Genomic DNA, 144179 nt, shown 5'->3' with positions numbered 1-144179 from the left:
GAGCATCATACAGTAAATGTCATTGTTGATAATTGTAGCCAATCACAGACATATGTTGAGCACGTCAACACAATGGCCAAATCAGAGGTGTTTAAGAATCTGTTCAACAGTGCTCAAAATGCTAGAGGGAAATGCTGGTATCGTCACATTTTTAAAAGTTCAGTTTTTGTCTAGTAGTCACTTTCATACTACACACTAAAACGTCCTTTTTAACGGTTGCAAAGCAAGTTTCAAACCAAATGTAGTACCTACTGTACAGTATGTGGTTTCGGATGCAGCGATTGTTTTTGCATGTAATCGAATTGCAAAAGACTTTTATTTAATTAAAAAAGCCTTTGACGCTACCTTGATGTCAGCGCCGGAGAGGTCTTCTTTAGCCAGGATGAGTTCATCCAAAGTCACGTCGTCTGCTACGGTCATCCTGCTGGTGTGGATCTGAAAGATTCTGCGCTTGGTCTTCTCATCCGGCAGCGGGAACTCAATCTTACGATCAATTCTACCTGTGGAATCACACAAAGGGAACACCTACGTTTAGTCTGCAAAGTAATGCACTATATGTAATGTAGTTATGTGAATGAAACAGATGAAAATCTCCACACTGAAGTTTGACATTAGATGTTCGTCTCTGGCCGGTGAGTCCACTTTGATTTAATGATCATGTGAAACCCACACCAGAACTGACTCATTCACCTGGTCTAATGAGAGCTGGGTCAAGTGTCTCTATCCTATTAGTAGCCATGATGACTTTGACGTCTCCGCGGGAGTCAAATCCATCCAGTTGGTTTAGCAGCTCCAACATTGTTCTCTGGATCTCCCGCTCTCCTCCGGAATTTGAGTCATACCTGCAGTGCAGAGGAACAACAGCGAACATCAGTGTTCATACAGTCTAATCTGCACCTGATACACACACACACGTGGTCGCACATGAGTTTTCAATTCAATAGTATATTCTATAACATAGCATAGATGTTTTCAGTGTCAGTTGCAAAATCCACCAACATCCTTGTCAAAGAATAATACAAATTTTGTTTTTCATTTTATTGTGAATTATGAGTGAATATTGTCAAATATAATAAAATGTACCGACATTTAAAAGTTTGTTCAATATAATATATTGACTCTATATAATAATACTCTATATAATACTCTATAATAATTTACTCTTATTTGTTATCATTAAATTGTATTATATACACAACTGTTCAAAAGTTTGGTGTCATTAATTGTTCTTTGAAAGAAATTAATACTTTTATTCAAGAAGGATCCATTAAATAATAAAAGTGACAGTAAAGACATGTATAATTTAATATAAATAAAAATATTTTTTTATCATTTACAAGTCTTACAAAATTAATATTAAAATCTGTTATTTTGAACTTTCTATTCATCAAAGAATCCTGAAAAAATGCATCATGAAACCATTATTAAGAAGTGTTAAAAAGTATTAAGCAGCACAATTGTTTTCAACACTGATAATAAATTATTGAGCAGCAAATCATCATATTATAATGATTTCTGAAGGATCATGTGACACTGAAGACTGGAGTAATGATGCTGAAAATTCAGCTTTGCATCACAGGAATAAATTACATTTAAAACATATATTCAAATAAAGAACAGCTATTTAAATTTGTAATAATATTTTATAAAATTATAAAATTTTTGATCAAATAAATGCAGCCTCGGCGAGCGTAAGAGACTTAATTGAAAAAAACCATTAAAAACCTTACCAACCCCAAACTTAAACGTGATCTTCAAAATCCCCAGACTCACCTCTTTGTGCCTATGGCGTCGATCTCGTCTATGAAAACGATTGACGGAGCGTGTTCCTCAGCCACTCTGAAGAGCTCTCGCACAAGTTTGGGACCATCGCCAAGGTATTTCTGAATAAGCTCTGAGCCCACCACCCTCAGGAAGGTGGCAGACGTCTGGTTCGCCACTGCTTTTGCCAGAAGAGTCTTGCCTGCACACCCAGAGTATGTAATATCAACACAGAAAACCGTCACATGAATGCGATATTGGGTGTTGAGACCCATCAGACTGACCTGTTCCCGGTGCACCGTACAGAATAACTCCTTTAGGTGGCTTTATTCCCATCTCTTCATAATACTCTGGATGTGTGAGGGGAAGCTCCACAGACTCCTATAAAAAGTCAAACATGCCTTGGAATTATGATTATTTTCTGCTAGTGTTCTTGAGCATGATTCATCAGTGTATGTTATTCCTTTATAAGGAAGAAAAAAATATTTAAAAAAACAGACATTTAGTCAAAATATTCACTCTCTGCTTCTGAAATGTTCTGCTGACATAACCAAGTTCATGTGGGCAGAGAAAAATTGGCTAAAAAACAAACTAACATAATATTGCACCCTTATATGCCCTCTTATTTTTTGATCCAATCAAAAGATAAAAAATACTTTTTGCCGTTTTAGACACTTTGAAATGAAACGAAAAGCCACTTTTTAGCCACTTTAAAAAGAAAAGCTAATAAGAAATTTAGAAAAAGTGTCAGCTTGGCTTGATGCTTCTTGTTTAACCTTAAAGGGATAGTTCACTTTGAAATTAAATTTTGGTATGTTTTAGCTTACCTCAAGTGCATCCAAGATGTAGGTGTCTTTTTTTCCGCAGTAGTTTCAATTTTGATAGTCAGTCATATAATGCAGGTCTGTGGTCACTGTCTCAAAGAGCATGCACAGAGAAGTCCAAATTAAACAATTCCCCATCGTAAGTACACATTGATGGCCTAAGACACGAAACGAGCGGTTTGTGTGAGAAAACGAACAGTATTTATATTGTTTTTTAACTCTTGTACACAGCCACGTCCAAGTGATCTGAGGGCGCTCGCGCATCCTGGTGTGTGACGTGTGCGCAGACTGGTGCATATATATATATACACTAGAATAGTGTAGTAGCATAGAATAGTGCCTTGCCTATGGCATTCGTTCCAATGAACAGCCGTAGCCAAGGCGACCTCTAGTGTATATATCTATGCACCAGACTGCGCACACGTCACACACCAGGAAGCGCCCGCGCCCTCAGATCACTTGGACGTGGTTGTGTTATAAGAGGTAAAAACGATATAAATACTGTTCGTTTTCTCACACAAACCGCTCGTTTCGTGTCTTAGGCCATCAATGTGTACTTACGATGGGGAATTGTTTAATTTGGACGATGGGGAATTGTTTTAATTTGGAGTCTGTGCATGCTCTTTGAGACAGTGACCACAGACCTGCATTATATGACTGACAGACAAGAACGGTTTGACCTAAAAATATCAAAATTGAAACTACTGCGGAAACAAAGACACCTACATCTTGGATGCCCTTCAGGTAAGCTAAAACATACCAAAATTTCAAAGTGAACTATCCCTTTAAAGTCCACATGTTTCTCCTAATAAAAAATTACCTGCGACAGAATCCTTAAATATTAGAATTAATATAAATATTTAGGAATATATTTAGATTCTCAGTAAATTTTTAAAAGTCATGTTAAAAAGATACATAAAACGATCAAGGCCAATCTTATTCGTTTTAAGATGGTAAGAAATTGCTTAAAATATTTGATCATGCTTTGTTGCTTTTTTAAAAATGTAAAGATACTTTTCACATATCCCTAGCGGATTGACAATTTGATCTATTTTAGACTATAATTAGACAAACAGAAATCTCTTTATAACCGGACCAAGAACATTTTGGATAGGAAGCAAATAAGGTATAATCATCGTTATATCTTAAGTAAATATAAGATTTGCTCAGACTGCCTTCTCCGTGAAAGGTGCAACATTTTTACATTTTCTTCTTGTTTATTTAAAATCTGCTGCAAGCTTTAGTATTTTTAAGAGAGCTGCCATAACTTGGTTAGTTCAGCAATAAACCTGTACTCATATTTAGTTTTTTCAAGGTTTACTATAGTTTATGAAGGCCCTTGTATGGACGAGTGTTGCAAGTTAGCCTTCACTTTAAGCACTATGATACTAGCATTGGGTGGCTGCTGTTTCAGTTTTATCAATGTACATTGTCTCAAATAAACCATAAATAAATAATCAGTTTTAAGTCTGATCTATTACCTTGATCTCTTGAATCTGATTGTCCAGACCTCCGATGTCTGCGTACGTCTCCTGTGGGGCCTTTTCTACTTTCATTACAGTCACCAGAGGGTCCGTGTCATCCATCAGCACCCCGATTACTGCATGAACCTGCAAACATTTGATATCACTCAAATTTCATTACGGAACTACTACAATTAATTAATAACAACAATATGGCATAATAAATATTTGGGTAATAAAATTTATATCTGTAGTCAAATAAAACTCTTGAGGTAATATTTTTGTCTTTTTATCTTCCAGTTTCTTAAGTCCTGAGAGATTTGAAAGACGTTTACTAACCTTGTGGTTCAGTAACACAGAGCAGCCGGGCTCAAGAAGGTCTTTATCTACAAATGACAGAATACTGACATAATGTTCAGAGCCCACTGAAGTCGACACAATGGCATGATTATCATCAATGATCTCCTCCAGAGTTCCCACTGACATGGGTGTCCCTCGGAGATCATCCACTTTAGATCTCTCCTCCTATAAAACAAAACATTATGTCAAGGGCTTGACATTTATCTTGATTTGTGTTAGTTCACCCAAAGTTGAAAATTCTGCCATCAATTAATCCCTCTCATGTTGTTCCAAATCAATAATAAATGAGGGCGTTCATTAATGAAATCTGACAGTTTTCTGTTCCTCTATTGACCCAAAACTCTGACGCTTCAAAATGTTAATAAAGAGATCGCAGAATAAATCCACATGGATTGAGTGGTTTAATCCAAGTCTTCTGAAGAGACATGATGAACCAATGAGGTTTGTTCTCGCACGTCAAGCAAGCACAGCTTCTGTTTGTTCGCTGATCAATGTTTATATGTGAATAAAAGCCTAAATTCAATTGTTCATTATATAAAGTGATTGTGTCTCTTCAGAAGATTTGAAATAAACTGCTTGATTGATATGGATTTATTTTTAGGACTTTTTTCTTTAATCAAGTTTTGGGTGAATAGACTTTCAACGGAGGGACAGAAATCTCACTTATTTCACTAAAGCTACACTGTGTGATTTTTACCCCCATCTAGCGGTGAAATTGTATATGACTACCCAGTGAAAATTAGTTTCTGTTCCTCTCAATTCCGAGAGCGTTTTAACTCCTACGGTGGCCGTATTATTCCAAGATTAACATGGCTTCCAGTTATCACTTCGTCCATGACAATAATAAACAATATGTCTAAAATGAATAAAACTACAGGACAGATGTCAGGAGGTAAACGTCACCCTTGGAATCGGCTATCCCAGCATAATCAGATTAGGCTAACGTTACAATGTGTACAAAGTAAAAGCAATTAAAAATAACTAAAATTTACAGTGTCCTTTTTTTATATAGCTTAAAAAATTGCACCTTTAAAACTATTCATTACCTGTGATCCGTCGCAGCACAGATTTATGTTACAAGGTAAACAATACTTTTTCACCATTGACGCGAGGATGAAGTTATACTAGAGGTCGTTCTGGCGTTATGCACAACCATGCTATGGTTAGACAAGCAACTATAAAACTTCGAATTTACACAAATGAATTACAACAGGCTGAATTACCTGTCGAGAAGAAAGCAGGCAACCTCGGCGTCCGTTTTAAAATCTTTTCTCCTCATGAGCTCTTTCCATCTGGGAAAAGTTACTCCAATATTGATTATGGTCTTGCTGATTTGTCTGTCGCGTTGATGTTTTAATTCTCTCTTTCAAATGCGAGTACACACACACACACACACCCCACACTATCTTTCAAATCTGCCGGCACTCGCGAGCTCGCGAGTAATCTCCCCCTCGCATTCGTCTCTGTGTCACTGAGTGAAAAACGCAAAAGGCGAAGCTTGAATTTACAGGCATGTCCCTCTTTGGCTAATGTAGTTTCAAGATGGAGGGGCAACATGGCGACCGGCATACGAACCCCTCACCCGTATGTACTTTCAATGGCAGATTATAAACTTAAGAGAATACTTTATTACTTGAAAGAAGTAAATATACATTAATGAGCACATATATTTTTGAAAGAACTAAGTGTTTTTTGCTAAGAATCAACTAAGAAAGTTACACAGTGTAGCTTTAAAAATATCTTCTTTTGTGTTCAGCAGAAGAAAGAAATTCATACAGGTATGAGGGTGAGTAAATGATGACAGAATTTTTATTGTTGAGTGAACTATCCCTTTAAGATCTCCCATTAAATATTTTTATTCTACTTTGTAATGCCAATTTGGGCCAAATTTTGATTCTTAAAAAAAAAAAAAAAAAAAAAAAGGTTATATATATATATATAAGAGACACAATAATAGGCGTGTTGCACCTCCTGTTTCTCCTCCAAAGGTTTCATCTGCTCCTGGTTTCTGATGAACTCCTCCTCCATCAGCAGATAGTCTTTAATTCTCTCTTGTTTGAGGAGTTTCAGTCTGCACTGTGTGTGTGGAGTGACTGAGGAAAAAAATGACAGTGACATCTCAAGATTTAATGGATAAATACTATTCATGTATGAGCCTCTCATCAGGTTTGGTCAAGGTATAATGATGTTTATTTTACCCAAAGGCAGTTTGCTAGCAGCATCTGGTCCCTTCACTTTCTTCTTCCTTTTCCCAACTCTTGTAGGAATGGGAGGCTCGTATTTCTTTTTCTTATCCTAAAATTCAATGCATAATCAGCAGGAAATTGGTTTGATGATCAAATCAAATTCTTACATTACACAAATACGAATCTCTTCAGACTCTTTTCATGTCACTTTTTTAACCACTTAATAGTAGTGAGAGTATTTGTGAAATAAATTCTCACCTTGTCATCTTTCTTCCCTCCACCAGGTCCTTGTCCTCCACTCTGACTTTGACCCTGTGAAAGTAAACATTCATTTAATTTATGTCTATCATCTACAATGAGTTCATTTATTTGATTTTGCTAATATATATATATATATATATATATATATATATATATATATATATATATTACATGTATGTATGCATGTATGTACATACATACATACACACACATATATATATATATATATATATATATATATATATATATATATATATATATATATATATATATACACACATATACATATACATATATACACACAAATATACATAAAAATATACACACACATACATACATACATACATACATACATACATACATAACGTTACACATATTAGGCTGAAATGTATATGTAGCTGGTGCATTTATCCAATCTTGCCTTAATACCAGTACCAATGTGTAATTATATGTGAATATAATAACAATAACGAGCTGACGTTATTAATCATTCATTTGTTCTCTTTTTATATAATACATTGATTACAAGCTAACACTAAAAGCTAACTTCCCCGCTTTACTGTCTATCACGCACTACAAAATTGAGACAAAGACTCAACAGTTCTAAATATGCATGATTCATTTCTAGACCAGAAATACATATATTTTAAAGATAAAATAAACCATTTAAAAAAGAAAAGGGAAATATGCTGTCTCACCATTGTCGTTTGATGCCTGTTTCTCTGTGTCTTCTTCTGCACTGGTAGATCAAGCCAATAGTGCCCTCTTCGCCACCTTCTGGAGAGGAGGGCACAGTGACCGAGGTCCGCGGTACTTGTTCGTGATGTCACATATGGGAGCGAATTAGTTCATATTGTTTCTAATTATTTAACTAGTTTGTTATTAAGTTGATAAAGTTCTATTATCAACGATTTTACACTATAAGAGAGCTAGACCAGAAATTATCGCGAGAGTACACTGTTTGCAACCAAGCTCAATGGTTAGGGTCTCGCGAGACTTTCACAGTATGAAGGTTACCATCCTTGGTGGTTACCATCTTGCTGCGATCCCTCTCACTAATGTATTTGTGAACCAGAATAAAATAATGGGAAGCGTTGGAACCTTTGAGTGTCTTGAAGATTTCAATACATGTCTTCAACAGTATGAGGAGGACACGAACACAAAATTTATCGTTTTGAAGAGCGATCGTGCATTTGGGAAAAGTGGTAGGCTATGTTTTAAAAGCGATGTCATCTCAAGTTTTATGTGTTAATGATCTTTGATATGTTGATCAGAGTTGCCGCCAACTCTAGATATATTTGGCTCGTAACTTGTCCTGCACATTTAGTGCTTTTCTAAACGATTGGGTTAAAACAGGCAAACCCCCTTTAGACATACATTGAATCAATAACATGGACCATATTGACATATGAATGGTTCTGTATTTCTGCAAAAATCACCTAGAAACAAATAAGAAAACACTAGCAACGCCCTAGCAACCCCCCAAACCTTATTGCAACATATAGCAATGAACTAATAACTAGGACTGCAACTATAAACTATCTTGATAATTGATATTTGTTGAATATTTGCTTTGGGTCATCAGTTATCTTGTCCATAAATGCTCTATCAACCACTCAGAACATCTCAGCAACCTCCTTGGATTGCCCTAGCAATCACTATCCATAAATTAATACAGCTCCACCCAAATTTCTTCTTTATGTTTTATTCCCAATGTAGATCTGACAGTGGAAAAACAGCTGCAGTGGGAAGTGAAGATTGTTCCGTTCAATGGCGTGCCTTTTAAGATTATTGGGAAAAAGACATACGTATGTCACCAAGGAAGAGACAAGCACGCCAAAGCCAAACAAAGACGTCAGGAGAGTAAAGTACGAGCTTCTCGCACTAATGTCTGATCATTTTTTTTGACTGACCTTATGACATTCATGCTCTATGTCTTATCTTCTGTTTCAGGTAGAAGGTCATGAATATTCATGCCTGAAAACAAGACGCTTAATGCAAACAACTAAAAAAATGGGTTGTCCTGCGACCATAAATGTGATTCATATTGTGAGGTTCCCCGAGTACAAGGTAAAACACTTAAAGGGTTAGTTCACCCAAAATGAAAATTAACCCATAATTTGCTCACCCTAAAGCCATCCTAGGTTTATGGCTTTCTTCTTTCTTGTTTGTGTGTGTGTTGCCAGATAACTGAAGATAACCCTTACCAGAAACGAGAAAAGTCATCAGCTGTTAGAGAAGCGCTAAGACTAGATCCAAAGCGTGTGCGAACAGAAGAAATGTTTGCAGCCAGTTTCCCAGATATTAAGGAGCATCAAAACCACCCCATCGATGGAAAGGTTTGTGCCTTAGTATTGATCTCAAGTCAGGACAGATTTACTTGGCCGTTGATTATTCAATTGTCCCAATTAGTTTTGCTCTCTTTAACAAAAATTAAATGATTTTTGCTCTCTTTAACAAAAATGTTTCAAATAATACAGTATTGTTCAGAAGTTTGGGGTCAGTCATTGTTTTTTATACTTTTATTCAGCAAGGACGCAAAGATCTACTGTCACATTAGATCTCTCACCACTAGAGAGCGTCATTTCAACCCTGCATTACTTCTCCTTTGTTAAATGGTTGTAACACTCTCACTTGTGTTGAATGGTAGTGTATGCAGTGAAAACGATGGCTAATTTCATTTTGTTCTGCTTGAACTTGCAGGAATCAAAAAACATTTGGAACATCATAAAAAAGGTCAAAGCAGGAAACAGGAAGTCCAGTGTGGACCATCATAATCTACAGGTAAAGACTGTCACAAGATTGAGGTGCTGTTACAAATAAACTGTGAAGGCAAAGTCAACATGAAACCACATTCAAAACCAGTTTTGCTTCTGTAATATGATGTATTTCCAAGTAAAACATAATGCACAAAAAATGTAGGGTGGGATCTGAGTTTATCCCCCAGGAACTGGAATGGTGACGCGTCGTTGTACCAGAGGTGGAGAAGCTTGAGTAATGTTTTGCATGAAGGCCCTTGATTTCACCACTAGAGAGCGTCATTTCAACCCTGCATTACTTCTCCTTTGTTAAATGGTTGTAACACTCTCACTTGTGTTGAATTACTCTTAATTGTCAACCCTATTTAATGCCCTGTACTCATCATACAACTTTGGGCTGTCCCAGACGGTGGTCCAACGTCATACAGCGAGAGAGGTTCAAAGATGGCCATTGTCACGGGCTTGCCACCAAAGACAGGCTGCGATAATTCTCTGACCGAATCAGACATTTAGCAGCATCAAGGACGCCCACACCAGAGACCCGAGCTCGATCCCTAGCTGGATCATAACAGATATATTTAGAACATTTAGACATTTTTGTTCTTTGAAATTACATGCATGACTGACTCATTCACAATAAAGCAACTAGTCAATTTGATTTCATGTTGACACTGATCATGTTTTATGTTGCAGGAATGATTTTATTACATTCAATACTGATTCAAAGAGATTAATTGAGAGGTTATATGTTGTAGGCCTTGGTAAACGCATGGAAGGAAGAGGGCTGTGCCATTGAGTACAGACCCTCTCAGGAGGAGGAGGATGGTACCGTGGTGAAGATGTTGCTGTGCTTGCAGACGCCATGGCAGAGGAGGCTTATGTTACTGTATGGACAGCATATGTGCTTCCTAGATGAAACCTATCGAGCGGGCAGGTGTGTTGCTGCATTTAAGAAAGGGATAATGTAGAGCCTGAAGGGGTTGTATTCGCTATAACAACCGCCTCGCTCTACATTATCCCGCTTATTACATGGTTACCTACCAAATAAATCAATAATTTGACACAAAATATTGATTTAAAAAGGAGTTTATTGATTTAAAAATTATTGTATTGCTTCCGCTAAAGAAATAGTCTGTTCCGTCTCTACGGTTAGAATCCTGCGTCCATAGCAACGCTCTGTTTTTCATGGCAACGGTGTGTTATACTTATCAGCGGTCTGTTATCAAGAAATAACAGACCTCATTCTACATTAGAATTCAACCAAGCCATGTAATAATGTCATTTAATATGTACTAGTGCTGGGGTTTTCAAACTGGGGTCCGGGACTGGCTTGCTTAGTATTCAGCAATATTATCAATTTGACTGTACTGGCACTATCCTATCGGTTGAGAGCTGAACTGAACTGGATGATGCCGTCACTGTTTTCTGCAGAGCTGCTTTATAGCTGAATTGAACTCATTTCATAATTGATGAACTTTACACACTTATTGTATGAGTATATGCCGAAAGGAATATTCGGAGGACATATTAACATACGTAGCGTAATGTCTAAAACGGAACAGTTGGAACATCTACTGTTGGGATCAAATCTACATTACCTGTGTCTTTCTGAGACTTGGATTACAGCTACAACTCCTGTATCGGCATTTATGATTCCTGGATATAAAGTTTACAAACGGGACAGAGGAAAGGGAAAAGGGGGCGGGGTCTTGATTTACGTAAAAGACAGTATTGACAGTCACCAAATAGACATTCCAGATCTAACTATAGAGTGTGTTGGGGTTACAATTAAACTATCGCCCCAAATGTCATTTATTGTACTTTGTGTATATAGACCACCAAATGCAACAAGCGATTTTTATACTGGTTTAACAAAAATTCTTAAAACATATCAACGAAAGGAAATATTGCTCATGGGCGACCTCAACCTAAATTGGCTTGATAAAGGCAAGAGGAAACACCTAAAAGACATTGCAAACTCAATACAAATGACAATGCAAATTCAAAAATTTCAAGAATTTTTCAGAAATTTCAGAATTCAAAAAGCCTACTAGAATAACAAAAACGTCTCAAACTTTGATAGATTTAATATTCACAAATAAACCAGACAGGGTAGTTAAAACATACAATCTAATAACTGGACTGTCTGATCATAATCTTGTTTTAATAGCCAGGAAACTAAATAAATCAAGATACATAAATAAAGAACAATCAAATAAACAATGCAAAATTGCTCATATTCCTAAAAGAAATCAAGAGCTCCTTAAAAATGATTTAAATGAAATTGACTGGGCCTCCAAAATTGATAGAGAAAGCTGTGTACATACATGCAACAATATTATAACTGCTATAAAGAATAAAATTGATAAATATACACAGCTCAAACATAGAAAATCAAATAAAAAGAGGCTCCCGTGGTTTAATGAATCCCTTTGGGACACAATGAAACAGAGAGATAAAGCTCTCAAGGTTTCTCTTAAAACTAAACTAACCACTGATCATTACATTTATAAATCTCTGAGAAATAAAGTTACCATGCTGCTTCGAAAAGCAAAAGCAAATTTTTTTTTGAACTTAATTAAAGAGGCAAAAGGTAATTGTAAAAATCTGTGGAGGAGCATGGATAAATTATTGGGAAGGGAAAAAATATATCAGGAGCATTTACAGCTCAAAATGAATGGAATAGTTCAAAATGAGGGCTCTATTCTGGCTAAACATTACAATGATTATTTCTTGGATTCTGTGTTAGACCTGGCGGAGACTTTCTCTGAAGTAAACTGCTGCCGAGATGATCAGGGGGATGGCAATGCGTCTTATTATAGGTTGCAGAGTATAGATGAAGATAACATTTTTTAAATAATAGCAAATTTAAAAAATAGTAAAGCAAAGGATATATTTGGACTTGATACATCCTTTTTAAAAGAACATAAAATTACTCTAACTCCTGTATTAACAATAGCTGTGAATCAATCTATAAATGAAAATAATTTTCCTTTGGCATTGAAAAAAGCAGTAGTCAAGCCGATTTTCAAGTCAGGAGACAAGCTCTGTGTGTCAAACTATCGACCTATTAGTATCCTACCAGCCATCTCTAAGATCTTTGAGAAGGTGGTGGCAGAGCAGCTAGTGGAGCATCTCGACCACACTGATGTATTACATCCCTGCCAGTTTGGGTTTAGGAAAAGATACTCCACAGAGTCTGCGTGCTGCTACTTACTAGAAGACATCAAATCCAGTCTTGATGGTGGAGGTATGGTAGGGGCGGTCTTTCTGGACTTTAGAAAGGCCTTCGATACAGTTAACCACCAGCTTCTCATCAGCAAACTATCTGATTTTTCTCTTGACACAAACACAATAGCATGGATTCAATCTTACCTTAATGACAGACAACAATGTGTTGCGGTCAACAATACAAAATCATCCTTAAGACCTTGCAGCATGGGAGTGCCACAAGGTTCCATTCTGGGCCCCCTGCTGTTTACACTATACATAAATGACCTGCCAACTGTGTGTAAGAGTAAAATTATTATGTATGCTGATGATACGGTGCTATATGCACATGGCAAAACTGCGGAAGAAGTCGCTCAAAAACTGACCAAAGAGATGAGGAAAGTTTCTTTGTGGCTGAAAAAATCATGCCTCACCTTAAATCTAGACAAGACTGTTTCAATGTTTTTTACAAATCGTTATAAAATACAAAATTGCCCTAAGATTTTAATTGATGGACAAATCATTTCAAATTCGGAGCAGGTAAAATATTTAGGTGTCATATTGGAACCAAATTTAGGCTTTAAAAAGCACATAAAAAAGTTATCAAATACAATCAAATTTAATATGGCACAGTTCAGATACATTCGAAATTCCCTTACAATTGAGGCCTCAGGAGCCTATTTTTCTTAGCTTTGAAAATCTGATAATCCACACAAATTTGTGTTTGATGTATAAAATTCTTCATGACACCGCTGCTCCTCCACTAAAAGAGTTTATATCTTTGGGCTCTGAAACAACAGCTCGAGCCACTAGATCTACAGTGCGAGGCGAATGCAGGATACCTAAACGCAGGACAGCATTTGGAAACTCTGCCTTTTCTTGTGTGGCCGCTCGTCAGTGGAATATGTTGCCCACAGAGTTGATAAGAAACACCAACTTTTATACGTTCTCACGCCTGGCAAAGGAATGGCTCTTGTCAAATCAAATTTGCACCCACATGTGACCGGATGTATGTATGTATGTGTGTCTGTGTGTGTGTGCGTAAGTGTGTGTTCGGAGGTCTATAAGAGTAGACCATAGTAAATGAAAGGTGTGAATAAGAAGACTTGATTTTTTTATTATTGGTCAATGTAAATCTTAGTATACATGTATGTATGATATATTTTATTATAACATCAGCCTGCCCAGGGACTGCGGGTGGAAATTAGCTCTTGAGCTAAAACCTGGTACTATGCATCTCTCCCTTTGAGGTTAATGTTTATTGTACGCTGTCCCTGTTTCTCTAAATAAATAAATAAAATAAATAAAATAAATTGAACCAAACTGAATCAACACTGAACTGACTCGAGCTGAATAATAACACTGCAGTCTTTTTTAGGGCAGCTTTACTGCAGAATTGAATTAGATCATTATTGTCCTGTTTATCACTGTAAAGCTGCTTTGAAACAATCTTTATTGCATAAAGCGATATAATTAAATGTGACGTGACTTGATTTGACCCCCATAGGGCCACAAGGGAGTGCTAGGGGGGCCCTTGGAAAAGTTCAGATAAATGCAGTGTAAAAAAAATATAAAAAATAAAGAAATAATAAAAAAATATTAAAAGTTGAATAAACTACAAAATCTTGAATTAAATGACCAAATAAATAAAAACATTTTCTATTTCTATTTAATATAACTATAAAAATAAACAAATTTTTTAAAAAATGCAATGTAAAGTAATTGACACATGTATAATATTAATGTATTATTTAGGTTTTTATTCTTGAAAATATATAACTGCCTTTTAAACTTTAGGATGTGGGTGCCTCTCTTCACTATAATCAGATTTGAGGGTCTGTGGGATCAAAAAGATTGAAAACCTCTGTACGTAGTGCACAAAAATAAAAACCTCAAAATGGTTTACCTGTCTTTGCTTCACAGAAATTCACTGCCGCTCTTCTTTCTGTGGGTGAGGACAAATGTCAGCTACGCTGCGGTTGGAGTGTTTGTAACTCAGGCAGAGACTAAAGAAGTCCTTGTAGAAGCCTTGAAGGTGTTTCAGAAGTGGAATTCAGACTGGAAACCATCACACTTCATGGCGGGCTTCTGTGAGACGGAAATCGGTGCTCTGGAGGAGGTGTTTAAAGGTTCTTTTGGCTACTTTTTCTGCTATTTCAGCATGTTAAGAACGTTTCATAATACTGTAAACAATGTTCTAATCGGGAACATTAAAGGTGATCTATTATGCAAAATTCACTTTTACTAGTGCAAAATGCCCGTGCAAAATCAGTTTTTTAATGTGTGTTTTTAGTAATTGTTGGTTTGGTGTGTTTGAGTGCTAATTGTTACAATTACACAGCAAAAGTTCAGTGACATTTTTATTTGTGCATGGTAGAAAGCACACAGTGAACTCACAAAGTGAATTGATACTTTGCACGTGACGTCAGTTGTACTGGCTGGCGGGCAAGAACGTCATTCTCTAGCAACGAAAACCAGTAAACTAATCAAGGATCTTGCCAGGACGTTGCCAGTTTCAATATACAAAAGTTGGTGTTTTGAAGTGTACACGACATGCCAGATAGTTGTTGTGCGATTGGATGCACTAACCGCGTTTGTTGCCCGCCAGATATCACGTGACTGCAAAGTATCAATAGGCAACTACAAATGATGCCCGTGAAAGAGACTGTGAACGCATTGAATAGGATATGTTTAGTTGGTGAATAGCATAGGCTACTATTACACAGTAGCGATAACGTTAAGCGCACCAGAATGAAATATAATATTCAGAAGTAAACAGCATAGCTGACTTACAGATTCAGTTAACATCCACAAATGAATAAGCGCGTCGATTCAGGGAGCAGTGCAAAGTGCCCGTGCAAAATCAGTTTTTGTGAGGTGATCGCCGTCAAAAAAGTTCAGGAGATATTTCTTAGCGACGGCTGATTTCAACAGTTTCAATATGATAAAAAATAACTTTTATATTGATTCAATGGATTAATTGCATTTTGAAAAAAAAGTGTCATGAATGTATTGCATTTTTTGGGGAAAATAATCTGTTTTTATAATAAATCTTTGAAAATCAAAATCTGGATTTAAATTTTTTCTGTTATTATAACCTAAAGATGCTATGTGAAAGTTTGAAACAGAAAATGGTGGTTTTCATCTTGCCACTTTTTTTGGTAAAGAAAACACATTTTCAATGTGTTTAATTTTTCAAATTAATCAAAATGGATTTATCACGTTTTGGAACCAAAACGAACCACATCCTCCCTGGGATGTGCACGCTCAGAAAACCATATATCAGAAGTTTAGACTTGATATGGCTTTAAAATGCATGCGAATTATAAACTTCTTTGGCAGAGTATCCGAAGCTTGAGCTGTAAAGGATTCGCCCTCTTCTGGGAAGCAGCAGCTCATTTGCATTTAAAGATACATGCATGAAACAGCATGTTTTTTTGCTTCAAATCAAAAATGGCCATTTACAATATGGTATAATAAATGATATGTGGGGTATTTTGAGCTGAAACTTCTCAGACACATTCTGGAGACACCAAAGTCTTATATTACATCTTGTAAAACGGGGCATAATATGGCCCCTTTAATTAGACATGTCATAATTTCTGTCTTGATGCTCATGATTAGGTAATTTTGACTATAATATTGCTGTTAGTAGATTAGATGTTAGTAGGAGAGAGATATCAAATGTCTTCTCAGCTTTTGGACCACCTTAGATGCGGTTCCATTTTCAGTTTAACATTTAGCTTTTGGTGGTCAGGTGAAGTTAGTAAACCGGTTAGTATTATTCCTGTGTGTCAAATGAGTAATAGGAGCAAGAGTAATTTAATATTGTATATATTTCAGTTCTTGATTTTAGAAATACTAAAAGCTAAAAAACTCAATTTCAGGGTGGCCTTTAAAGGCCATAACATCTGAATGTTAAATTACTGTTTTGAGTTACAAGCCGTATGAGAAGATAGATGCTACAAATGTGTAGGATCTGACGAATGAACAACATCTTTGTCATTATAGGTTCTAAAGTGCTCCTCTGTGATTTTCACAGAGAAAAGGCATGGATGGAGTGGACAGGAAAAAAGGAAAATGATGTGACATGTCAGGAAAAGGTTCTTAATCTTCTACAGGCTATTGCAGATTCTCAGACGAACGAGGACTTTGAGAACAGCACTGTTACCCTTCAGCAACATCCGGACTGGCAGTCAAATGAAAAACTGAGAAGGTTTTTCAGCAAATGGCTGTGTCATGCAGAGGTGAGTATATTACTTCTGTGAAAGTTCTATTAATAATCAGTAAAGATGACGGTGTGAAACCTAGTGACGCATATTATGCTCTTCTGTTTCCTGAACTAGAGATGGGTAAAATTGTTCAGAAATGAAAACCTGAATGTGGCCGTCTTCACAAATAAAGGTGTTGAAAGACAAAAAGAAGTGCTGAAGCATTCCTACCTTAAAGGTCACAGAAACTGCAGCCTGAGCGAAACACTAATAGTCATTATGAGAGACTTCCTGCCGAGATCCTATCAAAAGTAAGAACTGGTTGTTGTGGAAAGTCAACCGGCGCCTGTTATATTTTACCTTAACCCACAAATAAGACATTTCTTAAGACTTAGACATGTTTTTGTGACATTCATCCAATGATTTGGAAACTAAACATGAATTTGTCTGACTAAAAATCTCTTTTTCCATATGCAGATACATTGAATTGAATATCAAATGCTCAAGTGGCTCACGCAAATACAGTGGAAATGTGCCTTGTTTTCTAAGAGACAGACCAAGAATAATGGCTCAACACATCATGAAAAGGCACCAAGAGTCGCTGCTCTTCAACGCAAGAGACATAACGTCTGCTGGGGAGAACGTCTTCCGTGTTCAGAGTCAGACTTCACAGGAAGAACATCTGGTGAACTTTGGAAAAGGCGATGAGATGCCTTCATGTACATGCATGGACTGGAGGAGACATCTTCTCCCATGCCAGCATTTCTGTGCTGTTTTTACCTTAGTTCCTGGATGGAGTTGGGAGAATCTGAGCGCTGCGTACAGTAAGAACCCTCTCTTCACGTTTGACGAGGTTTGCCTTGGACACTCTAGGACAATTCCTCTGACTCTTCAAGGTGAAGAGCTTCTGAAGAAGAATCAGGAGAACGATAATAGTCCAGAGGGAGGCGGCTGCATTTCCAGTCCAGAGAGAAGTCCGTCGTCTCCTGCTGCTCCCTCAGAGACCACCCTGATCACCCCTAGTGTTAAAGCAGAAAAAAGGGAGAAATGCGGGACCTTGCTAAAGGAGATATCTGATTTGACGTGCCACATACAGGATGGGACATTTCTAGATTCAGTAACTGATCGCCTTACAAATCTTTTAGAAGATTTGAGGCGACACATTCCCCATGATGACATCCTTGACCTTTCCTACACACCACCATCCAAGAAAATGTGTTCGTCAGCACCCGCTGAGCCACTTAACACAATCCCAGAAAGATGCCCTGTATCTGGAATAGTCGGTGATGCGGGCAACCTCCACAAGTGACTTTTAAGGTGTTGCTTCTCGTGTGCATCGGGATTTGTGTTTGTAAAAATTTTTGCCATTAAAATTGTACATTTTGTAGTATGTGTGGTATTTTGAACTGTAGTCTCTCTTGTTCTTGAGATATAGATGTAGCTTCACGGTCTGGGTTGGTAACTGAAAGGTTGTAGGTGTAAACCCTGCATGTGGTTCTGGATCATTGTTTCTGTGCGGTCCTGACAAAACCAGCCTGCTAAACGGCCATCTTGAGCATTTTTTATTCAGCAGAAGACAGAAGTAGAATGTGGCAAGCAGGACAAGGCCGAGAGCCGTGAGAACGTAGCGAGGCTGGTTGCATGAGTGCTAATAATGAGCTTCCCTGAACTTTGTTACATAGAAGTTATGTTTGATATATACACTCACCTAAAGGATTATTAGGAACACCTGTTCAATTTCTCATTAATGCAATTATCTAATCAACCAATCACATGGCAGTTGCTTCAATGCATTTAGGGGTGTGGTCCTGGTCAAGACAATCTCCTGAACTCCAAACTGAATGTCAGAATGGGAAAGAAAGGTGATTTAAGCAATTTTGAGCGTGGCATGGTTGTTGGTGCCAGACGGGCCGGTCTGAGTATTTCACAATCTGCTCAGTTACTGGGATTTTCACGCACAACCATTTCTAGGGTTTACAAAGAATGGTGTGAAAAGGGAAAAACATCCAGTATGCAGCAGTCCTGTCGGCCAAAATGCCTTGTTGATGCTAGAGGTCAGAGGAGAATGGGCCGACTGATTCAAGCTGATAGAAGAGCAACTTTGACTGAAATAACCACTCGTTACAACCGAGGTATGCAGCAAAGCATTAGTGAAGCCACAACACGCACAACCTTGAGGCGGATGGGCTACAACAGCAGAAGACCCCACCGGGTACCACTCATCTCCACTACAAATAGGAAAAAGAGGCTACAATTTGCACGAGCTCACCAAAATTGGACAGTTGAAGACTGGGAAAATGTTGCCTGGTCTGATGAGTCTCGATTTCTGTTGAGACATTCAGATGGTAGAGTCAGAATTTGGCGTAAACAGAATGAGAACATGGATCCATCATGCCTTGTTACCACTGTGCAGGCTGGTGGTGGTGGTGGTGTAATGGTGTGGGGGATGTTTTCTTGGCACACTTTAGGCCCCTTAGTGCCAATTGGGCATCGTTTAAATGCCACGGCCTACCTGAGCATTGTTTCTGACCATGTCCATCCCTTTATGACCACCATGTACCCATCCTCTGATGGCTACTTCCAGCAGGATAATGCACCATGTCACAAAGCTCGAATCATTTCAAATTGGTTTCTTGAACATGACAATGAGTTCACTGTACTAAAATGGCCCCCACAGTCACCAGATCTCAACCCAATAGAGCATCTTTGGGATGTGGTGGAACGGGAGCTTCGTGCCCTGGATGTGCATCCCACAAATCTCCATCAACTGCAAGATGCTATCCTATCAATATGGGCCAACATTTCTAAAGAATGCTTTCAGCACCTTGTTGAATCAATGCCACATAGAATTAAAGCAGCACTCAGTAGCTTCGGGATTTCTTCGCTGTATTCTCGCTTTTTGCTCGCAGGTTTTTCTCTAGAGCTCCCCCCACAGCTTCGGAATAGATATTTGACAACACTGTGGTAAAAACTCGTTGGTGATTCTCAGACACCAGAGGCTATAGATCAACGACATCAAAGCAGATGGGACATTCTTTAAAACGTCTTCTTCATTCGGGTTCGGACAGCGTGAGTGAGCGCAATAATGACAGCATTTTAGCAGATTTCTTTTGGCCGTAAAGCAATTGTTTACATCGCGAGACCTGATATCACGCGAGACTTCCTGACGCGGCGGCCGGCGGCCCGCCGGCTCAAAGTTGCAAGTGCGTATTTTCCGCTCACGGGCACCAGGGGGGTGCGAAACGACCACCATTCAACCCGAAATAAGTAATATAACCATTCCAATGACTCCGAAGCTGTTCAGTTAAGGTAAAAAAAGTTACTTAGTTCACCTTTAAGGCAGTTCTGAAGGCGAAAGGGGGTCAAACACAGTATTAGTATGGTGTTCCTAATAATCCTTTAGGTGAGTGTACATTTTATTTGATATGGCTTGTGCAGTCAAAGTTGGTTTGCCAACGCTTAATTAGTAACACTGCAACTTTTCACAAAGAATGCCAAAAACCTTATAAACAACAAAGATAGAGTATAGAGTAATATTGGCATTTGACCAGAATATTACTCACAATTCCCCTTGATTCTTTTTTCTTTTTTAACATTACCTACACATCCGTGGTTTGTGGTTGGAAAGAAACGCTCACTTGTGGTTGATGAAGAGCTCTATAAGAGCTTCTCCACGGGCTTCTGAGGAACACTGAGGTTCAGATTCTGAAAGCTGCTTCTTGAGGCTGGTTAAAGATTATCTGCTATGATGCTCAGGAACGTCTTTCTTGTCAGCTTGCTCATATATGCAGGTAAACTCATCACAATCTCAGCTCTAAAATTACTTGTATTTTGAATATCTGATGGCATTACTGCTTGTATGTTAATGGACATGGCCTGAAGACACAAGAACTAACAATATAATAGACGTGCATGAAGAGCCATTTGCTTTAACATGGCATTAATTATTGTTCATTTATTTTTAGTCTGCGCAGCAAACTGGGAGATTCGTGAAGAGGGCTCTGCTGAGGAAGAGCTTGAAGCAATCATTGTAAGCTTCTGATGGCAATAGTTTGTTAAACGAGTGTATACTTAAAAAAAAATAATGACCTTATGTCTCCTTGAGGCAGTGGAGAGAGATTTGGAGATTGAGTTCTGCTATATTCTTATCTGCTTTATTATCAGTTTCCTATTTTGATGTGTTTTTAGGCTGAGAGCTTGGCAGAACAACAGGCTTCTCCTGTGTGCTCGATATGTAAATACATCATGAAGAAGGTGAAAACAAGAATCTCCTCTAATGCAACTCCGGTGAGTATCATGATTACTGTCACAGTATTAACTGTATGTCCCTTTCACAACAGCTTTTACTAATGACATAATTTCCCTCAGGATGAAATCAAAAACAAGCTGAACAGCACCTGTGACAAAGCCGGGCTACTGAAATCTAAGTGCAAGAAATTTGTTGCGAAGCATCTGAGCACTTTGATTGATGAGCTGATGACTGATGACGGGCCAAAAACCATCTGTGTCAAAGTTCATGCCTGCAAGTAAGTGGCACAGTAATATGGTAATACATAACATAAATGTGGAGATTTTGAATAACGTTTTTTGTTTTTGTTTGTTCTAGGCCAAAACCACCACCCATAAAGTAGTTCATTATTTCTCATGATCCTGCTTTTAACAATTTCTGAATTAGTGTGAAAGCATTAAATCCTTTACAATGAAATCAAAATAAAATTATATGAATAAAACGATCAATTATCTGTGTTTTCTTTCATTTCGGTTGAATCCAAATATTCTCTAATAAGCAAAATTTTTACAATACATCATTAATAAAATTAAACAGAATAAAAGGCTTTGTGAGGATATTCAAAAAAAATATATAACAATTTACCAGATCTGTTTAGAGTCTATTGCATTGTTTGTCAGAGAGGTGCTCCAATGAATGCTCTATAAGAATGCAATGCTTGTAGTAGAAGAGCATTGCAATGAAATGGCTCAGTCAAAAAGTATATATACATTTACAAAAGTCAACTGCTTCTTGCAGAATATATATTTGTTCAGTCTGCTGTGACTATGACAGGTATGCATGAGCTTTTTATGGAGCTGCAGTTTAATGAAGTGTTCTTGTGGCTAACCAACAGACTCCTACCAAAAGTAGGACAAGTTCCTATCATTGTCTCACACTATCACGCCATTTAAAGTGCCATGCCCGATTAGATGATGGTATTTCTGAATGATGACTTACATTGTGTGACTACACAAGTGCACTTCTTTATGAGTGGTCTTTTCATGCTTTTAAGGGCCCCTCTAAAAATCAGCCAGTGATAAAGCATAATGTAATATTTGATGTTTAGATGTAGCTTGCAATAAAAAAGTTTGGGGTCAATAATATATAATTAATATTATTTAGCAAGGACGCATTAAATTGATCACAAGTGACAGTAAAGACATTTTTACTGTTACAAAAGATTTCTATTTCAAATAAATGCTGTTCTTTTGAACTTTCTATTCATCAAAGAATCCTGAGAAAAATACTGAACATGTGCATTAGAGAAAAAAAGAGTTAATTATACTTTAAAGATTTGAGTGTAGTCCAAATAGACTTTTCTGTCTGTACAAGTCAAGTATACTTAAATTAAATTTTAACCCTCTATGGGACATCATCATTTATAAATGGCACAAAGAAAATTGCATGTAAAATACAATAATAATATTCAACCCCAAAAAAATGTATTTTAGTATAATCATATGACATCCCCTTCAGCCAATAAAATTAAAATCTATGTGCAATGGGTTTGACATTTTTGGCAACAAGTAGGTGAAGGAGACATTGGGCCTTTACAAATACCCACACTTCTTTGCACTTGACCACTTGTCTACTTACCTGACGTATTTCCTGTATCTTGCCCAAGTGTTCAAGTATGTGTGAAAATTGCAAGTGTGCGTAGAACTGTTGATTACCCGATGGGCCACAATTGTAGTGTTGCAAAAATGCAAAACTATATGTTTAGTGTGCATTAGGGCACTGCACTTTGGTATTTTTTAGACATGGGACAGTCTGGCGCATGCACGCGCTCTCAAGTGGCAAGTGTGGGTATTTGGAAAGGTCCATAAGCACATGTTAGGTCACATGCTGTCAAGGCTTCATTGTGAGTTCATTTTAGACTAGGAAATGCATATAAATCACTTTTTAATGAACATTTTGTAATATCAATAACTGAAAGGCCAAAAAATCTGTGTGTCATGCATAAATGACAAAGTCATTTTAGGGGATACATATTTTCTGTGTATCTGCACTATTGTTCTGTACTGGCATGCAATATAATAGCCTTTTTGCGTGTGTTTTACGTTAATGTTAGTATGTTTTATAGAAGACAGAGAGGAAAAGCTGAACCTTTTCCAGAAAGTATTGATGATACCCTTACAAAAATTAACAACAACAAAACAAAAAAACATGGTTGTTGTAGTTTTTGCTACACTAACCATAGTTTAACCATGGTTTTTGTTGTAAACTGTGCTTATCCACCAAAAAAACATGGTACACTTTTACTATAATAAAACCACGGTTTGCCAGCAGTGCATAAGAAAATAAATATGCATGTTCAGATATTCATACAACAAAATATTCTAGGGGCCATGAAAGTTTTGTGAAAATGATCAAATACGCTGGTGTTGACTGGCAACTTAAAAAAAGAATAATAATTGAGTGGGTTAGTCCCACACTTCACCTCATGGATTCCACCGGGAAATCCCAACATGACCCTTGAATGGTATCTGGACTCTGTGTTGGTATCTGACTCCGTACACGGTACAACATAGCCGCCGTTCCAGGGCCGCCGTTTCAGAGCCTCGTCCCAACATGGCCGCCACCACGCCTAAGCCCGTTCTCGTGAGAGAAACCCCAGAGGCTGTTCGTTTCCTTGAGTTAGCTCTGATGAATGAAGCACTGACTATCGTGATAGCCATGGCCATGACTGCCGGCTCCGCCCTGATCCCCTGAGCTGCCGGCTCCGCCCTGATCCCCTGAGCTGCCGGCTCCGCCCTGATCCCCTGAGCTGCCGGCTCCGCCCTGGTCCCCTGAGCCGCCGTCTCCGCCCTGGTCCCCTGAGCTGCCGGCTCCGCCCTGGTCCCCTGATCCCCTCCGCCCTGGTCCCCTGGTCCCCTCCGCCCTGATCCCCTGGTCCCCTCCGCCCTGGTCTCCGCCCTGGTCTCCGCCCTGGTCCGCCGTCTCCGCACTGGTCCCCTGAGCTGCCGGCTCCGCCCTGGTCCCCTGAGCTGCCGTCTCCACCCTGGTCCCCTGAGCTGCCGTCTCTGCCCTGGTCCCCTGAGCTGCCGTCTCCGCCCTGGCACCCTGAGCTGCCTGCTCCGCCCTGGTCCCCTGAGCCGCCGTCTCCGCCCTGGTCCCCTGAGCTGCCGTCTCCGCCCTGGTCCCCTGAGCTGCCGCATCCGCCTCCGCCCTGGTCCCCTGAGCCGCCGTCTCCGCCCTGGTCCCCTGATCTGCTGGTGCCGCCCTGGTCCCCTGAGCTGCCGTCTCCGCCCTGGTCCCCTGATCTGCTGGTGCCGCCCTGGTCCCCTGAGCTGCCGTCTCCGCCCTGGTCCCCTGAGCCGCCGTCTCCGCCCTGGTCCCCTGAGCCGCCGTCTCCCCCCTGGTCCCCTGAGCCGCCGTCTCCGCCCTGGTCCCCTGAGCTGCCGTCTCCGCCCTGGTCCCCTGAGCCGCCGTCTCCGCCCTGGTCCCCTGAGCTGCAGGCTCCGCCCTGGCCCCCTGAGCCGCCGTCTCCGCCCTGGCCCCCTGAGCCGCCGTCTTCGCCCTGGCCCCCTGAGCTGCCTGCTCCGCCCTGGTCCCCGTAGCCGCCGTCTCCGCCCTGGTCCCCTGAGCCGCCGTCTCCCCCCTGGTCCCCTGAGCCGCCATCTCCGCCCTGGTCCCCTGATCCGCCATCTCCCCCCTGGTCCCCTGAGCCACCGTCTCCGCCCTGGTCCCCTGAGCCGCCGTCTCCGCCCTGGTCCCCTGAGCCGCCGTCTCTGCCCTGGTCCCCTGAGCCGCCGTCTCCGCCCTGGTCCCCTGAGCCGCCGTCTCTGCCGTCTCCGCCCTGGTCCCCTGAGCCGCCGTCTCCGCCCTGGCCCCCTGAGTCGCCGTCTCCGCCCTGGTCCCCTGAGCCGCCGTCTCCGCCCTGGTCCCCTGAGCCGCCGTCTCTGCCGTCTCCGCCCTGGTCCCCTGAGCCGCCGTCTCTGCCGTCTCCGCCCTGGTCCCCTGAGCCGCCGTCTCCGCCCTGGCCCCCTGAGCCGCCGTCTCCGCCCTGGTCCCCTGAGCCGCCGTCTCTGCCGTCTCCGCCCTGGTCCCCTGAGCCGCCGTCTCTGCCGTCTCCGCCCTGGTCCCCTGAGCCGCCGTCTCTGCCCTGGTCCCCTGAGCTGCCGTCTCCGCCCTGGTCCCCTGATCTGCCGGTGCCGCCCTGGTCCCCTGAGCTGCTGTCTCCGCCCTGGTCCCCTGAGCCGCCGTCTCCGCCCTGGTCCCCTGAGCCGCCGTCTCCCCCCTGGTCCCCTGAGCCGCCATCTCCGCCCTGGTCCCCTGAGCTGCCGTCTCCGCCCTGGTCCCCTGAGCCACCGTCTCCGCCCTGGTCCCCTGAGCTGCAGGCTCCGCCCTGGCCCCCTGAGCCGCCGTCTCCGCCCTGGCCCCCTGAGCCGCCGTCTCCGCCCTGGCCCCCTGAGCTGCCTGCTCCGCCCTGGTCCCCTGAGCCGCCGTCTCCGCCCTGGGTTTTCTTTTGTCTTTCTTTTCTTTTCAGTTTGTTATTTAAGCCTCGCCCTTGCCTTCACTCTTTGTCCAGTCTCTGTTATGTTGAGATGTGTTTGCACTGCCTGTTTGCTTGCTTTTTTAGTAAGAATTAAACTTATTAGTGTTTTGTGAGAACCTGAGTCTTCTGTCTTCAGCTTCCCTGCATGCCACGTTACACTCTGCAACCGCATTGCCCCACCTAACCATTACATGGTTTTGAGAGAAAAGCAAAGCAAACTGAAGTATGACTGAGTACCTGCAAAACCAGCTACAAAATCAGGTCATCTAACATGAATGTGGGAATTTAGACCCACAATTGAGGGTGAATAACACTTCCCACCATCACACACACAACGTCAGTCATTTCTGGCACAAAACTCCCCCTAATACATCCTTAACTTATCTGAGAAAATAATACTCAAATGCTGACAGAACAAAAGCATTAAATGACAATTATGTAACCAAAACAATTAAAGATGGTAATGATTTCATGGTGGTGTTGGTAATAAAAATATTTGCATTCATTATTTTCAATTAATTAATTACTGGATTTTGGAAACCCTATCACTGATCAGTAACACAGTGGTGGTTTATTTTTAAGTGAAGTTTAAATCAAAGTAAATAAATATGTACAAAATATAAGTAGGTTATGCCAATTTCAATGGATACTGGCCAGTAGGATTCATTAAGATGCAAAAGACCTGAATAACTGAAGACAAAATGTGGCCAGCTGGGAGATCTTCAACTCAACAGCTTAAAACCACACAAGCCATTTCCTCTGTCATGTCTTTCTCACAGTCACTGATACATTCTAATATCTGATAACACCAGAGCATCTGTAACACAACTTGAATCCTGCTGATGCATCACAAAATAGTTTTAAAAACAATACATCTCTTCTGAAACTGGTTCAAATGAAATTATGACAGCTACCTGCCCTGCATTTCAAGAGACAATGGACAGCACATTACATTATTTTAATTCACTCTGATTGGCTGAACCCTTTAAAGTGGCTAAAAATAAGTGTGTGTCAGCATGGGTTGTTTGTCACATGTTGCTTTTTAGTTGTCGGGTTGTTGAAGGTTTGAAAGGTGTGAAAACACTTTGCAGATCAGGTTCACACAAAATAATCATTTACTCACCCTTCATGTCGTTCCATTACCTCGCGGTCTTACTTCTATGAAACACTAAAGGAGCTAATTTATTTCCTATCATGTTGGGAGAATTGAGTACATTGGCATTTTATTGTGACCAGGGTTGGAACAGAAAGCCATTTCTTATTCAGATCCATTTTCATTATAATAAATACAGAAATAATGAAACCCAATGACTTCCGGTTCCTTTAATGATTCTCGTGTGTGAAGTGTTCCAAATCCCATACAAAAATACAGGTTCTTTTATAGTCAGTCAAACAAAGTGCATGCAGTGTATAGTCCGATTACAAAAATAAAATATTTTAATGAGTCAGTTCTTTTTTGTCAGTCAGAAACATTCAGTACAGTGCATTCAGTGTAAATGATTAACAATATGTGAAAAGTGCTTTGGAGCCACTCGTGCAGACTAGGTAGCTTACAATATCTTATAAAATCCTATAAAATTGGCTAACTTTATATCAAATAAGTGACCTTTGCATCATGTCTAACATTATTTATTACACAGCAAATGAACCAATCAGAAGATGGACCATTTTCTATGTTCAGTCTCACCAGATTAAATGTATCCAGGTAAGCACTGCAGTAAAACTCTCACTAATTCATTCATACCAAATCTAGCATTCTAAACAACTTAAGTTTATATTTTTGCATTATTTTGATATTTTATTTGGCAGAAGATCTTCGACTCTCTATTGCAGTCCCACCTGACCAGGAAGGTCCTAACATCAGCGCACAGGTGGGTTAACTATAGGAAGGAGAACGATCATCACTCAGTGATTTCTTACTGTGTCTTACTGTGTATTTGTCTCAAACAGGGACCCCTTCACTGCAGACGAGCTGAAATGGGCTAAAATCATCCATTTCAGTCTTTCTCTCTATGGATCTCAGCATTTTTGGACAGAATTTAGGATTTGTAAGTATTAAAATTTAATCTGGCATAATTTAATTTAGTTTTTTTTGTATGCTATTTATTGACAAAAGCTGTTTACAAATAAATATTCTTAAGTTTTTGTGAAAATAATAATAAAAATGTAAAAAAAGGAGGTTAAAAATAATTTGACACTAATATTCACTAGGACTCTCTCTCTCTCTCTCTCTCTCTCTCTCTCTCTCTCTCTCTCTCTCTCTCTCTCTCTCTCTCTCTCTCTCTCTCTCTCTCTCTCTCTCTCTCTCTCTCTCTCTCTCTCTCTCTCTCTCTCTCTCTCTCTCTCTCATATAGTGTTGGACAGGATTTCCTCTGAAGGACTGAGTACATTTGTGTTTGTGGACACGCATACAGACCAGGGAACATTCTGATGTTGTCAATCAAGTTCTGAACAGGAACCAATCTTTGGAGAAGTTCATTTATTCGCAAAGGTGGACAAAAACATTGTGTTGGCTTTTTAAAGATTATTTTGATGATGAATTTTACTCCTATGCTGTAGAAAAGATGGAGGAGTAGACAGTCAGACATTGATAATAATAAGAAATGTTTCTTTTGACTTCTTTCAAAAACATTAAGACACTTAAATACTTTTTTTGGCCACCAGTGTACATGAATCCAACACATTCTTGTAAAATAGTGAAATTATTTTGAAGGTGGGGTTATGTGTCATGTATTGTGAAAAGAACTGTGTTTTGTCCTGTGTTGGACATTTCCTTTGTGACAGCTTAAAAATGTATTTATATTCTGCAGTTTTATGAACGTAATGGTTGATATTTCATTATAATACTTGTATAAGCTAAACAACCAATGACTCTACATTCATTTTGTCAAATGCTAACGTTTTGTTTATGGTTTTATGTATGTTTTTAACAATGTGTGCAGTGAAGGACAGCATGTAATGTGTTAATTGAACACATTTACACATCTTTGTGCTAACCTTTCTGACATATTTACTTTGTTAAAATCATTAACACAATGAATGAGTTAAAATTAACACAAAAAAAACATTATCCATAAACTCACCCATTAATGTGTAAAAATGTCACACATCATTTCCAGCATTGGCAGACTGTTTATTTTGTGATGTATATGAAATGTTTTAAATAAAAAAAATGGTATTTTGTGATAACTTTGTCTAATTGGTTTGTATGTCAGTAGTACTTATGTAGGATAAAAATAAAATTAATCATAATTCAGAATTATAAAATCTAATTTATATTTAGTACAAATAAAAATAATTACAGTAGTATACTGATTAGCTTTGTTTTTACAGTAATGCACTGTATTACACAATTACAGTACCATGTACTGTAAAACTGAAATACGGTTTGGTACTGTAACTCTTAATTACAGTAACTTACTGGCAACAGTGTTGCCAGTAAGTTACTGTAAAAAACCCTTAAAAAGTCTAACAGTGTACTAACTGCTTTTAGCCTTGACACTGAATTTAAAGAATGCTAATTAGATATAGTATGTATAATCAAAATATTATAATTTAGGATAAACGAGTATCACACACACAGGAAGATGAAAAAAAATGATGAGATAGGTGTTATAAACAGAGTGGCACCAAAGATCTGCAGCAAACCAGGGGAGAGTTTAATAGCGCTCAGACTCTTTTGGCAAACAAGATGTTGCGAAGTATCATCCTGGTCACCCTGCTGATATCCTCAGGTAAAATCAGATCACAGATCAGTAGTTATCTTTATCAATCTATTCATCTTTCTTTCGTTTGCCTAGCTGAACAGTGTATACCAGTTTGGGGCAGCTTACGTTTATTTATGGACATTTGTAATGCTGGTCATGCTAAAACCAGCTCGAATGTGCCCAATAATGTACATATTTTTTAATCTAATTTTCTGTCTGTTTAACAGTAGGCTATATTAAGTGCCCACATACTGTATTGTCTTCTAGGTTTAGTATGTGTTAAATTTAACATGCTTTTTCCCCCCCTCACAGTTTGTGCTTTTCAATGGGAGATGTACAAAGAAGAGTTTAATGGAAATGAAATAGAAGAAGGCTCTGTGAGTTTGTGTGTCATTTTGTGTTCATTTGTACATGCTTTCACCAGATTATTGTTTATCAGTAGTGGTCAAAAAGTGTATATTCATAGAAACTTCCTTGACATTTTCAGTTATTTTTCAAGATTTTTTGGAGAGTTGTGTAAATAGCAACAAAAAAAAAAAAAAAAAAAAATTAACCAATTTAGCTGAATGATAATTTTACTAATTTTAATTTCATCAAAATTCACAACTTATCTTAAAACAGGAAAACTACTTGATCTATTTATGATGATGATGAAGATGGTACCCAGACAGCAACATAGTGTTGGCCCAGATCCGGCCGACATCTGGTACATGTGGATTCCATCCGTACCAGATGTGGGCCGGATCTGGGCCGACACTATGTTGCTGTCTGGGTATATTTTGCAACTACCTATAAAATGGCCAACCAAGCACAGTGTATACCTATATATATTTCAACAAGAGGTCACATCTTTGCCATATATTGAAAATAAATGTTTGCACTTCATTTCGATGGTCGACTTTAGACATTCAACTAACTATAATTAACTTTCCAACTACATCCCAACAAACTCTCATCGGAGTATTAGTAGACTGTTAGGTTAGGTGTTAGGGTGCGTGTTAGTAGAATAAGTTGACAGTTTCAAAATTACTTCTAGTAAGTAGAATGTCTGCTGGGAAACATCAGAATAAAAAGTTTGCAGATATTAAGCAGACAGTCTACTAATACTCTAAGTGTTAGCTGACATGTAGTTGTGAAATTAGGTGCAAGTTAAACTCTAAAAGTGTTTGCAAGATGCAAAGAAGCTTCACAGATGTCAAGCTAGTCATGTTAGGTTTTAACTTCTAGGTTCACAGTGTCATATTTTAACTATTGACTCTAAAATCCTGTGTATTGTCTTGTTAGAGTGATAATCAAACAGAACAACTCCCTGGAATGTGCTGGGCTTGCAAGTGGGCCATGAAGAAGGTGAAAAGACAAATCTCCAACGGCGCAACTCCGGTTGGTACAAGTACTTTTTTATATGATTTCATAAAAAAAATGTTATTCAAATACAGAAACTACAAAAGATTACCAGCTTAGAGTGTGCTTGTCACTTCCCTACAGGAGGACATTAAAAAGAAGCTGTCGATGGTCTGTGATGAGATCGGGTTCCTAAAGTCACTGTGTAGGAAGTTTGTGGCGAAGTACACGGACACTCTGGTCGAAGAACTTTCAACTACTGATGATGCCAGAACCATCTGTGCTAACATTAGTGTTTGCAAGAAATAGGCATGGAGAAATGTATTAAATTGTGAAAAATTTAAATTCTGTCATCAATTACGCACACTCATGCCGTTTCAAGACTTTTGTTCATCTTTGAAACACAATTCTGAAAGATTTCTGTCCCTTCATTGAAAGTCAAGCATGTTTGAGCATCCATTTACCATATGTGACTTCTCTATGTTCATATGCGCATAAAAGCCCATATTTAATCTGTTCATCATATAAAGCAATCGCATCTCTTCAGAAGATGCTCAATTCGTATGGATTTCTTCTACAATCTCTTTATTAAAGTTTTGACACGTCACAGTTCTAGGTTAATAGACTTTCAACGGAGGGACAGGAATCTCTCAGATTTGTGTTCCGAATATGAACAAAAGTCTTATGGGTTTGGAACGACATGAGAGTGAGACTGAACTATAACTTTAATGATGTATTAGATTCAAAGTTTAAAACTCATATGTTCGCTGATAAATTAAAGACATGCACAAAGTCATTTTTGTTTGCTTCCGAGTATTTGCTTTAGCTGGAAAAGGTGATGAAACTCTGCAGTGTAGCCTACTAGAGTTAATAGTGTGATTATTGTGGTTTTGTATGTCACAGGTTTTTTTTTGCATATTTGTCACATACACCCAGCTTTACTTTAGCACCACCGTTTTTGTCTCTGCAATCAAAAGGAAAATAAATGTGTGAAAAGCATTCATGGTTTGTGGTGTCTTTGTTCTTTTCTAATTTTTGGAAATTACAAACAGAGCATGCTTGAATATGTATTTTATTGGTCCATTAGCACCACACCACATACATTGATGTCTCATGCCCATTTCAAACTCATAATTTCTTGAATTTCGCAAACTAACCACCAATAAAGACAATTTGCAGAAAGACTAAATGGAATAAAATGGGTTTGAGTCACAAGTATAAACAAACATACGTGTCCATACAAATAGTTACAATAAAAAAATTACATAATATTTCATACATGCTACAATTAGACAATATTTACAGACGAAAGTTTTCAAACATTCACCCATTAACAGTGAACTTTGTGCATAAACAATACTTAGCAGAGGTTATATTTAGACTAATGAGGTTCACTGCGAGGCTGCAGTGACGCTCAGCATGCATTTGGAGTCGCGAGAGAAGACATGCACAGGTTCTGTTCTCCGTCTCCAGCTCTGCTGCAGTGCATCCTGGTCCAGCTTATTTAGACTCTGGGAGCACAAACGCAGGTCTCGGATGTGATCAGAGAGACCGTCCAAACAAACATCGCCCAGTGGTCCTGACACCTGACAGCCTGTGGTGAAGAACCAACTTTAAACGTTAGAGGACACATACTGTAAAGCACACAATAAAGTAGGGCTGCCCCCTAATAATCGACTAACCGTTAGTCGACTAGAAGAGGTTTGGTCGACCAACATTTTATTAGTCGGTTAGTCGCAAAAAAAGGCAATTTAAGGCTCGTTATTATGATTTACGGCTTAATATAAAGGTGTGATTAGTCGGCCAATCACTTAAATGAACGACTACTAGTCGACTGGAAAAATCTCTAGTCGAGGGCAGCCCTGCAATAAAGCCACATTTACAAAAGACAGCAGTCATTTTAAGTTTGTTAAGATTGCTGGTGACATCCAGCAATTCAAACTTTATGTAAATTAGCTTCTCGAACTGTATTTCCTGAGATAATGCAAGATTATGATCTGACTAGATGCAGCAATATCATTAAAAAAATGATGCATGGGAAACGGTGTCAAAAACTTGTCATTGTTCTGAGTGAATTTGATATCTTGTTAAATGATATGATGCAGAAACATATATACACATTACAAACACTTTCCCAATGTACTTTTTAGCAGAGTACATATTTGTACTAGCAGTTCCTCACATTTATGATCAGATTTGAAAGCTCAAAGTAATAGTACAGGTCTGAACTGTCAGTAAACCTATTACAGTGAAAGTACCCTTAAATCCCCTTTGAGGTTAACCACCTTGCATGTGTGTGCATGTCACGTTTTTGAGGTTTGAACCTACCACCTTTACGTTATCAGCCTCGATCTTCAATCACTAAACCACCGGCAGGTTCAAAAGCGAAAAGGACAATTTATGTGTGGCAAACAGGACGGGGCCGTGAGCCATGGGAACGGAGCGAGGCCGGTGGCGCGAGTGCTAATGAGACCTTGAGTCACACGGAGGAGCTTCGGAAGGATAAAAGGGAGGAGTGATGACAGTGAAGGACGAGAGAGGAACAAGCCTGGACTTTACGTTGTGTTTTGTGTCAGTTTAAGTGGCATTCTTCCATGAGGGGCTGCCTCTTTACTTTTGTTTTGTTGTTTGTATATTAAAGTAATTTATTAAGACTAAATGGAATAAAATGGGATTGAGTCACAAGTATAAACAAACTCACGTGTCCATACAAACAATTATAATAAAAAAATACATAATGACTTCAAGCGTGTAGCACGTAGCACTGAAACCCAATTGTAATTGTTAAAATTTCCAAGGATCAGCATTCTCGCCTAAAAGTGATCAGACAGACCAAACCATTAGTCGTAGAGACTTGAAACTTTGAAGGCTGGCAGTGTTCACACGTCTACAACGTCACCAAGGCTCGCTCCGATCGGCCTGACGGGGGCGCTACAGTGGTCAAAAGTACAAAATCGTTTATAACTCCTAAACCATTAGGCATAGGCTCAAAGTGTTGGTTTCGATAGTCGTTTTTTTGTTTAAAAACTTACTTTTGCAAACTTGTCCATGGTTTTCGGCCCAATCGGAACCAAACCAGTGCAGCAAGATTCTCTGGAGTCTGATTGTCAATAATTATCAAAAAAAGTTTCATGGAGCCCCTTTTACTAAAATGGCTATAACTCGTGAGCGGAATGAGATATGTTCACCAAAATTGGCACACATATGTAAGAGTTCATTCTGTGGTCACGTGAAAAGGGACGTGGTGACTGGCCAATTGGTGGCGCTATAACATGGAAAAAACTTAATGGCTATAACTACACAACCCTAAGTATGATTGACTTGAAAATGGGCATGCTGTGTCTCTGTCCAGGGTCATTCGCGTATCCCAAAGATAGCTATAGCAGGGCCATTTAGAAAATAGGCGTGGCCAAGTCTAACCAAAAGCCTATCATTCCTAAACGAAAGCATAAAAAGCAGCATGCAAACTTTTATGGAGATCGGCCCATAGGTGGGGCTATAACTGTTAAAAAGCTGTATTTCTATGGCAAATCACATGAAATGACTGAAAATGGCCCTCTTTCTGCCTGATTTGCATAGAGCTTCATGAAATTTGGTGTGCATAGGCGTCACATGATTCTAACTAAGCATGGAAACTTTTATGGACATCTGGCCACAGCTGGCGCTTTAACTGTTACAAAGGAGAAAAAGTAAACTGCCTGTATTGGCTATAAATGGTCTTTTCCATCTATGATCTTAGTAATTACATGCTTGCTAAATACAACATAATACCTTTATACACATATGCTTAAAGACCTTAAAGTGCTTGAACCCCATTAATTGCTGCTTGCAGCTATATTTTTATAATTAAAGTTTTATGTTAAATGTTCGCCAGTTCCCGGCTCCTCCTTCCTTTGTGAACGAACTTTGCTACATTATGCCTCCGAGGAGACTAAATAATGGCAATCAAACCTGAATATCCCTAAAAAGCAATAAAGCAAGAAAATACCTTGAAGGTTGAGATGGGTCAAAGGTCGCTGGGCCTCCATTAGGGCGTTAAGGAGACTTTGAAGACCGGCTGAGGTCACTGAAGGGTTGGCAGATAGGTCTAAAGACACCAGGGAAGGACAAACAGGAAGACACCTAAAAACAACCAATGATCATTATTGCGAATATATTATAAAAATGTAACATTTACAATAATAATTATTATTATTGTAAAAGGGGCTGAAAACTGAAATAAGGATATAAATGATGCATTGACATTTCGGTACAGTAATAGAAGAGTTGAAATATTCACCTAGCGAGCAAGAGGACGCTGTGGTCCGTAAGGCCATTTCCAGCCAGATTTAAGTGTGTGAGTGGACAGTCACCCTGGAAGCCAAACACAAACATTTAGTCAATATTATTTACATAGCTATACAATGTTACAGGAAGATAGTGAAGTGAAATACCAATACCAATACAAAATACTCAATTTGTTCCAAACCTATATGAATTTATTTCTTCTGCTGAACACAAAAGAAGATATTTTGAAGAATATAGGTCACCTAACAGTTGATGGACCCCATTGACTTCCGTAGTATGTGTAAAAAATACTATGCCCATCAACCATTTGTTGTTTCTTCAAAATATCTTTTTCATTTTTGGGTTAATTATCCCTTTAACGTCCAACTTGTCCCTCTGTTCCAACTGTATTAGGTCTAAAATGGATTACTATAATGATTATTTGTAGCTTAAACTTAAAGTTTATTAAATTACATCAGTTTAACCCAGTATTTAGTGTCCAGTTATTAATGTACATGGATTTGTGCATGTTTTTTTTTTGTTTTTTTTTACAGCATTTGGAATGAAGACGGCATATTTGACAGCGCTAAATTTGTCTTAAGTGCCATTAAATACACAGTTTTGGATGTAAACGCGATTCATCTATAGTGTAATTCCGACTCTTTTGGCTTGCCATAAAAGTAATGGCGTCATCTCCATAAGAACTTTATGATTGGCCCAAAGCAGACTTCTTACGGCAGCGTGTTCAGACCTCGTACGCGCTCATACCAGTAATCTTCATTCTTTGTTCAAACATAGCATCATACCAGGAATATACTGTAATGTTACAACTTCTCATACTTACTGGTAAATTGTCAGAACCGATTTACTGGTATTTTTGAAAAGGGTCCTGTTCACACTCGATCTCTTAATGGTAATTTATCAGTAAAGACACTATGTGTGATAAGGGCTATTATTATCAATGTTGAAAAAGATTGAGCTGCTTAGTATTTGTGGAAACCTTTATACATTTTTGAAAAACTTTGGACAAGGAGTCAGTGTACCTGTGTAAGGAGTTTAGTAAAGATCTCCATGGCAGGCTGGTCGGATGGACCTCTACAGACCGCAGAAAGCTGAAGGTGTGTAAGAAACTGCATCGGTAAAGTCTTCAACACAAGCTCAAAACCAGTGGAGCCCAGTGCATTATGGGAGAGGCACACCGACCGCATATTCCCGGAGTCTGGAGAGCACAATACAGCATTACAGAAACTACTTTGCTTTCATTTGGTTGTCAAACAGAGGTCTAACCACTTCAGATCAGATGTTTCTGACAGTGCACTTACTGGCCATGGCATTGGCTAATAGGAGACGGTGTTGCTGGAGGAAACGTGCAGAGAGGCCACAGGCTTGCAGGGAAAGAGTGGAGAGCAGGGGACAAGCGGACAGAAAACTTGCTAGTGCTTGTGTCCAGCCATCACCCAGAGGATTCATGCTTAAATTCAACTCCTCTAGACACTACAGAGACAAAAATGTGATTAGAAAAATGAGAGTGAAAATGAATAAATAAAAATAAAATTATAAAAAATCAAAACTATGTATCAATGTATGCATCAATACCCCAATGGATACACTTTATTTTGACCGCCCACTTCAGACATTCTACTAACTACAAGTAACTTTGCAACTACATGTCAACTAGCTCGCATTCATTTGCTACTACAAGTCACTAACTCTCATTGGAGTATTAGTACACTGTTAGGTTAGGTGTTAGTAGAATAAGTTGAATTGTAGTTGCAAAGTCACTTATAGTCAGTAGAATGTCTTTTGGGGAGCATCAAAATAAAGCAGATATTAAGCAGACAATTTACTGTACTACTACTCTAATGACTGCTAGTTGACATGTAGTTGTGAAGTTAGTAGAATGTCTAAAGTGGATTGAAATAAAGTGTTACCATATCAATTTTACAACCATCTGATGGCATATCTTGAACTCTTGACATAAGGAATTGATCAACAAGTTCTCTATATTCTGAGTATAAAATTCATGAAGTCTGAGTTTCACACATCTGTTCTTTTAGACTTCACCATAAACTTCCCACACAAAACCACAAAACCAATGAAGCATCTTCCTGTTCAATGACTATCAGATAAAAAGTGGTTTGATATGACTGGATAAGGTTTCATAACTGATTTTTTTTTCAACATTGACTCAAAGTGAATAATGACACAATTGTCTTCTGTAGAGCTGCTTTATAGCTGAATTGAACACTTTTCATAATGGTCACTGAACAGTTAATGAACTGAATCAACACTGAACTGACATAAGCTGAATAATGACACTATTGACTTTGTAGAGTAGCTTTACAGCAGAATTTGAACTCCTCTCATATTTGATAAGGTTTGCATCATTGATCGTCAATGTCCTGTTTTCTACTGTGAAGCTTTAGATAAATAAAGGTGACTTCACCTAAGATCTTTTAAATTGTATAAAGATCACACAATTAATATTTTAGCCACAGAAACACCTTCCCTCAACTGACTATAAATTTTCCATGATTTCATTATTTTTCATGATTTTACCATGCCTGGAAATAACACTTTTGAAATGTAGGCATTTCCCTGGGAATTGAGCTAACTCAATGCTCAACCCTGATATTCAAGGGTTCCCAGGAGCAAAACTGCATCATGACATACGGATATATGCACAGGAACTGTTAAATATTAATAAATACATTTTAATGACATTTTGATTTGTTTAATATAGAAGGACCACATAGGAAAACTATTTTTATAAAAGCTATTTAAAGATTTTCCACCATACACATTTACCAATTGTTTTACTAATTGTTACTATTTACTAATCGTTATCAACAGAGTTCAGTGTAAATTGTGATCATAGTTGACCAACGATGCTTTTGGAAAACACACCCCCGATGTCACTTACTCATCCCCTCCAACACGTCTGTGCGCCAACATATAGGGTGTGTGAAAACATTCGACACATTATATATGAAGCACTTTGTTGGATGTCAAAGTGCAGTTCATCAATGAAAGATGAATACAATAATTTATAATATAATATTAATATACAGAGAAAAAAAAAAAAGATGATATATATATATATATATACAGTACCAGTCAAAAGTTTGGAAACATTACTATTTTTAATGTTTTTGAAAGAAGTCTCTTATGCTCATCAAGCCTGCAGTTAAAAAAAACAAAAACAAAAAAAACAGTAATATTATGAAATATTATTACAATTTAAAATAATGGTTCTCTTTTTTAATATACTTTAAAATGTAATTTATTTTTGTGATGCAAAGCTGAATTTTCATCAGCAAGTACTCCAGTCTTTGGTGTCTTATGATCCTTCAGAAATCATTCTAATATGCTGATTTATGATCAATGTTGGAAACAGTTGTGCTGCTTAATATTTTTTTTATAACCTGAGATACTTTTTTTAGGATTATTTGATGAATAAAAAGTTAAAAAGAACTGTATTTATTTAGAATAGAAATCTTTTGTAACAATATACACTACCGTTCAAAAGTTTGGGAACAATAACTATTTTTTTTTTTTAAGAAATTAGTACTTTAATTCAACAAGGATGCGTTAAATTGATAAAAGGTGATGGTAACGATTTATATTGTTAGAAATGTTTTTATTTTGAATAAATGCTGTTTTTATGAATAAATGCTGTTAACGTTTTACTCATCAATGAATCCTGAAAAAAGTATTCCAAAAAAATATATTAAACAGCACAACTGTTTCCATCATTGATAATAACTGAGTATCAAATCATCATATTAGAATGATTTCTGAAGGATCATAAGACACCAAAGACTGGAGTACTTGCTGATGAAAATTCAGCTTTGCATCACAAAAATAAATTACATTTTAAAATATATTAAAAAAAGAGAACCATTATTTTAAATTGTAATAATATTTCATAATATTACTGTTTTTTTTAGTTTTTTTTAACTGCAGGCTTGATGAGCATAAGAGACTTCTTTCAAAAACATTAAAAATAGTAATGTTTCCAAACTTTTGACTGGTACTGTATATATATATATATATATATATACACACACACACACATACACATATATATACATATATATATATATATATATACATACATACATACATACATATATATATATATATATATATATATATATATACACATATAATAATAATTTTGTATTTTGGGGATAGTTTGCCCGAAAATAAAAATTCTGTTTTTTTTACATTTACTCACCCTCATGTCGTTTCAGACCTGAATGACTTTCTTTCTTTTGCAGAATGTTGCTAACCAAACTGTTTTGGGCTGTAAATATATCTAAATACCAATTTTTTTAAAACAATCATGGCCATTGTAGCCTAAAAGTGTATGTGTAAGAAGTTAAGGCAACCAGTAGAAGTAATGCGACCTCACCGCCACCCACTGGCAACATACATCAACAAAACCACTGGCAGTGTGAATGCAGCTTAATTACAGATCTTATATTACAGAATAAATGAAAGTATACTTACAGGGAAAGCAGTTTGACTCTTCGTTTCCAATGTGTCCGATGCTTTTTTGAGACCCTCGCCAGTGATCTGATTGTCTGATATGTCTAAAATCCTGAGTCTGGGCATAGTGGCGGAAGCAGACATCATTTCTGGAAGGAGGTCGTCGTTCAGACGGTTGGCAGTGATGCGCAGCTCCGTGAGGCTGGCCTGCAGCTTCAGCGCTCGGAGGAGTGGAGTCAGAGACGCTGGAGGCAAACTGAGTCCACAGACGTTCACACAGGAGCTGCTGTCCTGCACCTCACACAGCCGGGACACACGCCGGTTCTCCTCTGAAACACACATAACATGAAAAATGTTTTGTAAGAAAGATTCCCGACTTCTTTGAAACTGAGAAGAGGTTTAGGAAAGAGTCACTCACCCACTCCCAGACTCTGACAGGCTTTCCTGTAACGCTCAGGGAGCGGAGGAAGATCCCATGAACACACCTCAGCAAGAACCTGCAGAAGGTACATCGACCCGAAGATGAAAAAAAGAAAGCAAATTAGAAAACTTTCAGCCTGTTTACCACACAAAGCTACTGTAAGGATTCAGAAGACTTATTATAAAGCACTCTAGTTGTATGGACTACTTTTATGGAATTTTAATTTTGGATCTTGGCACACTTTTGTTCAAAGGTGAGAATCAGCCTGGGCAGCCTGGCCCTTTCACACTTCAAACACATCCAGTAATATTTATAACGCATTACTGAGACTTTCTTCTTTTGAGTCTTTTGTTTTTAATATAAAGGTGAAACTTCACTACCAGACTATTTCATAAGTCAAGAATAATATTATCTTTTGGTTTTGTGTCCATTAGGTTTCAAATAAATAAGAAAACCAAATGAGATTAAGTACCATGAAGTAAAGTATTTAAATGACTAGACTATATAATCACGATCTTTGTATGTAAGCTTGTTTCCGCCATGGAATACAAAAATAAAAAAGTAATTGCAACTTTTTCTCTCACAATTCTGACTTATTTTTTCAGAATTGCAGGTTTATGTCTTACAATTCTGACATACATACATACATACATATATATATATATATATATATATATATATATATAGACACACACACACACATATATATCACAATTACAATTTTATATATCACAATTTTTACCTTTTTCTCATAATTGTGAGATATACATTCGCAATTGCGAATCATGAAGTCTGAATTGCAAAATATAAACTATAAAATGATATAAAATATAAAAAAGTCAGAATAGTGAGATAAAAAGTATTTTTTTATTTTTTATACCCTGGCAGAAAACAGGCTTCCCTATTTCGGTCATAAAATATTTATTTTGTTTTATTGTGACATGGTGATCAGGACCTCAAAATGAAAATATTGTTCTGAAAATGTGGTAAGAAAGAAACTGCAGAATAGGGAGAGACAATAAAATAGTTAATAGCTTCCTATTATATTATATTATATTATATTATATTACATTAAATTATATTATGATTTTGATCATACCACCCAAATGAAAAAAAATATTCTTATTTATTGTTTATTATTATTATTATTTAATTATTCATTTATTTTCCTGGCATTTTTTTTAATCTCAACTGTGACAGTATGATTTCTTTTTCAACACTCCCAAATAAAAAACTTTTTTATTCATAAAAAAAAAAAAGATTATGTTTTTAACAAACAACAGAAAACAGTGGACAGAAGTTTTCACACGACCTCTGACCTCTTCATTGGTGTGTAGCACAGCCAGCAGTGGATCTGTGGGTAAGAGCAGAGCGCCCTCTTTCTGCAGGGACAGACGTGGCAGTAATCCACACTTCTGATAGTAGCGCTGAGAGGCCTGCTCACACAACCAGGCCACCGTACAAGAGTCTGCCTCACTGCACAAACACAAAAACAACATCTACAATTACATACACTCAGAAAACACCACACACACTACCTGATACATACAAAACTAGCATCAGACCTGTGAGGAACTGGAATCAGGAAGACATTGTCCTGAACTCTGACCCTCATCCTGATTGGTGCAGGCACATGGGCTGTTCGGTTCTGGAATGATGCTGAAGACTAAAAAAAGAAATTATAATAATCATTCTTCAGCCAATTTATAATGCATTTATTAATTTATTAATCATAGCAGTCTGTAAGTATCAAACACAATGAGTAGTGTTATGTAGAAATAGAAGTATTGAATTTCTAACCTCCTTTTTAATAGTTTTTTTTTATATATAATTGTTACATAAAATTTGGATAAAAATGCAGAATAACTGCATTTATTTCCAAAATGATAACTGAATGCCACTTGTTAAATTAAACATGCAAAGTAATGAGGTAATTAACTTTTATACTGCAACTGCATAACATTTCACATATTATAAAGAAACATAGCAAGCACTATAAAATATAAAACCAAGTCAAGACCAAAAAAGACCTTAAAGATCCACATTTAATGCCTCAGAAATGTCTAATCAATACTATTAGAATAATAGCTGTTATCAATCAAATGAAATCACTAACAACTAAATCTGTCTTTGCACTGCAGAGCTGGCACAGAAACTGCGTCTGAATTGGTACAATTACAACTGCATAAATAATGTTGAGATTAATGTTTTAAAAATAAACTTTTGTGGGCATTTGTATTAATTTTGTGGTGACATTTTTGACAATTACTCATTCGTTTCTGACCCGGCACAACAGTAACAAAAGAAATCAAATTAGACAAAAGTTATTGACTGCATTTGAAGCAGGAAGTTTTACATCCAATCATATTAATGATGTTAACACATAATTCTGACAGTTTAGTGATATCTCTGCAAGTGGTGGTCTTGACTGGTCTTAAAATCCCGAGTCCTCTTAGTCCAAGACCGAGACAAGACTGAGTACAAATGCCATCAAGACGAGGCAAGACCAAGACCTCGAGTGCAGCAACACTACTATACAGTGTGCTAGCATTACAATCCAAACACATCCAAAGATACAGTGAGGTCTATTACCATTGACTGATGGGTCGGAGGTGCAGGGTCATGATTGGGGTCAGATTCTTCGTTCATGATGGGACTATGTGACCTGCTGACCTCTCTCCTGCCCAGCATCACCATCCCGGGCAGTTGATTCATCTTTACCTGCCGAGACTTATTAGTGCCCTTCTTCAGAGACAGACCCCTACTGGAGGAGCTCTGAACTGCAATGAGAAAAATCCAAGAGTGCCAACAAAATAAGTGCCAACATGGTGATCAAGACCCCAAAATTAATCAATACAATTGTGATGAAAAGAAATAAACTGCAGAAGAGTGAGAGACAAAAAAAAAAAATTTTTTTACAGGCAATCAAATATTTAAGCATTATTCATATCTGTATATTTGTATATTAATATATTATATTAATATATAATTATTAAAAACATACAAATATATATTATATTATATTATAACATATTAAGCTGCCCATTTTCACAGAATAAATGCCGACATGTTGATCAGGACCTCAACAATATTGATCTGAAAATGTGATGAGAAAGAAACTGCTAAATAGTGAGAGACTTGACAACGGGCAACAAAACAGTTTAGTGTTTAAACTATCTATTAATTATATTATAGTGTATTACATTAAATAACACTATATGTATATCATTCAAAAATATTTGACTGCAGCAACTGACCAATCAGAGTCAAGTATTTCAGAAGCCACTTATTATGTGTAAATTTCAGTGTTGGGGATTATGTATGGGAAGTGTTTGTTGAAACTGTGATATTTTGTTAATCACAAATTTTTAGGAAACTAATGTTGTAGTTACTTTTGCATTACTTTATTAAAGTGTTGCATTACTTTAGCCATTAAATAAATGTAAGAAAGTGCAAAAAATTATAAAAATATCAGTTGTTGGACAGTAAATGTAGGATTTAACTAATTCACATTGTATATACAATGAATTGCATGCAAGAATAGAATAACTAAAAAAGTGAAGCCCCAATTAAATTAATAAAAAAAAAAAATCTCTAAAATCTCAATATTCTGAATATATTATTGTGTGTACATTGTAATCCTCATGAAACTAATGACTGGATATGATTGCGCCGGTATGTCACACACCTCTAGAAGAAACTTCAGCAGAGACTGAGAAATGATTCTGATTTCTGCAAGTTGTTTCCCGTGGGATGTTTTGCTCAGAAACTCTCCGCTTCTTCTTAGGCTGCACATCACTCAGGTCATCCTCCAGCCAATCATCTGCCACATACTGCTCCTCTGGGACCAAAGCTGATCTGCTATTGGCCGACACCGCTGGCGTGCTGGTAAAGGCCGGCTCTGATAGGCTCTGAGTGAGGAGGCGGGATTTGGCGCTGCCCAGGTTCTGCATGGCCTTCTGGTACTCCAGTCTGCCCGAGTCTGACTGCGGGGGCAACGCGGTCTCTCTAACGGCGTATATGGAGGGAAGATCCTGACTGGGTGGGAATTCCTGCGAGGACTGGGCCGCTGGGGAACGCGGTCTTGACCGAACAGGACGAAGAGGACTGAACGAGCAGTCAGAGTCAGAATCATCCGAAGAACTGCTTTTGTTCTAAAGCAACACCAAAAAAAAACATGAGTTAAAGGACAGGTCGATGTCAGTCATCCAGATCCTGAGCATCTTTGACAAATACCTTATCTTGTAAAATGTGTGGTCAGTACCACCCCTCTCTATACAGAGTATGCGTGATCGCGAATAGGAAAGTCAAAGTAAAAAGCGAGCACGCATTCAAAAGCGATTTCAATACCCCGCATTTTAATAGTGGCTCCCTTATTCCCGCAAATTATATACAATATAATTACACAACTATATAACTGCGAGAGAACGCAAAAATATTAAAATATATTTTTTCCAATCACCATGTCCCTTTAGGGGCTCCGTACAGTCATTTCCTTTCCGAATATAGTATTCGGCTTCGGGCACATCCCTAGCGATTAGGATCTCAAAACTGATTTTTTTTTTAAATTTAGGATTTAGGAAAAGCTTCACCGCAATAAAAATGTATTTTGAAGTTGTAAATAAAATGTCGCTGAAATTTACTAGCAATTTGTGAAAATAGTTTTCAAAGTAAACCCTAGACTAATGTTTTTTCTAGTGATGAAAAAATGTGTTTTAAAAAATATCTTTACATTTGAGTTTTCATAAGCCAAATTCCCAGTTTTTAACCAATATAATAGACTATAAAATGATTATTGTGATTGATTATTTTTTTAAATTCAACAATAAATACATTGTAATAACACTATTTCACTTAATAAAAATTTCTTAATTTTTTTATTTTCAAACGGTAACCCATCGATCTTTTATTTTGATTGGTGGCAGGCAAATAAAAATATGAGCTGCTGGTTTCAGAGTGAAGCGCTGCACTGTGTTCATTTACACGCGCAGCTCATGAAATCAGAGTCTTAGGGCCGTGACACACCAAGTCGAAGGCCGGGCCGTCGGTGAGCGCTTGTCGGGCTAGTCTTTGCTCCGTGTTCCACACGTTAGTTGTATTCGGGCTCACGTTGGTGGCAATTCAGCATGTTGAATCGCCGCCGTTCAGTTTAGCGAACGAGAATAAAAGCGAAGCAAAGAAGGCTGTTCTAATTTTACATCATCTTACTGAGCATTGCAATATGCGAATATTTTAATAACATGAGCCGCCTGAAATTAAGTAAGTGATCAGAATGATTGATATTGAAAATGGTAATGGTTTACGGTTTGTATATCCGCAGTCCTTGTTTTGGTTTCTCCTTTTGAATGACGAATATAGACTATTGATACCAGCTAATATAGAGTTATTTCCTTAAACACAGGTGCAAAACACACATGCTAGTTGACAGTCAGCAGTAGCCTTTGAAATATTTTCAAGCGCAGCTTTATGGCCCAGATGAAGCCGACAACAGTCAGCTTTCATCACCGCTAGTTCTTTGACGTCGGCTTGTTGTGTCACGGCCTTTGGATTTGCAGAATTTACAGTAAATAAGCAGAGCCATTTTGAGATGATTGAACTAGGAGTGTTAAAGGGCACCTATTATGACTCTTTTCACAAGATGTAAAATAAGTCTCTGATGTCCCCAGAGTATGTATGTGAAGTTTCAGCTCAAAATACCCAACAGATCATTTTTTACAGCATGTTTAAATTGTAATTTTTTGGGGCTCAGAAAAACGCGCTGTTTTAGTGTGTGCCCTTTAAATGCAAATTAACTGCTGCTGCACAGCACAGGGGGCGGAGCCTCACGAGCTCGCGCTCAGAGTCAGGACAATCTCATCTGATAATATCAGAACAGAAACTCTCAGTTGCGGTGTTCATTTCGACTCGGAGTCGGACAATAATGCCCACAGAGCCAGAGAATATATGCTGTATGGACATAGAACAGGTATAGTTTAGTTTAATTATGGTTATAACTTATTTGTCATCTGCTTTTATCCACTAATACAAGCCTGCTGTAGCAAAACCCGTCCGAATGATGACCAAAATATACTGACGAGTTCAGTGAAGTTTATTGTACATCACACAAAAGATGAGCGTTAGTTTTACTCCAGAGAATCTCTGTAAGAGCTGAATAAACATAGTATAAGAAGTCCGCATTAAAGTCTTATCCATAAACTCTCTCTCTCTCTCTCTCATTATCAACAACATACACAGCGAAGTACACAAAACACTCGTTACAACTAACAGTAAACAAATAAACACACCTTTTCAGTGGGTGCTAAATAAACTGGTAAACCTTATATCCGTAAAATGACTCGAAGAGCTGTCATAAAGAGCGCGCTCGCAATTTCATTTCTTCCGTGTCCAGTCACGTTAGGCCTGTCGCTCTGAAGACCGTAAGCTGGATCACGAACAGTACAGATCCATCCTCGAGTAACAACGGGAGTAAATGAAGACTGCTATGTTCATTCTTACATCCATCAACAACACACCTCAATCGCTTAGGAGACATTCTTGTCGACAGCTGCTCAAGCGTCGAACAATGGCGGACTCTGTGTCCAGCTCACTCAGGGCGGGTCTAGGCTCAAACTGAAGTGTCACTCAACAGTCGTGGGAGGGGCCTGCTCAATTCTACGTCACATTGCGCCGAATCTGAGAACAGCTCATTCTGAGACAGTGCTTATGATTTATTGAGATTGTAAAAAAAACACGGGGTGGATTTTTGTCATTCTAGGGTGGTTTTGCTCACACACTGCCAACACACATTTATGTTCAAACACCATGTAAAAGTGAATTTTGCATAATAGGTGCCCTTTAAAGGCTGGCTTCATTAAAATCGGTAGAGCATATATTGATTTAAATGGTAGCCAGCGCGATTTGACAATTGCACCAAGCCATATCACGATATCGATTTTATTTAGATGTATTGTGCAGCCTTAGGAAAAACTGTTCAGAAAAGCAACTTTACCCCATACAGAACATCTACTTCCATCCCTCGTGGCCGGCGGGCTGAACCGGACGTGCCCCTGCGTCTGGGAGCAGAGTCTTTTGGAGTCGGGACAGTCGGAGCGGGACGTGGAATGATGTGCTGGGGTGACGGCGGAGACTCCTTCAACAGTGGTTCTGAATACTCTGCATCAAACAGCTGACTGTCCTGAAGCTCCTTCTGCTGCCGTGAAGCCGTCGATATAACCGAGACTACAGCAGAATAAGAACATGATTTTCAAGTAGTGAGATTTCCTTTTTGAAGTACCAACACTACCAATTCATCTTCCATAAATCAAGTGTTTCTGTCAATCTAATTTAGGTCAGTAAATCAAGTACTATAGTGAATTTTAAATAAGAGTTTATTTAGTTTCAATTATTTTGTGTATGTCTCATTTGTTATCATTAAACGGGTCATGACATGGATTTTACTATTTTAATATGTTCCTTGAGGTTGACCTATAACGTTAACAGTTATTTTGCACACAAAAATATAAGAAATTTATATATGAGAAAAAATAACTATTATTTTCATCCTTCATTCTGACCCTCTGTCTGAATTGATCCAGTTTTTAGGGTCAGTAAACGGCCAATGTTATGATTGGTTAACGTCGTTGCATAGGAAACTGTATCAACGCCCACTTGCTGTTGCACGTGAGTTAGTGTTTTGAAAACATTATTCATATAAAACCATGACAAAGCATTATGAAATCATTTACTTACAGTTTGTGATGCAGCTGCATTCAGATCCAATACAGTTGTCAACAAATGTTGCTTTGGGAACTCTCTTTATTACACTCTGCCTCCCTGACTAAACAAAACACTCCGAACAAACATTTAATCCTTCGGCATGATCCGGGACGCCATTAAAATAAACCACTTGTGTCCGATGCTGGGATCCTTCTGAAGTCTCTAGAGACGCAAATGAGCCGTTTAAACTGGACGAGTCAAAGCAAACGTTCTTTCTCTCTTCCATTTGTCCTGTTCTCGGCAGACTCAAGTGTGTAGAGTACGCCAGAAACTCAATGCGCATCTGTATGCTGTGTAGAAAGCGTCACTAATTATAATGGGTTCTATTTGCTTTCGATGCGACGCTCACATCCAGTGTAGGCAAATGTCAGCCGTTAAGCGACTGAATGGCTGCGTTAATTTTTTTATGTGCAGCTTGTCAGTAACGTACGGCTCTGTGATCCATAGTAAATGCTGCTCCATTTGAAAGCACTGCGAGATTGAGTTATAACATGCATTTGAAAAAGCATACGTCAAACATCTTTCCAAACATGAGAAGCATTTATGAAGCTCTTGTCCAACAAAAGACAACATTCAGCTACAGTGACAGTATGATGCACATAGGGATTTCCTGGAATGATGTGTGTTGTCTACTTCTGCGTCGTGGCATATTTGGCGTGAGAGCGCCCTCTGGTGTTCAGATGGAGCAGCATTTACTACCGATCAGCCGTGCTGTACTCACTAACAAGCTGCGCATAAAATAATCGCAGCCTTTGCCAAATTGCGTGCGGTTTCATTTCGATGAATCGATTACTTTGTTTATAATAAGGATGTTTTGAGCTATGAAACCAGCAAGATGTTTTAATGGTACAAAGATCAAGGCAAATATGATGTCTCATGTCATGACCCCTTTAAAACACATTATGCATAGAATCAGCTATAAATCATCGGTAAGCCGTTAAAAAAACCCTAGGTTGCATAATACATGAGTATCTTTGATCTCCTCACCGTCTCCTGACAGAGCTCTCTTGATGAGTTTCTCAGTCTCCAAACAATCCTGCTTTGTCTCTTGGTCCAGCTGTCGGCTGTAAGTCTTAAACCACTGACGGAGAGTGTCCAGAGGTGTGAGTCCCTATAAATATATATGTACATATAAGACAAATGTGGACAGAATCAACAAAGACAGATGATGAATCAATCGGTTTTGTTCCTGAAAGGAGGATGAAAATACTAGTGTAAGTAGCCTTATATATGCTCAAAAAGCATTTAATTGATCATATACAGTAAAAAAAGTAATTCTATGATACATTTAATTAACTGTTTTCTATTTTAATATAATTTAAAATGTAATTTCTTCCTGTGATGGCAAAAGCTGAATTTTCAGCATCATTACTCCAGTCTTCAGTGTCACATGATCCTTCAGAAATCATTCTAAAATGCAGATTTTCTGCTCAAGAAACATTTCTTGAGCAGAAAATAAATGTATATATATATATACACTCACCTAAAGGATTATTAGGAACACCATACTAATACTGTGTTTGACCCCCTTTCGCCTTCAGAACTGCCTTAATTCTACGTGGCATTGATTCAACAAGGTGCTGAAAGCATTCTTTAGAAATGTTTTGATTCAGGATGGATGGCGTGCTCAATTCCTTTTGAGTTTGATTTGGGTGCTCTTCGGTCCAAGGTAGAACATCTAAGGTGCAGTGTGGAGAAAAAAATCTCTGGTAGCCGAGGCACTCCTTAATTAAAATGTCTTTATTGAAATGACATGTCCTAACTGGACTGGATTCTTTAGAAATGTTGGACCATATTGATAGGATAGCATCTTGCAGTTGATGGAGATTTGTGGGATGCACATCCAGGGCACGAAGCTCCCGTTCCACCACATCCCAAAGATGCTCTATTGGGTTGAGATCTGGTGACTGTGGGGGCCGTTTTAGTACAGTGAACTCATTGTCATGTTCAAGAAACCAATTTGAAATGATTCGAGCTTTGTGACATGGTGCATTATCCTGCTGGAAGTAGCCATCAGAGGATGGGTACATGGTGGTCATAAAGGGATGGACATGGTCAGAAACAATGCTCAGGTAGGCCGTGGCATTTAAACGATGCCCAATTGGCACTAAGGGGCCTAAAGTGTGCCAAGAAAACATCCCCCACACCATTACACCACCACCACCAGCCTGCACAGTGGTAACAAGGCATGATGGATCCATGTTCTCATTCTGTTTACGCCAAATTCTGACTCTACCATCTGAATGTCTCAACAGAAATCGAGACTCATCAGACCAGGCAACATTTGTCTAGTCTTCAACTGTCCAATTTTGGTGAGCTCGTGCAAATTGTAGCCTCTTTTTCCTATTTGTAGTGGAGATGAGTGGTACCCGGTGGGGTCTTCTGCTGTTGTAGCCCATCCGCCTCAAGGTTGTGCGTGTTGTGGCTTCACAAATGCTTTGCTGCATACCTCGGTTGTAACGAGTGGTTATTTCAGTCAAAGTTGCTCTTCTATCAGCTTGAATCAGTCAGCCCATTCTCCTCTGACCTCTAGCATCAACAAGGCATTTTCGCCCACAGGACTGCCACATACTGGATGTTTTTCCCTTTTCACACCATTATTTGTAAACCCTAGAAATGGTTGTGCGTGAAAATCCCAGTAACTGAGCAGATTGTGAAATACTCAGACCGGCCCGTCTGGCACCAACAACCATGCCACGCTCAAAATTGCTTAAATCACCTTTCTTTCCCATTCTGACATTCAGTTTGGAGTTCAGGAGATTGTCTTGACAGGACCACACCCCTAAATGCATTGAAGCAACTGCCATGTGATTGGTTGATTAGATAATTGCATTAATGATATATATATATGCAATTTGTAATGTTTCACATTTGTGTCTATTTGTTAATAGGCATGTGTAGCATTAGTGTTTTCCTGACCTTGCCATTGCGAACAGTGACTGACGCCCCTTTCTGCACCAGCAGTCGAGCTACATGGAAGTGGCCGCAGTTCAGCGTGTCATGCAGAGGTGTGACACCATCACAGTCTCGACCCCCAGGGTCATTTATATTTGCTCCACGTTCCAGCAGCAAAGCTACAATCTCTGAAATAAAAATAAATAAATCAATCAATCAGATTTCAGTCTCTCTGATGAGCTATATAACTATTATGAATGTAAACCTGCAGATTACAGTACCTTGATGACCGTAGTTACAGGCCTCATGCAGAGGAGTCCACCCGCAGTAATCCCTCAAGTTAACCGGGTGACCCTGTCAGAGAACAACAAACAAACATAACAGAGAAAGGTCCATTTTATACATGTTGTATCAACATCCATCAAATACGTCCTCAAGAAGGTCAAAGCCATTTCACTATTAAAAAGTGAAGTACCAACACTGAAAAGAGCCAAACCCACCTGATCAATCAAACACTGAACCTGCTTTACGTTTCCCTCTATACAGGCCCTGTGGAGAACCGTCTCGCCCTTCTCATTCCGTCGGTTCCACTGCACAAGCAACACAGAACAAGATGAACAAACAATAAAACACACCAGGATGAAGCACAGCATAAACCACAGTTCGTCAGATCTCACCCTCTGCGTCTTCCTCCTGCCCGTGACCATCTTATCATAACCCTCCAGATCATCATCTGCACAGACAGATTATTCACTCACTCAGATATAAATCAACATCCTGATTTATATTTTTCATCATTTAAAAAACACCACATTGCACATTTTGTTAATCGAACATATAACATAGTAAGAATTACACAGTAAATATTGGGTCCAATAATGTGATACCATGGTACTTTGATATTTAATATGGCACATATTATGATATTTATGCCAAGGTACTTCAATGGTCTTGCCTGTGATATATGTAAAATCAAGGTACTGTGTATGCATAGTAACATATCAAAATGCCAAGGTATTACCATCTGATGCCATCACTGTACTCTATGGTAGCACTCAGTGTTGTTATTGTTAACAAAACAAACTATTAAAAATTGATTTTGCTAATTAAAATAAAAGCTGAAATAAAATAAAATATGACTTTAAAAAACAACGAAAATCAGAAATGTTGCCATGGCCACAAACTTCAATAAAATGTCAAGTACTAAAATTACTAAAACTCAAATAAATGAAATAAATACATTAAAGCTAAATAGAAATATTAAAAAGCTAATGAAAATGACAAAAACACCCATTAAAATTAGTAAAATTAAAATGAAAAATTATAGGATAACAGTAATATAGTAAAAATAGTATATAAAATACTTCATTAAGACTGATACCTCTTCAGTACTCTTATCTGCATTGCAATAAACCTCATAAAAATCATTGTTGGTATTAGCATTCTATAAACCTCTGTGTGTTATGTGTGTATTACCGGAGTCAGAGTATTGAATGTCACTGTCCTCCAGCGGTTCACTATTCTCCACCTCCTCTTCGTCATCCTCCTCTTCACTATCTTCCAGTCTCAGGCCGTCCCGCTCACACAGCTCCATCAGCCGGGCCTCGGTGTCGTCACACTGCGAGGAACCGCTGCGCCGCTGGGCCTGAACCCACGCTCTCAAAACACGCCTCTGGAATCACAGCACAGATGGAATTACATCTCTTATCCAAAGTGACATTTCATATTTGATTAAAGGTTCAGTAACGAAGTGTCTTCCTCAAGGGCACTATGGTTAGAATTCATGAATCGACCCTTCTGGGGTTCGAACCTCCATCTTTGGCTCAGCAGTCCAGAGTAATCTGTTAATCTCTGATTTATCAATGCAATGGTCTGCAGTCACTGGACACGTACAAAAGAATATCCTACATCGTAGAGCTTTTAATCCTACATTTCAAACTTTGGTGCACTATATCCAACTCACTATTTCATATTAATGCCAGATTCACTGTGTATATGATATGCAACATTTGCTTTATCTGGTCTTTATTTGAGAGAATGTGATTCCCAGTGCACATAGACTTAGAGATGGTACTCAACCAGAATGCATTTTTTTGCCGCCACAGGTACCGCCAACAGTCAACCACGCCATGGAGATTAAAAAAAAAAATACTATCAATAAGATTTTTACAAATTACATTCACATAACCAAATCTAGTCATCAAAAGCAGTGTTCGTTACTTTCTTTTTACTCAGTTTTTTTACAGAACAGAATAAAAGAGTTAAAGTATAAATGTTTTTTTAATTGTAATTGTAAATAAATGATAATAAATTAATGTATGTATTTATGTACTTTTAACACTTACAATAAAGTTCCATTAGTTATTAACAATACAATTATTTCTAATGCATTTATTTAGTTAAATTTTGACATTTATTAAAATCAAAAGTTGTATCTGTTACAATTTAATAGACCTGAGCTAACATTAACTAACAATGAACAGCTGTATTTTTATTATTGTTAACAAAGATTAATGAATACTATAGCAAATGTGTTGCTTAGTGTTAGTTAATGCATTAACTATCATAAACTAATAGGACCCTATTATAAAGTAGTAGCAAAAATAAATAAAATGTAAAAATAAACAAACATACAGCACCGGTCAAAAGTTACTATTTTTAATGTTTTTGAAAGAAGTCTCTTATCAAGCCTGAATTTATTTGATAAAAAAATCTAGAAAAATATTATTACAATTTAAAATAATGGTTTTCTATTTTAATATACAGTGCTATGCATAAGTTTAGACACCCATGCTAAAGTTGACTAAAAAGAGGAATAAAAAAAATCATCTTTTGGAAATTGAACTTAATGCCTTAATTAAAAAAATTAGGAAAAATCCAACCTTTAAGGACACCAATTTTCTTTGTGAATGAATAATGTATCGTAAATAAATAAATGTTCTATAAAATACGTCCCTATGCATCCTGATAAGTTCCCTTGGCCTTTGGAATTAAAATAGCCCCACATCATCACATAGCCTTCACCATACCTAGAGATTGGCATGGAGTACTTTCCATAAGATCATCTATCAATGCAAATCAAACCAGCTATTAGGCTAACTGAAATAAAACCATGCCAATCTCTAGGTATGGTGAAGGCTATGTGATGATGTGGGGCTATTTTAATTCCAAAGGCCAAGGGAACTTTATCAGGATGCATAGTATCCTGGATCCATGAAGTAACTGGCCTTTAAAAATAAAAATCTGCCTGCCTCTATGGGAATTTAACATAGGGGTGTCCAGACTTATGCACCCTGTATTTTAAGGAAGAACATTTATTTATTTACGATACATTATTCATTCACAAAGAAAATTGGTGTCCTTAATTGATTTTTTATTCCTCTTTTTAGTCAACTTTAGCATGGGTGTCTAAACTTATGCATAGCACTGTATTTTAAAATATAATTTATTTCTGTGATGCAAAGCTGAATTTACAGCATCATTACTCCAGTCTTCAGTGTCACATGATCCTTCAGAAATGTGGAATATGCTGATTTGATAGTTATCACTGTTGGAAACAGTTGTGCTTCTTAATATTTTTTATTAGCTATTAGCCAGAACCACTGACAAACTAAAACATTTTCAGAAAGTACACCTCTTATAATCATGAAAACAGGGCGTCTCCTGCTCATGAAACCAGTGTGTGAACATCAAGACTTAAGCCTCAAGTTATTTGAACAAACCTGTAGTTTGTTCAGTCCTGATCTCTCAGCACAGCTCAGAGCAGCACTAAAACTTTCATCAATGGTCTCCATTGGCTGTCCGATCTCCTCCTGACAACCAGTTATATTTAACCATGTCTCACACTCCTGAAAAACACAATCACAAGATAAACACTGAAAAGTGAGGACGTTTGTGTTTGTGGCGTACAACAGATTTTTCACGAGTGTCTCTGGTAGTTAATTAGTAGGCAACTTAGCAGTTTGTGAGGAGTCACTCATCTGTGGGTGTGTTACCTCTTTAGGGTTGCCCTGTCTCAGCTTTAACTCTTGTCTGTAATGTTCCACGGCCCTGTGGTGCAGCCGCAGATCTGTGTATGTGGCCGCCAGCGACACGTAAATGACGGCTAACTCACGAGCAGGCTTCCCTAAAGTCTCTGCACACACCAGCTAATACACAAACACATGAAGTAAGAACTTTAAATAAAGGTTATAGTCATACACTGAAAATGAATAAATACATTAAATTACTGTGAAATCAAATAAAACATTTAATTTCAACTATAAAGAAACTGCAATATATTAGAGTGCCCCTATTAAGCCCTTTCAGATATTCCCTTTCATGAAGTGTGTAATATAGCTGTTTGTCAATGTAAAGTGTTGGCAAAGGTTTAAAAATCAAAGAAGCGATTCTAAACCGGGTGAAACGAGTCGTGCGTAAATCCAGTCTCACTTCGTGCACAAAACCTACGTGGATTTGTAATACATTTGCATAATGCCAGCCTACGGTCCTCATTGGCTGCCCCCGAATGACATTTACTCTGACCCGCCCACAAACGCTATAGTTGTAGCTGAGGCCTGGAAGAGTTTGGTTTGTGTTGTCGACTTTACATGCACTTCTGAAGAATGAGGACTCACGCTGGAATTCATACAGTAAAACCGACACCATCATTACGGTTCATTTAACTGCGTAACAAGTGCTGAGAAAGATACGGAGCTGGAATTCGGATATATGGCCGTTTCGTTTTCAAGACCAATCCACAACAGACTGGGAATTCTGACCAATCAGAGCAGAGTAGGCTCTCGGAGAGGAGGGGTTTAGAAAGACCGGATCCTTTGATTGAACCGTTTCAGACAGTAGGAGCGTTTCCATTAAAGATTTGCGCAAAACTTTTGCGATTTTTTCTAAATATCTATTGCGAAATGATGGCGTTTCCATTAACCGATGTTATGCGACTAAAGCGTAATTTTTTCCTCTCGCGATAAGTCATTCCAAAAATCATGGCAACGGACGTTGGTAAGTTTTTATATATCACAGCCACGTACCGCACTAGACATTATTATTTTTAATGGAAGGAAACGTATGCGTGTTATCCAAGCATTAATGGCAAGGAAAGACCCTCATGAGCGGCACATATGAAGTGTTTCTGGGTTTTTCTCACTCATTTCTGCTCCGAGGTCTTGATTGTGGCGTTTCTTTGAGGTTTAAAATCCAGTATTTCTGTCATTCTTTTGTCTTATATGAATTTAATAAAGAACTCTGTCTTGTATGCTGTCCAAACACACCGCGTGATCTAGGTCAGGTGACCTGTAAATGCGCAAAAACTGTTTCCATTGCAGTTTTGCGAAATATTTCTTTTTCGAATTGCCTGAAAAACCACCTCATGCGAGTGTAAAAACTTTTTTGCGATAAATGGGAGTTTTTGCAAAATTGACGTGTTTCCATTGGGCGTATTTTCAATTCGCATATTTAAATTTGCGCAATTTGAAGGGTAATGGAAACGCAGCTACTGTAAGAAAAGCGGTGATGCTGCAATGTATATTTTTGACCTTGGATGCATGTAAATATTGTAGGAGACCTCCAAAACTAAATTTGGAACCTATAAAATAGCATAATGGGGGCACTTTAATTGTTTTTGGGTGTATTGTACACTTACTTGTGCTTGATAAGCTTCCAGAGCTTTGTTATAGCAGCCCACTTTACAGTAAAGATCTCCCAACTGCTCTGACAGATCCATGGCCTCATGGGAAAACTTATCCGTCACTTCTGCTGCCGTCTGCTCCAGCTGACAGCCACGGATCGCTGCATCAGACACATGTTCAGTCAAACGCTATGCTAATAATGTCATGAGAAGCCACAGAGCTTTAATTTAGCATCTTCTAACTGAAAAATCAGCATTCAGCCACAAGCTGTGCAGCTTTAAGAGACAAACCGCTGTTAGATCTCTTAGATCTGGCAAAATCGCTCACAGCTGTTCCTAATCTCACCGTGTTTGAAATCTTTCTTGACGGCCTCACGTTCAGAAGGCTGCTGGGAGCCCAGACAGAACGCTTTCTTCAGAGAACGCCGCGCCGCCGCAAAGTCACCAAGATGAAGCAATATCTGAACAGGTGCACAGGAAAAAAGAAATACACCTGTCAAAAATCATTAAAAGGGACGGAAATAACAAACCATGCAGGTACATGTTGATCACATTGCTGTTTGGAGATGCGGTGGGATTATCACCTTGCCGATACTGTGGAAGCACTCGCTCTCACTGAACTTGTCCTTCATTTTGCGGGCACATTCTTTAGACTGCTCAAAACAGCGCATGGCGCGCGAGTGCTGCCCGTTTCGGAAGTGAATGCTGCCCAGGTTGAAGTTGGCACGATACAGATCCTCTAGGAGGTTGTTTTTCCTAGAAGAAAAGACGTCAGATATAAAAAAAAATGGTTTTGTACCAAGACAGACGTAATGAGTTCTCTCTCAACTACAATATTTTGGTTAATTAATCAACTTTATTTCAGACCCAGATCCATAACACAATAAAAAACACGTTATAAAGTGTTGGTTAAGTGTTGAAACTCAGTATTGTATTCATTTGTAAAAATGTAATTAAAAGTTTTATAACATTCTTAACCTAAAAAACAAGGTTGCCCTTATAATGTTGCATGTAAATATTTAAGGTCCCTCGGTAGTCAGTAATTAATTATATATCTTGAAACTCATCTTTGATCACCAAAATGACATATTTAAAAGTTTTTCACTGTGAAAAATTTCTTCATGCTTTTAAATAGCTTGAATTTAACTCTACACCCTTGCTTCATTTAGTATACGCAGATCTATGAATATGCTAATTAGCCCATCTCCACTCAGTCCCGCCAGCTCAGAGATGGTATTGCTCTTTACAATGTCGGACACATAACGGCAATTAATATGATTAGCCTTTTGCTTGACTACATTATCAAACAGCTAATAATGTTTTGCTAATGTTACACAAACCATGTTCCCGTTCGCCATCTCAGAGGCTCACAGCTACCTTCTAAAAATGAGTATCCTTAGAAACGCTTTGAACAACTCAGAACGTCAGTGGAGAAAGGCATATGCATTGTTTATAGACAAAGTTTTCTTACTCTGCGATGTAGATGCTCTGTCGTATGAGGTCACTGCAGCGTTGCGGTTCCTTCATGCCATCATACACACAGCCCAGATTCAGCAGGAGACGGGCCTTCATCTCACTGAGCTCTCGCGACGACACTGTACCTGCAGAAACAGAGACAAACCACAGGTTATACAGTATACATACAATGTTTTCTTTTTTTAGGAAACATGGCAGATTATCACATTTCTAGTAGAATGTCATTCTGAGCAGGTTGACCATGTCATTTTGAATATCTAAAATCATTTTTTAACCTTCTAGGCGCTCATCTACAATGGCCAAACTCTTCATGAACGCATCTTCAGCATGCTTCAAGCTGTCCCGTGAATGGTCCGAGTCAAAGAGGAAGAGGTATGTTCTTCCAATAGTGGCCAGTGCCCTCTGCTCCTCTGCTGCATCATGCACAGATCGAGCCAGATTCAGATGAAGCCTCTGGTGCTGAGAGAGAGAGAGAGAGAGAGAGAGAGAGAGAGAGAGAGAGAGAGAGAGAGAGAGAGAGAGAGAGAGAGAGAGAGAGAGAGAGTGTGAATGACTGCACTCCATGCACTGACTACTCTTCTAGCTAGTATGTATTTGCAAACCTTCAGAGCAGCTTCAATGTTCCCCAGTTCTGCATAGCACTCTCCAATCTTCCTATTGGCTACAGCAGATCCAATCACATCATGCAAAATCTCAGACAGCGCCAATTCCTGCCGATGCTCCTCAATAGCAGCTCGATAGTCACCTAGAAGAAACAAGTGCCAGACTGATTATAACATAATACATTCATTCAATGAACATCTGTCACAATAATGGTCCTCATAATCATAATGACAGCTCAGAGAGCAAACCTTCTAGGGTTTGTACCTACAGCTTTGAGTCCAGACTAATCCACTTTTATTCTAAAGTCTCCTAAGGGCTTCAGTGTCTGTTTTACCTGTTTTAGCGTAAACTTCCCCCAGCTGATTGCACAGACTGGCTTCCTCTTTCAGGTTATTGCCGCTCTGGGCTTTACTCTTGGCCTTCTGTAGTACTGCAAACACATGAAATTAATAATGATAGTTATTAATGACTCTGTATTAAATGCATGTGTGTATGTGTAAAAACAGTCTATACTACATCATAATTTAAGTTTAATTCATAAGTTTAAATAAATAACTAATATTATATATATATATATATATATATTAGGGCTGTCAAATGATTAATCGCATCCAAAATAAAAGTTTGTGTTTACATAATATATGTGTGTGTATGGAGTATAATTATTTTCTATATATAAAAACACACACATGCATATATATTTAAGAAAAATGTGTTATTTATATATAAAATATTTATATATAATATAAATATATATACACAGTATATACATGCAAATATTTCTTAAATATATACATGCATGTGTGTGTATTTATATATAGAAAATAATTATACACCGTACACACACATATATTATGTAAAAACAAACTTTTATTTTGGATGTGATTAATCGCGATTAATCATTTGACAGCCCTAATATATATGTATATATATATATATATATATATATATATATATATATATATATATGCATCTTGTATTACATATCATATGTTAAACTAACATTATACTAAACTATAATTATTAAAATAAACAAATAAATAATAAATAACTATATATTATAGTAAGTGTATATACATACACACACACACACACACACACACACACACACACACACACACACACACATATATATATATATATATATATATATATATATATATTAAACTCTAGTACATATATCACAAGTCATTACATTAAAGAAATATATGTACAAATTGTATACATAACGTTACAAATTTCTAACTGACATGTACATAATGTAAACAAACAAAAAAGCAAACTAATAAATACGTGGATGGTGTGGTTTACATTAAAATACAAATTTTTCATTAGAATTGACTTACATGACAATAAATCACAGATCTTAAAGCAATGGACAGAAATAATATTATTGATGATTTTATAGGTAATAACTTACGCTTGATTTCTTTTGTAACGCTAGACGTCATCCTGTCCATTTACCAGGACCTCTACAGCGGATTACTACAAACTTACGCGCATCTAATGAATAACCAACACTACCCGCTCGCGAACAGCTGTAATACTATAAATCACGTCCTCATTGATTGCTTTATATCGGATTTAAAGCTGATCAATACTTATGATCGTCTATTTTCATTGATGTGTTGATTCTTTCAAAGCGGCGCGCCAAAGTTCACGGTACGGAAACATTGAGAGACGCTGATTGGCTACTGCGGGTGACGTCAGGAGTCTCCCACAATTCTCTTTCTGAAAATGTCCAAACCGAGAGGCCATCTTGATAAGGACATTGTCATTCAGTTTTTTTTTTCAGTTAAATGTTTATTAAAAAGCAAAATAGGCCGATGAATTACACGTGTAAGGTAAGAAATCTGTTCTTTCCTTTTATTCTGATTACCAGTTCTCAACAATATTTATTGAATATCATAAAATACTTAAACCAAGTTTATTTGAGAGGAACAGTTGTTACTATTATCAATTAATGGGACTAAAGTGTCGATACTCATGTATTTCATTTTCCTTTTTCTTAGAAGTGTTTTTATGATTATAAAATCATGTTTTTAACATTATTTACATTAAACGTATATAAATTACAAATAAAATTACACTGGGCTTGCAAAATTATACCGGTTCTAGACCTACAAGTACAGTAGTGTTCAAAAGTGATGTCCGGAGGGAATATTTGCACAATATTGGCTTTTAATGACACTTCAGGCTCCATTAAATAATCAAAATATGAGGAGTATGTTATTGGGAAGAAGAATACACTAAACTTGGTTAAGGTATTAAAATGACAAAATTATTTGACAAGAAAGGCTAACTCCTGCATATAATTAAATATGTTTTTTATTGAATTATGGAAAAAAGGCATAGAAAAACAAAAAAGCTCACAGGGGGGAAAAAAGCATATATTGACTACAATGTAATAAGTAATTAATATTTTGTTGGTTCTCCCTTTGTTTTTGATTTCAGCAGCCATTCTCCTGGGTATTGGCTCACCAAACTTTGCCATGCTTAACTTTTTTTCTGTCCTCCTTAAGTTCTTCCCAAAGTTGAGCTTCATCGAATAACCTGCATGACTTGTAATTTTTGTAATTTCCTAAAGGTTTTCAATGGCTTTAAGGCTTCAAAAAGCTGAGCATGGACACTTTCATTGCGTGCAACTTTGTTCATGCGCTGTGTTTGAGATCGTTATAAAGTTGGAAAATACACATTTGATCTCCACTATTTGGTTATATTGTGTTCAGCAGATATTGGTCCATTTTCAAAGTGCCAGCAACTTTGTAGATCCTGCCAACACATGCGTCCCCAATAAAATATTAAAGAAGACAATTTACCTAGGACATCACTTTGTAAACAGTTGTTTCAGTTATGAAAAAACACGACACTGACTTTGAACAGATTTGAAATTTATTGAAGACTTTTAAAAGCCAAGCCATCCCAAATGTTCACAATACTGTATCTGGATAATCACCTGTTGCATTGGCATTTGCTAAATTATTGCACTTTTGTTTAAATTGAAAACCTGCATTCTTTTAAAATTTAAATAAAAATCAAGAGCTTATTTATGCACCAGAAACAGAAAAGCCTGTGAGTGTACCTTCCAATAAAAAGTGTGTAAAACAAAACCACGTTCACATTTTGTACATATCACCCATTAGCAATAAATATCAGCTCTACAAACAACTGTACAGTTTGTTTATTCTCATAATGATTTCAATAAAGAAAAAAAGAAATCATCTAGTTAGAGTCTGTCAACTCTTGTAGGAAGTCTAGCACAATTGGAGCATAAGAAAGGCACTGCTGGTGAGGGTTATAGTTCACATTTTTATACCAGGTCACTTTCCAAAACTAGCTGAAACCTTTTTTATAACATTGTGTAAAAGCCTGATTGTTTTAACTCCAAACTGCCGCATGCTTGGCATTAATGAGGCCAGGAAGCTAAAGAGTCCTTGCTCAAACCAGTTGGATTTGATTCTCAAGATGACGATCTTGCTTCATCACTTCCTGTGGGAGGGTTTAGCTGATCCAGCAGCTCCAGGAAAAGGGAAACCCGCTGGGTGAGCGGGACGGACTTTTCAGCCCGTAGAAGGCAAGAATATACGTTCTTGTAGATCTTCACCTGCTCCTCTTCTTTACCACTGCATATGAAAAGACACAACCATCACACACAGAATTGATTATTTCTATTTATTTCTGTATGATCTGTTGCGGTAATTTTATCATTGACTAAAAAAAATTATAAAGAATTGAAAAAACAAATTTACATTACTTGGAATAAATTAAATGATCAGAAATTAAATATTTAAAACTTCTTTTATTTCAGTTAGTTCCAAAGGAAAAAGTTCTTATAAGTACTGAAATGACTAAAACTGAAATAATTTTTTTTTTAATAAATTAAACAGACATAAAAAAAACCTAATAAAAATGACTAAACACAAATTACTAAATAAGTAATATTAAAAACTAATTCAAAATATTAACAGACACTAAGATAGTAATGATAATAAAACAACACTGATCTGTAGCATAAATTGAGATGGAATATGGTACTTCCTTAAGTATATTGCTGGAGTATGTATCTTTCTGTATCCCTCACCTGAGTTTACGTTTACTTGCAGTGCTGAGTTTAATCAGTTGCAGCAACAGGAAGGAGAAACTGGGCTCGAAGACACCAATTAACTTCACAACCTCTTCTGTGTTCAGCTCAGAGGAGGAAGAGCTGTCTGAAGCCTCATGGAGTTCTTCAGGTTTGTCAGAGTCCTCTGCCGTCAATATCTGACAACATACGTCACACAAGAGTGGAAAGAGAACAATTATTATTATTTATAATAAAAATTATAATTGTTATACAAATGAAAATCTTAAAATAATAATAATGTTAATAAAATACACATTTATCCAAAGGGAATTACAAATAATAGTAAATATAATAATCATTAATTAATAATAATTAGGGCTGTCAAAAGATTAATTGCGATTAATCGCATCCAAAATAAAAGTTTGTGTTTGCATAATATATGTGTGTGTACTGTGTATAATTAAATTTGTATATATAAATACACACACATGCATGTATATATTTAAGAAATATTTGCATACATATACTGTATATAAATTTATATAGTTTATATTATATATAAATATAATTTATATATATATATATATATAAATAACACATTTTTCTTAAATATATACATGCATGTGTGTGTATTTATATATACAAATTTAATTATACACAGTACACACACATATATTATTAAAAACAAACTTTTATTTTGGATGCGATTAATCGCGATTAATCTTTTGACAGCCCTAATAATAATAATTAAAAACAATCTTAATATAATGCACTTTCATCTAAGGGACTTACAAATGAAAAATTATTATTGTTATTTTAGTAATGATAATAAATATTAACAATCTTCAAGTAATAATCTTAATATTAAACACTTATCTAATGAACTTACAAAGAAATGATTATTATTAATAAATATATACATATATATAGCCCTATTAATAGGGTTGTTAAGCGATGTGTAAATTACATGATGTGTCGATTAATTAATCAAATTAATTGCAAATTAATCATACATCAATTTTGGAAATTGATTAAATTACTCCCCAAAACTCATTATTGTGTTAGACGATAAAAGCATTGATTAGACATTAGAAAAAGTAGCTTTAGAAAGAAAGATTTTGATTCAACATAGATTTTATTACACATAAACTAAACCATAATAGTAATTAACCATCTTAATATCAGAAACTTTTATCCATGTATTTCCAAATTAGTAATAATACTAACAATAATGTGTGTTTATGTTTGTGTATATACTTTTTCCTGTTGCTCCAGCAGCTCTTTATGAATGAGTTTGAATGCGTGACGTGTTTCACTCATGATCTCCAGAGCTCCCGTCAAAGTCTTCAGCTTCACGGCGCTGCTGTTCTGACCTGGAACACACACACACACACACACACACACACACACACACACACACAAGAGAACATCCAGTCTGAGGTTCGACCTCTTATGGCTGATATTTCCTGCAGTGTGCGCTTCTTACCCGCCATGGTGAACTCAGCGAAGGCCACTCTCTCCAGAAGTGTGCGGAGCAGCTCACACGGAGCGTCACTCAGACTCACAAAGAGCCGCACAGCCTTACTGTAATGCTGCTCTGCCAGAGCTTTGTGCTGTTTACGAACGCTTTCGTCTCCAACCTGAGAGACAGAGAGAGAAATGGGAGGAACGGTCCATGTGGGAACAAGTTAAAGGAGACATATCATGCTTTTAAATCGTTCCTTTTTACATATAAATCATACATTTGTAGTCTATATAAAGCGGAACTGCAATGCTTGGGTCTGAATTCCTCATTATTATAGCTCCACAGGCCCCTTTTCTACCCCTTTTCTGATGTGCGTCTGAGAGCAACTCGTTTTGGTGCGGTCTCTTTAATACAATTGAGACACTTCATACCCCGCCCCCTCTCCAGGATGCAGCGGTGACACTCGGTTCAACTCCACCCCGTTCGGCCATTTTTGTAGTTTGATAGCAGAGATACGATTATCTAGCGGCACAGAAACTTTTTATTCACACGTTATTAACAAAATGTCAACAACGGAAGACTTGTCCAGCCAGCCTTACATGTTCGAGCCAGAGTCGGAGCCGGAGCGAGATGAAAATGAAGACGACGAACCTGCAGAACAACGTCTTCATATGGATGTATCGCAATGGTGTGTTACTGTATTTACACATGAAACTTTGGTCTTCCGACCTTTTACCACCGTGTCGATTTATTTTGATTAATATGTGCGAGGGAGAGAGAGCAAGACAGCGCCTAGTTTGGAGACGGTGTCTTGTTTACATTTTCGCCTGGCTCCGAAGAGAGAAAGAGTGCGCGCGCGACCGGGTCTCTCTCTGCTCGTTCTTTCAGTTAAACATGCGCGGCAGTTCATCTACATTAGACGGTGTAATGAAGCGTGTGGGTTACTACATCCAACAACCGAACATTTTAACTTACCCTCTCGTAACTTCTGCATCTTTTAGCTTGGACTACAAAATTGCAGCGAGAAATAAAAATGGCGGATTGCTCGAAGTGTTGGGCTGGAAGTCAATGTCCTTATTTGGCAGTTCCGCTGCAAATACTGTGACGTAATAGTTCACAAAACGTCATAGATAACAGAAAAATCGGAAAAGGTTGAAAAAAACAGAATATAAAGATATCAACGAAGCAGCTGAATAGAATAATTTCAACTTTTCTGTACTTCTAAACACTCCAAATATACAACAAAATGCATTTAAGGGCTAAAAAAGTGGATTTAGCATGATATGTCCCCTTTAAGGCTTATTGTGTGCTGAAGACCCGTGATTGATGATGATGATGTACCTGGTTGCGGTAGCAGCTGTGGTACATTGAAGCCAGTCTATGGTGGATGGTGGCTGCTCTGTACTGGTAGAGCGGCTGGCGAGCGGACTCCGTGTGCAGGTCGCAGTACCTCAGAGACTTCATCATGGTCTCTGTGACTTCCCTCTCGATCTGAAACGCATTACTCTCATGTCAAGTGGATTTCATTATTTCTTCACAGCAGTGTGTACAGACTAAATAATGTGTGTGTGTTCTACCTGTTCCTGTGCTTTACGGGATAGCGGAGCGTAGTCCTGGAGGAGTGTGGCCAATGTGAAATAGGTAGTAGAGAGTTCCCAGTTCACAGAGTCCCAGACGGCTGAGTGACTCTCCCTGCAGCTCAGAGACTTCAGCGCCCTCTGGTAATAATCTATCGCCTATTGAGGGACACAGAGAGAGAGATTCCTTCTTAAAAATGTTCCTTGTCTTATTGTGGATGATTTATTACATTTACATTAATTCATTTAGCAGACATGTTTATTATTTAAAGGTACTTATTAATGATAATAATAATAGCAATAATTATCAACATAATTATTATTATTTATATTATTATTCTTAATATAAGACATTTTTATCCAAGTGATGTACAAAGGAGAAATTATTATAATTATTATTATTAACAATCTTAAGATAAGACACTTATATTCACTTTTTATCCATCTACAAGATAAATTATTAATAATTTTCATTTGTAGGTGGATGAAAGTAGATAAGTGTCTTATATTACGATTAATATGTATTATTAGCATTACTATTATAATATTTTATTAACAAACTTAATATAATAATCTTAACATATTACATTTATTCAAGGGATATACAAACAAGAAGTTTTTATTATTGTTAATAATAATAAAATAAATATGAACAATCTTAATATAATATAAGACACCTGTATCCACTTTTTATCCATCTACAAGATAAATTATTTTTAATAATATGTAGATGGATAAAAAGTATATGAAAGTTGTATGTAAATAAGCTAAAAGAATTATGATTATTATATTAAGATTGTTAATTTTTAATAGTATTTATATTATTATAATTATTATAATTTTTTACTAAATATCTTAATATATTAATCTTATTATAAGACACTTGTATCCACTTGTTTTTCATGTACAAAATCAATTATTATTAGTATTATTATTATTGATTATATGTTATTTTATATATATATATATATATTTATTTATTTATTTATTTATTTATATAAAATATACACACACACACACACACACACATATATATATATATATATATAAAATTTGTTTTTGTTTTTTTTACAATAGGCAAATCATATCATTCATTGCAGAAGCCGTCTCATGCTGTCTTTAAGCCAACATCTGAATAAGGCTGTATGCATGTCTAACCTTGTTGTAGTAGAGAGCCTCTTCAGGTGAGAACTCCCCGCGTCTTTGCTCTGATGTCACGACGCAGTGAGCCTGAGCGCAGATACGCATGAGTCGGCCGATGTTACACAGCAGCAGGGCGGTGTTTATGGAGTCTGAAATCATATTAAAATCCTGCATGCCCTTCTCAAAACATGAAAAACTCTTCTTCCACAGCTCCTGCTCGGCCACGCTCACACTCCTGCGCACTGGAGGAAGAAAAAGCTCTAATTCACACACAACTCTCGGTCAAACGTTTGTTATTTAAATCTAACAGCAAACAAAGAAGCATTCACCTCCTTCTTTCTCTGCCTGCATGGCTGCGGCCTGGTTCATGTAGAAGACGCCTATCTCGTTGCGGATGTTACCAAGCCGTTTCAGAACCTGACCCAGCTGCTCCTGTCCCAGGTCCTTCAGAACTCCTGAGGTCAAAAGGTCATGGGCGGCCTCATAACACTTGCTGCTGACGATCAGCTGGTACTCTGGGTCTGGGGCCAGATCAGTGGCCATGCTAAAGGCTGAGAGAGGAAAGAGAAGTTTCAGGTCAGTTAATGTCAATATTCAAATATTACAGACAATAACACTGTCTCTTCCAGGAGTTTCAGTATCCCATCCACCCCCCCGGGCACAGTGAAATCTCATTGTTCCAAAATCCCGCTTCACATTAATAACCATTCCATTAATAACAGCAGCTGTAATTAGAATTCACAGCATATTATGATCTTTTCAGTGTGTGATCTAGCGTTCAGACCTTGACAGGAGCTCTCGCGGTGCAGGCAGTGGAGGATCTCCTGGTCTTCTTTAGTCTGGTAGCTGTACTCCTCCAGATACGCGGCTCTGTTTGAGGCATTCTGGGCCAACATGAGCTGAACATCTCCACATAGAGACAGACACTGACAGTGGAACAGAAGCACCTGGGGGTGGAGACAACCACTGATGGAGCAGTACGCGTCTACAGAGAGAGAAAACGTATATAGATCAGGTTTGAACGGCTCTAGATAAGCTGCTTAATTACACTCTTTAAAATATATTTAAAGGTTTAAAGAGAACATATGCACATGCATAGCCTATACACTACCATTCAAAAGTTTGGGGTCGCTAAGGTCGCAGTAAAAACAGTAATATTGTTAAATATTATTACAATTTAAAATAAAAGTTTTCTACTTGAGTATATTTCAAAATGTAATTTATTCCTGTGATGCAGGTTTCTGACAGTACTGAGAGCCGCATGTTCTTACCGTGGCACTGCAGAGCCAGTTTGATGTAGCGCAGTGCCCGGCCGTGCTTCAGCAGGTTGCTTGCAGCATCTGACAGGACGTAGTACGCTCTAGACGCTTTCAGGAACAGCTGCTGTTTTATTCGATGCTGCCATGTGCCCGGTAACATCCCGGAGCGTGTCGGCATCTTCAGTTCCTTGTTACACGGGCCGACTGTGTAACCAAGATGACGAGTAATTCCGTAAGTGATCAATCAGTGGAAAATAATTGAGTTTCTGAATTGATGAAGGGATGGGATGGGATTACTGACCTCTGTCCAGCAGTAGAGCAATCTCTTTCTCCACGTCTCCAGCTCCATTCTGACTTCTCTCCTCATATTTTAGAGGGATGGGCGTGCTGGGGTCGGCCGCAGGAAGGTCACTCTCTTTCTTTATGCTGTTGTCCACTGCTTTTAAACCCTACACACAGAAATGCAAAGTTTTACTTTGACAGACAGCAAGACAGACAGCAAGACAGAAAGACAGAACAATAAATAGAACGATAGACAGACAAATATATGCATCAAATGATGGACAGAATGATAGAAAGAATGGCAGACAGACACATACATACATACATGCATACGTACATACAATGGTAGACAGCAAAGCAGATAGAAAGATAGATAGATGGACGGACAGACAAAAACAGAACAGAATGATCAACAGAACAATAGATAGAAAGATAGACAGATTGATAGATGACAAATAGATAGATCAAATGAAAAACAGAATGATAGATTGAATGGTAGACAGAGATAGCACAACAAACAGACAGACAGATACATACAATGGTGCAGATAGATAGATAGATAGATAGATAGATAGATAGATAGATAGATAGATAGATAGATAGATAGACAGTCATAGACATCCAGACAGAAAGTACTTCACAATGGTAGTGAACAAAGTTCCATTCACTGTCCATGGAACTGAAAAAAGAAAATGCGCATGAAAGAAAATGAAAACAAATATTAATCTAGTGTTCTCACTTTCAGAATGTAGCTGAGAACCAGTCGGCACTTCTCCTCCTTGTCTTGTGACACAGGAAATGCACAGTTGGGCTGGAAGGGAAGAGGAGTGTGGAGTCAGAACATTGTTAACATAATGCTGATGTAAATTCATTAAGCAAATTTGTGCAAGGTGTAAAATGACCCTAAATGTTTAAACTTCTAATCTTCAGACAGCTTATATTCCATAATATCTAACCACAAAAAGATCTCCTACTCTGATCTGATGTGTGCTCTTGTATTTCTCTGGAACTGACAGCTCCCAGACAGACTTGATGACGGCCACAGCTTTAGAGTCGTCCTGTGGCTCAGAGGAGGTCCTGTAGGAGCAGCTCTCGTCTTCATCATCATCATCATCATCATCATCCTCCTCCTCCTCCTCCTCTTCATCACTGTAGCTGTCTTCAGATCCCCCGCCCCTCAGTGACTCCCCGTTCCCCTCGTCTTCACTCACATCGTCCAGCTGGAACAGCTCCGCCAGCATGTAGTGAGCGGACGCGATGATCTACACCAGCAAACAGAAGGAAACGGTCAGACATCATGCACAGCGACACAGGAAATATAATGAAGCTTCATACCTGTGGATGTCTCTCCTCATCCAGCAGTTTAGCACAGTTGAGCAACAGAGTCCGGATGGTCCCATAGTTCTTCCTGTTTTGACTCTTCTTTAGCATCATGTTGCTGGCCACTCTGTTGTAAAAAACACCAGATTCCTCTCTGATACTGACTGGGAAAATTAGGCAATGGAAACGGAATATGAGAGAAGTAGAAATGAAGGTAAATCATACTTGTATAGAAGCACCGCAACAGGAAGCGTGAAGGGATTCTGGCATTTCTCTTCTGCCGCCTCCTCACACAGAGTAGTGAGGTCATACAGCTTCACAATGTCACTTCCGCTAGCTGGATGGAGAAACAGACAGGCGTATATATACATTGTTTATATTGTTTATTTATTGTTAACCATCTATATATGCACATACACATACATATATATATATATATATATATACATATATACATACATACACACACACATATATATATATAATATATATATATAACATAGGCCACCCACCCTTAAAGAGCCAGTACGTGTGTCCTTCTTTGGTACAGTTGGATTTCAGGAATGACAGGATATTCTGTGCAATGTCTTTCACAACCCGCGTTGAGAACGTTGAATTTTCCAAATCTGGGATGTCCTCTGTCTTTATCATTTCATATTTCTATAAACGAGAGTTGAACCATTAGGAAAATGAACATTAGTGTACATCAATATGTGCAAAACTAACGATGGATTTAATAATCAGCAAATCATCTTACCTGCACAATGCCATTGACGTGAAAGCACATGACCAGCTCCGGTACATTACACATCAAATTATCCAGCCAGTAATCAATTCCTGTGAGAACGTTGATTGGTTTGTTGTTGTCCCTGTTAAGACAAAGCGAAATCAGGATATTTAATAAAAGTATTAAAGAAACTGAAGAAAATCTTACTGAATAACTTGTGAACGGTAGTGTATATGGAGGGTTTAGCATTGAAATGTAATTCATTTGTAAATAATTCATAACCAGATAAATATATCCTAAAAATATATGAGATGACACAAAAAAAAACATATCTAGGACACTAACCTGAGCCGTAAACTGACTGCTGGGTAGCGACCACCTCCAAATATTGGCATATTTGATCCCACAAGCATGTGGATGTCCTCAAATGTCCATAAAATATTCCGGACAAAGTCATTCTTCAAACCCTGAGAGAGAAAAATGTCAGTTCAAAATACAAATAGATATATATTGTGCTGTACAATGTAATTGTGATTTACTTTTATCAATTGAGTAAAAAAACATAATATATAAAGTAAAGAATTTTTAAAAAGTATATGCATTTAGTAAAAGTGAAATTAAATGTTTACAAAAAAAAGTAAATATGGGAATAATGAACCTGTGAAGTGTGATGTAAATAGGAGGAGTAGATTTTTTTCAGCATTTTTCAACAGTGTCATTAAGGCACAATTTGTGGGTCCACGATTTGAAATACACGATTTGATACCATTACCTGACTGTTTTCTCCTTCATTGAATAGCGTGGGTAGATTCTGTTCTTTAGGAACTGAAGACACATGACCTAAAGTATATGTATCCACCTGCTCCTGAAAGACACGAGTGGACAGGACGATTCAGCCTCAAACACACTGATGACACATGACATGAGACGTAGAGGAAAGGCTGCCCGAACCTCCTTGGGTATCGCAGACTCCTCTGAATCAGTAGTGGAACTGTTGAAGGTGGCGGGCCAAGACGGTCCATCAGCCGCCGTCCCACAGCCCTCCTCTGCCGCCTGATCTGTATCTGATGGCACAGGCACCGCAGTCCCATCACTGTTAATGCTGAAACACAGGAGAGTACCGTGGGTGTAAGTCATGGAAATCAGTGCTTTCATGAGATGATAACCGTGTAAAGTCAGTTCCCAACCTGTAATAGAGAAACTTTGATAGGATGGCTTTCTCATTCCAGTGCTCTTTACTTTTTTTCTTTCTCTGCCACTTTTGGTCAATGAGACGCTGGTAAAACTCCTTCAGCCACGTCCAGTCACCAGTCTACAGGGCGGTTGCAATGTTAGTTTTATTTTATAGAAGTCTTCTTAGGATGGCATAAACACTCTTGTCATGAACAGGATAACTAAATGTTTTACTAATATATAATTCAGTATTAGCTTTAGGGTTTGGGGAATTGCCACCAGGTGATGCATTTAGAGGCTCCTGAACAAAAAAATAGTACGGTAGAGAGAAATAATGTGACTATTTCTGGTTACCTGTGATGACCTCATAAAGAGTTCCTGAATGTCCAGTTCATCTAGCAGGAGAGTGCTGCCCACTCTGTGCACAGCCATACTGACATGAGACTTACTGTAGGGGATCTTCAGCAACTTCTTGATGTTCTGTGAAACAAATAAAAATTAAAAAAAATATTTTGTTAAATTAATACATTTATCAATAAATCAATACATTGATCAAAAATATAGTAAAAGTAAAAAAAGTGAAATATTTCTACAATTTAAAATGATTTGTTTAAAATGTGATTTATTCCTGTGATGCAAAGCTGAATTTTCAGCATCATTACTCCAGTCTTCAGTGTCACATGATCCTTCAGAAATCATTCTAATATGATGATTTGGTGCTCAAGAAACTATTATTATTATCAATGTTGACAACAGCTGTGCTGCTTAATGTTTTTGTGGAAACCGTGATTTAAAAAATTCAGGAGTCTTTCATGAACAGAAAATCTTCTGTAACATTATAAATGTCTTTACTGTCACTATTGATCAATTTAATGCATCCTTGCTGAACAAAGTATTAATTATTTCTTTCATTAAAAAAAATAGTACAACTTGGCCACAAATTATTAAATCGAGGGAACAAATTATTACACTGTGTGAGTGAAAAAAACGAGAGAATGAATTCTTAATTTGTGACTACTATATGTATGTATATATACACTCACCTAAAGGATTATTAGGAACACCATACTAATACTGTGTTTGACCCCCTTTCGCCTTCAGAACTGCCTTAATTCTACGTGGCATTGATTCAACAAGGTGCTGAAAGCATTCTTTAGAAATGTTGGCCCATATTGATAGGATAGCATCTTGCAGTTGATGGAGATTTGTGGGATGCACATCCAGGGCACGAAGCTCCCGTTCCACCACATCCCAAAGATGCTCTATTGGGTTGAGATCTGGTGACTGTGGGGGCCATTTTAGTACAGTGAACTCATTGTCATGTTCAAGAAACCAATTTGAAATGATTCGAGCTTTGTGACATGGTGCATTATCCTGCTGGAAGTAGCCATCAGAGGATGGGTACATGGTGGTCATAAAGGGATGGACATGGTCAGAAACAATGCTCAGGTAGGCCGTGGCATTTAAACGATGCCCAATTGGCACTAAGGGGCCTAAAGTGTGCCAAGAAAACATCCCCCACACCATTACACCACCACCACCACCAGCCTGCACAGTGGTAACAAGGCATGATGGATCCATGTTCTCATTCTGTTTACGCCAAATTCTGACTCTACCATCTGAATGTCTCAACAGAAATCGAGACTCATCAGACCAGGCAACATTTTTCCAGTCTTCAACTGTCCAATTTTGGTGAGCTCCTGCAAATTGTAGCCTCTTTTTCCTATTTGTAGTGGAGATAAGTGGTACCCGGTGGGGTCTTCTGCTGTTGTAGCCCATCCGCCTCAAGGTTGTGCGTGTTGTGGCTTCACAAATGCTTTGCTGCATACCTCGGTTGTAATGAGTGGTTATTTCAGTCAAAGTTGCTCTTCTATCAGCTTGAATCAGTCGGCTCATTCTCCTCTGACCTCTAGCATCAACAAGGCATTTTCGCCCACAGGACTGCCGCATACTGGATGTTTTTCCCTTTTCACACCATTCTTTGTAAACCCTAGAAATGGTTGTGTGTGAAAATCCCAGTAACTGAGCAGATTGTGAAATACTCAGACCGGCCCGTCTGGCACCAACAACCATGCCACGCTCAAAATTGCTTAAATCACCTTTCTTTCCCATTCTGACATTCAGTTTGGAGTTCAGGAGATTGTCTTGACCAGGACCACACCCCTAAATGCATTGAAGCAACTGCCATGTGATTGGTTGATTAGATAATTGCATTAATGAGAAATTGAACAGGTGTTCCTAATAATCCTTTAGGTGAGTGTATATATATATATATATTTGACTGCATGTCAAGTGTACAGTTACATTGTTAATCATTATACAAAAATATGTAAATTCCATGATCGACCAATCAGAATCAAGAGTTCTAGAAAGCCATTTAATAAGTGAGTTTAATAATTTATTGTTTCATATATAAAAAAAAAACAGTTTGTATTCACAATAAAACAGACTCACTTCTGAATCAGATACAACATCAACATCATCACCTATACAGTCGATGAAGTCATACGCCATCCCAAAACTACAATAAACAAAGAAAACACGAAAAGGCATGGAAAGATCAGCATCACTAACATTTCAATATGCAAACTCGCATTAAATATAAGGTCCTATTTTATATTAAGGCCTGGTTTCACAGACAGGGCTTAGATTGAGCCTGGATTAGGCCTCAATTAGGACATTTAAGTTGCTTTTATAAACGGGCCTTAGAAATAAACATGGTGTAAATCTTGGGACAAAACAATGGCACTGACATATTTTAAGATATCTCAGTACAAGTTGCTTTCAGTTAAAACAGCTTAAACATGCATTTTAGTCTGGGACTATCTTAAGCCTTGTCTGTGCAACCAGGGATAAGTGTCTTTAACTACGTACTAATATTTAAAATAATAATTTGATACAATGCACTTATTGTATGTTTTTTACACTGTACAATACTTGTATCTGTAATTAATTTCCATAATGAAATCTATAATTACACTACTGACCCTTCCCTTACCCCTTAATCAACCCTTAAACCTAAGCATACCACCAAACCTTACCCGTATCTCACCTCAATAGCAGCACAAGTGTCTTTCAATACAACATGGTAGGGATGGCTCGATACCATAATTTTGGTTTCGGTACGGTACCAGAACCTAATACCTCGGTATCGATACTAAATCGATACCACAGGTGACAAATAACCAGCCTCAAAATTTAAGTGAATTGAAACAATTTTATTAAAAAACACTGCTTGAAACTCTGCAGTACTGAATGTGCAAACAAAAAGTATCAAAATGTTAAAATAAATAAATAAATAAAAAACAGTCAGGGAACTTACAGTAGATTAAATTTTGATTTTGAAAAAAAAGAAAGAAAGAAACCTGAAATGATACAATTAAAATAGGTTAATATCTATAATAATTGATTAATATAGAATAATAATAGAATAATGAAATGACTAATTTTTAGCTGTCATGCATTAACAGAGAATTATCAACATTTATTCATCTTGGTTTGATTACTGTTTGGTTTGTGTTTGGGTTCATATTAGTTTAATGCATTGCATATAAAGTAATGTTAACATGCTAAACATGTATTAGTATATTTAAATAATAATTACTGATTGATCTAGATTAATAAATGCTATAATACGGTTAGGTCAGGTTACCTAATGAATGTTGACAAATGTAGCTTAAATGTAAAGTGTTACTCTAACATTCATATTAGTAATATCCATATTACTACTATTACTCTAGATTCCTTAGATTCCTCTAGGGGTCGCACTCGCCACAGCAGCAGTGATATGTCATTCATTTTACTATCACTAATACTAAAATTAATATCACTAATCTCTTTATTCATTCAAATTCAATTAATATATGATTGTTTGAAAGTGCAAAAATTATGAGACCTAAACTTCATTGGTTCTAATCTAGCGTGTCATGCAAGCACATTTGAGCTTTCGTGTTTACCGTGTCATATTTAATTGATAAGCTTTTATGTATGTGCGCTATGAATAAAAGTCTAAATTAAAACAGTTGAATGATGGACTCACCTGTCGATCTCTGAACTCTTTGAACAAGTCAGGATGATCAAGTGACAAGTGCTCAACGTTAGCCAGATTTGATGTGTTGCCTCCTGTCGCAAATTTAAAGCAGTGTTTGTAGAGTGGTGCATTGAGGTCTGTTGCTTCACCTTTCTCATTACTTTTGTAGGCAAAGTAATGCTATATTTCGCTCCTACTGCTCTCTTTATTTATTAATTTCGGGCGTGTAGAATGAGCTTCATCTGTTTGATCCATCGTGTTCCTCCGTTGTCACCGTTTGCCGGTTGTGCGTGACCCGCGTCAGTTTGGGTAGCGCACTGCCGCCTAGCGGTGAACTTCGAAACAGCAGCGCATTAAATACCGAATTGAGCAAAATTATGATATTGTACCGTTTGAAATATAATATATACCGGTATTTTTGCAGTACCGGTATACCGCGCATCCCTACAACATGGACAGAATAAGTACATTGTTGCACACCAAAAACTGATTTTTTTAAAGGAACACTCCACCGTTTTTTCATATTAAACTATGTTATTCCCTTAAAGGGATAGTTCACTTTGAAATTAAATTTTGGTATGTTTTAGCTTACCTCAAGGGCATCCAAGATGTAGGTGTCTTTTTTTCCGCAGTAGTTTCAATTTTGATATTTTTAGGTCGAACCGTTCTTGTCTGTCAGTCATATAATGCAGGTCTATGGTCACTATCTCAAAGAGCATGCACAGAGTCCAAATTAAAACAATTCCTCATCGCAAGTACACATTGATGGCCTAAGACACGAAACGAGCGTTTTGTGTGAGAAAATGAACAGTATTTATATCGTTTTTAACTCTTGTACACAGCCACGTCCAAGTGATCTGAGGGCGCGCGCGCATCCTGGTGTGTGACGTGTACGCAGACTGGTGCATAGATATATATACACTAGAATAGATGCCGCCTTGGCTACGGCAGTTCATTGGAACGAATGCCGTAGCCAAGGCGGCATCTATTCTAGTGTATATGTCTATGCACCAGTCTGCGTACACGTCACACACCAGGATGCGCGCGCGCCCTCAGATCACTTGGACGTGGCTGTGTACAAGAGTTAAAAACGATATAAATACTGTTCATTTTCTCACACAAACCGCTCGTTTCGTGTCTTAGGCCATCAATGTGTACTTACGATGGGGAATTGTTTAATTTGGACGATGGGGAATTGTTTTAATTTGGACTCTGTGCATGCTCTTTGAGACAGTGACCACAGACCTGCATTATATGACTGACAGACAAGAACGGTTTGACCTAAAAATATCAAAATTGAAACTACTGCGGAAAAAAAGACACCTACATCTTGGATGCCCTTGAGGTAAGCTAAAACATACCAAAATTTAATTTCAAAGTGAACTATCCCTTTAACTAAGACGAGTTGATACATACCTCTCTCATCTCGTCTCGCTCTGGCGCGTGGCGACACTTTGATAGCATTTAGCTTAGCCCAGTTCATTCATTGGGGAATGAACAGTAAAAAGTCACGCCTGAAAAATCCTCTCCCTCTCACTTCTGTCATTAGAACCAACGTGACTTTTTACTGTGCCGAGTCGAAGTGCTCCCAAGTGCTATTCCACCATACATTATAGTTATCCTTTTTACCCGCTTAGAAAAGCGCCACGTTTTATTTTGTGTCACCATACTTGGTCGTGTAACTACTCGTGTAACTGTATTTAAATAGGGAAAACGTGGAGGTGTTTGGGCGCTTCTAGCTTCATCTCTGTTTGGTCCCTAATGAATGAACTGGGCTAAGCTAAGTGCTATCAAAGTGTCGCCGCGCGCCAGAGCGATTGAGTGCACGCACTGAGACGAGAGAGGTATGTATCAACTCGTCTTAGTTAAGGGAATAACATAGTTTAATATGAAAAAACGGTGGAGTATCCCTTTAAATGTAAGTGCATAGTAGTTAAAGACACTTAATAGTAAGTGTGACCAGAAAACATGTAGCAGTCATACCTGGAGAAGGGTTTGCTTTTCCTGCTGGACCCGAGTACGGTGGTCCCCGCAGGGCCCAGATGAGCGTTCTCTCGCAGCCAGTTTGCTGGTGGCAGCTTGAGGTCGGTCTTCTCCTGCAGTAATGCATAGGAGGTGGGGGGTGGAGCGGCAGAGTACTTCACTACGGCACGACTCTTCACTTCATTGTTGCCCAGACAAACAACCGCCTCCTAGAGAACAAATGACAAAGATTTCAAACATAACTATAAGGTTGCAAGTCACCATTCACCTCAATAGCACTGGACTGATTATGTTACAAACCAGCCACATTTCCATAATAGACAATATGCAAACTACACACACACACACACACACACACGTGATCAGTGCAACTGGACAGTGTGAAATGCAGCAGACTGTCATCTTACTGTGATGACAGTGTTAGATTATGATGTGACAGTAAGTCTGGACCTGTTTGTTGTCTTCAGTGGCAGTGCTGCTGCTGTGATCCTCCTCATGACCGGGATCTGAGTCTGTCTTCTTATCCTGAGAGCTCATATTCACCACACTCATCCATCCAGGACGACGGTTTACACGAAATCAACGTCCAAAATACACAATCGCCGATTCTTTCCCTTATAGACTGTAAATGATCATAAATCTGCTTTACTAAGTGCACACATCACATCCACTACAGCACCACACAGCAGACCATGTTGCTTCTTTCATCAAGTCTCTCGCTGTTTTAGCTTAAATATCGATAACACATTTATACAGAAGTCCGTCAGATTAATCGATAACTCTCAGATCACAAAAAAACTAAAATAAATGATGTTTTCAAGGGAAAAGCTATGTCTGTCACCTGGCAGCTTCTCAGTGATCACTCCAAAGTTACTGTACCTCTCACCCGGAAGTAGACGTGACGTCAGCGAAGCCTCTTTCTAGAAAAGAGTGGAAAGATGTAGAAATGCTCTACAAGAATGTTTTTGACTATAACACTACATATGCCTTTAAACACGGTATTATAAATATGTCATATATTTAGATTATATACGCTATATGTAATAAATATTCATACTACATATCGGTTTATTTGTATTAAACAACACATTTTACGTAAACTTACATATTATTAAAATAACTACGTTACATTTTTTGTTACGTATTATCCTATAATAAATTATTATTTGAGCCCACGATGTTATCGAAAGTATTGCATTTTGTATAGTTGGGCAATAAATCAATTTTATATATTATTTTTACGTTACTTATTTTATTACAATGCTATTTTAATCCTCGATATTTCCACATATTGCATGTTAACATGCATATTTATTGTGATTTTGATGATGAATAGCGTGTGTGTTCTGTTGCCATGGTTTCAAAATCACTGCGCTCTCACCTGAGTTCACTTTTACTGAGTTCGTCAGTCAGTGGCGTTTGGGAATATGTAACTTTTAGTTGAGTGTTTATTTTAAATTCATGCAGTGACAATGAATAAAGGAAGCAAGAGATATTTTAATAAGAACCAGAGTGGAAACTGGGTAGGATAACCACACTTTACCTCTTTAAGTTACTACAAATGCGTTTGAGCTATTTTTTTACATCGGTCTCGCATATTTCTTTCTTTCTTTCTTTCTTTCTTTCTTTCTTTCTTTCTTTCTTCATCTGTCGGTTTTGCTGTTCTCCAGTTCGTTCACGCTGGTTCGTCTCAGACTGGATGTGAACAGTCACGTGATCTGTGTACGAGCACAGGTTCAATGTTGACACATGGCGTTCCTCAACCCCTGACTCAAACACAGGATCGATATCCCAAATTATTCATCAATCCTGAAAAGGTTAGTCATTGCTATTAAAATAGACTGATGTTTTACACTACAATGACCTTCAACAAACTTACTTGCAGATAGCAACCTCTGGAGGAAATGGATTTTTACTGTAGGCTACTGTACTTTGCCGTGTGTTGCCGTGTAATCTGGATTATGTAGGCTAATCAGATTCCAAAAATGAAGTAGTTGTACTTGTAATTAGATTTTATTACATTTTAAAACACTCGTAATTTTATTACATGATTATTACATTGTATTCTCACAATGGCAGTAAATTAATCATAATTTATTTATTCTTCCTACTAGTCCAGTTCTTTTTTATCATCTACATTTTTTTGGTTTTTGGAATCAAATCAGATCAGCCACTTAAAACTCAGACCCACAGCATTTGATCTCTGGATTTACACAAATAGTTTCACTTTTACGTAACAAGTGTTTTCTCATAATTGCAACATATGTAATCCGCTCTTCCTGCCAAACACATGAATTAGCCTATTATTTGAATTATCACTCAGTGAGCCATTTAACCATGTATTACTGTCTTTGGAAGGCTCTTGTCCTTCAAACACATCAAAATGTACAAATTCACATCATTTCATATTTAGGCCTACATGCAATGCAGGGATTCCCCAACAATTTTTATGTCAGCTGAACATCTTTGACCTAATATACTTGAAGCAAGTCATTAGATTTTATGTTAATAAGTTAGGTCAATTATAATATTGTATGTTATCCTATACTCAAATCAATGTGATAAATGAGTTAGGTCAAAAGTAATCTAAAAAGTAGTCAGATTATATCACCTTAAATGTGTAATGTAAGGGATTATTCTTGTCATGTAATTTGGAATCAGTAACCGACTACAATTTGTATCATGCTGATCAATCCAGTCTTTCTGTTGCAGAAAACAATGGGTCGAGAATATCCATTGTCAGCGCATGATAACCGCACAGCACTGCAAAACACCATACATGTGTATGATCAGGTGAGTTCATCATTACAATAAACAGTGATTCTATCCGTTATATTTCATGTCTTTATACTCATTTCACTTTGCATGTGTTTATGTGTGAAGGGTTTCGGCCTTAAGAAATGTCCTGAAGAGCGTCGGCAGCATAACACTCATTACTGCCTGTGCCATCATTACGACACCTTGAGTCCGGTTAGTGCGGCACAGTGGGAGAACTCAGCTTATCGGTCCGACTTCCTGCCCAAACAGGAAACAGAGGGCAGAAAGGACCCAATCAGAAGTCGCTTTCCCAGAGATCACTCGGCGAGGTCTCAGATGAACGCTGCGGCTCAGGCCGAGGAGAGTTTCATGTGGTTTGGAAGAGACGACTCTAACCAGTACACTCCACTAAGTGTACTAGCAGCCAACAACCACTCCTTTACTCCCTAAATAAGACAATCAGAGAAGATCTGACTGTTTATGACACTAAACATGATGCTCTGCAGAGCGTGAAGTCCAGCTCCCCCTCTCTAGATGTAATGTGGGTGTAAGGGGTGGAGCTAGAAGGTCCGACCACACCACAACCCTACCCATAACTCTTTCCCTCCACCCATTAGATCCACAGGGGTGGAGCTGGACGTCTTTGTCTCTGCAGTGAGTAGCACCACTTGGAATTTCCTAGCAAGTGTCATTCTCTGATTTTACCAGCTGAGGTCAGTCTCTTTTTTGTCTGTCTGTGCCACTCAACTGGCATCACTCAACTTTATATTTGCAGTGTTACAAATTTTGACGTTTCATTCTGTAAAGAAGAGTATCAGTGTTGAATGCAGCATACCGTATAATAAGAAAGAAATAAACATTTTCAGCCCAGTCTAATAAAACAGAAACAATATTGCAGGATTTATTATAGTATTATAAATTCAAGTCGTAATCTTTGATCAAAATAACTCTCCTCCCTCTTTCAGTGCTATCTCTTCTCTTCTCTTCTCTGATGATGTGTTTACTGGCGCGAGGGCGGGGCAACCTGTCACTCACATGAGATCCACCAATAGCAAACCATCCAACCCTCCAATTAAATCCCTATTGACAAAATCAAGTCCTGTTTGAGAAGCCGTTTCACTCATATGTCACAACAGGGAAGAAAAGACTATCACAACTTCCATTTTATGCTGACTTTAACCTTGTCTTAGCCTATAAGAATGAATAATGTTTATAAAAAATAGCTGTTATGTGAGATTACTGATGTCTCTTTTCGCTTATTAAAAGAAATTACAGAAATGCTAAAGAGATCTCATGGGAATATTTGAAATTAAACGGCCGTTTAATGTGGCATCTTACTCACCTGATGTGGTTCACAGTGAGAAACAGGGGGGTTTGTGGGGATGTAAGTGTAAAAAACTCAGTGGCGTTTGGGCTAAAGATTAGTATCCTGCCTTTGAAAGAGATTAAACAGTGAGCGGCGTTACATTATCTCAGCTTCAAAGAGAGGCCGTAAGATTGCCATCTTGCATTTGAAACGGCAGCTGTGTTGCTATATGTGCGCACCTGGAAAAGAGCAACGAGGAGAATCCTCTGGGCTTTCCAGATTTCCTATGTGTCCAGATAGCAGAAACACTGGGAGAGATATTGAGGGAATTGCTCTCGTTTTTAGCCCCAATTCTGAAATGCAATCCAAGAAAATGACATCTAGTAATTAAGTATTTATTTCTTTGATGGTAATGACGTTTTACACATTACATTTCTTTCATAACCTATTCATGAAAGATAAGACACGTTGCCATGGTGATGATGGCACAGAGAATTCTCTTAACATTGTCTGTTCTGTTAATATTATCTGACTTACTCCGGTTCTGGGCAAACTGATAGCCTTGGTTTTCCAAATGCTAAACATTGATCTTGATATTATTTGTCTCTGTGTTGCTATTTATTGAAAGCTCATTGCAATTCTCTGTTGAAAGACGTATTGAAAAATAGATTGCTGGACAGACAAGCGGATGGATTTGCTGAATTGAATGCAGAATAACCCGGTTGAGATCAAAGAACTGCATCTCATTGAGATTCATCTTTTATTGTACTGCCACTTTAAAGGTCCGTACACACCAACAACCATCTGAGTTGAGTTTAAAAATAGGAAACTAAAGTTTTCAATATGGTTACATTTCCACTTAAACAAACCTTTTAGGTTACCATGGGAACTAATGTTTTAACGTCAAAGATTTATGAAAGGATAGTCAGATGTCAAGGTACACTAGAATGCATTATGAGTTAATAGAGTAGATTAATCAGCATAAATCATTTCTGAATAAGAGCCTTAACTTAAGGGCATTCCAATCTAATCACTTCATTTCACTGGCCTCATTATAATTAATTTTGCCAGGTAATGAATTAATGATACAGTCTGGCATGTTTTACACGAGAGGTCAAGACAAATAACGTGGCCCATACCGTTCTCTCTGATGGAATAATTAATGCATCTTAACACTCTAATTAGCCTTTTTTCCCCAGACAAGTGTAAACAAATGCTTCTATGTAATGCAGAAATTAATTCAGTCCGCTTTTACGTTACAATATGCGTGTGATCTTCTGTACACTATCAGAAAAAACGGACTATCACTGGGGTGGTACCCTTTCAGAGCGTTGGTTTAACTTAAAAATTAAAGTCCCCCTGAAGTCAATCATTTTATCCCTTAAAACTCATCTTTGATCGTCAAAATGGCATATTTAAGCGATTTTTTCTTGAAAAAAAAAAAAAAAAAAGTCTTCATACCTTAAAATAGCTTGAATGTAACTCTACACCTTTGCCTCGTTTAGTACTCGCGGTTTTATGAATATGCAAATTAGCCCCGCCCCCACTCACGCACACTAGCTCAGAGATCCACTCGTTGACGTGATTGTTTACAAGGTAGTTTGTGATGTCAGAAACACTGACGATTTCGCGTTTTTTGAGACTGTCTTTGGTTCACTGCCGTTTTAAGGAGAAATACTCAGCAATGGTGTTGACTTGTGAATTTACACATGATTTGTCTTAAAGCACATTAAAAACACCACATAGACATTAACAATATGAAAACCTTGATTTTCACCACAGGGGGATTTTAAGTTCCCAGGTTGGGTGCTTTAAAATTTTGAGTTCATTGAAAAACATTTTTTGAGTTAATACAATGAAGGAGATTGGTTTAATACATAGAAACTCAATATATGATGTTTTCTGCACCACATTAATTATCTAAAGGTGATTTTACAAAAGATAAAAAGTTGGGATAAATCATGATTTATTTTATTTTTTTATACAATGTAGGCTACATATTAGAACCTTTTTAAAAGGTACCATCTCTGACAGCTTTTGTTGCATTTTTTTTTTTTTTTTTTCATTCATTACTATTCATATGGCATAATCCGGTTATGTTTTCTCCTAGTCGACAGCATCTTTTCCTTGACACTGTTATTGTGAGATATCACTCACTGTCGCCTCTCGGCCGCACATCCTTGTTTTTCAGCTCGGCCATGTGATAACTCTGTCTAACCTTGAGAAATGGCTGCAGGAGACCCGGCACACACCAGAATAAACCTTCTTAGTGATGAAATATTCATTCAAATGAGGTGGAGAGGGCTGCTGCATTAGAATAAGTCATTGTTAAAAGATTGCTCACATCCATAGAGGCGTCCAGTGCATCATTGTGAATAGATCAGTCTGAGAGGATGTTATAACACACAGAAAAACTCAGTGTTCTATGATAAAAGTCGGTACTCTGTGCTGCACCGGTTCACTCAAGTGCGTCTCGCATTTTACAATCACTGAGTCATCACTAGTGAAATGAGGAATGAAAACAGCAGTGGACTCAGCCTCTGGAAAATTTTATTGTGCCACTGAAACAAATGGAAAAAATTTAGTTTTAGCACATTTCACATGTGATGATGTGGTTTCATTTTAGGCTTGTGAGGGTATTAGGCTTTGTGTTTATAGGCCTTGTGTAGCCCCGCCCCTTTTCAGTTTGTATTTCCACTGCATGAAGGTAAGATCTTACAGATTTATGAGTGAATCTTCCCAGTGTACTGGCATATGTCATGACATCCGCTTAAAACATTACAATGTCCATGATAACTTTCGGTAACTCTACAATAAGTAATTAAACTTCACCAGCTAATTATTCTTCAAGAGCGATGCCATAGAAATATACAGAGCTACAGCAAAAAATGGAAATTTAAAGATGGTTGTGCACTTGCTTCTCTGTCATCTCTCACATTTTTTGTTCATTGATCATTTTAGTTTAAGCAATAAGTGTAACATTTTAGATTAGTGTCCAATTCTCACTAGCTATTAACTATGACTTTTGCCTCAATAAACTCCTAATTACTGCTAATTAATAGTTAGTACAGTATTTGTTAAGTTTAGGTATGGAGTAGGATTAATGGATGTAAAATATGTGTTTTATAAGTACTAATAAACAGACAATTATCATAATAATATACATGCTATTAGTTAATAGTGAGAATTGGACCCTAAAAGTGTTACCGCAACAAGTTATGTTGTCCTGACAAAATGCCAATAAAAAAGATTGGAAATAAATATCTAAAATAAACATCCTTTTTCTTTTTTTTTTTTTACTATAAAGAACATTTTGTGTGTTGGAAAGGTTCCATGAATGTTAAAGGTCCTTCATTGGACCACAGATGCCAAAAAAGAGCATTTATAAGTATGAATCTCTATAGACAAGTTTATGTAACTAAAGCACATTGAGTTATTTTGATGCATTTCATAAAGTACATTCATGTATCCACTTTAAAGGGTTAGTTCACCCAAAAATGATTATTTTAATTATCCTGTAATTGAATCACCCTCAAGCCGTCCTAGGTGTATACTTTCTTCTTTATAATTGTTATTTTTGGATTAACTATTCCTTTAAGGAAAGTCTCCATTTACGTTAATTAATCAAAGAAACTGCTAACTTGATTTATATGGCTGTTGAGCAAAAAACAAACCATATCAAACCAGCATCATTCCCAGCAGACATGAGCGCAATTGTTGTGAATTAATTAGCTACGTTTTTGTGAAAGTGTCATGGTTCTTGATGGGCAAATCAGTATGTATAAATGCAGGTACTGTAAAGCAAAGGGTCAAAGACAAACCTTAAGAGTAAAATGATTCTGAATTAGCATTTTGAGCTCAGAGAGGCAGAATGTAAAAGTGCTGAATTTGGGGGAAATTCATGATGAGTTTTTAGAGAATAGAGAGAGTCTGTGGATAAAACATATGCAACAATGCATTATTATCCAGCTTTGCATATATCCCCCCCCCCCCCCCCATTCATGCCGCATTTTTTGGGCCCTATATATTTTTGAATTACAATATTTACATGTGCACTATAGAGTATATGTAGAAACACACATCTGATTTATTGTCAGAATTTATTGTCAATTTGTGAAAGTGTTTGTGTTTATCGGCTACTAAAAATGATGTCAAGGTCGCTGTCTTGTAAAATAAACTACTCTGATTTTGACATATTCATACCTCCAACTGAGTGATGGGAAGAACCACTGACTTACCTCTTGATGACATCACTGCCAGTTATGAGATGCACATTAACATTTTAAAAAATGTAACACAAAAAAGTTTAAACAAAATGCAAATATTTTGCACTATTTCTCTGTCACTAATGAGCTTGAGACTAACAAATGAAGACTAATGTAAATTTTCACTCAAAATATTGCTCAGATATGTACTACAAATACATATTATAATACAATATTATACTCTACTTTCACATATTATCACATGATTTTGTTAAATAAGGTTGATTTAAAGTCATTTTACAGGAAACAACCCAATTTTTCACATTGAATTCAAAATAAATTCAAGTAACGTTAGGCCTATTTGACAGAAAAGCATGACAAACATTGCTGTCATACAAGTAACAAAAATCTGAAAATCAATACCAAGGGTCAAAACGAGAGAATTTTAACTACCGAGATAGCAATCAATGCTAGTGGTCTGACTCTGCAGGCCTTCTGTGGTCAAACTGACCAGTGCAAACGCACTCGATGTGGGCGTGGCCCTCGCGCCAACCGCCACGCTATTGGTCGGCACACTCCAACGCCCCGCCTCTTTCAAAAAAGATCGAGAAAAAAAAGAAAAGGAAAACAGAGACATCTCAATCCTTGCAACTGGGGAAAAGATGAAACGTAGTGCACCATAGTCTCCGAATCACCTCCTCTTTTTTTTTTTTAAACCCAGTAAACCACCTTCTGTCGCTCTTAGCCAAACTGAGCCACATCTGTAAGTTATTTCAATCACCTAAAGCCAAACATCATTATCAGATATTCAGTTTTGGGACACGCTGGATTAAGTTTTGTAGCATTTTAAAGGTGAGTCATTAATCATGAACGCTTACGTGCATTTGAGCAGCGTATTGATTCTTATTGGATATATGAACACGATATCTTCATACACACACGCACACATATAGGCGTTTATCCAGGTAAGATATAAGATGCACTCGCCGGTTGTTGGTTTAAGGAGCCGCGGCTGGTGTTGCGCGGTGTGTCCGTCCATGTGTGTGTTTATTCGCCTGCGACATGGAGGGGATGGGTGGGCTTTTCTCTCTGTGTTTCTAATATCCGAGGACATCTTGAGCCACTCAGCGACCGGAATAGTTGCAAATGGAACGTCTTTGGTTGGTTATATTTCGGTTTTTGATCTCTGGCTACATTGTATCAGCTGTTTCTTCGGGATTCGGTTACATTGTATTCGTTAGATCAAGTGAAAACAATGTTGACCATGTATAAAATGGCTTTATTAAAACTGTTGATGCGTGCTATCTTAGCATATTTTCTTAATGTTGAATGTCTTTCAAGGGCACTATATAAGGAAATATACACCTGGAGACAACATTGAAGGTAATATTTATGTATTCAGTTGGTAACTGTGTGATAAGGCTCCCCTAAATATGGTTTTGGCAAAGTCAACCACTATTTTGATGTAGTTTAAAAGTTTAGTCTTGTCACTCAACTTATTGCATATACATTTGTGGTGTTTTTTGATTATCCCATTTTTAATATCATAGAATTAAAACAAGATCTTAAGAAGTGTAGGTAGTGTGTGTGTGTGTGTGTTTAGGGAGATGCCCCTTTGTCTGTTGGAGGAGAGGGGGTGTGTACAGATGTTCACTACCAGGACATCTGCTGTTTCTAAGGGCTTTGTCAAGGGCCCTTTCAAGAAGACTTCGGGGCCCGAAAGACTTTTCCAAGCTTAATCCTTACTGGTTAATGCAATGCAATGTAAGTGTAAATAATCCATAGTGTTACTCGTGTATTCTCAGTAGGTTACATGTTTCGGTTTGATGACTAGAGACCTTGATTTCTGACACGTCCATTACATTCCCCGCTGAGAATTCTCCCTCTCTCTCTCTCTGTCTCTCTCCGTCTCTCGCCCCGGAGCGCTCACACATCACACACTGAATCATAGTGTACATGGCAGCATATGAAGCAGGAAGACATTTATTAGAGTCAGACAGGAAAATGCAAAGGGCTTCTTTAATATTTATGGCATCCTGTTCTTCAGTTCATTTGTACTTCGGATCAGTGCTTCTCAAGTGGTTTTATATTGGATATCAAGTGGATCAAAAGTGTTTATTGTGCAGAAATGTCCTTAAAATCAAACTTGGTGACAAAATCTAATTTGACTAGCTGATGAATTCGCCCCAAAATACTACAGAGTTAGATTGGATGCCTAACCTCTGACATCAACAACAAAAGATATGGAAACTTTGGAAATTATTTTCTCTTTCCTTGATAAGTCTATTTATTTTGCTGTCCTAACTATGCGTTTCAGTGTTGCAACCAAGTTTTCTGTTATCAGTCATCAGCCTGAGATGAGTGTGTCAAATAAATGTCCATATGGTCTTAATATATAAGGTAATAAAAGATACGTGATTAGTAAACATCATTAAACTTTGACCTTTAGAGGCTTCAAATAATTTTGTAAATTCATTGAAACACCCCTTATGAAAAAAGTTATGCGATGGATATGTTTGACAACAGTAGACTTTTATGTCACACCAAATATTTCACAATTATTGTAGGTGTCATACAACAATTAGGCCTGTTTCATGCTATGATTCTGTTTGTAGATATGAGTCATACATGACCTTTTAAGAAAAAAGCATGGTAAATTCAGCACATACAATTTCATACAATATTTTTTGTTCGCTTTGAATTCAATTATTACCATGTTCAAAAGATTATGGTCAGTAAAAGTTTTTTAATGTTTAAAGTCTCTTCTACTCATCCAAAATTTCAGTAAAAACAGTAATATTGTGAAATATTCTGAAAAATTCAAATAACTGTTTTCTATTTGAATATCCTTTTTAATATAATTTATTCCAAAGCTGAATTTGGAATTTTGTCTTCAGTGTCACATGATCCTTCAGAAATCATTAATATGCTGATTTGATTCTCAGGAAACATTTCTGATTATTATCATTGTTAAAAATTCTTTGATTAATAGAAATGTATTTTTTTGTATCAATTTAAAAGTCTTTACTGTCACTTTTGATCAGTGTAATGCATCCTTGCTGTAACGCATATTAATTAATTTATTTTTTAAAAACTTGTGAATGGTAGTGTATTTTACACATTTCAGGTAGACCATACCGTAAGTGAATCATGTTTTATTCATATTTTTCATATGAGCTGCATTCATTGCCTTAGACGTACTGCATTGCTTGATGCTGAGCTGTGTGTTTTCCTGCCTTTCGTTTTAGTCTTTTACATGTGAGCATGTGTTCATTCCCAGAGGCAATGAAGCTTTTGCAGTTGTGTTGAGCTTGGGAATGTTGACATTCTTCCATGAGCGGAGCACAGAAGTGAAATGTGTTTGTTTGAGTGTAGCTTGAATCTCAAACACAGACGTTCACTTGAGCGGTACGCAGAGAAGATGAATATTAATGAATTTTTAATACCTTGTTTAACACACACTATTATAGCCTCCTCTGCATATATGCTAGTGTAGCATTCCGGTGATTTCTCAACAGTAGGAGTTAGGAAGACTGAGAGGATGTCTGACGGTGCCTGATAGGAAGGTAATTGCTATGAAATTGGAACATGGCATCAGCCTAGAGCCGCAAAATTCAACCTTTTATTTCACCCGCCGCTCGTGTGAGAGTCTCAGGGACGTGTCTGGCTGTCAATCAGAATGTGGCTCAAAATGTCTAAAAGAAAAGATTCATTCAATTCACTTTATTTCATTAGATTCCCCTCTTTTCTATTAAAGAGCAAATTTATGAAGAGGTGTGGAAAAGAGTAACGGAATAATGTATGATTGCAGGTAAAGGTTTAGTTGGTTCCGTTTTCTGTGTTGTTGCTGCTAGTGTCAGTGAACCTCTTCTGTTTTTTTTTGTTGCCCAGCCATAAATGAGCTCACACTCTTTCTCCTGCCAGAGTCAGTTGTAGAGGAAATGCTACAGGCTTTGCTTCCTGTTTTCTCTCATACAGACATGAGACCATCCATGTGCTTGGCGAGGGGGGTAATTCCTGGTGTTAAATTCAAATCTACCCCTGCAGAGTTAGATTTACCCTCGCAAAATAAAGTGAGGTAAAATTTAATAAGGGTGGTTTTAGTTCATTGATTTATGATAATTCTGTTTGTGATGAACACTTGGAAAGACATTTTGGCCAATATCCCTTTATGGTACTGCGATGCCATATGGCAACAATTAATTTCTACTCATTTCCTTGTTATTCAGAAAAAAATACAATATATTGCACTATGGGAATTAAAAGGGCAGGCCTTAATGTAGCCAATGATGTGCTGTTTTTAAGTCACATGACATTTGAATGTCCCTCCAAATTAAACTCTCTTTCCAACTGTCACCTGTTGAAATGCTCTAGAAATTGCTCTCTTAACCTCATTTCTAAACATCTCTTCTCAAGGGGGATTTTTTTGCAGCATCTTTGATAAGTAAATTAGATATTTTTATTCACAAATCAACTTTGTCTAACATAGTTTTATTGAGTTTAATTGAGAAAATATACATTTTTCCAGATGGCAACGCTATACCATATGGAAAAATAGGTATGTTGCCATATGGCAACGCTGTACCACAGTGGAATTGTAGTAATGTATTTCCCCATTGGGATTTTTTATGATTGCAGTTATTTATTTATTTGAAGTGTTTTTGTAGTATAGTTGTATTTGTGTATAAACAACAAATTGATTTCTTCTGTTCAGAAAATGAATACAGAAATATTTAACGGAAAGGGCAATAGGAAGAGTGCAGAGTTAGCTCTTCCATGTGATGAGAGTGAGGATGAGTTAGCCAAATGATTGCGAATGATAGGTATTAAATGATAGGGATCTACTTGTTTTTGTTTTTCATGAGTGAAAAGTATTTAAATCTATCAATTTCTAAAAGAAATGTGCAAATAAATAGAAAAAAAAAACATAATTTTATAGAAAAACTACTTTTTTGATCATTTTCCATTATGGTACAGACCCCCCCCCCCCCATATATTTTTTTCAAATATATTTTTGGATTTGCATGATTGAAGCTATTGATAAAGATATTGATAAAGATGGTATGGTGGCAGATCTATATCCATACTGTTGTGATATTGCGTACATTGTCTAAATCTCCATTGCAGTGTTTTAATCAATCAAGAATAGATTTCTGTTAGCAGTGTATATATATAGTATAGTTATTTTTCCACTGCTTATTGCACTTCAATGGCTTAAAATCAAAAATCACATTTTAAACCTAATACTTAAAAATGCATTGAAAAAACCTGCAATATTCCATAAAAAAAAAATCGATTTCATGGTGACTTTAATTCTACTGCCCTGTGTTGTGTTTGAATCACCCCTTGCAGTACAAGAATATACTGTTTCCAATATTTCCAATATTTTTCCATTTGAAAAATGTTAATACTGATGATCACTGATACATTGTGCAACTGAGTTTCCCTAAATCGTTTTTATGGATCTTTTCTTTGAGGGGCACAGGCTATCTATCAGATAAGGACGTATTAAGGGGAGACACTACAGGAAAAACCAGTGGTTTTTCATGCATGTCAATTTTGAGATTTTGGCCTTTTTGGCTTTCCATAAAGTGTTTTTTCAGACTAGTGGACAGAAAACATCCAAAATACACTTTTAACTGTATCTTTTAGAGCACTTTATCTATTTGCATCTGTAGATTTCAATTACAGTATATATCTTTAAAGGCCGTTTTCTCAAAATGAGTTTTTCCTCCTACATTGAGCCAGAAATCTCCACTTCAGTACAGCACTTGTATACACCAGACTTTACAGTTTTATTCCTATCTATATTATGAAGGTTTTTACAAAAGGGTTTGTTCATATATAATTTTCCTGATTTTATACATTTTATTCCTAAAAAAAATGGCGAAAATTAAATAATTTTGGGCTGTTTGAACTTAATGAGATTGATGAATAGAGATATCCAAAATCCCCTCTGTAAAAACCTTTAGCTCTAATATATCAAATAAATGAAACAATAATTTTAAACCTGACTTGTGTGCAATGTATGCAAATTAATGCATATTTAATTAGACAACGCCTAATTTGCATATTTAAACATAAAATTTCAGAAAACTTGTAATACAAAAAATGTTTACTATTATTAATGTAATCAACTGGTGAAGTATGGTGATATTTATTCGGTTTTTTTTTGTTTGTTTTTCCTCACCCTCTCAGGGTGTCCCTTTAGTCAGTGCTCGGATACGAGGAAAATGGCCTGTGTGTCTGAAATTGCTGATGATTTTTCAGCATTAATCCCTGAGCTGAAATCTTGATGCGTTGTAGGAGGCGATGTGATCAGCCTCTCCTGCAGGTTGTTAGAGTTCAGGACTCCAGGAGTGAGAGTCAAAGCAGGGTCATTGAGTTCAGTGTGTTATGAAGGGGTCAGAGAGGCAAGGGGCCCCTTTATTGTGCTCAGACTGAGAGGGGTCGGGGGAAAACGCTTGGCTTATTATAGCTGAGAGACTATCACAGATCAATACAGAGGTTTTCACATACTGTTTGCGAAGTTATATTACAAATGCCGGTTCACTTATTTTTGCTTGTTGCAATGTATTGTGGTTTTTGTTTCGTGACCTATATGAGGAGGTTTCTGTCCTACACCGAGAGGAAGAAAGCAAGAGATATGACTAAGAAAGAAAGCGATGCGTTAAGAGATACAGATGCATGGGAATGTGGTCAAGTGTTCGAGACATCGCATGAGGAGATTTCTGTCCCAGAGATAAGAGATACAGAGGAACATTTTGTTGATGTTACTCTTTTTTGTTTCATTTAAAGCTGCGACGACAAACATAAATGTAAAAATAATGACCATAATGAATCCTACGGATAAGAAATCTTTGAGTGAATATTAGGATGTCTGACTGGCATGTCTAAATACTGTTTGAGTCATTGAGATCTCTTCTGAAAACCCACTTTTTTTTTCTGACAAGAATATATAGTTGAGGAAAATGAGTGTTGTTAGCATAGACAGGAAGAATTAAAGGGGAACTTGGCAACTATTTCAACTTAATAAATCCGTTTAGAAATCATTTGGATGGTTAAATAACCTGTTCTGGTGAGAATGGTGACTTTCCCCGCACCCCCCAGCGTTCCCCGGCGGAAAACCAACCTTGCAACATGGGGACTAACGTCCCGGTTAGTTGGAAATAGAATGTCTCTAAGCTGTAGCGAGAGCTCGTTGAGAAAACACGCGACAACAAAAGTGAAAGTCAGTGAAGAAATGGCTAGAGTTCCCCTTTAAGTGAGAAATGTTTGAGTTTATATAGAGATCTCTGACTTTTTTTTTTTTTTTTTACAATAACACAACACAGTGGTACCGGTATCTCATAACAGCACGTACAGCCATAAAAGCTATATCATCTTACAATCTTTGGATATATATGTTCATACATAAGCATATAAAATGAAAAAACTAAATAATTATAATAGGGCTGTCAAACGATTAATCGCGATTAATCGCATCCAAAATAAAAGTTTGTGTTTACATAATTTATGTCTGTGTACGGAGTATAATTATTTTCTATATATAAATACACACACATGCATATATATATTTAAGAAAATGTGTTATTTATATATAAAATATTTATATATAACATAAATTATATATAATATAAATATATATACACAGTATATACATGCAAATATTTCTTAAATATATACATGCATGTGTGTGTATTTATATATAGAAAATAATTATACACCGTACACAGACATAAATTATGTAAACACAAACTTTTATTTTGGATGCGATTAATCGCGATTAATCGTTTGACAGCCCTAAATTATAATAAAAATAAAAATGCAGCAGGGCATATCAAAGTAAATAAATAACAGGGACATTTTATAGACCAGTAATCAAAAGGATATATCAGTCACTAAGCATCTTCCAGAAAGTTCCACAGAGAAGACCAAGTGTGCCAGAAAACATCAGATCTTTGATGCAGATCGTGAGTTAGTTTTTCCAGAGGTAAAAGAGTAGCGACCTGACTCATCCACATATTAACTGAGGGTATTTGAGGAGTTGACCATAGTAATAATATACATTTTTTTGCTAAATGAAGTTCAACACCCTTTCTTTGTCACAGTCCAGGCACAGACCAGCTTTACAGTTCAGAAGGTAAACATTTGGAGACAATGCAAAGGTCTTTCCAATAATCTTTTGAACATCCATGTGGATCTCTTTCCAATAACCTTTGATTTTATCACAATCCCAAAACACATGCATCACTGTGCCAATGTTCGACCTACATTTGAAACATAATTGAGAAGAATTGGGGAATATTTTATGAAGACGACCTGGAGATAGGTCCTGTGAATGAATTTATAATTTTGTTAGATCTCTGACTTTTGATGGTAGACTTAGGCATCTTTGTAAACATGAGAACAGTTTGAGACATTACAACAATCTAGAGGAGACATGGGTTTTTTCTAAGGAGAAACTGAAGATTTGTCTGAAAAATTCTATTTGCTCTCAAACAGTAGATAAAGAGAGGAAGAAGAAAGCAAGGGAGGGGGGGGGGGAAGTAAGATATGACTCAAGCAGAAAGCGATATGTTGGGAGATATGGATTCTCACCAGTGTGAGAGCGAGGTCAAGCGTTTATGACACGGTTTCTAAACTCTGAAGTGTGGTCTGCAAAACCTTGTTTAAAACTGTAGACATGGTGGTTTATCTTTTATCACGCTTGAACAGTGACACATTGGGAGCGTTCTCGCTGTTCTTCTAAACACTTCCAGCACCTCCTCCTCAGATAACCTTCTTGTGTGTTTCGACACTTTACTGAAGTTGATTTAAAACCTGTCTTTTCTCTTTGTGTGCGTTACAGGAAGTGAGACAGTCCTGCTGCTTTGATGAGCACTGACATTTCTAAAGGTCTCTGGAAAAAAAACTATTTTTGATTGCTTGAAATTATTCAATGCCACAAATAAGCATGCAGGAAATGATCTGCATATTTAAAATGCCACCTCAACAAAGTGGTCCGGATCCTTTAAAGAACGAAACCTCTTGAGAGCAGTCGCACGGAACTTTGAAATTCAGTGCTCGTTTTGGAGAGGATGTTTAGTTCACGTGGTAAAAGAATAAATAGGTGAAATAGATGCTTTTCACCCAAAAATCAAATAGGGGAAAGAATAGTGTAAAGAAATTAAAGCATGTTTTTAGGACTAGTTGGTTTTTGTTACATTATTTTCATATGGATTGTGCACATTTTGCTTATTGCATTGTATTGAAATTCAGTATAAAAAAAATTCAGTGTAACAAATATAGAGAATTACAATTGTAAAATTGATGCACCTGTTGATGGAAATAAATGTTATTTCCATTAAGAGGTGCATACATTTTTGGTCAAGATCTTGTATTGAGAATGCAAGAGTCCAGCACTCTGTAAAGTCTCCTCCAGCACATCCCAAAAACTTTTAATGATTTTAAGGTCTGGATTCAGAGGAGCCGATACATGTGTGAAAATGATTCTTCATTCTTTCACAGTTTGAATCTGATGAATCTTGACATTGTCCTCCTGGAATATGGCCATGATGTGTCTTCCTACATGGTTGTTTAAGAAATGAAAAGCTACACACTCCATCAGTTAGGGTTAGAAGAACTGTTGCCAAACATATAACAGGATAGAAACATAATAATCACTGCAATAATGATCCAATCATAGACTCTTAAGCATTTGCCTTTTTAAATCCAAACAGCGAAATTTATTAATTTATTAATTAATTTAATTTTTTTTGGCCGTGCAGTGTATATATAAATAATAATGCTGTCAAATCGATTAATCTGGATATACAACCTTTTTCTTTTTTTGTATATGCTTTTTTTTTTTTTAATAAAAATTTCACAAAGCAATGGAACTGCTTAAAAATGGTATTGCTTAAAGTTTTTCAGTTTTATAGACTAAAAAAAGTATTTTGAAAAAATGTTTTTTGAAATATGACCTTGGCATTGCAGTTTTCTGTGTGATTCACACTAATGAAAAAGTGAGTGAGAGAGTTTTACGCTGAAAGAGTGGAGTATCAAAACATCGTTTAATTAGTACATTCCCATAACAGCTCGGGTTTGCATAACGCTCAATGAATATTAAAATGAAGTGAGGTCAGTGTAAATGTGTCTATTGTGCAGGATAAACATGAGGGACGAAATGCGCAAACATCAATCACTAGAGAGTAATGCGACTGTCATAACACACACACACACACACACACACACACACACGCACAGGTGCAGCTGAATCAAAGCAGCAGGTTTGTGAATGGAGCAGATGTAATTCATGCTTTGTGTGAAGGAGTGCTTTTAGAAACACAGGACTTTGAAGTGGATACAGCTGATGTCTTTGTGTCGCTGATAGGTGTTTTCTCGTATCAAGATTTACAACTCAAACTGTAACCACTTGTGCAGCTCTTTAGATGAGTTTTTGTTGGTTAATTAATTAAATAGAATTACATAATAGTCTTTCTGCTCAATACTCATCTGTTGCTAATCATAAATGTATATAAGCTACTGTCAGAGTTTGCTTTTGTGTGGGATTGTAATGCAAACAGTGTTTCTATGGCAGGTTTATGTCGTCCTTCTCTCTGACCTGAATACTGGTCACAGGAAGTGACGGTTGCCTTGGGGACACGATGACCTTGCTTAATTAATAGAGCATTTTTTAACAGAATATGGATTAATGATCTTTTTGTGCTTATGAAATGGCACTTACAATTATTTATTAACCATTAACACCTTTACTCCAGTCCTCAGTGTCACATGATCCTTCAGGAATCATTCTAATATGATGATTTTCTGCTCAAGAAACACATTATCATCAATGGTTTCCCTTTCACCTCCTCCTGTGACACCAAAGGCAAAGAAATGTGTGCGTATTCATGCACACACTATTGTTGCTGCCTACCAGTTCAGATCTTTCAGATTACCCGTTCAGCTGGCAAAAACTGAGTCTTTGCTGACCTATGTGATCCTCAGAACAGATTGTGTGTGTGTGTGTGAATGCGTTTAGATTTCTGTTTGTTTGAAAAAAAAAATCACAGACAACCAAGGCCAAGGTAGTGCAATGAATGCCACAGTCATGCTTGTGTATTTACAGAGATCATTGAAAGACAGATGGGGATAAGATGGAACGGGAGGGAGCGCTCAAAAAGATGAGGATTGTGAAATGCAGGAAGCCTTTCTTTAATTGAGAACGATCTGTTATGAAAGAGCCTTTATGAAAAGATCCATCATACATCTTTCTCGGGGTCCTCTTCTGTCTGGAGAGTCGATATTTGTCCTTCAGCAGGATTGAAATTGAGTCATGTTTTTGTAGGATGGTTGAGTGTGTGTGTGTGTGTATGTGGCGCGTGCTCTGATCAGTTTCAGGTTGAGTGAGAGGGCACCGGTTCTTAAATCACTGAAGCGAGATGTGTCTCGGTGAGTTTGTCTCTCAGCGTGGGACTGGAAGTCTGTTTGTGTCTCTTTCTCAGCTCTGAATCTGCTGCTGCTCTGATTGAGGGAGACTTGCAGCCCTGCGCTGACACTTTCTGATTTAAAAGACTTTTTTTTTAAACCCCAAAGGGCCAACAAAACTGTAAAATCGTATTGGTTTGAACTGAAGTTACAGACTCCAGTCATCTAGTTTTTAGAGTCTAGTCAGAATTAAATAAAACATGAAATTGACCCTATTTTTATAGTTTTTTTTACTACAAAAAGTGGGGAGAAAAAGTTACTCCTGTCTGTCCAAATCTATGAGTATTTCGTTCATCTTCAGAACACGAATGAAGATTTTTTTTAATGAAGTCTGAGAGATTTCTGTCCCTTCATTGAAAGTCTGTTCACCCAAAACTCTGACGGTTCATTAAGAGATTGTAAAATAAATCTAAATGAATCATGCGAAGAGAAGAGATACAAACGTTTTGTATGACGAACAGATTTAATTTAGTCTGTTCATCAAAGAATCCTGAAAAAGTTTCCATAAATATGAAGCAGCACAACTGTTTTCAACATTGATAATAATAAGAAATGTTTCTTGAGCAGAAAATCGGCATATTAGAATGATTTCTGAAGGATCATGTGACACTGAAGACTGGAGTAATGATGCTGAAAATTCAGCTTTGCCATCATAGAAATAAATTATATTTTACAACATATTCAAATAGAAAACATGTTTTTTAAATTGTTATAACATTTCACAGTATTTAAGTTTTTACAGTATTTTTAATCAAATAATTCCAGCATTGGTGAGCATAAGAGACTTCTTTAAAAAAAAAGAAAAAATAGTGCAAATTTTGAAAGGTAGTATTAATACATAAAAATTAGGGCTGTCAAACGATTAATCGCGATTAACCGCATCCAAAATAAAAGTTTGTGTTTACATAATATATGTGTGTGTATGGAGTATAATTATTTTCTATATATAAATACACACACATGCATAAATATTTAAGAAAAATGTGTTATTTATATATAAAATATTTATATATAATATAAATATATATACACAGTATATACATACAAATATTTCTTAAATATATACATGCATGTGTGTGTATTTATATATAGAAAATAATTATACACCGTACACACACATATATTTTGTAAACACAAACTTTTATTTTGGATGCGATTAATCGCGATTAATCGTTTGACAGCCCTAATAAAAATGTGTCCCTGAATGCTTAAGTACCATTAGTAATATCATTGTTCAACGTTGAATTTTGTGAATATTCACATTATTGAAGTTAAAGGATTTATCAATGCAGCTTAGGGTTGCAAAATTCTGGGAATTTTCAAAGATGGAAACTTTCCATGGGAATTAATGGGAATTTAAGGGAATTAACAGGAATTTATGGGAATAAATGGGAATAAACTGGGAATTTTCAAAGTTGAAGGTTGGATCTTCATAGGGAACTTAAATATAGTTGAGGAAAGTATATTTTAGCATAATCTTGACTAAAACAAACAGATGCCATTCAAATACACTTGAATATCCATGCCATTCCTCAATCACATGCACATAGCACACGGCTATGAGACCACACCCCCTACTGGCACTGTGCATGCCTCCATCACATGTACAGAAGCCCAAAGCACAAGACTATTGAAGGCACACATTTGAGCCTGTGGACTAAACAAAGTGAAGTAAGTTTTGATGATATTATGGGGAAATATATTTATTAAATGTTTAAATTGCAAATATCACATACAAATGTATTCATCTAGTTGATAGCAAGCTGATAAGTTAGATGCTAAATAAGCTAGCATAACTTTATTTACCACATAAGTAGGGCTGGGCGGTATGATGGTATATATCGTTACCGCGGAAGAAAATGTCAACCGTAACAGATTTTTTTATTCCGTGTATACCGCAACATGTAAATAAGTAGGCGTGGTTAACTCACGTGCAGCGTGCGTGAGACTGAGACACTGATATTTGTCAAAGAAACATGAAGAAAGACCAAGAGGATCCACAAAAGGAATTACATTTTCAAAATTAACGTGATATTTTCGGGGTAGGGGGGAAGGTGCAGAAGTCAACTAGAGCAGTGCAGCACACTGAAAGTTTAGAGAGACGCACATGCTCACAACGGGGCTTACTTGACAACAAGTTCATATATCAATATTCTAACGAATAGAAATAACCTAAAATAATGTATCTATCCGTCTCTTATGTGTACCGTTACTGTCAGAGCAAGCGGTTGCCGTGGTAATGAATATTTCCAAAATTCCCCAGCTTAACTTCCCATGGAAATTTACCGGAAACTTTCTGGAAATTTACCGGAAATTTTCCACCCCTTTGCAACCCTAATGCAGCTTTATGTTGTCTTTAAAGCTTGCAAAGAATTCTTTGCAGAATTTTGCTTTAATATTTAAGTTATTCATTTGTTGTTTCTCCAGCCAAGTGAAAGCTTGAAGCTGATTCTAATTTGAATAGTATCATGGCTCCCTCTAGTGTCTGACATGTCATTTTGCCAGTTGTCCACTGGTTTCATCTTGACTGTGTCTTTCTGTGCAGGTGTACGGTGGCGTAATGCCCACTGGAGGATTCTGGGGGCTGTAGTTTCCTGTTGCTAAGCTCAGTGAACGGCAGACGAGGAGAACAGAACTGGCATGGCTTTGATTGACAAACACAAGGTCAAACGGCAAAGACTGGACAAAATCTGTGAGGGTAAGAAGTCTTGACGTGTCCCCGAAGTACAGTGCTGTCTCAGTACCATGGTGCAGTGGTGGTGATACAATGCTGCTTCGCTATATGCCATGAAACTTAATTACCATACATATACTTGCATAACAAATACTGACTTTACCAAGGTTAAATTGTATTGTCGGGTACTGGAAATACCATGATTTTTCTTTATACACAACAGCTTAAGATTGGGGTCGGTACGAGTTTTTCTAAGTCTCTTTACTCTCTTATGCTCACCAAGGCTTTTTCTTCATCAGAAATGCAGTTAAAACAGCAATATTGTTAAATATTATTTAGCAGTTTTCTATTTGAATGTATTCCTGTGATGGCAAAGCTGAATTTTCAGCATCTTCAGTGTCACATGATCCTTCAAAAATTCTTCTAATATGATGATTTGCTGCTCAAGAAACATTTCTTATTATTATCAATTTTTAAAACAGCTGTGCTGATTATAAAAACGTTATAAATGTTATTACTGTCACTTTTGGTCAATTGAATGCATCCTTGTTGAAAAAGTAAAATAAAACTACAACAACATTTGAATGGTAGTGTGTGTGTATATACACCATGGTATTTACATGGCACTGCAAGAAACCTGGTAGAAATGACTCTGGTCCAAAAGCTATGATATTAACATTCTCCCATGTCTAAAAAACTATGGTAATATTGTAGTTTATATTTGTACTTTGTTTTTTATAAGTTTGTTATTTCTAAGCTCCACACAACTTGAAGAACTTTAGTTGTTTAGTTGTCGAACGCTGTTAGAATCTGTGTGTTTGCATGTGGGCATGTGTGATAAATTATGTCATCTCGGGTTTCCTGAGAAAGTTTTTCCAGCTTCCCAAAATGATCTTATTGGTCCCATTTGAGAGTCATCAGAGGCAGATTAAAAAACCAAAAGAGTAACTGGTGAAACGAATGTACGTTTACTCCGAAACACATGAAGTTGACATCAGTCATGATGATGCAATGTTCCTCTAATGGAGCAGCAACTTAAATTACTGTTTAAACCCCATATCACATATGCACAGACGCACACATACACGCAATCAATCCATAATCCCCAAACGCTGGGAAAGTTTTCCATCCATTCCATGGTTTGGCATCTCTCGGCTGCCTGATATTATAAGCGTATAAAAGTTTGCATTTGGCTCCCGGACCCCCTCGCTGGGACTCCTGAATGTGGTTGATCTGGCAGGCGTGCGTTTTCTTCCTCGCACATCAATTAGGCCCACAGTTAGGAAACCGAGGAGGGAAAATGTGCCTCCGGGGATGTTGTAAACTACACTATGTACAAAGAGGAAGGGCCAGAGAGACATTGGTTTTTAGGTCTGAAAGGGTGTAGTTCTCAGATGTGAGATTGGCTCTACAGACCGCTGAAATGTTTATTTGTTTTATGTTATGGTCATTTTTAGTAGTTCTCGGTGTATAGTATAGCAAGTCTGATGTCTTAAAGTCACCATACCTTGCATGTTTCTGGTTTTATTGTTGCGGATTATTCCAAAGAAAAGTAGTTTGCCTTTGTAATCTTTAATCAAAACATGCCTTTCCAACTGACATCATTGGATAATGTTAACCAATAGCCAAATAGATAATTAGGCGGTGTATTCGGTCTGTCTCCATTCTGGTACGGAATGGCCAGTTTTGACAATTGATTCGTCTCGTCCCACATTTTTTCTTGTTGAATAATCCTGTTTCAGTGGGAAATGCATCACATTGTGCCTTTTTTCAAAGAAGCTAGGGAACAATTTAAATTGAAACAACAATTGAATCTGGAACATTTCTTTAATACTATGCTAGTTGACCTTGTTGCATTTAAAGACAAGTTCTCATGCATACTTGCATCAGATAATAAAGTAATTTTGTGTGTATGTAGACGATCACAGTTCAATTTAGGGTTGTGAAATGATTAATCGCATCCAAAATAAAAGTTTGTGTTTACATAATATATATGTGTAATTGTTTTGTATAAAGAAATACACACACATGCATATAGTATATATTTAAAAAATATTTACATGTATAATACTGCTATCTATATATATATATATATATATATATATATATATATATGATAATATATATATATATGATAATATATGAATATAAATATTTTATTTATAAATAACAAATTTTTCTTAAATATATACATACATGTGTGTGTATTTATATATACAAAATAATTATACACAGTACACGCACATATATTATGTAAAAACTTCTATTTTGGAAATGATTAATCACTTCACAGCCCTACCGATTGCGATATTTCTGATGAAAAATGTGATTTGTGATTTAAAATGCTTATTTTTTTATTTCACAAATTTTGTGATTTAATATATCAGTGATTTTTAATAATAATTTGTATTATTATTCATTTTTATTATATTAAATAAAATGAGAAATATTATTATGGTATTATTTTTACATTTAGTATTTAAGAAAAAAATATTTTTACTCTACTTTTGTAAAATGACAATACTAATATTTATCTTGATTTCTTCATTTTCATACATTAAACCATCAAGCTTTTTTGTTTAACAGTGCTGTACTTTACTCTGAAACAAACAGCGCATACATTTATTAAATTAAACCACTTCGCGATTTGATAATTGCACAATTAATGCTGTGATTTTTGTTTTATTTCGATTGATTGTGCAGCCCTAGTTCACAGATTGATGAAGTAGAGATTTCCAGTAATTTTGACTTGACGTGACATGCATGTAGACCCTTGAAACATCTAAAAAGAGCATGATGTTCATAAAATCCCAGTTTGAGTTTCTTCTGGGAGTTGTTTGAAGATCAGGAAATCATTCTAGGTAGTGTTTCATTGAAAGATTTTTAGTTATTGTGCTGTGTTGTCCCCTATCACAGAAGTTAAATAGGGCTTCCAAGTAGTGCAAGTGTGTGACACATTAACCACCAGGTAAAGTTTCAAAGAGATAGCTCAAGTCTGAAAGTTCAGGTGTCAGAAACTTGAGTCGTAGTAATATTCCCCACAGCTCCGGCACAAAGACTGCAGTCATCACATCTGCAGCCGCTGGCTCGTTAAACGGCCGACTCGTTTTCCCAGAGTTGGAAAAGCCGAGTTCTTAAATATACCTCCTATAATGAAGAAATGTCAAGTCTCCCGCTCTACTTTATAAAAAAAAGCCTTATTACAGCACTGCGATGGGATTCCCCAAGGGAATTCTGCTAGCAGAGGGGAAATCAGCAGAAAGAAGAAATGGAAGAGAGAAATGAGGAAGTCAGGTTGTGAATATGTTCTAGTGAGATGTCTGAATAGAGCGCTGTCAGCTGTCTAAGAAAAATGCTGCTCTTTTCTGCACTAGCTGTTCAATAGTAGAACAAACGGCCTCTGAAGTGGTTATAAATTGGACTGCACTGTTTTCCCGAATGAATGTTGTAGCTCTGTATGTGTGCATGTACCAGGGTTGCTTTGCTGCTGAGAAGAAAAGATATACAAGGCCTGTCATCTCAATAAGTAGATTTTCTTTGCAGCTCTTGTGATCATAATGGAAGATTAGGTTATTCAATCAGATTATTACAGTATAGATGACAAGTAAATGCTTAAAGGGATAGTTCACCCAAAAATGAAAATGATCCCATAATTTACTTGCCCTCAAGCCATCCTATGTGTATATGACTGTATTCTCTCAGCCGAACACGGCAGAGTTATGTTAAAAAAATATCTTGGCTCTTCCAAGCTTTATAATGGGAGTGAATAGAGTTTTTGATGCCTAAAAAAGCACATCCATCCATCATAAAAGTAATCCATACGGCTCCAGCGGTTAATAAAGGCCTTCTGAAGTGAAATTTGTAAGACAATTATCCATATTTATCCCTTTATAAACTATAATCACTGTCTTCCGGTAATGGCCGTACGTGAGTCTAGTTCCAGCGGAAGAGTGACCTCTGACCCGACGCATGACGTATTGACGAACGCGGAAGCGCAGAGGATAGAACAAAATTTTTTAAAGCGAAATCTCAGAGGAGCTTGAGTTTGTTGTTTGAACCTTGAGAGACGTTTACTATAAGCTTACGCAACGCCTACATCCTACGTCATGCGTCGGGTCAGAGGTCACTCTTCCGCCGGAACTAGACTCACTTCCGGAAGCCAGTGATTATAGTTTATAAAGTTATAAATATGGATATTTTTCTTACACAAACGCATAGCTTCGCTTCAGAAGGACTTTATTAACCCCTGGAGCCATATTGATTACTTTTATGATGGATGGATGGATGTGCTTTTTGGGGCTTGAAAATCTCAGGCTCTATTCAATCCCATTATAAAGCTTGGAAGAGCCAGGATATTTTTTAATGTAACTCCGATTGTGTTCGCCTGAAAGAAGAAAGTCAAATACACCTAGGATGGCTTGAGGGTGAGTAATTAAGGGATAATTTTCATTTTTGGGTGAACTAACCCTTTAATACCCTTGCTGGAAAACCAGGTCAGACCATTATAAGGTGGTCAAGCTGTTTTTCTGAAATATAGTATCTGGTTTGTTTCTGTACTACCAACACCCCAAACCAGCTTGCTCAAAATGGCTTGGTCTACTAGACCAGCTTGCTCCAAATGGTTTACCTGGTCAAACTACTAGATGGTTGTCCAGCTTATCAACTATCTAGACCAGCTCAGACCAGCTACTGTCCATCTAAGACCATTGTTGTTATTGGTAACTGAAGTTATTAAAATATTTTTTTGTAATTAAAATAATTTTGAAATAAAATAAAATATAAATATTAAAAAAAATATTAAACGTAAAAAACATACTAACTGAAATACATTATTTTACGTAAAAATTTAATAAATATAAAATTGAAATAAAAATAAATTACAGCTAATAAAAAAATCTTGAAAAATAAACACTAATTCACTGAACATTTATTTTAATCCAGGGTGGGTCGTTCTTGGTGTAACAAATTGAGGCGCATACTTAGAACATTCAGTCTATAAGCAACTTGAAAATATATGCACACAGTATATACCACATTAGGAACTCCCAGCTGAACAAAAAAGAGAGTAAATTAGTCAAAGTAATGTTTCATTTCACCGCATTCTGCTTTTAATCACTTCATATCCTTTTTTTTTATGAATTTGTTACCCTCAAAGAGCTCTTGTATTAGTAGTCATGTATAAAATTGCTTACACATGTATTCCCAGATAGGCAGAGACGCTTGTTGAAGCCAAACATCCCACGGGGTTTTGTATTAGATTAGTCGCAGTCTCTCGGGCACAAAGGATTTATGAAAATTCTCTCTCTTTTCCTTTGTTTCTGTCTCCCGGTCTTTCTCTCTTTTGTTCCTTAAAGTTCTGCGGAAGGATAACTAAAAAGACACTGTTGCCATGATACTGCTCTCCTTGATTTTTCTGTTGTGATGTAACTGTACTGATCCATGATGATTTTCTTTTTGGTAATTTTGTTGTCGTTATTAAAGAACCAAATATAATCCTCTCACTGCGTGTGTTAAAGCAAAAGTCACAAAGAGAAGGAAGGACTCTTCCAGAGAGTTTTGATTTCATTTGGCTGTATTACATACTCTCTGTTCCAAAACCAAGTGAACTTGTAAGGCATCAACGCAAAAAGTTTTGTCTATGTATTTTTATGCTTATTAGAGTATTCGTGCCATTATCTCAGCAACATGATAAATTCTGAAATTAGTTATCAGGGTCGAATCTCCCAAGTTTAGCACTTTTTGTGTGTCGTGTCTTTGTAGAGTATACAATTGGGTCACTTATGACAAGGAAGCTATATTTGGTCTTGGGACTTGTTTGCAGTCTGGAAATGGTAACGTATACCGGTGTTGTTAATTCTAAACAACAGGTTTAAAGCCAAAGTGAAATTCCAGCCATAGCTGTATTACAGGCGTCAAAGTCCGTTTTATAATAGTGAAATGATCAAAACGAGGCATAGTGTTGGAAAGTCACTTTAAACCTGTGCACTGCTTTAGACGATATCAGAATGCAGGATGGATCACAATGGCAAAGAATAGTTGGAGAATATGCCCTATTAATTTTATCCTCTCAAGTCTTTCTCTCGCCCTCTCTCTCCATCTCTCTTTCTCTGGTGTTTGTGGGGATCAGGAAGGATTTGGGTGGAGTGTTTCAGTGGCAGGTGGGCAAAATCTGTTCACAAAAAAGCTCTTTCTAAACCGAAAACTCAAGATTCAACTGTTAGCGTTCATATTGTTGGAATGTTTTCCATAAAACGCATATTTGCAAGGCTTTTGATATTGTAGTATTATTTGATGTCCCAGATTTCCCCCTTCACCCCCTGTGGGTTTTAGAATGCTTATCTTAATAACATAGCCATGCTTTCTCAGTGGGGAATAGCAAAACATGGGGTGATGGTTTCTTTGTTTTTTTTAGACATTTATTCAACATAAACAGGGTCATTGTTATATTAAAGGGACAGTTCACCCAAAATGAAAATGCTGTCAATATAGTTTACCACAGCCTCATGTCATTGTAAACCTGTATGCATTTCTTTCTTTTGCAGAACACAAAAGAAGGTATTTTAATAGAACGCTGGGGTCCAAACAACATTAGGACCCATTGACTTTCATTTTATGGACAAATATCCACTGAGACATTTTTTTTTTTTAAATGTCTTCTTTTGTGTTTCACAGAAAAAGAAAGTCATCCAGGTTTGGAACGGCATAAGAGTGAGTAAATTTTGACGTGTTTCTGATGTTTCTAAGAAATTATAGCATCCTTATCATGACTTGCAAAATCAGAAGAAGAGAAGGCGAGGTGGATGCAGCCGGTAGAAGAGAAGTAAACACACACACACATACACACAAGCCAAGTAGCATTAGCACTGGGACGTCTGGCAACCAAAATGTATCACCGCCCTTCCCAACGGGCTATCTTAAATATTGAAGTAAAATTCCTTCCTTGATTCGTGTTGTTCACTCTCATGACTTAAAATATGATCACGAAAGTTTATGATCATGCTGATTTGTCTGCAGTGCAAATGCTACTTGACTTGTGTGTGTTTACTTCTCTTCTTCCGGCTGCATCCACCTCGCCTTCTCTTCTTCTGACATTTGGGATAGACAATTGTTACTGCCATCCCCTGTAAATGAATGTTGTTCTCATATAATTTACTTTTGCTAAGTGATAGAGATTGGATGCGCAGTAGAGAAAATTGCAAAAATTGCTGACTGTGTGTGAGTTAAGAGGCGCATGGATTTATGCTGGTATTTCAGTTCTACTCAGCCAAAATAGACAGACCAGAATGAAAAAGGGAAAGCCAAAGAAAAGCAGACTGCCATTCCTATCCAAATTTCTACTTTTTTTTTTTTTTTTTTGGTCTAGTTAAATTCATTTCGGGCTACCAAAAGCCCTGCTTATGTAATGCTCACAGAAAGCGGTATCGTAATTTGCATCCGATCTGATGTAATGTAGTAATGAAGCTGTTTTTTGTTTTGTTTTTTGTGTGAATCAGTATTGTGATCCATACGTTTTATGACCTCATTTTTGGTGTGCTGTACATGGTATTTGGAGGCAGTGGTTCATATAGCTGCACTGGTGTCAGCTCGGGTCATAATGTAATAGATGAGTGGTGATCCTGGATCTCTGCATTTGCATAGCTCTGCAGGCATTGCTGGTCCATCATAGGATTACTGTTCAATCAGGATTTGACGTTTCCTGACAGTGCTACACGATATTGCCCTGCTGCATTAGATCTGTACTAGTTTCACTGGCCCACCTCTTGGAGTCCAGCAAAGACCTCCTGCTCAATGCCAGCTGGCTAGGCTTTTGAAAGAAACACAGACCACCTTGACCATTGGCTTCAGGTAAGTGTGTCTGCGGCAGCATGTGTTCCTGACTTCCTGTCCAAAGGGATTTCATTGTGTTCATTATCATCAGGGACACATTTTGTGTGTGTTTGAATGTGACGTCACAAGGGTGAAGAGTGGATTTAAGCTGGCTTTATTTGGTCTGTAATCCCTCATAGCAATCTGAATGAGTAAAATGTTTGGAGTTGGAGCGGATCAGCTTCGCTGGATTATCACAAGCCCCTGCCTCCCCCACACCAACCCTCCCCTTGTTAAAATTTTCCTTCCTGTCTCTCCGTTTTCTCTCTTTTTCTTTCCCTCTGTCTGTTCACGCTTGTCGCTTTGCATTGCCAGAATGGAGTAGTCAGGCAGGCTTCACCTACCAACGTTATTTGTGAGAGCGCCCGGTGTCCTCTTTCCTGCTTCCATCACCACCAGCAGTATTCCCCAGATTAATTATTCACCGGTCGCCAAGCAAGAGGAGCCATTTGATAGCCAGACCTTGCCACTGTGATAGAGACGGGAGACAGAAATTACAACTGGACCTCAGGTGAAAAGCAATATCTTCTGTTTAAATTTTTTCTTCCATACTCCTTCCTTTCACCACTTGACATCAGCCTGCAACTAGGATCTTAAAGGAAAACCTCTCTCATTTTTCTTCCCTGTGAGTAAGGTATATCTATTCCTCATGTTGCTCTCCAGTAAGCAGTTGCCGATCGGCCGCTCCCAGAGCTGGGACACGCTGGGTGGGAATGAGGGTCATTGGGAGCGCAGTGACAGTGTTTACGAGCAGCAGGCCCGGATGGCTGGTCGACGCAACTCGCTGAGCTATGGAGCAGATACAGGAGGGGGATGGTACGAGCCACCGCCTGGAGTGCGTCCTCCTGACCTCGATTTGAAAAGGGAGCCAGACTCCTACCAGCAATCTCTTTACAACCAAGGTTATTTGGATCGTCCGGACCCACGTAACATAAGAAAAAGCTCTGTTCCTGAGTTGAACAGCCATTACGATCGACATTCCATGGCTAACCGTGGTTCCCTGCCACACCATGACTACTATCAGCAAGACCCAGGCATGCCACCTCGGCCAACAGACGGTTTCTATCGTGGAGAGCAACCTCATTCTCTTAATAGGTCATCAACACATTATGGAATGATGTCAGGTCCTCGGCAACTGTGGGAACAGAGTTCAGGAGGTCGGCCTGGTTCTGCTGCCCCAACACCTGGCATGCCTCCTCCCCCACCTCCAAGTTCTCATGACATGGGTCGTATTTATAGGGAAACATCCCTGCCTGGACCCCCACCTGCTACTCCTGGCACAAAAATGATGCAGGATGGGCAGCGCATTCCAAGCCGAGCACCATCTCCAGCTCGTTATATAATGGAGCCAAATTCTCCCCGTTACGGTACTGAGCCACCTGCCTCTCTCACTAGCCATTACAGTGAAGTTAACGGAAGGCCGGTTGATCAGCCAGCAGCCACTTGCCTGGTGGTTGATCCAGCTGCTCAAGGAATGGATGGAACTACCCGAGGTATGGTCATGCATCTGGAAAACCCCTCACCATACACCATACAGCAGCAACAGCAAGTCCAACAACAGGCTCAACAGCAAGCGCAGCAGCAAGCGCAGCAACAAATGCAACAACAAATACAGCAGCAACAAATGCAGCAGGTTCAGCCAGTGCAGCAAATGCAGCAAGTTCAGCCAGTGCAGCAAATGCAGCAGGTTCAGCCAGTGCAGCAAATGCAGCAAGTTCAGCCAGTGCAGCAAATGCAACCAGTGCAGCAAGTTCAGCAGGTACCACAGGTTCAGCCAGTGCAGCAAGTTCCGCAACCCATGGCACCTCCAAATCCTGTCTACACTCCAGTTCCCTCTACAGCCCTTGCCCCTGTAACCACTCCTGCTCTGTTACCACAACTTCCTGCTCAGCCTTTTACTCCTGCTCCTCCTCACACTGTCCCTCAGACCCCAGTGGTTCCTGTAGACCCTAAAAAAAATGCAGACCCTGAGTTTCTGGCATTGCTGCAAAAAGAGGGCCTCTCGGAAAGCACCATCACTTCTCTGCTGCAGCAGGGCTTTGACTCCACTGCAATGTTGGCTGTTATGGAGGAAAATGATGTGCGTTCAGTGGCCCCCAACTTGGGCCAAGCCAGGGTTCTGTCTCGTGTTGTGCTTAGTTGCAAACGACCACCTGAAATCCTTCCTGCTACCCCCCCGCATCCCAGTGCTCCAGTACGTGGCAGATCCAACAGCTTTAGCCATCGTAGTGACATTTATGCACACCAGCCGCCGCCCTTGACTCCAGGCTTGGAGTCCCAGTATATGCAGCCACCCTCTACCCCCATGCAGACTGTATCTGCAAGGATGGGTGAGGGCTATAGTCGGAGACCCAGCAGTGCTCCCTCCCAGCAGCTTCTAGACCAGACCAGTGGGTATCCTGGAGTCAGGTCTGCAGGAGCATACAGTGGTTCTGTGGTTCCAGTCCAGCCTCGCCCATTGTCAGGCTACAATCCGCATACTGGCTTGTCCATGTCACATATGACTGCAATGTCCCAACACGTAGGCATTCCATCACATCTGCCAGTAATGCCATCACAAATGGCAATGCATGCAATGCCACAGCCTTTGCCATCACTGCCTGCAGTTCCCCAACCAATGACCATGCCTGCTTTGGCACCCCAGCAAGCTCCGAAGGCATACACAACCAACTATACTGTACCAATGGAGTTGTTAAAGAGGGATCGAAGCTTGGCCACAATGTCTCCTATGCCCAGTCCCCATGTAAGCCCACAAGTAATGCGCAGGGCTGGAGTGTCCTCAGACGGAGCCCTAGTACCTGTTGGTAGTGCCGGTCCAGGTCAAAGTGTGAGTCCGGCTAATCAGAAGCTCAGCCGGCGTACTGGACCTCCAGTCATTGTCTCCACTATGGCATCGCCGGACACAAGTAAATCAAAGCCCTCTTCCATTACCTTTTTCACATTCTCCTATCTTCCCCTCCTCCACCCTCTCTAGTGCTTCAGCTCCTAACTGTCTGTGTCAGATTGAGTGTGTCTGAATCATATGATTGTAGGTTCATTGATTCAAGTTACATTTTTCCCTTTGAACTTCAATTTTTAGAAGTGCTACACAGATACACCTCCTTTGAAGAATAAACAGTGGTCTTTGTTTTGTTGCTGTTGCAGTTGCTAATGATTTTATCAGACCATCCAGTACTGAGATATCATCCCTGTTCCTTCCTTTGTCTAATGTTGAGCAATACTCGTCTTATATTTGAATATACTTTCAGATCAAAGCTTTTGGAGCTAGTTTGGCTTTGTTTTGTTCCAGATCAGATGCAGCTTTTTTTGTACATAAAGGATTAGAAAAAGAAAAAAAATTGTTATTATTTAGCGTGTCATTCCTCATCATCTTTTTATACCTTATAATTGCTGAACCGCATACCACTGAATATTGTTATTTTGCCTAGCACAAACTCATTTAAAAGTAAACTTACTTTGGACTTTCTTTTTTACAATGAGTGACATAGTAATTATGCTAGAATGTGCAAGCGTGTTTTCATTATGTTGCCATGTGGTTCAGTGGCCTGTTATGTTATTTGTAAGTCATATTTATGCAGTATTATCCATTATCAGCTTCAGGGTGTCATTGAATGTTAGACTGTGTTTTTTTTTTTTATGGCTTGGAATTATATATTACATTGCTTTAATATTATTTATGTTCTCTTGTAGGCGTCTCTAAATTAATTTGGAGTGACATGTCTTATTTTTTATTCTCATGGTTTGTCTTTGCTAGTTTAAACCTCTGTCACTATCTGCCCGTCGCTGCTGATCTGTTTGACTAAGATACTGTGAGTGAAGTGTAGCCTGTCAGTTAGTGGTAGAGCCACTTGATACATGTTTGATGTGAATTGTCACTTTGAGGCATATATAGGCAAGATCAGAATGATGGACTGGACCAGCACAAGGGAGAGAATGACAGTTTACGGTCTTTGCCAAGCACAAACTTCAATGGGAAATTTCAATGTGAGAAATAACTGAACATGTAGTTCATCTACAGTTATTTACATTATTATTTACACGACATTTAAGCAAAGCAATTATCATTATGCAAAAAATAGCCTTTTCATTATTGAAATGCAAAACCGTTATTTTAATTGTAAATTATTTGTATGTCTTGATAGTATTTGTCAATCTGCTTTTATGTTAATTTAAATAAAAAATAAAAACATTGTGAAACGGTAATTTAATGAAAATCAATTGCACATTTGATAAGAAAAAAAATCTCACAATTTAATGGCTCAGATGCATTACATTAAGCGGAATTTGCTTAATTAGAATGAATGTTAACAGAAAATAATGTCACAAAATAAAATTAAGTCTATTTAGGATTTTTGCATTATGCAATAATATACAGTATATTTTGTGGGATTCATTCAAATGTTGTTGCAGGACTGATGTTGATGCACATGCATGTTTTGCAGACAGTGCTAAAGACTGTAAAGGGTTATGGTGTCATATTTCTGTATTCCTGAATCCCACCTGGTGCAGCTGGTGTAAGAGACAGTTTCCAGCCCACATTGGCTGTTTCAGAACGATGTCCAATGACTGCACTGAGGGGGAGGGGAGGCAGCGCAGGGAGTTTTACTTTGAGCCGAAATGGAGATGCAGTGTCAGACCCCGGCAGGAAATTAAACAACACATCACCATAGTCAGGCTAATCACATTGTGGTGATAGTAATCAGAGTGTATGGATATGATTGGAGAGCCTCTGGGGTGGGAGAGAAATGAGCAGTGATAAACATTATTAAAGGCTGCCTGGTTCAGTGCCTGGTTAGCGAGCAGCTTCAGTAGGGTTGGGCAGTATGACCAAAATCTCGGTAGAAGTTATTATACTCAAGGCTTGACTTTAAATCTTTTGCTCACCAGCCAATGTGGCTAGTGGTTTTCCAAAGTTACTAGCCACTCAGCATTTTCACTGGCCATAATTTCGACATTGATAACATGGGGAAAATCTGCCATATAGATTTTTTTACTGCTGTCCCTTTAAGACCTGATTCACGGATCCATTATACTGTTGCACATGCATTTTGTGTGTAACTGTGTATGTTCATTTAAAACATATCTGGCTGTGTTTACGTGTATACTCAACAAGACCAGCATTTTGACATTATTTTGTGTGTATTCGACTGTTAATGCGCAAAAAAGAACTCAATTTAGTACTGAGAGGCGGCTTTATGTGCGCGCACTTTGGGTGTGAGCACAAAATCTGCGGGAATGAGTAAAATTATGAGCCGAAATCCAAGCCCTGTAACACCAACAATATTCATCTGAAGCAAATGAAACGAGTGTGTACACTGAAATACACCCACATTTAGCGGGTTGGCGGGTGTTAAATGTTAGATAACCATTATTAAGCAATTTTTTTTGGATAATCCAGTAAAATAAAAACTTGGCTGATCTACAACATCATAGTGCAAATGTGTTTTTTTGTGTACATGGGCAAGTCAGTTGTTGGAGGACTGGTTGACCATCCCTAGAATAGAGGACAGATAGCATCATAATCTTTTAACTCTTCTTTTTACGACAGTCTCTAATCCACGGCTTCCTGTCTATCTCATGCATCCTCTCGTTTCGTTTCTCTTTCAAAGGCTTCCATTTTCCCTTGGTGTCTTTTTGCCTCCCTTTGCTTCTGTTACACCTCTGCCGTCTCACTTGAGTTAATGGGTTTAGCTGGCTTTCGTTCCATGTAATGAAACCATTTCTCCAGTGCCCCAGTCATCTCTGACTCCAGATGTTTCAGGTTGGATAGAGTCAGAGTACATTGCTCATGTCCTAAACATCTGCGAAAACCCCCAGTGGGCAAGCGGTCTCGAGCAGAATATGAGCGCTTCTCTTATGCACAACAAAGTCATTTGCATGTGGGTGATGGTTGTTTGTTTAGCCAGTAATTTCGTCTGCTAATGGACAGGCTGTAGACTGCGGGCTCGCAGGGTATTCCTTAATTGTGTGTTGCTAGGTGACCTGTTTTTGATAGCAATGACTGCTCTGAATTTTTTTTTTAATTATAATTAGTATTATTGTGCTCTCTCTTTTAGAAAGCATGCACATACACCATAATGTATCGTTTCTTACGGTCTAATACATCTCAATGAACTGATCTGAAAAGAGCCTGCTTCCTTATTCCTTTACCATATATGGTCATTCCAAATGCCCCCAAGACTAATTGCGTCTATATATGGACATGCTGGGGCAACCCTGGCAAAAGACCTTCCTTTCTAGTAAGAAGGGATTATGTAGCCATGGCGATGGGTGTCACGGTCAGACCGTATGAGAGTGTTCTAGGTCAGGTGTGTCCATATGTTTGCGTATTGTCGTTTGTGCTTTTTTGTATCTGGTGTATTATTTGGTATTGATTTTTGATTCTTTTGAAGTTCTTTTTTGAACGAGAGCTCTTAGGACTGAGGCGTTTTGAGTGATCATCCTGTAGTCTGGGATAAGCCGCTCCTGGTCATGGATCAGAAGTGTTACGCTGAAAGGACGCTTCATGGTATGCTTTACTCTAGTGTAGGCTGTTTAGTTGAACTATTTAATTATAGGCCACACAGTGTTTCTTTATAGTCATAGTTAGTGTTTATGCTAGTGCATGCTAGATTCTGTGTTATGAAATCTAGCATCAGAGTCACTTTGCCATCGGCTTGACAATTAGCATGTGATTTGTTTTCAGTCTCTGAAAGAGAATCAACAATATCATTTGTTTTATTCTGTAAAGGTGACTATATGGTTAAATAGATTGAAGGACATGACCCATTACAATTCAGAATGTCATCACTTTTTTTTTTTTACATTTTAAATGGTCTTGAAACATGAGTCTAGCTTGTATAACTAGATAAATAGATGGCTAAAAGGACACATTTAAGGCTAAAAGGACCAAAAGTTTGAATGAACTGTTTAAGCTTTTTTGAACATGTATAATGTATTACTAAGGTTTATTTTAAAAATAAAATAAAAATCTTCTAAGGTTTATTTGGAGTAGCCTGTTGCATATTTTGGTAGACGGATATAGAAATTATTCAAATTTCTATAGCAAAATAGCAAAAACTATTTTCAACATTGATAATAATCAGAAATGTTTCTTGAGCAGCAAATCAGCATATTAGAATGATTTCTGAAGGATCATGTGACACTAAAGAATGGAGAAATGATGCTGAAAATTCAGCTTTGCAACACAGAAATCAATTATTTTAGATAGTTTCTATTTATTTTATTTTTGATTAAATAAATGCAGCCCTGGTGATGATAAGAGACTTCTTTCAAAAACGTGTGTGTGTATTATATATTCAGTTAAATTCAATAATCTGCAGTGGCCAAATACCAATTTATGTATCGGCCTTTTGCTCATGGTATCTGATACCATTTCTGTATTTCTTTTGACATCTTGATGTCTGGTAAAGTTGTATTCATATTACAGGTTTATTTAGTCTTGGCAAGACTGTCCAAGAGAATAAAGGTGATTGCTTCAACATAAAAATGACTTGTATGCAGTCGGTAACCATTATTCTGTAGGAATTTGATCAGACAAAATCATCATGGAGTTGGGCAAAGAGAGGAAATAATGAATGAGAAGAATGGAGGGCAAAAGACACTCAAAACCAAAAGTCATTTCAGTGCCCTTTTCTCCAACTCAGCATATTCATTTCATGAGCGTTTTAGAAATGAAAAGAGAAGACTGAGAGAGGGAATGAAAGAAAAGAGATTAGAGAGGTAAAATCCCACTAGCCATCTGTGCAGGACGGGCCCAGTGGGAAAGGACGGGGTGGGGGGTTTTGGGGTTAGCGGTCTCCATCAGAACATAATCCTGCAGAAATGAATGAATGCGTGTACTGTAATCCCTGTCTGCAGTAGGACAACTCATCTGACCCATCTCTGACGTTTACATCTGTCCCACATGGCATATTAGCATTAAAGAAATAGAAATTGGTGCGATATTGGTTTGTTTGAACGTATGAATAATCAATTTGCCCTGGAGCAGTGTGTAGACGAGAGCTGTATGTAAACAACTAGCGTCTGATATTTCTTCATAAAATGTTAAACAACTTGTGAATCACTTATGCTGTTGCTTTTTTCATGTGTAAATCACTTTGGATAACAGCATTTGCTAGGCCTACTTGTAAATGTATACCACATATTGCATGTATGCAGTTTGTTGCAATTTGTCATTGCACTTCTTGCATGTTCAGTCTGGCCCTTTCTGTGTGCGTATACTAAATGTTTGCACAAAGTCACAGAGACCAAACGTTGATATGCTAGTGTTCGGCAGTAAAGATGTGCTGATGGAGAAAGAGATTCAGGCCAGTTAACAGAACGATCACTTGCTTGATTTTGCCAGTGCTGCGTCGCCACTGTCTCACATATGCATGTGTTTTTATGCAGTGCAAATTTAAACATTTGGTTTGCCAATACATTTTATACATTGTTTGCATTGTTGTGTTGAAATTGCAAGAAAGATTCCCTGATAGTCTTTGAAGCATTAGTTATTGTCTTATTGACTTATTAGTCTTTGTCTATTGCATATAGCTGTATAATTTCCAGTATTATTGTATTATTTTTTATTTATTTATATATTATAGTATATACATTTATTCATTATCAATTTATAAATGTAATAAATAGAAATATCATGTTCTAAAGCATAAAATTTATAATATATTATTATGATCTAAAATTATTGCTGTATGATATTACTATATATTATTATTATTATTATTATTATTTATTATATTATTAATACAATTATTTATATGTTATGTTACATTAATACATTTATTATACTTTAAAAACATGTTCTGAAGCATTAAAAGTAAATTAAATTACATAATTTTATAATTAAAGCTGCAGTCCGTAACTTTTTTGGGTTAAAATTTATCCCAAAATATGTTTTTGAGCAAGTACATAACCAGCCAGTGTTTAAAATTATCTGCTCACCTTAGCTCGATTCAAAACGGTAAGCTTGTGATAATGTTTTTAATTCCAGTGGTACTGGTGGATTTCCGTGGGAAATTCGAGCATGTCTTTGGGTTATTACGTCACATTTATACACATAAAGAAGGAGTCTTGGCTAGTAGGCTATATTGTGTGTGAGGATGTTGGAGGTGGAGATTTATAGCCTTTTCTCACAGCACTTGATATAATTAAACTTATCAATTTGATGGCGGATACAGAAAGGTTCAAACGACTATCACCAGTGACAACTGGAGATTCACCAGTTGTAAAATGCAAATGCTTTAGATTTAAGAGTGGCTACAGAAAAAAAGAGACTGCAACCGGGCCCATGTGAAAACAAGGATAAATAGTCGGAACGGCATTAAATGTAGTCACGCAATGCTGATGTTGTTAGCATTAACAATTTGAGAGCAAAGTATAAATTGCACGGTTTGACGTGATATAAAGCGATCGATGGATTTAATCAGCGCGATTTACAGCAATGCTTTTTTACCCTTAGTTGGTCAGAACAAAAATGAATGTGACGCCGGTTTCACACTGCACGCGTTAGCAGAGCGTAAGCAGCGCAGGAGCAGTGCGTATGGTGAGCAGGAGCAGGACACGCGCGTTTTGCTTTCACACTGGCAGGGTTTGTCACGCGCGGCTGAACCGCGGGTTGTGGACAGACAGAGTACTCTATAATGGATAAGTTGGCATTGCTTTATTTCGTTTTCAAATACATTTAAGAGAAAAGACTTGTCAAGAAGCTTATTTTATTAATAATTTCATTTATATAACTTTTGGTTCATCTTTGTTTTTATTGTTCTGGCAACAAGTTTGTTTTTGGACATTTGTTTTCTTTTTAAATTGCTGTTGGCCATTTGATTGACTGTTTAAAACACAATAGATATCATCAATGTGCTTTTTGGGTAAAACTGCGTGTATTTTGGCCATGATCAATGTATTGTCACTTTAATTCAGCGTAAGCGGCGCAGCAAAAATAGACTCGGCGCCAAAACGATCGCGGCACTGCTGCTCCTGCTCTGTTCCTGCTACGCGCTGCCTCTGCGTGCGGTGTGAATGCTCTAATCTGTTAACATGGGCGCCGAAAAAAATACGCGGTGCTTACGCTCTGCTAACGCATGCAGTGTGAAACCGGCGTTACTTGTTCAGATGACATTTTCCGGTGAAAATTATGATGTTGGTCATACTTCCAAAAAGTAGAATCTGTGATTGCGATTGCCAGTTTCCACACCGGCACGGCGACTGACAGCCGCACATTCTCCTCAAAACATTGGATTCATCCGCGCTGTGCCGTGCCGAGGCACAACCCACGTAAAGTTGATAATTCCTTGAATAACTGCAATTGCAGATTTCGAACAGAGATGGAGACAAAGAGGAAAAACTACGGACTGCAGCTTTAAATTATATAATGTATTTTTATTTAAAATTATATTATTTTAATTATAAAAAAAATATTTATCAATTAAATACATTTATATTATATTTATTATATTATAATTATATATTATGTTAATAATATATATTTTTGTGGTGTGGTCTGAAAATATTGGGATGGCAAAGTATTCTGTAAATGTGAACAGAACCTGCATAATATCACAGTTTAGAAACAGAGACTTGTACAATGCAATTGAGATGGGTATCTTTGTAAAGAATGAGAGAACATGTGGATGACTGCAGAAGAGAACCCTTGTTCACAAAATTCTTTGTGTGTGTGTTAGAGAGAGAGAGAGAGAGACAGACAGTGTGAGATAGCAAACAGGTCCCGGTGAATTATTCATTGTGAGAAAATGAAAAGGTCACGGAGATTGAGTTTCATTCGTAGATGGAGACGCAGATCTCTGTATGAACACAGACAGCGCAAGCAGATGCAGATGTTGGAAGGACCAGAAATTGTATTGCACTTCAATTCAATGCAAACTATGAAGGAAAAAAGACATGAAAGAATCGTCTGATGTTGTGTATGCTGTATGAATGTCTATATACCTGCAAGGACAGACTTGTATTTGTACATTGAACATCTGCTCAGAGAAACTTGTTCAAGTCATTGTGTAATGATGTTTGAAACCTGTTTTGCTTCCGTTATTTGATGTCTTAACTAATGAAATGAAATGTTGGGTGGGTTTGTGAAATGATTGGATTGTGAAAAGTGGGCGTTGCGTATCAGGACAGCCTGGTGACTGAAGGGGAGGAGTTGAAAATAAGAGCGATTGGTGACAGTAACATGCATCAGTGAATCATTCAGTGATTTTTTTTTTTTACACTTTAACCATGTGAGTGTGTTTGTTTGTGCACGTGTGTGTGCTTTTGCTGTAACTCTTTCCCTAATGTTAAGCACTATCACCTCCATAAAGAGCCTCTGTCTCTAGTGTAACAAAACACAGCTGTGTGTGTGTGTGTGTGTGTGCGTGCATTGTAAACCTCTCATTCCCTGGTCCAATCTCTCGTTCAGAAGGCCAGATGGCTTCTGTCATATAGAGAACTGACAGAATGAGGGAGCGAGAGAATGTGAAACTAATGAATAGAGGAAAAAAAGTATTTTGGGGAATGAAACGGAGTGAGAGATCACATCTGCTGTGAGTGTGTTCACTTCAGGAGTGTAGGAATGAAGATTGAACCCTGTGCTAATTATCTGTGTTAATGTGTTGTTTGTTTTCTCTTGTTTGGTCGCCACACCAGGTCTACTTACACACTCTTAAGTAGAGATTTCACGTCATTGTTTAATAATGTAGGCTATGTAAGGTGAAGGATGTCGTTTCCGCAACGCCAAATGGAATTGCTTTCTAAGTTTTAAGTTTTGGCTGGGAGAAGTTGTCTGAACAATTAAGGCTGGAAGAATGTACACAACTTGTTTGAAAATAGTCATATTTTTGCAGGGGTTTTTTTTGCACAGAAATGCATTTCACTCTTAAATCAAAAAAGTATTCGAAAGGATTTAAAGAAGCCATATTGATGAAGCCACTTCATGTTGTGGTGAAAAAGTCAAATAATGTTTTTTCTGATAACAATTGCATCCATCCAATCCATCCAATCCATCCAATCCATCCATCCATCCATCCATCCATCCATCCATCCATCCATCCATCCATCCATCCATCCATCCATCCATCCATCCATCCATCCATCCATCCATCCATCCATCCATCCATCCATCCATCCATCCATCCATCCATCCATCCATCCATCCATCCATCCATCCAGCTTGTTTGAAGGGCTGCACAGTTTCACCAAAACTGTTATATATATATATATTAATATGAATAGGGAAAAAAAGTGTTTTTTTATAATCTAAAAAAAGATTTTATATATATATTTATTATTATTATTATTATTATATTTATATTTATATATATATATATATATATAACATTTTTGGTGAAACTGTGCAGCCCTTCAAACAAGCACATCAAATAAATAAATACAATTGTTATCAGAAAAATCATTATTTTATATTTTATGTATATAAATATTTAAGAAAAGAAGAAATATTACTATTGGAGAATTTCACTGTAAAACAAAAAAAAAAAAAAAGGAAAAATTAGTGACTATTTTGTTTTACAGTACAATTTCTTCATTTTTAAACTGTTAAACCATCAAGCTTTGTTGAGTGCCACAGTGTCAAGTGCCAAGCTTCAGCTCACAGCACTTATGTTTATTTAATTAAATTGTAGCCTTTGGAATTTGATAATCGCCCTAAGCCATATTGTAATTTTGGTTTTATTTCGATTCATTGTGCCGCCCTACCATATTCATGCTTTTGTATTTCTTCCCTGAAGTCCACTTATGAGGTCAGTCAAGGTTTCGTGCCCCAAAAGCAGAGATAATTAAGTTTTTCATGCCACCCTCTCTCGGATCTTTTTAAAGGACCCCATAAAAAAAGGCTGTTTTTGCTACTTTGCCTTTAAAGCTTTATTTAAATGACCTCTGTTATGATTGGCTAACTGGTGTACTTCACACTCTCATACATCAATGTGTGGCAAGTTGCTGAATACTAATCGGTAACTATATGTAAATGAGGGTGGTCACGTGTTAATGAGCTCATCAAAACCACAAGGATTTCTGAATGCAACATTATGTACAGATTCGGTTTTATAAATGTTCAGTTTGAACTGGAGGAAGCTTTGTGTTGAGAATATACAGTGTGTCTGTGTACACTGTTTTATCTGAAATGTGCAAGGAAAATCCTGTTTTCTGTGGTATGTCCCTTGTAAGGCTGATATTGTGTTATCTCAAACTAATTGTGCTGATCTGGTTCCTCTGGCCAGCTGTGTGTTATATGACCCTCCACTCATGTGGTGACTGTTTAATTCCCTTTCTCTGTGTGTATTTTCTGAAAAGTGAAGCGAATGTCTTGACTTTCACTGGAAATCCTGTTAAGTGCTTTGGGACGGTGTGTATTGGCCACTGTGACAGTGTGTTCATATGGACTTAAGTAGCTTAAAATCACTCATTCAGCTCAACTGTACACAACATGAGCATCTTTGAACACATCTTTGTGTCTGTGTCTGCACAATGAACTGTACAATGAACCTTCCTTTCAGTCATTTAGAGTTGATGTTCATTAATAAGTTTGCTCATTTGTTTGGTTACTAGTTAGTTTTCTACTATTTCCTTTCATTTGTTTACTCATTTGTTTTTTTGTTTGTTTTTTTTTCATTTGTTTTTTCATTTGTTGGTACATTTGTTTCTTCAAATCATTTATTTGATATTTATTCTTTTCATTGTTTTGGTCTTGGTTCGTTCGTTCATTCATTCATTCATTCATTCATTCATTCATTCATTCATCCATTGTTTGGTCAGTAGTTTGTTCATGTTTTCTTTTTATAGTTTGTTCTTTTATTTTGGTCTTCTTAGTTCTTTCATTCATTCATTGTTTGGTCAGTAGTTTGTTCTTGTTTTCTTTTAATAGTTTGTTCAGGTCTTAGTTCATTCATTCATTCATTCATTCATTCATTCATTAGGTTGTTCATGTTTTTCCCCTTTTTGTCATTCATTTTGTGCAATGATGCTTTTTCTTTAATTATATTATTCAAATGTATTGTCTGTTTTTCATTCATTCATTCATTCATTCATTCATTTTTGTTCATTAGTTTGCTGTCAGTGTAATTTTCTTTGATTTATTAGTTTGTTTGTTGAGGTCTTTGGTTTGTTCAGTTGTTTGTTGTTTTTTGTCTTTGGTTGTTGAATCATTTCGTTTGTTCAGACATTTTTAAGTCTTTCATTCATTCATTTCTTGTTTATTTGTTTGGTCCTTCAGTTTTTTTCCCCCATTAATTTATTTGTTTGTTAATTTGTTTGTGTATTATGTTATTTTTTTCTTTAATTAGTCCATTTCTTTTATTACTTTGATGTTCTTTCATTTGTTCTTTTGTTTGTTTTTCATTTGTTAGTTTGGTAATTTTTCATTTCTGTTTGTTTGTTTATTTGACAGTTTTTCTTCAACCCTTCATTTTGCTTTTCACAAAGCGTACACACACACACACACACACACACACACACACACACACACACACACACACACACACACACACACACACACACACACACACACACACAGACACACAGACACACAGACACACACACACACAGACACATTAGTGTTCACATTACATAAACCAAATAAATACTATTTTAACAGAATGAAGTGACTGTAATTTTTGAGCATAGAGGGAGGGTGAATAAAAGAGAGGTAGAAAGAGCAAGAGAAAATAAAAGAAAGAAAGGCAGGCGGAGAGATTTGAGTGGAAGGGAGAGGCTGGCAGTCTCTAACCACTGTGGTCTCCAAATCATAAATTTGTGAGCAAGGGAGTGCGGTTGAAAAAAAAAAAAGAAAAAAAAAAAAAGGAGTGGGTCGAAAAAAAGAGCAACAGAAGGGGGAGTGATTGGAAGCGTGAGGAGTGGAACGGCACAACTCGTTTGCACTGGCACTCGTGTGGGAATTTTTGACCCTCTCCCTCTTTCCGTGACTCTCCTCGACTCGGCCAGGCGTAATTATTCCTCTCCTTTTTAACCTTGAGAGGTCTGTTCTAAAATGAGACGAGAGGGGGGGATGAAAACGGCAATCAAGATGGACAAGCCGAGAGTGAGAGGCTAGAACGAGGGATGAAAACAACAGGCTCCTCTGTCCGTCTCTGAACGCTTTCGTTCCTGACCGAAGAAGAGCAGATATCTCCGCTTACCCACATATGGGGGAGTGAGCGAGTGAGCGAGCGACAGACAGGCAGCGAGAGGAGGGATACCTCCAGGACACAATCACAGGAGAACGCTTTTTTTCTCTGCCACCTCCCTCCATTTTTATTTCTCCCCTGTTTTTTGGGCTGCTCTTCATGGGAGGAATGTGGAGGCAGCATTTTTCAGGCAAGACGCATGTTTCTGAAATTGGCCAACAGCAAAAGTGTGTGTTTAGTGTGTGTCTGTGTGTGTGTGTGTGCACGGTACTTGGTTTTTGATGGTGTCACAAGCGCATGTCTTGGCTGCTGTCTGTGACACATCTGCAAACTAGTTCGGCATGTGTGTGCAAACACGCACAGTGCATTGTGTTCCTGACTCCTTATCATTAGTGAGTGTGTGTGTGTGTGTGTGTGTTTGCCAACCAAATCCCTGGCTAATAGATCAGGAGGGGTGGAGAGAGAAGAAAAAGTGACGCAGCACAGATACACTCTTATTAGACACTTATGCACCTGGTTTATTTCAGGACCTGGACGGTCACTCAGTGATCTGACCATTTTAACTCCTTTTCCTGCAAGTGTCTATTAGCCTTGGAGCAAAAAGTGTTTTTTGTTGTTTGTGTCTCAGTTGTGTGTGCGTGTGTTTGTGTGACGGTGAGAGATGATGTTGCTTGGTAACCATAAGCAGCAGTTGACAGTGAGGTGAGGCACTTGGCTGCCAGCTTTTTTTTTATCCAAGATTGCTTGTATCACACACACACACACACACACACACACACGTACACACACACACTTATTAAAATCACAGCGGCACACCTAGCAAGAAGTGTGGAAACTCACACATACTGTGTGATATACACGCTGCCATATTTAACACACACACACACACACACACACACACACACACACACACACACACACACACACACACACACACACACACACACAAACATGCACAGATCCACGTCAACGCAACTCCATGGAAAAATGTCCTCATTTCCTTTTGTTTTTACAGACTTTTATTGTTCATGGGATTTCAAAGAGAGTATTACATTTTTCTCTCTCTCTCTCTCTCTCTCTCTCTCTCTCTCTCTCTCTCTCTCTCTCTCTCTCTCTCTCTCTCTCTCTCTCTCTCTCTCTCTCTCTCTCTCTCTCTCTCTCTCTCTCTCTCTCTCTCTCTCTCTCTCTCTCTCTCTCTCTCTCTCTCTCTCTCTCTCTCTCTCTCTCTTTCTCTCTCTCATTAGTTTCACATACATTAAAGTAATAGTTCACCCAAAACTAGAAATGTCATTATTTATTCACCTTCGCAACGTTACTTTGATTTCCTTTCTTGCGTTGAACGTAAATGGAGATGTTTGGTAAAATGTTCACCACCATAATACTTTGCCAAAAAGGTCTGCACTAATTGTAAATATTCACATTTATTACTATGGCTTTGTATGAGGAGCATTTCCGCATCAATGATTTTGGTCACATGACATGCAAGAACCAAAAAATATATGTTCTTACTTAGTATTTCTGTCTTGTTTTCCAGTACAAATATTTGAGCATTTTTGAATCTAGAAACGGTTACTTGAGAAGCTAAAGTCTTGTTTCCTGAAATTTTTAATTAAGCGAGTTTATTCTTAAAACAAGAAATATGCTGGTGAGGTAATAAAAATAATAATATAATATTAAATAATAATATTTTTCTCACCCCATTTGCAGATATTTTTTCTTGTTTTAAGCAACATTTTTTTAGATATTTGTAATGGAAAACAAGACAAAAATACAGAGTAAGAAAATCATTCTTTGCGCTGTTGATATTAAATGTACGATGCACTATATTTGAAAGTATGTGATCGCAAATTCAAGATTCAAAAGCTTTGGCGGAAGAAAATATATATTTTAAATGACTTATGAACCATATGAACTACATTTTATGATGCTCTTGTCATATTTTTTTAGCTTGATGGTCACCATATGTTTACATTGTATGAAAAAACAATGTTAAAATTCTTAGAAATATTCCTGTGCTCCAAGAAAGAGAGAAAGTCATACGTAAAAGATTTTCATATTTTTTTTTTTAGGTGAACGATCCCCTGCTGGGAGAAAACTGCACAGACTGAGACAAATTGTGATGGCAATTCAAATAAAAAGCCTCACATCTCTGAAATCGATGTTTTGTCGGGATCTTTTGTGCACTCTGATCAGAGTAAATGTGGAGAATGGCTGAAGGGTAGGGCTGAGATTGTCCCCTCCTGCTCTCTGATTGGATAATTCCCCATTCTGGCCTCTGATTGGATAATGGCCGTGTACTGCTGTGCTGCTCAGACTCTGTTTGTTTAAAAATCACTGAGTTTAAGTTTGCCTTCACTGTTCATGTCCAAAAAAGCTTTTAGAGCAGGCTGTCTGAGCTCTGAAATTGTTTATGGGTTGGAAAATGAACAGTCGGCACGGTTTCGTGAACATTGATTGGTCGAGCACCTACATGAAGGGGTGTGTGTGTGTGTGTGTGTGTGAGAGCCCCATCAGTCTGTCCTTCCCCCTCTGATTTCTCCCGCTCTGATGTAGTGATGATGGCTCCACCATGTCATTTGTGTTTCTGTTTGATGTGTCCACTGCTTATTTAAAGCGTGCCAAACCCCTGATCTCCGTTTCCCTCGGAGAGACCCAGCGCTGCCTTAACATCTCCCACACAATTATTTTTTAATAATACCATGGTAAATAATTCTCATTTGAAGTCCTTTTTAAATAGATGGTGGAGAGTGAAAAGAGAGAAACAAGAGAACAAGATGTTTCCCCCAAAGGCTATTAAATGAAATGTATTCATAACTCTGCCCAAATGCTGCAATCTCCATGACAACAAGACACATGGCGGGAGGGTGATTGGGAAGTTGACGTTCCTCTCTGTGTTTGCAGGTATAAGGCCTCAGATCATGAACGGCCCGATGCACCCTCGGCCGCTGGTCGCTCTGCTGGACGGGAGGGACTGTACCGTAGAGATGCCCATCCTGAAGGATTTGGCCACGGTGGCGTTCTGTGATGCGCAGTCAACGCAGGAGATCCATGAGAAGGTCTGTTTGCTCCATTTCCTTCCCTATTTTTCCTTCCTTCCTTCCTTTTAACCTTCCGTTCTTCCTCCCTCCCTTCCTTCCTTCCGTTCAACCAACCTTCCTTCCTTCCCTCCTTTTAACCTTCCGTTCTTCCTCCCTCCCTTCCTTCCTTCCGTTCAACCAACCTTCCTTCCTTCCCTCCTTTTAACCTTCCTTCCTTCCTTCCCTATTTTTCCTTCCTTCCTTCCTTTTAACCTTCCGTTCTTCCTCCCTCCCTTCCTTCCTTCCGTTCAACCAACCTTCCTTCCTTCCCTCCTTTTAACCTTCCGTTCTTCCTCCCTATTTTCCTTCCTTCCCTATTTTCCCTTCCTTCCTTCCTTCCTTCCTTCCTTCCTTCCTTCCTTCCTTCCTTCCTTCCTTTCAACCAACCTTCCTTCCTTCCCTCCTTTTAACCTTCCTTCCTTCCTTCCCTATTTTCCCTTCCTTCCTTCCTTCCTTCCTTCCTTCCTTCCTTCCTTCCTTCCTTCCTTCCTTCCTTCCTTCCTTCCTTCCTTCCTTCCTTCCTTCCTTCCTTCCTTCCTTCCTTTCAACCAACCTTCCTTCCTTCCCTCATTTTAACCTTCCGTTCTTCCTTCCCTATTTTCCTTCCTTCCTTCCTTCCTTCCTTTCCTATTTTCCTTCCTTCCTTCCTTCCTTATATCCTTCCTTCCCTATTTTTCCTTCCTTCCTTCCTTCCTTCCTTCCTTCCTTCCTTCCTTCCTTCCTTCCTTCCTTCCTTCCTTCCTTCCTTCCTTCCATCCATCCCTCCTTTCAACCAACCTTCCTTCCTTCCCTCCTTTTAACCTTCTGTCTGTTCTTCCCTATCTTCCTTCCTTCCTTGCTTCCTTGCTTCTGAGATTGAGGAACCAAATCATTTCAACCAAACAGATTTGCTGCTTTTATGTACCTAAAACCCCAATCTTGTTTCAAATAATAAGGCTTTTTTTATTATGATATTTAATAATTGTCCTTTGTGCATAAATATAACAATAAATATACATTTTATCTTTAATTTAACTTAAAAAATTGATATGAAAAATGAATAATTATGAGTGATGACTCAAGCAACTTGTTTTGAATTGGTTCACTGAAGAAGTGCTGCTTTTCAGCAGCTAGTCTAAATCTAAATCAGACAATAAATACGTAACAAATATATATCATGTTTTATTGCATTGTTTTCACTGACTGCATGTCAGTTGTTTGCACAGACTCCTATGAATCAGTTATTTTAATGAATTGATAGAAGACCCACAAATGCACAAGCTATTAAATCAGTTTAAATCAGTCAACAAATAGTGAATCTGTTACTGACTGACTCACTCACTGACTGGATGTTTATATGACAACGTGCTGTCAAAGATTTTGTTGTACTAAATTGTTTGCTTGTTTTTTATGAAAAGAACATTCAAATATTTCCATAAAATAGATTTGTTTAGTATGTACAATATGCATGCATTGTAAACCAAAGCAGAATTCTGCCGGAAACACTAGTTCATTTAAAAACACACTGGCTGTGATTCATTTTATAGTGACCCAATTATCAGACCCAGTTACGAAGGTGTAGAATTTCATTGCACTGAATTGAATTACCCTGTTAAGTTTAATATTATGTTTTATAGGGGCAGTCGTGGCCTAATGGTTAGAGTCAGACTGGTAACCCGACGGTCACAGGTTCGATTCTCAATACCGGCAGGAAATGACTGAGGTGCCCTTGAGCAAGGCACCTTACCCCAAATCACTCCCTGGGCGCCACTGCAAAATGGCTGCCCACTGCTCCGGGTGTGTGTGTCCATGGCTTGCTGTGTGTGTGTGTGTGTGTGTGTTCACTACTCACTGCTCCTAATGTGTATGCACTAACTTGGATCGGTTAAATGCAGAGTACAAAATCAGAGTATGGGTTACCATACTTGGCCGTCATGTCTCTTCACTTTTTGCTATTTGATTCAGATTGTGGTTTTGTAAAAAGTAAAAAACAAATAATTATCAAACTGGGAGGAAATCCATTAAATGACATGTACACGAACATGGCAAACTCATCATGAGGAATGCATTACACCCACATACTCCTCCCAGGCCCAGGATGCTACAAAGAAATGATTTATGTGTGCTTAATAAACATCCCCCAGTTTTGTGCCCTGATGTTTATAGTGTGGTATAAATGTGTCTGTGGCAGGTGTTGAACGAGGCGGTGGGGGCGATGATGTACCACACCATTACTCTGACCAGAGAAGATCTGGAGAAATTTAAAGCCCTCCGAATCATAATCCGCATCGGTAGTGGATATGACAATATCGACATTAAAGCAGCTGGAGAGATGGGTAAGAGCATCAGATAATAAATGCTAAGACATGTTTCCTGCTCACGACTTTTAGTCTTAATAGAGACGTTTGTAGAATAAGAAGTTGACATACAAATGTAAATTTGCCCCATTATTATTATTTTATCTAGATAATGAGAATAATAAGAATAAAAACCCTATCTAAAAATCACATGCATCATGTGATAACAGTGTCTTTGTGTTGCTTCAACAGCTTTCTGGACAATAATATACATCTGAGAAACTTAAAACATTGATAATATTGTGAAAAGCTGGAGCAAATGAAATGTAGAATGTATAAAGATGTTGAGTTTATATAGTGTGATACTTGGCATCACAGAGAACACACTTCTGACATCGAATACTGCTCAGCTGAGAATCTAGGTTCAATCTTTGTTCAGAAAAACAAAGTACTCTGCATGTACTGATGAAAAGTTGGAAGTTGGAAAGTTTGAGAAGTCTTTCAGAGACAGAAGGTAGAGGAGGACTAATTGTTCCTCTGGGACAGACAGTTTATATGGTTTAGAGTTAAAGAAAGAATGTATTCTGGCTGGATAATGATCTCCATTTCTCCTTTTAAAGGGGTGGTGTAATGCCCTTTTCACAAGATGTAAAATAAGTCTCTGATGTCCCCAGTGTGTGTATGTGAAGTTTTAGCTCAAAATACCCCACTGATATTTTTATATAGCATGTTAAAATTGTCACGCACCGTTTTTGTGTCTGTCCCTTTAAATGCAAATGAGCTGCTGCTCCCAGCACAGAAGGCGGAGCTTCAACAGTTTTTCAACAGTAAATTTTAGGGTTAGTGATTGTCACTAACCCAGGAGGAATGTCGTTTGTTGTAGTCCTTAAAAAACGATTTGTTTAAAAGCAAATATCTCCCTTTGCTTTTAACTTTGAGCATTGTAACTTTGCAGATTACACACTGACTACATTAAAAAAGTGAAATCATAATCAACCACCCCTTTAATGATGGCTGGATAAACTTACAGGTCAAATCCATGAACGGATAGAAGACAGGATCAGGGTTTACTTGACTATCAGTATGAATGGACCGTCTGAGGCCTTGTCTTGTTTATTGAATGTTCGGATATGTAAATATCAATCTTTCTATGAATCAGACTGAGCATTTGTGCATGTCTGCAGGTATCGCAGTGTGTAATATCCCATCAGCCGCTGTGGAGGAGACGGCAGACTCGACGCTTTGCCACATCCTGAACCTGTACAGGAGGAACACGTGGCTGTACCAGGCCATGCGGGAGGGCACACGGGTCCAGAGCGTGGAGCAGATCCGAGAGGTGGCGTCAGGGGCCGCCCGCATCAGAGGGGAAACACTCGGACTTATTGGCTTTGGTGAGAGACAGAAACAGAGAAACACTTCATCAACAAACATAAGAACTTTACACAATTGTGTTAAGCATTACATAATATAATAATGCTTGTTAATGCTATTAATAAAAGTTATACAATTAAGTTATAGTTAAATTATAATTTTTTATTTATTCACATTAGTTGTTTGTTCTGTATTATACATTGAAATACAAATTTGAGATATAAATGCATATATTTGCTTTTATCCAAAGCAACCTATATGTATGAACTATTTAACATTTTACATACATTTTCAGTCATCATAAATTGAAGTATGAGAATTATGTAGTTGTTGAAACATGAAGTGAATAAAAATCATTAAAAAAAAATAAAAAGTACAATTTTAGTATTGAAATTCTTATGTAAGCACAATCTAACCTTAACCCTTATAAGACTAAATTCAAGCATTTAACTAAAAATATAATATAATAATAAATATTATAATAAATAATATAATTTAAAGTGAAAGCAGACTTTTGACTGGTAGTGTACATGAAAATATTATATTTACATATTAAAAATCACAGGAACCTTAAAGGAATGGTTCAAATGAATTTGTCTGGTCATCCATGTATAACTTTTGTTTTCATATAACTAAAGTCAGTGGTGAGAAGAGTTATTAGTTAAGCTCCAAGGACAAACAAGCAATATAGTTGTCATACAAGTAGTTATATGAACAATCCTAAAGTCATTTCTGCTGGATGGGTTTGTGTGTCTATATATTTCTGTATATTTGTGTTATAGGCCGATCAGGACAGGCAGTGGCTGTTCGAGCAAAAGCGTTTGGCTTCAATGTGATCTTTTACGACCCATATTTGCAAGACGGTTTAGAGCGATCGCTGGGCGTTCAGAGAGTTTACACCTTACAGGACCTCCTGTACCAGAGCGACTGTGTGTCTCTCCACTGCAACCTAAACGAACACAATCACCACCTCATTAACGACTTCACCATCAAACAGGTAGACTACACACAAACAGTCCATTAATCGCATACTGTTATCATGAGTGCCATCTAGTGGCGGTGGCCTGAACATGACTTTGAGGACTTGTGAAATATCATGCATCATGTTTTCGTAGATGCGACAGGGAGCGTTTCTAGTCAACACTGCCCGAGGGGGTCTGGTCGATGAAAAAGCCCTAGCTCAGGCTCTAAAAGAGGGCAGGATACGAGGGGCCGCCCTGGATGTTCACGAATCTGAACCCTTCAGGTAACATATTCGTAATGACGTACTAATTAGAACAATCTCCATGTTGCTGTACACCACAATTTGTCTTAAGATAATAGATGTAACTCCAAACATCTCTTCAGCTGCACCTAGATTTGCATACTATTAATATGCATAATATGCATTATTAGGATTAGTGCATCCTAGATTATAGTACATTGACAATGGTGTGTTATTTCAGATGTACAAACATAGCAAGGACTGCAAAGTTTTCTGCTCTGGCATTTTACTTTTCTTGAACATAATGGAAATTTGTTATGGGAGCACAACATTTCTTCCCTTGGATTAATTTCTTTCGCTTGTATTATTGTATTTTTCTCATTTGATTATTGTCACAATGTATTGCAATGTATCCAACGTTGAGTTATAATGAATTTTCAAAAGTTTGCATTTGGGAATAATGCTATTTAAAAAAAAAAAAGAAACAAACACTTTTAATCAGCAAGGATGCATTAAATTGATGAAAAATTAAAATTATATATATATTTTTAATTATAATTTATACATATATATTTTTTTACTGTTTCAAATAAATGCTTTTCTTTTGAACTTTCTATTCATAAAAAAAATGCTGAAAAAAATACATCATGGTTTCCACTAAAATATTAAGCACAAATATTTCCAACACTGATAAATAAAAAAATAAAAAAATGTAAGCAGCAAATCATCATATTAGAATGAATTCTGAAGGATCATGTGACCCTGGACCACAAAACCAGTCACATGGGTAATTTTTTGAAATTGAGATTTATACATCATCTGAAAGCTGAATAAATAAGCTTTCCATTGATGTATGGTTTGTTAGGCTAGGACAGATACAACTATTTGAAAATCTGGAATCTGAGGGCGCAAAAAAATCGAAACATTGAGAAAATCCCCTTTAAAGTTGTCCATGTATGTTCGCGATTGTGCTGCATTCACTCACAAAAATAAATGTTTTATATATTTACAGTAGGAAATTGACAAAATATCTTCATGAGACTTGATCTTTACTTAATATCGTAATGATTTTTGGCATAAAAGAAAAATCTATATTTCTGAACCATACAATGTATTGTTGGCTATTGTCACAAATATACCCGTGCGACTTGTGACTGGTTTTGTGATCCAGGGTCACATATACTAAAATGGAAACAGTTTTAAATGTAAATACATAGTAGTGTATGTACTTTCACATCACCAGCGAAGTACATCCTTTCAATGTGTAGTAAAAGTATGCAAATCAGGATATAGTCTCATTCTGTCTCCCTATGCTATGGTTTTCTCTCAGTTTTACTCAGGGTCCTCTGAAGGATGCGCCCAATCTGATCTGCACCCCTCACACGGCGTGGTACAGTGAGCAGGCCTCACTAGAGATGAGAGAGGCCGCGGCCACTGAGATCCGCAGGGCCATCACTGGTATGAAAGCTCCCATTGACCTCTGTATCCCCTTGTAAAAATGTAACCCCTTCTGAGGATGTCATTGTAGAATTGGCATACGAAATTGTGATTATCATAGGGTTGCATGGTTAATTGGATGGTATGTGAACTGTTAAGGGAAAGGGGGTCCTGATTTACCTCTCTTTCTCTCACTCATATATATATATATATATAACATAACTTTTCAAACTGTTATTTTAACATTCTTGTGCTGCCTAGCAAGCACTTGTATTTCCTTCAGGGAATGTAAATCTAGTTCTTTATATAAACTCTGTCTCCCTCAAAGGATCCGTTCTGTTGTACATCAGTCATCATGTCTCGGGGTTTGTTCTGTTTTCCAGGTCGTATTCCAGACAGTCTCAGAAACTGCGTCAACAAAGAGTTTTTTGTTACTACGGCGCCGTGGGGGATGATGGAGCAGCAAGTACACCCGGAGCTCAACGGAGGAGCTTACAGGTGAGAAAAGAGATTTTAAACATGCACAGAACCTAACATACATTACCTGTCATGTCATACTAACCTTTATTCCATCCACCCTTGAGTTTAACATCTCAAACACCCTTGTTTCTGGGATTGAGAATCGAGAACCGGTTCTCATTTACCAGACCCAAATGATTTTCATTCCATTCAGTTCTATTAATCTTCTGTTAATCTTCTATATATATATATACTGTGTATATACAAACATTCTTAAAACTATAGATATACTTAGAAGTAAAACTGAACATCTTGAATATATCAAGAATATATCAAGAATATGAATTCAATTTATTTTTCTTACCACATTGGCAAATAGTTTCCTTCTCGTTTTCAGTATAAGTCTAGCATAATTTAGTGATATTTATGAGCTAGATTCAGAAAAATGTTTAATAAATAGTATAACAATAATAAATAGTAATAGTTTAATATATATATATATATATTAGGGCTGTCAAACAATTAATCGCGATTAATCGCATCCAAAATAAAAGTTTGTTTTTACATAATATATGTGTGTGTATGGTGTATAATTATTTTCTATATATAAATACACACACATGCATGTATATATTTAAGAAATATTTGCATGTATATACTGTGTATATATATTTATATTATATATAATTTATATTATATATAAATATTTTATATATAAATAACACCATTTTTCTTAAATATATATGCATGTGTGTGTATTTATATATAGAAAATAATTATACTCCATACACACACATATATTATGTAAAAACAAACTTTTATTTTGGATGCGATTAATCATTTGACAGCCCTAATATATATATATATATATATATATATATATATATATGAAGAGTTCAGATGCAAAAGCCTCTAAGTGCCATCTGAAACTTTCTTCTAGAATGGTCATTTTTATCAAGCTCTTATATTTAAGTTCAGTAATTTCACTTAAATGACAATTAATAGGTATTTTTCATTGCCATTTAAGTGAAATTACTGAACTTAAATATAAGAGCTTGATAAAAATGACCATTCTAGAAGAAATTTTCAGATGGCACTTAGAGGCTTTTGCATCTGAACTCTTCATATATATATATATATATAAATATAAAACCATATAATATATATATATATATATATATATATATATATATATATATATATATATATATATATATATATATATATATATATATATAAATAATTATATATATATAATTTATATTATATATAATAATTTAATAAATAATAAATATAATTTGTCAATTAATTATAAATGGTATTGAAAACATCAAAAATATGTTAATTTTTTTTAAAGGTGCAGTAAGTGATTTCTGAGAAACGCTGTTGATATTTGAAATCACCGAAATAAATGTGCCCCTACCCAAAAGGATCACACCCCTATCTTGATAACTCTCCCCTCCCCCCTCATGATTGTATACGCCCCTTACTGCTGATTGGCTACAAGTGTGTTTTGGTGCTCGGTCAGATCCACTTTTAACAGCATTTCTGAGAATTTCACTTACAAAAGTACTAAATCCTTTATAAAATCGCTGAGGGACCTATATTGTCAAATCAAATCTGAATCAAAACCAGATTCATTAAATTCCCTCTAATCGCCATCCCTGCTCTTTTCCCCACTCTACTCAAGATCACTCCTTCCTCGCAGTGAGATGAAATACTCAACAAATTCATTCGTTCTGATGTATGAGCAGCCAACCAACACAGCGGCTGTGTTCAACAATGCAAACAATCTTCATTAGTTCATCCCTGTGTAGTGAGTGTAATCCCTCCAGATCGCAATATGCAAATAGATTTAAAGGTTACCGCCGTCTGTCCCTGTGGCACACATAAATTAACTTCGCTCTACATCGACAGCATCACCTCTAGCTTTACCCGCTATGACCCCTCTGAACGTTTCCCTCAACTAACACCTCATTGTTATGCATTTAACTCTCCAACCCACACATATAAACACACACATACACACACACACAATGTGTGTTGCTCAGTCTGATTGCTTCTCTCGCTCAGCAGAGTGGCCCAACCGCTACCAGCCGTTTCTCCTGGTGGCCTGCAAGACAAAATGTATACCTAAACAATGACAGGTAAATATTCCCAGAGTACTGCAACACAGCTGTCGCCAGGTATCAAGATACAGCCCAAATAGCTCTGAACAAAACAGTGAGGTCTGAAACATCAAGCATATCCTTACTTTGATTTGACAACTTTTGTTTTTACATTTCTCATTCTCATGTGCAATGGAACATGTGATACCTTCCTATTTATTGAAATGTTACATAAAGGCTGAACAGCGATTTTACTTACTAATTGTTTTTTATAGTTATTTTAATTACACATATTATCTGTTGTTGTATGTATTTTGCTGTGTTGTATGAGCATTTGTTAAATTAGACTATGATTTTGTATGGAGGCCTATTTGTGCCACTCAAAAAGTTTGTTTTTTTTTAAGGAAAAAAAAAATAAAGTAAGAAATAAATAATATAATTATTTTATATTTAAATACCTTATATGTATTTATATGTATAAATACCTCAATAAAAAAATATGTTAAAGGAATAGCACACTTTAAAATGAAAATTAGCCCATGATTTACTCACCCTCAAGCCATCCTAGGTGTATATGACTTTCTTCTTTCAGACGAATACAATCAGAGTTATATTAAGAAATGTCCTGGCTCTTCCAAGCTTTATAATGGCAATGAATTGCATTGCAACCAACAGTTTGAAGCTCAAAAAAGTGAATCCATCCATTATAAACGATCTCCACACTGCTCCGGGGGGTTAATAAAGGCCTTCTGAAGCAAAGCGATGAGTTTGTGTAATAAAAATGTTAATATTTAAACGGTAACTAAACCCCTGGTCAGAGCCTGACTCCACCCACTGGCAATATTTGAAAAATGCTGGAAAAGTAGGCAGAGCCCAGTGGAGAGGGGGCGTGCATCTGAGACGTATCTTTCTGTAGGCAAGGGGGTGGTTAGCTGGTACCCTCTGACGTCAGAGGGTACCACAACTTCCAATAGGAAAATTCAACTGCAGTAGCCACCGTTCAACCTGAAGAGGGCAGCACAGTTTTTACACCATATTTTGTAAAATTAAAACACTTTAAACACAAATGTAAAAGAAATTACTTGAATCAATGAACAGCACTAATAAAGCCCCATTCTTACAGATCATTAACTAAAACAAGTTGGTTTAGGGTTTAGTTACCCTTTAACATGTTACAAAGTAAAATTCTAGCTTCCTGTCAAACGGCCATATGCAGTCTACTTACTCCTAAAGTGATACTTGTGACGTCAGAAGTAGAGTAGTGCGTCATGGCGTAGCGTAAATATCATCAGTACGTCGCATTATTCGCATTAAGTCGAATCCGTATGTTTGTTTGGCCAGAAGCAAGTTATTTTACTTTATCAAGTTTTAAATATGAATATTTTTAAACACACTGAAATAAGAACAGTAAAAGTTACAGGTATATTGTAGTTATGGAGTAATCAATTTAAACTATTTGCAAATAATATTTTATTTTAAAATTTGCACACATTCACTTTTATTCGTATGTCTCAAGGCAAAACGTTTCTCGTCTCGTCACATTCCGTTATGAATAAAAAGTTTAGTAGTTTGCTTCACTGGATATTACTGTTGGTCGTTTAACATTTCTAGCATAAAACAGTTGTCAAATATTTGCATCTATTGACAACTTACTCTTTCACGGCAAAAACTAATTGTCGCGTTGGAATTCGTGTGAACAGTAAAGCCCTGTTTTCTTTAATTTGATTGGCCATCTCAAACATTCATAAAGTTCATACATAGCAACAATTAGTTTTTTGGCTGCAAAGTGAATTGGTGAGACTTTACAATAAGGTTAAAGCTACACTGTGTGATAATTTCCCCCATCTAGCGGTGAAATTGTATATGACTACCCAGTGAATATTAGTTTCTGTTCCTTTCAATTTCGAGGGTGTTTTAACTCCTACGGTGGCCGTATTATTCCAAGATTAACATGGCTTCCAGTTCGACTTCGTCCAATTGCGCCTTTAAAACTATTCATCCCCTGTGATCCGTCGCAGCACAGATTTATGTTACAAGGTAAACAATACTTTTTCACCATTGACATGAGGAAAAGTAACGCAAGTTATTCTAGAGGTCTTTCTGCACAACCATGCTATGGTTAGACAAGCAACTATAATACACAAATAGGCTGGATTACCTGTCGAGAAGAAAGCAGGCAACTTCGGCGTCCGTTTTAAAATCTTTGCTCCTCATGAGCTCTTTCCATCTGGGAAAAGTTACTCCAATATTGACTTTGGTCTTGCTGATTTGCCTGTCGCATTGACGTTTTAATTCTCTCTTTCGCTTCCTTGGCGACTCTGCTACATGTCCTCGAAAATAGACGTGATCCTCCATCAGCAATCTTTCAAATCTGCCGGCAGTCGCGAGTAATCTCCCCCTCGCATTCGTCTCTGTCACTGAGTGTAAAGCACGAAAGGCGAAGCTTGAATTTACTGGTATGTCCCTCTTTGGCTAATGTAGTTTCAAGATGGAGGGGCAACATGGCGACCGGCATTCGAACCCCTCACCCGTATGGACTTTCAATGGCAGATTATAAACTTACGAGAATACTTTATTACTTGAAAGAAGTAAATATACATTAATGAGCACATCTATTTTTGAAAGAACTAAGTGTTTTTGGCTAAGAATCAACTAAAAAAATTACACAGTGTAGCTTTAAATTAACTATAATTAAATTAACTAAAATAACATGAATTAACTAACATGAACTAACAATGAGCAACACATTTGTTACGGTATTTGTTCATCTTTATTAATGTTAGTTAATAAAAATCCAACTGTTCACTGTTAAATGTTGAAATGAACATTAACAAAAAATAATGCTTTAGAAGTTTTGTTCTTTCTCAGTTCAAGTTAACTAAAGTAGTTAGTTAAGTCAAGTCACCTTTATTTATATGAAAATAATACAACAAAGTTTGTTTCTAGAAGAAAATTGAGCCATCGTCCACCTTAAGTAAGGCAGATCAATAATATTGTTGAATATTAAATGTCCCCAACTAAGCAAGCCAAAAGCCAAGGCAACAGTGGCAAGGAACCAAAACTCCGTCAGTGACAGAATGAGGAAAAAAACCTTGGAGAAACCAGGCTCAGTCGGGGGCCAGTTCTCCTCTGGCCAACGAACGAACAGTGTGTGATTATGATTCAGGCAGCATTACAGGTCAGAAGTCAGATTGGATCAGAACATTCAGAATATTTATCCAGTTCCATCTGGTTGAAAGTCGGAGTCATCATGCCGGTATGGAGATGAGTTTGTTGAGGATCAGTGTCGATGACTGTCGTGTCGATGAGGAGTTCACAGGGCTGATGATGCTGCCACTTCAGGGATGCGTTGTGGATGGGTCCAGGCACAGGTCCACCATCTGATCTGGATCCGGCCCGGATCCGGCTGACTTCAGTAAACCTCGGAATAAACAGAAAGACTAACATTAGCGTAGAAGCCATTCTTCTTATGATGTAACGAGTACATCCGGTGTTATAGAAAGTGTCCCCGGTTCTGGCTGACCTAATCTATGCAGCCTAATGTTAGCCAATGAAACTTTATTGTAAAGTGTTACCAATTAATTTGAAGCATTTAAGCAGAAGCCTTGAGGTCAAACAATTTCAAGCATGAAAAACATTTCAATCATATCACGTGCCTAAACTTTTGACTGCTAGTGTATAAATACAATTTTTCAGCCAAAACTAAGCTTTGAGTCTGCAAGCAATTTGTTGTAGATGACCAGTGACCTCACCGTAACTCTATATTCTCTGTCTTTTCTCCAGGTTCCCCCCTGGTGCAGTGGGTGTGTCTCCTGGTGGCATGGGTGGACAAATAGAGGGCATGATGCCTGGCGGGGTGCCCAGCGCCCACCCCCTGCCGCCGGGCACCCAGCCCAGCCTCGCCCCCTCCCCCACCCAGCTCCTCAAACACAACGACCATAGAGAACACCTGGCCAAGTCATAACCACACACCTGACCGCTGACCAACTGCAAATCGTAGAGACTAAGAGACAGTGAACGGGTGAACAAGCAATCAGCTGCCAGCGCCAGCTGCACCAGAGACATGCTTCACGGACGTCTACCACTGTCTTGTTTTCAGTTTGAGTGTTTTTCATTTTCTGTTCATTTACGTTTTAACCTAGGAAGTTCGGTGGTTTTGTTTCTGTTGTTTTTGCGAGGGGCGGACATCATTTCCACCTGTTCCAATGCAGGTGGGCGGTGCTTTCTTGTCAGGAGGCGCGGCATTACGTGATGGCCACGCCTCTTTCCTCGTGCACCAGTTTGAAACATTGACTGATACCCACATGTCATGCACTTCTCTTCTTCCTCCTCACCTTATTTGGGCACGTAACAGAACTCAACGCAGTTATACGTTTCAACATCGTTTCTATCTTTACATCCACGGAATTAGTGCTCGTCTTTGTTTCAGTGTTAAAAGTGCTTGATGATAAAAAATATATATACAGTGTATCTATTAAGAGAACAGAGAGGGAAAGGCTGTTCTTGGGCAAAAATAAAGATGATAGAGAAATTATTAGCATTTTTTTTTTCAGAACGTTTAGAGTAGCTGACCTCTTGTTTACAGAATTGCACAAATTGAACAAGCACCAGCTCAGAAACCACCCCTCTTTAAGACCCAAGAGCACACTATTTTACTAATATATATCTATATATATATAAATTAATTTAGATCCAAAAAAAAAATTTTTTTTTTTTTTTTCTTTTTTCTTCAGGATTTGTTCGATTCTGTGTCAGGTTTTTAAATGTCAGTTCCCAACAACGGCAATTTGGATTTGAGTGAACTTCACCGTGAGGAACATTTTGATTTTGTGTTTGCTATGAGTTCTGTAAAACTCCAAAAATAGATGGCAGCTCACACAGAAAAGGGACTGGAGTGAAAAACCGCCCCTGTCTCAGGAAGAACATTTACTCCAAAACACACGACAAACCGGTGGTCTAAATACTCGCTCCTTCCCATCAGCCTCTTCGCCTACCCGAGGTATTTTTATAGATCTGACATCCAGTGCGTTTTTTGGTGTTGAATGTATGGCAGTTCAATTAGATTTGTAATGTCTAGTTTAATGTTTTTGTAACCATACTTTTCCTGTGATCCTCTCCCCTCTCCTCTCCTTTTCTTTTGGGTTCTTTATGTGGAAGCGCACTGTTCGGAGCTCATTGTGTTGTTTATATGCAATATCCTGAGGTCCTCGGCCAACTCCAGTCAGGTTGGTTCCAGAACTGTAGGTTTGGTTTTTAGTGTGAGTATTTGTATTTGTTTATTGTACCGAGGTGAACATTTAGCATACAGTACAGTTCAAATAAAGAAAATACCGTTCTGACTTTCTATACTGTGCTCGTGTGTTTGTTGATGAAGGTCAGACAGGATTGTGCTGTGCTGTGACCTTCAGATGCCCCTGCGTGATTCTGGAGGCCACGAGGGGTCGCTGTGGCTCTGGGTTAATATGTTGCTTGACGCAGCGATCATATGGAAATACTTGCATGCTTATTTTTGGTAAAGAAATAATAAGAGGGAAACTATACTTTTGCAAAAAAATAAAGCAAACTTTACAAATCACACTAAATTCTGGGGGTCTTAATTTGACCAAAAAAAAAAGTTTATTTTAAAATACAATAGTTTTATTATATAATATAATTATATTATATAATGAAATTGTGAAGGGCTAGTTTCCCTCTTGTTATTTCTTCACCAAAAAAATGAAACCCCACAAACATTAAATATCATTGCATTAGATACAAAATATGAAAGCCAGTGGCATCTGGCATCATTATGATTTGTTAAGATTTTTTTTTTTCTCAACTTTAAACAATAAATCTATTTAATAATTTAAAACTTAATACATTTAATGTTGTGAAATGTTTAGCTTGAAAAATATAAAATATGCTTGTGCTATCTTTTCTTAAAATAATTGCTGCTTGTTTATATACATATATATATCGCTCAGCTATATATATATATATATATAATGTGCGCTGAAATTCAGACATTGATAGCAAGTGCTTAAATTACCAAATACTTTTTTGGAGCCACTGTAGATTCTATTAATCATCTAGTATTATTTTATTTTATATTCACTATTTCTGGCTAGATCATTGATTCATTGTTACTAATTAACATTTTTAATGCCAAATGACTTAATCGTGAAAAGTACATTTTAGCAAATTATTTCCTGAGTAAACTGTTTGGTCAGGTTTTCGGCGCTTTAATCAATTTAATGCCAGACAATTAAAATATGTGACGTTCTGATATCATCTGACAATAAAATGTTATGTTTTCTGTAAATTTTCTCTTCATTTTCCAATATTCTGATATTAATCTCAATCTTGTTTTGCTGATATGCCGTTGCATTGCTTTCACTTGTCTTCACTCTAATATTTGCGTAGTGCTGAATCTGATCATGTGGGTGTGTCGCTGGAATATGACAGGACTTTGGACGCTGGTATTGTTTTATGCGCCTCAGTAGATCAGCGCTGTCGTTGTTTGAATAGTTGGCATGGGCAGACAAATGCCAGACAGTGTTTGAGTGCTACAGTGAACCTCGTGAAACTAAATACTGCATATATTTGGATATTCGTGGATTAAGTGGGAATACAGTCTGACTGTAACAGTCATAAGAGGTGCATCGAAGAATCCACGTGAACATAAGGGAAAAGCTAGAAAATTCCCGGATGGCAGTGTGCAGTGCAATGCAAAGCAAAGCAATGCAAAAAAAGAAAAAGAAAAAAGCATACGTTATATAGTATTATATATTGATTAGCCATTTCAAAATGCAGTAATCCAGCAATTTTATTTTTTGATTTGCAAAATTTAATAATTAAAATTAAGAGAGTTACAGAGGATTAAAGAGAAAACTAAAAAACAATCTGACAATTAAATATAGGTCAATAATATCTGAGGTTTTATTTGTGCTCTTCTGAATTCGCATTGAATGACCTTTGTGTTCTGGCTCCTCCCACTTCCGCTGCACAGGTGAGGCGCGCGTGACGTCGTAGAGCGTGAAGGGAGGAACCTGCGTTTTATATCCATGAAGTTTTTCTTTCTAAACTAAGAGCTCAAATACATAGTTACAGATATGTGTGATTTCGGTAAGTGGCTCATTTCTTTCTTTTTTATTGCACGTACGAGAATTATAGTTGATTTATAGTTTAATTGAAGACATAAAAAGAGGGTTTCCAGAGAGGAAAGCCTCCGACTATCAGTTATTTGTTCTCGCCAAGTGCGCGTCTGTTGTAATATTTACATTTTTCTTGAACATTATTCAGCAGCTGGATGAACCTTTAGACGCATTATTTTATACTAAATCCTGCGAAAGTAGCCCTGAATCAGCGCAGTTTCATATAGCAGTTTCATAATAGTAGACACAAATGTCATTTGTGTGTGTCATGCTATAAATGTACACAGCTATAAACATTATGAACTATATAAAAAAATCTGTTAATATATTGCAAAAATATTATATATATATATATATATATATATAACAATTATTGAAGCAAAACGTATGCTATTGCATTAGAATATAAAATATCAAAACTAGTATCTTTCCTTTAAATAGTAAGCACAAAAGCACTGGTCAACTAGTTAAAAATCATTGCAAAATGTTTACTAAACGTAGCAGTATTTGTGTAGGCTATCTAATGCAATGACATTTGTAAGTGTGAGAGCACTGTGTGAAAGTACACTATATTAATGTAGACAAGCAGAAGGGTCCTGGCCGGCTGATGAAGAAAGGATTGACGCTCATCGTCATTGGTCATGTTAATTTCATCCTGAGCGCTATTCTTCATGGCAGCGTGTTACGCCACGTATCCAAACCCAGCAATGAGATCTCAACGGAGTATACCGTATCAAACATCATCTCCGTCTCCTCAGGACTGCTGGTGAGTGATTACGCTTATGTTTGTTCACTTATGTCCCATCTGTAGCTCCTAAACTCCCAGTGAGTCTGAATCCTGAGAATATTCCCTCAAAAAGGGCAGTCACATCATGTCACATCTACTGCTTATAATTTGGGTGTGCTGTGGTTTCACCCAAATGAACTATGCTGTTTTTACATATGTTTAACACATTCAATATGTTAGGCTTCCTGAGCAGTTTTAACATTTCTACGTTTTCCCACAGAGCCAGAAAATGAAAGGGTGCTTTCACACTAGCACTTTTGGTACGCTCACGGGTTCGATTGATGTCGCAGTTCGCTTCGTTTGATGATGTGAACGCTGCTTTCAGAGTGTGTTCACACTTGTAATTCGGTTATTTTGGTCTGGAGTGGACTAAAAAAGAAAATAACACATTTAGTCCTGGTTCGATTAGCATTTACACTGTCATTTTTTAACACTGAACCTAAAGATACAAAACAAAAAAATCTGCTTTTATGACACAGCCTATTTTTTGCGACAGGAACTTGTCAAACATCCAGAACAATGCCTTGTCAGCACATATGAAGCTGAGAACTCGTGAAAAGCTTATAAAATGTGTAAAGGACTCAAAGCGACAGGAATCCCTCCGTTGTCACACACACAAATATAAAGATCTGCTGTGAGGAGACGTGGTTCTGATGCTTGTATCAAACTGTGATGGGCAACATCGTGACTATGATGAGAAAAAACAGCTATGCCTGAGCATTCTGTCCTTTTTAGGGTCGCATCTTGTGACATCATGTCCCGTTTTTGGTTCGTTTACATGTCTTTGGCCCATGTTGCGTTCATATTTCAGTGGTTTTGCTGAAACCAAACACCACTTGTTTGGTTTTGCACCAGGGTTCGTATGGCAGCGTTCACACTTATTCAAATGAACCGTACTAAAAGAGCAATCGCACCAGAGTTTGTTTTAATCGAATCGAATCAAACCAAACCTGACAAGTGTGAACACACCCTCAGAAATCAGGCGCGCACCTGCGAACCGTACCCGGGTCCGAATAAAAGGGGTGGTCTGGGGTACGGGTCAGGTCATCTCTGGTACGGTTCGCTGCTGATATGAACGCAATTGTACTAACTCACGGAGGTGAACCGCTATTGATGACGTAGGCTATGATTTGATAAAACTGTGTGTTTGTGTGTGTTCTCCCTTCTTTTCTTGACAAGAAAACACACACTGCAAGCAGAGAATGCATGTCTCAATTCTGCTGGACTCCCACATCCTTTAGTACATTTGTGGCAGATAGACGCAAGTGCCATTATGTGCTGACGCTTTGAAAACAAAACCAAGTGTTCAAAAATCTGAGTATTAAAGTGAGGCGAGCAACTACAGTATGCATTTGGCTGATTTGCCATTTTGTCAATACCATGTAACTGGGGTGAACAGCTGCTGCTTTGATGACGCAAGCCGACCACGGTTAGGACCCAAATCATATAATTAGTGCTGTTGAATCGATTAATCACGATTAATCGCATCTAACATAAAAAAGCAATCGAACTCTGG

General features: G+C 37.6%; 9 protein-coding genes across 12 annotated transcripts in view; 6 read left to right on the top strand and 3 right to left on the bottom strand.

Annotated features, from left to right (window-relative positions):
* The window catches only part of psmc1a (proteasome 26S subunit, ATPase 1a), an 8427-nt gene extending 626 nt beyond the window's left edge, over positions 1 to 7801 (bottom strand). Inside the window, exons 1-10 of the mRNA XM_079853993.1 lie at positions 7554 to 7801; positions 6853 to 6906; positions 6607 to 6703; positions 6377 to 6501; positions 4388 to 4573; positions 4067 to 4195; positions 2046 to 2142; positions 1774 to 1963; positions 691 to 842; positions 346 to 500 (exon numbers count right to left, since the gene is read on the bottom strand). Coding sequence (XP_079710119.1) covers positions 346 to 500; positions 691 to 842; positions 1774 to 1963; positions 2046 to 2142; positions 4067 to 4195; positions 4388 to 4573; positions 6377 to 6501; positions 6607 to 6703; positions 6853 to 6906; positions 7554 to 7556 — 1188 coding nt within the window. The 5' untranslated portion in view covers positions 7557 to 7801. The remainder of the gene's footprint in view (positions 1 to 345; positions 501 to 690; positions 843 to 1773; positions 1964 to 2045; positions 2143 to 4066; positions 4196 to 4387; positions 4574 to 6376; positions 6502 to 6606; positions 6704 to 6852; positions 6907 to 7553) is intronic.
* Positions 7802 to 7855: 54 nt separating this feature from the next.
* LOC307148427 (uncharacterized protein) lies at positions 7856 to 18638 on the top strand. Its single transcript, XM_079853971.1, has 10 exons — positions 7856 to 8060; positions 8575 to 8723; positions 8809 to 8925; positions 9042 to 9194; positions 9559 to 9639; positions 10370 to 10548; positions 14748 to 14953; positions 16836 to 17071; positions 17171 to 17346; positions 17513 to 18638. The coding sequence occupies exons 1-10, from the start codon at positions 7862 to 7864 to the stop codon at positions 18342 to 18344; spliced, it is 2328 nt and encodes a 775-aa protein (XP_079710097.1). The 5' UTR covers positions 7856 to 7861; the 3' UTR covers positions 18345 to 18638.
* A 716-nt stretch (positions 18639 to 19354) lies between these two features.
* Positions 19355 to 21770, top strand: nkl.2 (NK-lysin tandem duplicate 2). The gene is made up of 5 exons (XM_079854006.1): positions 19355 to 20826; positions 21001 to 21065; positions 21224 to 21322; positions 21404 to 21561; positions 21642 to 21770. Exons 1-5 carry the CDS (start codon positions 20781 to 20783, stop codon positions 21664 to 21666), a joined length of 393 nt encoding a protein of 130 aa, XP_079710132.1. The 5' UTR covers positions 19355 to 20780; the 3' UTR covers positions 21667 to 21770.
* A 7671-nt stretch (positions 21771 to 29441) lies between these two features.
* Positions 29442 to 31325, top strand: LOC307148450 (uncharacterized protein). Its single transcript, XM_079854007.1, has 4 exons — positions 29442 to 29537; positions 29823 to 29887; positions 30795 to 30890; positions 30996 to 31325. The coding sequence occupies exons 1-4, from the start codon at positions 29495 to 29497 to the stop codon at positions 31158 to 31160; spliced, it is 369 nt and encodes a 122-aa protein (XP_079710133.1). The 5' UTR covers positions 29442 to 29494; the 3' UTR covers positions 31161 to 31325.
* A 588-nt stretch (positions 31326 to 31913) lies between these two features.
* Positions 31914 to 60036, bottom strand: tonsl (tonsoku-like, DNA repair protein). Its single transcript, XM_079853960.1, has 28 exons — positions 59802 to 60036; positions 58716 to 58811; positions 58381 to 58523; positions 58054 to 58237; positions 57774 to 57903; positions 56887 to 57058; positions 56649 to 56763; positions 56318 to 56463; positions 54678 to 54830; positions 54405 to 54530; positions 52159 to 52354; positions 51360 to 51415; positions 51183 to 51272; positions 50964 to 51036; positions 50707 to 50870; positions 48775 to 48898; positions 47021 to 47250; positions 43721 to 44186; positions 42625 to 42812; positions 41598 to 41698; positions 41352 to 41508; positions 40030 to 40108; positions 39633 to 39940; positions 36440 to 36611; positions 36161 to 36336; positions 35131 to 35204; positions 34840 to 34973; positions 31914 to 32445 (listed from the first exon to the last, which is right to left on the bottom strand). The coding sequence occupies exons 1-28, from the start codon at positions 59839 to 59841 to the stop codon at positions 32243 to 32245; spliced, it is 4296 nt and encodes a 1431-aa protein (XP_079710086.1). The 5' UTR covers positions 59842 to 60036; the 3' UTR covers positions 31914 to 32242.
* A 1214-nt stretch (positions 60037 to 61250) lies between these two features.
* edrf1 (erythroid differentiation regulatory factor 1) lies at positions 61251 to 78322 on the bottom strand. 2 transcript variants are annotated; one of them, XM_079853961.1, is made up of 26 exons: positions 78245 to 78322; positions 77854 to 78025; positions 77404 to 77612; positions 73845 to 73911; positions 71745 to 71870; positions 71405 to 71529; positions 71169 to 71319; positions 70990 to 71082; positions 70563 to 70684; positions 70248 to 70359; positions 70003 to 70150; positions 69716 to 69827; positions 69506 to 69617; positions 69145 to 69432; positions 68910 to 68981; positions 68190 to 68337; positions 67901 to 68092; positions 67414 to 67614; positions 66959 to 67180; positions 66645 to 66871; positions 65487 to 65645; positions 65251 to 65400; positions 63931 to 64084; positions 63702 to 63817; positions 62463 to 62641; positions 61251 to 62004 (listed from the first exon to the last, which is right to left on the bottom strand). In XM_079853961.1, the coding sequence occupies exons 2-26, from the start codon at positions 77953 to 77955 to the stop codon at positions 61842 to 61844; spliced, it is 3750 nt and encodes a 1249-aa protein (XP_079710087.1). In that variant the 5' UTR covers positions 77956 to 78025; positions 78245 to 78322; the 3' UTR covers positions 61251 to 61841. The 2 variants fall into 2 exon arrangements, with proteins under 2 accessions (XP_079710087.1, XP_079710088.1); XM_079853962.1 differs by lacking the exon at positions 78245 to 78322 and having other exon boundaries at positions 77854 to 78218.
* Positions 78323 to 78813: 491 nt separating this feature from the next.
* tex36 (testis expressed 36) lies at positions 78814 to 81442 on the top strand. The gene is made up of 4 exons (XM_079854002.1): positions 78814 to 78926; positions 79074 to 79220; positions 80116 to 80196; positions 80287 to 81442. Exons 1-4 carry the CDS (start codon positions 78876 to 78878, stop codon positions 80608 to 80610), a joined length of 603 nt encoding a protein of 200 aa, XP_079710128.1. The 5' UTR covers positions 78814 to 78875; the 3' UTR covers positions 80611 to 81442.
* Positions 81443 to 86299: 4857 nt separating this feature from the next.
* Positions 86300 to 140087, top strand: ctbp2a (C-terminal binding protein 2a; the record flags this gene model as incomplete). Of its 3 annotated transcripts, XM_079853990.1 has the most annotated exons (11): positions 86300 to 86523; positions 99689 to 99841; positions 106490 to 106525; positions 125713 to 125867; positions 128059 to 128203; positions 129349 to 129555; positions 130318 to 130532; positions 130651 to 130781; positions 132070 to 132197; positions 132560 to 132674; positions 138527 to 140087. In XM_079853990.1, 10 exons carry the CDS (start codon positions 99784 to 99786, stop codon positions 138705 to 138707), a joined length of 1371 nt encoding a protein of 456 aa, XP_079710116.1. In that variant the 3' UTR covers positions 138708 to 140087. The 3 variants fall into 3 exon arrangements, with proteins under 3 accessions (XP_079710116.1, XP_079710117.1, XP_079710118.1); XM_079853991.1 differs by lacking the exon at positions 106490 to 106525 and having other exon boundaries at positions 86301 to 86523; XM_079853992.1 differs by lacking the exons at positions 86300 to 86523; positions 99689 to 99841; positions 106490 to 106525 and adding exons at positions 108333 to 110589; positions 134712 to 134782.
* A 1638-nt stretch (positions 140088 to 141725) lies between these two features.
* Positions 141726 to 144179, top strand: part of krtcap3 (keratinocyte associated protein 3) — an 8597-nt gene continuing 6143 nt past the window's right edge. Inside the window, exons 1-2 of the mRNA XM_079854001.1 lie at positions 141726 to 141847; positions 142458 to 142642. Coding sequence (XP_079710127.1) covers positions 141835 to 141847; positions 142458 to 142642 — 198 coding nt within the window. The 5' untranslated portion in view covers positions 141726 to 141834. The remainder of the gene's footprint in view (positions 141848 to 142457; positions 142643 to 144179) is intronic.

This window comes from Squalius cephalus (genome assembly GCF_949319135.1).
Source record: "Squalius cephalus genome assembly, chromosome: 20".
NCBI classification, from domain to species: domain Eukaryota; kingdom Metazoa; phylum Chordata; class Actinopteri; order Cypriniformes; family Leuciscidae; genus Squalius; species Squalius cephalus.
The sequence above is the reverse complement of the archived record's forward strand: the minus strand, read 5'-3'. Positions and strand labels throughout refer to the sequence as shown.

Excerpts from the sequence above, each read along its gene's own strand:
- LOC307148427 (XM_079853971.1), top strand. The coding sequence starts at position 7,862 with ATGAAGGTTACCATCCTTGGTGGTTACCATCTTGCTGCGATCCCTCTC. Across the intron at positions 8,724-8,808 it reads AAAGACGTCAGGAGAGTAAA|GTAGAAGGTCATGAATATTC; the intron begins GTACGAGCTTCT and ends CTTCTGTTTCAG. Across the intron at positions 17,347-17,512 it reads CTGCCGAGATCCTATCAAAA|ATACATTGAATTGAATATCA; the intron begins GTAAGAACTGGT and ends TTCCATATGCAG.
- nkl.2 (XM_079854006.1), top strand. The coding sequence starts at position 20,781 with ATGATGCTCAGGAACGTCTTTCTTGTCAGCTTGCTCATATATGCAG. Across the intron at positions 21,066-21,223 it reads AAGAGCTTGAAGCAATCATT|GCTGAGAGCTTGGCAGAACA; the intron begins GTAAGCTTCTGA and ends ATGTGTTTTTAG. Across the intron at positions 21,562-21,641 it reads GTCAAAGTTCATGCCTGCAA|GCCAAAACCACCACCCATAA; the intron begins GTAAGTGGCACA and ends TGTTTGTTCTAG.
- LOC307148450 (XM_079854007.1), top strand. The coding sequence starts at position 29,495 with ATGTTGCGAAGTATCATCCTGGTCACCCTGCTGATATCCTCAG. Across the intron at positions 29,538-29,822 it reads CACCCTGCTGATATCCTCAG|TTTGTGCTTTTCAATGGGAG; the intron begins GTAAAATCAGAT and ends CCCCCCTCACAG. Across the intron at positions 29,888-30,794 it reads ATGAAATAGAAGAAGGCTCT|AGTGATAATCAAACAGAACA; the intron begins GTGAGTTTGTGT and ends TTGTCTTGTTAG.
- tonsl (XM_079853960.1), bottom strand. The coding sequence starts at position 59,841 with ATGGACAGGATGACGTCTAGCGTTACAAAAGAAATCAAGC. Across the intron at positions 48,899-50,706 it reads TCACTGTTCGCAATGGCAAG|GGACTCACACCTCTGGACAC; the intron begins GTCAGGAAAACA and ends ATATATTTATAG. Across the intron at positions 35,205-36,160 it reads TTACTAAACTCCTTACACAG|GGTGACTGTCCACTCACACA; the intron begins GTACACTGACTC and ends TTTGGCTTCCAG.
- edrf1 (XM_079853961.1), bottom strand. The coding sequence starts at position 77,955 with ATGAGTGTGGTGAATATGAGCTCTCAGGATAAGAAGACAGACTCAGAT. Across the intron at positions 70,360-70,562 it reads GCAGTCAGTTTACGGCTCAG|GGACAACAACAAACCAATCA; the intron begins GTTAGTGTCCTA and ends TTGTCTTAACAG. Across the intron at positions 68,093-68,189 it reads TGCTCTACTGCTGGACAGAG|TCGGCCCGTGTAACAAGGAA; the intron begins GTCAGTAATCCC and ends TTGGTTACACAG.
- tex36 (XM_079854002.1), top strand. The coding sequence starts at position 78,876 with ATGAATAAAGGAAGCAAGAGATATTTTAATAAGAACCAGAGTGGAAAC. Across the intron at positions 78,927-79,073 it reads AGAACCAGAGTGGAAACTGG|TTCGTTCACGCTGGTTCGTC; the intron begins GTAGGATAACCA and ends GCTGTTCTCCAG. Across the intron at positions 79,221-80,115 it reads TATTCATCAATCCTGAAAAG|AAAACAATGGGTCGAGAATA; the intron begins GTTAGTCATTGC and ends TTTCTGTTGCAG.